Source organism: Nicotiana tomentosiformis, chromosome 7 (genome assembly GCF_000390325.3).
Source record: "Nicotiana tomentosiformis chromosome 7, ASM39032v3, whole genome shotgun sequence".
Taxonomy (NCBI): Eukaryota; Viridiplantae; Streptophyta; class Magnoliopsida; order Solanales; family Solanaceae; genus Nicotiana; species Nicotiana tomentosiformis.
Window position 1 is genome coordinate 130,057,721 of NC_090818.1, and position 134,968 is coordinate 130,192,688.

The 134,968-nt window shown below is 38.6% G+C and overlaps 8 protein-coding genes across 10 annotated transcripts; 4 read left to right on the forward strand and 4 right to left on the reverse strand.

The window, feature by feature from the left end:
- Positions 1-27,900: 27,900 nt before the first annotated feature.
- LOC138896375 (uncharacterized) lies at positions 27,901-29,748 on the reverse strand. Its single transcript, XM_070181181.1, has 3 exons — positions 29,344-29,748; positions 29,270-29,279; positions 27,901-29,153 (listed from the first exon to the last, which is right to left on the reverse strand). Exons 1-3 carry the CDS (start codon positions 29,746-29,748, stop codon positions 27,901-27,903), a joined length of 1,668 nt encoding a protein of 555 aa, XP_070037282.1.
- A 1,730-nt stretch (positions 29,749-31,478) lies between these two features.
- LOC104098409 (FBD-associated F-box protein At5g60610-like) lies at positions 31,479-33,573 on the forward strand. The gene has a single exon (XM_009605131.4). The coding sequence runs from the start codon at positions 31,787-31,789 to the stop codon at positions 33,227-33,229; it is 1,443 nt and encodes a 480-aa protein (XP_009603426.1). The 5' UTR covers positions 31,479-31,786; the 3' UTR covers positions 33,230-33,573.
- Positions 33,574-34,024: 451 nt separating this feature from the next.
- LOC104098408 (signal recognition particle subunit SRP54, chloroplastic) lies at positions 34,025-42,264 on the reverse strand. 3 transcript variants are annotated; one of them, XM_070179760.1, is made up of 15 exons: positions 42,027-42,264; positions 41,802-41,937; positions 38,927-38,994; positions 38,752-38,853; positions 38,196-38,348; positions 37,981-38,058; positions 37,683-37,808; positions 37,510-37,612; positions 36,012-36,112; positions 35,703-35,840; positions 35,474-35,617; positions 35,226-35,301; positions 35,019-35,104; positions 34,790-34,915; positions 34,025-34,470 (listed from the first exon to the last, which is right to left on the reverse strand). In XM_070179760.1, the coding sequence occupies exons 1-15, from the start codon at positions 42,171-42,173 to the stop codon at positions 34,363-34,365; spliced, it is 1,692 nt and encodes a 563-aa protein (XP_070035861.1). In that variant the 5' UTR covers positions 42,174-42,264; the 3' UTR covers positions 34,025-34,362. The 3 variants fall into 3 exon arrangements, with proteins under 3 accessions (XP_070035861.1, XP_070035862.1, XP_070035863.1); XM_070179761.1 differs by lacking the exons at positions 41,802-41,937; positions 42,027-42,264 and adding an exon at positions 40,569-40,926; XM_070179762.1 differs by lacking the exons at positions 41,802-41,937; positions 42,027-42,264 and adding an exon at positions 40,573-40,693.
- Positions 42,265-42,758: 494 nt separating this feature from the next.
- LOC104094664 (putative pentatricopeptide repeat-containing protein At3g11460, mitochondrial) lies at positions 42,759-45,856 on the forward strand. Its single transcript, XM_009600636.4, has one exon. The coding sequence runs from the start codon at positions 42,848-42,850 to the stop codon at positions 44,777-44,779; it is 1,932 nt and encodes a 643-aa protein (XP_009598931.1). The 5' UTR covers positions 42,759-42,847; the 3' UTR covers positions 44,780-45,856.
- A 1,207-nt stretch (positions 45,857-47,063) lies between these two features.
- On the reverse strand, positions 47,064-52,636 carry LOC104094666 (rho GTPase-activating protein 5-like). The gene is made up of 5 exons (XM_009600637.4): positions 52,000-52,636; positions 48,852-48,972; positions 48,348-48,467; positions 47,999-48,229; positions 47,064-47,903 (listed from the first exon to the last, which is right to left on the reverse strand). Exons 1-5 carry the CDS (start codon positions 52,461-52,463, stop codon positions 47,337-47,339), a joined length of 1,503 nt encoding a protein of 500 aa, XP_009598932.1. The 5' UTR covers positions 52,464-52,636; the 3' UTR covers positions 47,064-47,336.
- Positions 52,637-62,929: 10,293 nt separating this feature from the next.
- LOC138896376 (uncharacterized) lies at positions 62,930-63,857 on the forward strand. The gene is made up of 2 exons (XM_070181182.1): positions 62,930-63,303; positions 63,422-63,857. The coding sequence occupies exons 1-2, from the start codon at positions 62,930-62,932 to the stop codon at positions 63,855-63,857; spliced, it is 810 nt and encodes a 269-aa protein (XP_070037283.1).
- A 15,475-nt stretch (positions 63,858-79,332) lies between these two features.
- LOC104118048 (auxin-responsive protein SAUR19-like) lies at positions 79,333-79,719 on the forward strand. Its single transcript, XM_009629220.4, has one exon. The coding sequence runs from the start codon at positions 79,333-79,335 to the stop codon at positions 79,717-79,719; it is 387 nt and encodes a 128-aa protein (XP_009627515.1).
- A 1,672-nt stretch (positions 79,720-81,391) lies between these two features.
- Positions 81,392-86,332, reverse strand: LOC104118047 (uncharacterized). The gene is made up of 3 exons (XM_009629219.4): positions 85,364-86,332; positions 82,980-83,148; positions 81,392-81,935 (listed from the first exon to the last, which is right to left on the reverse strand). Exons 1-3 carry the CDS (start codon positions 86,192-86,194, stop codon positions 81,493-81,495), a joined length of 1,443 nt encoding a protein of 480 aa, XP_009627514.1. The 5' UTR covers positions 86,195-86,332; the 3' UTR covers positions 81,392-81,492.
- Positions 86,333-134,968: the final 48,636 nt, after the last annotated feature.

Here is a 134,968-nt window from a genome sequence, read left to right on the forward strand (position 1 = left end):
AAATCCTCTCAAACAACGCCCAATCCCGAGCTTGAAATGTTCAAAATGAAGCAAAATCGCGAACCCTTGAATTTAAATGTTCTGCACAGGGATCTCGCACATGCGCTCCTCTTGACCGCATCTGCGGTCCCGCTTTTGCAGATAATCCTCCGCTTCTGTGGAAATCACTAAAGTTGCGGAAGCGTTTCTACGCTCCATGATCCGTTTCTGCAGAAACAACCTACGCCTCTCTACTCCGCATCTGCGGAGCCTTGATCGCACCTGCAGGCTAGCAGATGTGGATTACCCATCGCACCTACATCCTTCCCTAGGCCAGACCCAACTCCGCACCTGCACAACCTCAGCCACACCTGCGGCATCGCACTTGCGGCCAAGCCCTCACAGGTGCGATCACACCAGAAGAGTCCTAGCTTCAGCAATGCACTAAGTCCCATCTTTGATCCATTAACCATCTGAAATCAACCCGAGGCCCCCAGGACCTCAACCAAACATACCAACAAGTCCTAAAACACGATACGAACTTAGTCGAACTTTCAAATCACATCAAACAACATCAAAAATATGAATCGCACCCCACTTCAAGCATATTGAAACTAAGGAAATTTCAACTTTTATAAACGATGTCGAAACCTACCAAATCACGCCCGATTGACCTCAAATTTTGCACATAAGTCACAAATGACACCACATACCTCCTCCAACTCTCGGAACCTCAATCCGAGCCCGGTAACTACAAAGTCCACTCTCGGTCAAACTTCTAAATTTTCAACTTTCGCCATTTCAAGCCTAATTCAACTATAGACCTCCAAATCACAATTCGGACATGCTCCTAAGTCCAAAATCACCCAACGGAGCTAATGGAGCCATCAAAACTCCATTCCGGAGTCGTTTACACATAAGTCAATATCTGCTCAACCTTTTCAACTTAAGCTTCTAACCTTGAGACTAAGTGTCTTAACTCATTCCGAAACCTTTTCGGACCCGAACCAACTACCCCGGTAAGTCACATAGCAGTTATAAAGTACAAAATGAGCAGTAAATGGGAGAATGGGGCTACAACTCTCAAAATGACTGGCCGAGTCGTTACACCCTCCCCCTCTCTTAAACAAACGTTCATCCTTGAACGGGTCTAGAAACGTACCTGGAGTCTCAAATAGGCATGGATATCTGCTCCGCATCTCCCGCTCGATCTCTTAAGTAGCCTCCTCAACTGGCTGACCTCTCCACTGCACCTTCACTGAAGGTGTGTCCTTTGACCTCAACTTTCGAACCTGCCGATCCAAAATGGCCATCGGCTCCACATCATAAGTCAAATCACCATCCAACTGAACCGTGCTGAAATCCAAAACAAGAGATGGATCGTCGACATACTTCCGAAGCATAGAAACATGAAACACTGGATGCACACTCGACAAACTAAGTGGCAAGGCAAGCTTGTAAGCCACCTCTCCAATCCTCTGAAGTACCTCAAACATCCCAATATACTGAGGGCTCAACTTGCCCTTCTTCCCGAACCTCATAACATGCCCTTCATGGGTGACACCTTGAGCAGTACCTTCTCCTCAACCATGAAAGCAACATCACGAACTTTCCTATCGGCGTAACTTTTCTGTCTGGACTGCGCCATGCGAAGCCGATCTTGGATCAATTTAACTTTGTCCAAAGAATCCTGAACCAACTCAGTACCCAATAGCTTAGCCTCCCCTGGCTCGAACCAACCCACCAGAGATCGACACCGTCTCCCATATAGAGCCTCATACAGAGCCATCTGAATGCTTGACTAGTAGTTGTTATTGTAGGCAAACTCCGTGAGTGGCAAAAATTGATCCCAAGAACCCCTGAAATCAATGACACAAGCGCGTAACATGTCCTCCAATATATGAATAGTGCGCTCTGACTGTCAGTCCGTCTGAGGGTGAAATGATATACTCAACTCAACCTGGGTGCCCAACTCTCGCTGCACAACTCTCCAAAACTATGATGTAAACTGCGTGCCCCGATCTGAAATGGACACTGGCATACCGTGAAGGCAAACAATCTGGCGGATGTAAATCTCAACCAACCGCTCTGAAGAATAAGTAGTCCCAACTGAAATGAAACACGCGGACTTGGTCAGTCGATCCATAATCACCCAAATAGCATCGAACTTTCTCGAAGTCCGTGGGAGCCCAACTACAAAATCCATGGTGATCCGCTCCCATTTACACTCTGGAATCTCTAGCCTCTGAAGCAATCCACCCGGTCTCTGATGCTCATACTTCTCCTGCTGATAGTTAAGGCACCGAGCTACAAATCCCATTATATCCTTCTTCATTCTCCTCCGCCAATAATGTTGTCTCAAGTCCTGATACATTTTTGCGACACCTGGATGAATGAAATACCGCGAACTGTGGGCCTCCTCAAGAATCAACTCACATAGCCCATCTACATTAGGCACACAAATCCGACCCTACATCCTCAATACCATATCATCCCCAATAGTTACGTCTCTGGAATCACCGTGTTGAACTGTGTCCTTAAGGACAAGCAAATGAGGATCATCATACTAGCGCTCTCTAATGCGATCATATAAGGAAAAGCGAGAAACTACACAAGCTAGAACCCGACTAGGCTCCGAAATATCTAATCTCACGAACTGGTTGGCCAAGGTCTGAACATCAACTTCAAGAGGTCTCTCACCGACAGGAATTAATGCAAGGCTACCCATACTCACCGCCTTTCTACTCAAGGCATCAGCCACCACGTTGGCCTTCTCGGGATGATACAGAATAGTAATATCATAGTCCTTTAGCAGCTCCAACCATCTCCGCTGACTCAAATTTAGATCCTTTTGTTTGAACAAGTGCTGGAGACTTCGGTGATCCGTAAATATCTCATAAGACACACCATAGAGATAATGCCTCCAAATCTTCAATGCATGAATGATGACAGCCAACTCCAAATCATGAACATGGTAGTTCTTCTCATGGGGATTCAACTGGCACGAAGCATAAGCAATTACTCTACCCTCCTACATCAAGACACATCCAATACCAATCCGAGAAGAATCATAATACACTGTATAAGAGCCTAAAACTGAAGACAAAACTAGAACTGGAGTTGTGGTCAAGGCAGTCTTGAGCTTCTGAAATCTCTCCTCACACTCATCCGACCACCTGAAAATAGCACCCTTTTGGGTCAGTTTGGTTAAGGGCGATGCAATAGACGAGAAACCCTCCATGAAGCGACGATAATAATCGGCCAAGCCGAGAAAGCTCCGAATCTCCATAGCTGAGGACTGTCTGGGTCAACTCTGAACCGCCTTAATCTTCTTCGGATCCACCTGAATCCCCTTACTGGACACCACGTGCCCCAAGAACGCCATCAAACTAATCCAAAACTCACACTTGGAGAACTTGGCATAAAGTTTCTCCTCCCTCAACCGCTGCAACACAACTCTCAAATTTGGGCATGTTTCTCCTGGCTATGAGAGTACACCAGGATATCATCGATAAACACTATGACAAACGAGTCGAGATAAGGCTGAAATACACTATTCATCAGATGTATGAATGCTGCTGGAGCGTTGGTTAGCCCAAAATACATCACAAAGAACTCATAATGACCATAACGGGTCCTGAATGTTGTCTTTAGAATATCCGAGTCCCGAATCTTCAACTGGTGATACCCAGACCTCAAGTCAATCTTAGAAAACACCCTCGCTCCCTGAATCTGGTCAAATAGATCATCAATGCATGGCAAAGGATATTTGTTCTTAACCGTAACTTTATTCAACTACCTATAATCGATGCACATCCGCATAGTACCATACTTCCTTTTCACAAACAGGACCGATGCACCCCAAGGCGATACACTTGGTCTAATAAATCCCTTATCAAGAAGTTCCAGAAGTTGCTCCTTCAATTCTTTCAACTCAGATGGTGCCATACGATACGGTGGAATAGAAATGGGCTGAGTGCCCGGCACCAAGTCAATACTAAAGCCAATATCCCTATCGAGCAGCATGCATGGCAGGTCTACAGGAAACACATCCGAAAAATTTTGCACCACCAGAACATAATCAATAGTAGGAGTATCAGCACCAACATCCCTCACAAAGGCCAAATAAGATAAACAACCCTTCCCAACCATCCGCCGGGCCTTCAAATACGAAATCACTCTGCTGGGGACATAGTCTAGAGAACCTCTCCACTCAATTCTTGGCAACCCCGACATCGCCAACATCATGGTCTTAGCGTGACAATCCAGAATAACATGACATGGAGACAACCAATCCATACCCAAGTTCACGTCAAAATCAACCATACTAAGCAATAAGAGATCAACTCTAGTCTAATCCCCCAATAGTCAAGACACATGACCGATACACGCGGTCCATACCAATAGTATCGCCCACTGCGTAGATACATAAACAGATGAAACTAAGGACTCACAGGACATATACAGAAGATGAGAAAAATACGATGATACATACGAATAAGTGGAACCAGGGCCAAAGAATACAGAGGCATCCCTGTGGCATACTGAGACAATACATGTGTCCACTGCATCTAAAGCAATAATATCTGGTTTGGCAGGAATAACATAGAATCGGACCTGACCGCCACCTAATCGGCCTCTCCCCTAGGGTGACCTCTAGATGCCTGGGCCCCACCCCGAGTTGGCTGGGCGGGTGGTAAAGTAACTGGTGCGAAAGTCGCAGCCTGACTTCTTTGCTGCACTGGACCTCCCGGGCGACGAGGACACTGTCTCCACATATGCCCAAAATCCCCGCACTCAAAGCAACTCCCCAAAAGTGGTGGTGGTGGGGACTAAATCGGGCCCTGAGTACCCGAGTAACTGCTAGAATGGCCTGGCATAGATGAACCCTGAACTGATGGAGCACGGGATAAACTATGAGCTGGAAGGGCACTGAGAGATGATTGACTCTGACGAGCACTGTATGAACCATGGTTGGATAATACACCATGGTGAGCTGGACGAGCCATCTGAGCGGGCCTATAAGGACGAACCCTAATATGGTAAGACTGTCCCCCAGAATGAACATCACTGGGACCACCCGAACCTCGAGGCCTCTTGGCCTCCCTCTCCTCACGCTCCTAACTATGAACCATCTCTATCTGGCGAGCAATATCAACTACCTCATCGAAGGTAGCACCCAATACCCTCTCCCGAGTCATAAGCAACCACAACTGATATGCGAGGCCATCAATGAACCTCCTAATCCTCACCCTGTCCATGGGAACCAACCAAACTGCGTTACGAGCCAACTCCAAAAACCTCATCTCATACTGGGTCACAAACATGCCATCCTAACGAAGTTGCTTAAACTGTCTGCGCAGCTCCTCCCTGCGAGACTGTGGCATAATCTTCTCCAAGAAGAGAACAGAGAACTCATGACATGTAAGTGGTGCTGCAACGACTGGCCTGTGCCTTTCATAGGCCTCCCACTATCTGAAGGCAGCCCTATTAAACTGAAAAGTAGTGAATGAGACCCCACTGGTCTATAGAATACCTATCGTGCGAAGAATCCGCTGGCACCTGTCCAAAAGGTCTGGGGCATCCTCAGACTCACCCCACTAAATGACGGAGACTAGAGCCTCCCAAACCTCTCAAGTCTCCTCTACTCATCATCAATCATAACGGGACCCACCTGGGCTTGAGCAACTACAACCGGTTAGGCTAGTAGTATCCCCGGTGTCTGAAGTCCATGCATCACTTGCTCTGGAGTACCGGCGGCAGGGTTATGAGTACCTCCCCCAGCCTGAGAAGTGGCTGGTACGGCCTAAGCCGAAACTACCTAAGCAAGGCCAGTGCAAATAGTCAATATCTGGGCCAAAGCCTCCTAAAGGCCTGGAATCACAATGGGAACAGCTGGTGCCTGAGTTGGCCCCGCTGGCTCAACCATATCCGAAACCTGCTCCTGAGCTGGAGCAACTGGTGGATCTGTAGGTGTTGCTCTAGCTGCTGTACGAGCTGCACCTTTGCCCCTACCGCGACTCTTACCGTGACCTCGGCCTCTCGTGGCCCTAGCTGGTGGTACTAGTGGTTGGCCATCTTGTCCGGTAGCACGTGTCCTCACAATTTGTGAGAGAATAGAATAGCAGAAATTTAGTAACTGGAATAAAAACATTAGCACAATAAGAATACAAGAATGTGAAGTTTCCTAAGGGTTTGGCAGCCTCTCGAAGCTAAGTACAAACGTCTTTGTACCGATATACAAGACTCTACTAAACCTGCTCAGGACTCGTGAGACCTATGTAACCTAGGCTTTGATACCAACTTGTCACGACTCAAAACTAGCCTGTTGTTATAGCACCTAACGTGGTACTAGGAAAGCCAACATTTCAAAATATTTCCAACACTTTCAAATGAAAAAATAAGAATAACGCAGGTTTAAATCATCAAACTCTCAAAAACTGGATAGAAGGCCAAAACCAAATACAGTAATTCCCAACATCGGGGTGTCACGGAGTACATGAGCGTCTATACAATACAAGTCAGGAAATACTGTCTATAAAAGACTAAAACTAAGTACATAAGGCGGAAAGATAGGGAAAGAGAGACAAGGTCTGCGAACGCCGGGCAGCTACCATGGAATCTCCAACGATTAAGCTGCGCATAGAAATCAACACCCACCATGACCAGAAGCACCTGGATCTGCACATGAAGTGCAGGGTGTAGCGTGAGTACAACCAACTCAGTAAGTAACAAGACTAAATAATGGACTAAAATTAGTGACGAGCTTCACGGATATAATTGAATTATAGAAATTACAACATGGTAAAATAGGCATGCTTTCAAGTTCGACAATTAAGGCCAAAATAGTTAATTCATGTCAAGTTCAATTGCAACATGATATAATATCTTTCAGAAATTTCATGACAGTGATATACGCCAGCTGAAGTACAACAGTAATGGAATCAAATGCATAATCTTAGAGCAACAGTCACTCAATCCTCCCATACACTCCAACCTCACAGTCACTCATTCCTCACAATCACTCATTCCTCACAATCGCCCGGCACTCGCACTCAGCACTCGACACTCGACACTGCACTCAGTAGGTACCTGCGCTCACTAGGGGTATATATAGACTTCGGAGGGGCTCCTTCAGCCCAAGCGCTATAACAAGCCAATCATGGCATAAATCATTGAAACATGTTGCGACCTATAGTCCGATCCCATAAGTATCCGCACAATCAGGCCCTCGGCCTCACTCAGTCATCAACCTCTCCAGTCTCTCGGGCTCTCAGTAATTATGAAAATTAGCCCAAATAGAAATGATATAATGTATCAACAAAGAACAATATAGACTGACTAATGATATGCAAGTAAAACTGTGACTAAGTACAAAACAACAATTTAGCAGATAATTCAACATGTAACACGACCTCCGAGGGTCCCCACAGTACCAACACATGGCCTAAACATGATTCCTAACATGATTTGCAACTCAATTTCTATATCATATGAAGAATATACGAATAATAACAGATTATTCAACTATATAGTTCCATGGAATGGACCAAGTCACAATTCCTACGGTGCACGCCCACACGCTCGTCACCTAGCATGTGTGTCACCTCCGAAACTAAACACATGACATATAATACGGGGTTTCATACCCTAAGAACCAAATTTAGAACTTTTACTTACCTCAATCCGAGCAAATATCTACTCCAACACACCTTTGCCTCGCAAAATGACCTCCGAATGCCTCGAATCTAGCCACAAACAATGCGATACAATCGACACGGGCTAAAGGAATCAATTCCATAAGAAAATACTAAACTCTTAATCAAAAGTCGACTCACAAGCCGCCCCCCAGGCCCATGTCTCGAAACGCGATAAAAGTCACAAAACCCAAAAGCCCATTCAACCACCTGTCCAACTGTACCAAATTTACCAAAATACGACACCAAATCATCACTCAAATCCCCAAATCAAACTCTCCAAATCCCTAGCCTCAAACCCCCTAATTACACTTTAAAACCATAAAATCTAGGTGGGAAAATCATTGGGGAAATAAGACTATCGAATAAAATTGAGCACAAGTGACTTACCTCAAGAAACCCCTCGAGAATCCTCTAAACAATCGCCAAATCTCGAGCTTGAAATGTTCAAAATGAAGCACAATCGCGAACCCTTTAATTTAAATGTTCTTCCCAGGGGTCTCGCACCTGCGCTCCTCTTGACCGCATCTAAGGTACCGCTTCTGTGGATAATCCTACGCTTCTATGAAAATTACTAAAGTCCCAAGGGCCTGCACTTGTGCTCCAGGTTCCGCACCTGCGGAAGCGCTTGTGCGGCCTATGATTCGCTTCTGCGAAAATAGCCTACGCCTCTCTACTCCGCATCTGCGGAGCCTTGCTCGCACCTGCGGGCTCGCAGATGCGGATTACCTATCGCACCTGCGTCCTTCCCCAGGCCATCCCCAACTCCCCACCTGTGCAACCCCAGCCGCACATGCGGCCAACCCCTCGCAGGTGCGATCACACTTGAAGAGTCCCAGCTTCAGCAATGCACTAAGTCCCATTTTCGATCCGTTAACCATCCGAAATTAACCTGAGGCCACCGGGACCTCAACCAAACATAACAACAAGTTCTAAAACACGATACAAACTTAGTTGAACCTTCAAATCACATCAAACATCATCAAAAACACGAATCATACCCTATTGAAACTAAGAAAATTCTAACTTCTACAAACGAAGTCGAAACCTAACAAATCACGTCTGATTGACCTCAAATTTTGCACACAAGTCATAAATAACACCACAGACCTCCTCCAACTCCCGGAATCCCAATCCGAGCCCCGTAACCACAAAGTCCACTCTCGATCAAACTTTTCTAAATTGCCAATTTTTGCCATTTCAAGCCTAATTCAACTATAGACCTCCAAATCACATTCCGGACACGCTCCTAAGTCGAAAATCACCCAACAGAGCTAACGGAGCCATAAAAACTCCATTCCGGAGTTGTTTACACATAAGTCAATATTCAATCATTTTTTCAACTTAAGCTTCCAACCTTGAGACTAAGTGCCTCAACTGATTCCGAAACCTTTTCGGACCCGAACCAACTACCCCGACAAGTCATATAGCAATTATAAAGTACAAATTAGCAGTAAATGGGGGAACGAAGCTACAACTCTCAAAATGATCAGTCGGGTCGTTACAAATCATGGCCATGAATTTAGCCGCCAAAACCTTTACTTATACGTATCAACCTTCTCCCTTATACTTCATAATTTTTCAAGCCTCCCTTATCTAACTTGCATCTTGCTCTTCATCATTTCTCTAATTGTCTTCAAATAAAAAACCTTCTCCTTCTTCCATACAATGGTTTCTTCCTTAAAGCGTACCCGTTTTTCAAAGAGCAAGAATATGGCCGTGGATTCTGCTCCTCCAATAGTGGGCTCCATTATCCTTAGAAGTCTTATTACCACAAAAGTCTTCAAAGAGAAATTCCTAACTGCTAACTCTCGTACATGGGCAGTCAGTAAGTATTCTTCTTCCATACGTCCTTCTAGCATTCCTGCTGTGAAGGAAGACTGTCGCCGCCATGACTTGGATATTATTTCTCCTGATCTATCAGAGCGAGTCACCTTACCCAAGGAGGGTTTTACATATTTTTACACGTATCCCTTTACTTTGGGTGCATTCTCTTTGAGCGGAGAGCTTGACTCCATGATTGAGGAGTTTTGCTTCTGCTACCAAGTGTGTTTGGCACAAGTAAGTCCTTCTATGTGGATGATGGTTGCTTGCCTTCGGCGTTTGTTCTAAGAGACTGGAGAGGATAACCTTAGCTCATATGATGAATCTCTATTCTCCCAAAATCTTCCGCAGGGGAATGATAAACCTGTACAAGTGTGGCCACCATGCTCTGTTGTATAGCATGGATAATGACAACGACCGTAAGTTGAAGGAACGGTTCGTTGCAGCTGCCACCAATGATATCATTCCGGCAACAGCTCCATCCTTTCTGGTCGCTTGGAACCGCACTCGTGATCTCTTTGTTTAATATTTCCTTTTACAAAATATTTTTCTATAGTCGTATTGATCCTCCATCCTTTGCTTGTTTCAGCAACTTGATGGATCCCATTGGTGGTTGAAGGTTTGGATCGGTGGGTGCAAAAGATCTTGGACGCTACGATGCCCGAGACTCGCTTGTGGAAAGAACTGGCCTCTAAATACGGGTGGAAGGCCAAGAATCATGGTAATTCAAACTCACCTTGTTTCAATTTTTCATGTGAAGAACTTGATTGATCCCTTCTAACTTGTCTATTAAATTAAGTCTAACCGCAGGCTCTATTGTTGTTCTCAAGGAGGATGTCTTGGCTGATCGTGTTGATGCAGTGAGGCTTCTTCAGGAGGCGCTTACTCAAACAGGTGTCTCTGGGGCCTGCTTCGGGAGCAAATATTTCTTTACGGAGTCCTCTATCGGAAGACAAACAACTTAAAAGAGAAGACGCTCCTTCGCAGCCGGGGAAAAGAATAAGAGGGCAAAGACCTATGCCCCCGAGTTATCTCCGGTATCGATGGTAACTGGACTTCCTTCCTAGCCAATCATAGACACCGTGACGATCGATGATGATGAAGAAGCTAGTGATGAGGGAGCTTCTCTACATAGAAGTCGACGATCCTCATTATCTCAACTGGATGCTTGACCTGTTGAGATAATTACACCAACCTAGGACGATGCCTCGACGCTTTGGGGAGAGTTTGATTTGGTAGATAATGTTAACTCCCATTTTTTGGCCCCAATTGTTGTGCCCGGTACTGCGGGGCTGAGTACAGAGTCCCTGCCATCTTTGGTTAGCGAGCATCCAATAACCAGCACTGCATTTGATGCAGCCGCTTCCCACTCTTCAATTCCATCAGCTTTATCTCCATCTTCACCAACACCAGCAGCTGCTACATCACTTCTATATCCATCCACTCTTCTACCAACAATTGCTACATCATCTCTACCGGCCGCACCTGACCATGAAGAAGGTGTTCCTCTTCCACAATCCCTAGTTCATGGGAATTTGGGGTAAAATTATGCTGCCCCTTCTGAAGACCCAAAAAAGATGAGGAATGTTACTCTTTTGGTCTCTACCGGATGCAACTTGTTGTCCTGGCCGGTAGAGCTTGCTAATTATCTAAAGCCTTTGGCTTCAGAGAAAGACTGGGAAAAGATCTAGGCACTCTCGGGAGAGTATTTGTTGAACAACGCGATGCACAATGCCACATTGGTACGTTCTTTTCTTCCTTTATTACTCATTTTATTTTCGGGTATGAACATAATCCTGAATTTTACCCTTCTTACTTTGTAGGCCAACTTTCTTGCTTCTGAAGGCCTTCAAAGTTTGATTCATGAAAATGAAGAGATTACCTCTGCACAAGATCAACTTTTGGCAGAGCAGGAGCAACATGTCGCTTGCCTTTCGAAACTGGAAGCCAAAGCTGCTGAGGATGTTATATTGGAGGCTCTTTTGCAGAAAAGCGAGCAAGAAGTGGTAACCCTTAGCCAAGAAATTGGCCCGCTGAGGGTTAGATTTGATGAACCCAAGGCCAAATGGGCTGAAGTCCATAACGCCGTTCTTGCTGCAACTGAACATGAGGTTTCCTCTGCTGAAAGAGTGATCAAATTAGAGGAAGCCTTGAACTCCAAAATTGAAGAGCTTGCTGCTACGGGGGCGCGCCCAACTGGCAGAGAAGTATAGGAAAACTATCAACCATAATAGGCTTTTTAGTTCAACTGTCCGTGACCTTGATGTTAGCCTCAAATCTGCTAGGTCTGCCCGGGAAAACATTTCTGCCGAGGTAACCCAACTCAAAGAATAACTTAAGCACCGAGCGGCTTCCCTCGTTGTTGAGGAAACTTACGCTATGTACAGCATGAGGAGAAAAACCTTGGAAGAGGCCAAAGCTGGTGTTATTGATTTTGATGCCGAAATTGCTAAGGCCCGTGAGCTTGAGTTAGCTGCTAAAAGTGGACTCCTAATGAGGTCTGATGCACTTGGTCTTTCTGGTTCCGATTCTGAGTTTTCGGGAACTGAAGAAGAATTGGAGGATGATGATGCTGAAGGCCAAACTGATGAAAATGTTGAGCCATCGGTGGGTCCACCTACTTCTCCCGGGGGCGCGGACACTTCTCTTCCTCCTGGTTCCGGAGATACTGCAATTTAGCTTTTCTTTTCCTTTTCCAATTCTTGTACCTGTGCCATTTTGACATGTTTTTGTAAATAAAAACATCTTTTGCTCAAGTATTGTTTGAGTCTTATTTTCTTTTGAGTATTCATGCAAGTCTTTAATCTTTGCATTTTCTTCCTTTTTCTTAAGAATTTTGCGCAAGCTTTTCTGTTTTGCATCTTATTATGTGAAGCCTTGGGTGTATTCTCCCCGAAAGAATTTTTTGCTATGGGCATCAACCTTTTTTTGTGAGGGCTTTGATAAGTATTTTCTTAAGTTTACTTTTTGTGTCATTTCGTATATGGCTTCGAGTGTATCTTTCCCTGAAGGCATTTTGATTCCGAGCATAAATTCTTCCGGAACCAACCCTTTAATATGAGGGTTTTTATTAGAGAGGGCCCTCTTATGTTTACGGTGCTCTTGAAGAGGACGGCTCATGTTTATTACGACACTAGCATTTGAAGTACTTGTTTAACTTTCAAATGATAAAGTTAATTCATCGTTCAGACAAGAAACAAGATAAACCCAAAAGGATTTCATTTTATTCCTTCTATTTTCAAAAAGCACATAAGCATTTGCTATGCTGAAAAGAAACTGTCATTATTTGTGGTTAACTTATACAACTTGTTTCTACGGGACAGGACGCGCAGTCCCCGATCCCAATGATGCAATTATGTTTCCAATTTTTTGTTTCCCGGTCGACGTGGCAGTCATTGTTGCCGTATCCTTATATCATTCCCCCCCCCCCCCAGTGTTCAATTCCACTAATGCATTGCTAGATAATACTTAACTTGGTAACACACTTTACCTCCCCTTAGGAATTTATTCTATCAAGCAAAGGACTATCTAAAAACCCTCTAGTGGTTTGTGCTCGTGAATGATCGGGTAACCTTTGCTCAATAGCAAACTTAAATTCCTGGTGGGAATTTGTTATAGAGAAAAAGAATATCTAACCATCCCCGAGTGGATCTTTGTAAGTGTGCCTTGCTATTAAAGGTCTTATTGTTGTTGTCTTCGTAGTATGCTTTCTGTTTTGCCTCGTTAAAACCTTGCCAGAAAAACCCAATTGGGACAAAAACCGAACGAAGGGAAAAAGAGTGTAGCACATACTTTCTGATTGGATAATGTTCATAAATAATAACATCTTTTGAGGTGTGCCATGTTCCAATTGTTGGGCAACTTTTCTCCATTTTGGTTTTCCAACTCATATGAACCTTTCCCGGTGATAGCTGAAACCCAGTAGGGGCCTTCCAACATTGGACCTAGCATCCCTTAGCTCCCAGGTGTTTTGACTTACTTTCCTTAGGACCAAGTCTCCTACTTTGAAATAACGGAGGTTGTCTCTTCAATTATAATACCGCTCCATTCTCTGCTTTTGAGCTACCATTCTTACATGCGCCAAGTCCCTACGTTCATCGAGCAGTTCCAAGTTGACTAACATTGCTTCATTGTTCGATTCGTCATCTGCCTGGAAATATCTCAAGGTGGGTTCCCCTACTTCCATCGGGATTAAAGTTTCTGCACCGTACACAAGGGAAAAAGGGGTTGTGCTCGACTTAGCCGTAGTTCGATATGCCCATAGAACTCCGGGTAATTCCTCGGGCCAGTTACCCTTAGTCACTTCCAACCTTTTCTTGAGGTTTTGAATAATCACTTTGTTCGTCGACTCTGCTTGACCGTTTGCACTCAGATGATAGGGTGAAGATGTGATCCTCTTTATTTTTAAATCTTGGAGGAACTTTGTAATTTTTGCGCTGATAAATTATGGCCCATTATCGCATGCTATCTCTTTTGGTATTCCGAACCTACAAATTATATTTTCCCACAAGAAATCCACCACTTCACGTTCTCCGATCTTCTGATAAGGACCTGCTTCCATCCACTTAGAAAAATAATCAGTCAAAATTAAAAGAAATCTTACCTTTTCGGGAGTCGATGGTAGTGGTCCGACAATGTCCATCCCCCATTTCATGAACGGCCACGGGGACAGAAACGAATGTAAGGGTTTCGCCGGTTGATGCACCAGTGGTGCGTAGCGTCGACACTTATCACATTTATGTACGAAGTCTTTGGCGTCTTTTTCCATGCGGGGCCAATAATATCCTGCCCTTACCAACTTCAGCACTAAGGAATCTGCGCCCGAGTGGTTACCGCATATCCCTTCGTGAACCTCTCTCATGACATAGTTAGCTTTGGATGCCCCTAAGCATGGGGCCAGCAGGCCTTGAAAAGATTTTCTATACAATTGGCCCCTCTTGAAGCTATATCGCGCTGCTTTGGTGCGCAGCGCCCGAGATGCTTTGGGGTCTTCAGGTAGCTTCCCGTGTTCGAGACAATCGATGATTTCATTCCTCCAGTCCCAGATCAAATTATTCGAATTTACTTCATAGTAACCATCTGTATCCAGGACTGAGTTCATTAGTTGTACTATCGTCCCGGACTCCAATCCCTTTATTTCTAACAACAATCTTAGGTTTGCCAATGCGTCTGCTTTTGCGTTATCTTCCCTTGGGATATGAGTAATTGACCACTCCCGGAATCGCTCCAACATAGCCTTAACCTTTACCACGTATTGTTGCATGCGCTTCTCTTTGGTCTCGAAGATTTCGTAGACCTGATTTAACACCAGCTGAGAGTCGCATTTGATTTGATGACCTTAGAGCCAAGTCCCCGGGCCAATTCGAGACCTGCAGTCAAAGCTTTATAATTTGCTTCATTGTTAGTTAAAGGGACTGTTCTGATGGCCTGCCTTAGGGTTTCCCCTGAAGGCGTGATTAAGGCTATACCTAGCCCGAAGCTTTTACATTCGAAGATCCATCTGTAAATAAGGTCCAAACCCCTGATGTTAATTCTGACAACATTAATGCCTCCTTGGTTTCGAGAGACAATAATCCCGGACTGAAACCAGGCACGAAGTCAGCCAAGACTTGCGACTTATTTGTAGTCTTTGGTTTATATTCTGTGTCGAATTCACTCATTTTGATGGCCCATTTGGCCAATCTACCCGAGATCTCAGATTTATGGAGGATGTTCCACAAAGAAAAAGTAGTCACCACGACTATCGGGTGGCATTGGAAGTAGGGCCTTAGCTTCCTAGCGGCGACTACGAGAGTTAAGGCCAGTTTCTCCAAATGTGGGCAGCGAGTTTCTACTCCCGTTACAATTTTACTAACATAAAAAATTAGAGATTGCGTACCTTCGTTCTCTCGGACTAAAACCGCACTTACCGCAACTTCCGAGACCGCGAGATAAACTAGCAACGTTTCACCTTCTTTTAGTTTTGAAATCAATGGAGGGCTTGACAAGTACTTCCTTAAATCCCTCAAAGTCTGTTCACTTCGGGGTCCATTCGAAATTAATTTTCTTTTTGAGTAATGCGAAGAAACGATGACACTTTTTTGATAACCGGGAAATAAACCTGCTCAAAGCTACCAATCTCCCCATAAGCCTTTGGACTTCCTTCACATTTTATAGTTGGTCCGGGATGTCTTTTATGGCCTTGATCTTATCGGGGTTTGCCTCAATTCCCCTTTGTGATACCAGAAATCCCAGAAACTTACCAGAGTTGACCCCGAACGCGCATTTCTCAAGATTAAGTTTCATATTATTCTTCCTTAGGATGTCGAAAGTTTCTTGCAGGTGATTAAGATGATCACCTGCATTTAAAGACTTAACGAGCATATAGTCTATATAAACCTCCATAGTTTTTCCTATTTGATTTTCAAACATCTTGTTCACGAGCCGTTGATAAGTGGCTCCAGCGTTTTTCAACCCGAAGCGCATCACATTGTAGCAATATATACCGAAATTCATTAAAAACCAAGTCTTTTCCTGATCCTCCGGGTTCATCTTAATTTAGTTTCACCCGGAATAAGCATCGAGGAAACTCATTAACTCGTGCTCGGCCTTGGCATCAATCATTTTATCAATGTTTGGCAATGGGAAAGAGTCTTTCGGACACGCCTTGTTAAGATCTTTATAATCTACACACATGCGAAATTTATTGTTCTTCTTAGGAACTACTACTACTTTGGCTAGCCAGTATGGATATCTTACCTCTTGGATCCAACCGATATTAAGTAAGCGGGTTACCTCTTCTTTGATAATTTTATTCCTGGCTTTGGTAATCGGGTATTTATTTTGTCTTACCGGAGGTATGTTGGGATCCAAGCTTAACTTGTGTACGGCTACCTCTGTCGGGATGCCTGTCATATTCTCATGCGACCATGCAAAACAATCGGTGTTAGATTTAAGGAATTTAATAAAGTCAGACCTGAGTTCTGGGTGCAGTCCTGTCCCCAAGTAGAATTTCCTTTCTAAGAATTCTTCAAACAATGCCACTTGTTCCAGCTCTTCCGCTGTGGACTTCGTTGCATCGGTCACTTCTGGAACTTGGAAATATCTTGGCACCTGATAATATTCTGACACCTCTGTCCCCGGGCTAACTTCATCTAGTTTGGGAGTAGGTGCTGGTCCCTAACTCCCTGTAATTGCTATGCCACGTATTCCTTTCCTTTGCTATTGGAGACCGAAATTGCATTCATCTCTCTTGCCTCCGGTTGATCACCCCTTAGCTGCTTAATTCCTTCAGGCGTTGGAAACTTCAGCAATTGATGATACGTTGATGGTACGACTTTCATCTCGTGCAACCATGGCCTTCCCAGAATGATGTTGTATCCTATATCACCATCTACCACTATGAAAAGAGTTGTTTTCATTACTCCTTCAGCATTCGTGAGTAATAAAATTTCTCCCCGGGTTGTCACACTTGCGAGGTTGAATCCGGCGAGGAGCTTTGTGGCTGGAATAAAGCTTTCGGTGAGTTTATCTTGCTCCAATACTCTCCATTGTACGATATTAGCCTAACTTTCTGGATCCACTAGAACACATTTAATCTTAAAATCTAGCACATTCAAAGAAATTACCAGTGCATCGTTGTGTGGTAGCAACAATCCGTCTGCGTCCTCCTCCGTAAAAGTGATATCGTTTTCCCGAAGCCTTTTGCTATGCGTTATTGATACTTTCATCTTCTTTTCTGCTGAAAAGGTGACCCGTTAATCTCGTTCCCTCCGAAGATCATGTTGATTGTTTGATGCGGGGGATCTTCTCCTCCTTTCGAGGGTTCCGCATTGTCCTGGTTATGACCATAATTGTTCTTAGATCGGTCACTCAAGAATTCTCTAAGGTGACCATTCTTCAATAATGTTTCCACTTCTTCCCGGAGGTGTCGACAGCCCCCTGCCCGCTGGCCATTCGTCCTGTGATATTCACACCACAAGTTGGGTTCCCTCTGGCTGGGATCAGATCTCAGTGGTTTTGGGAACCGTACTTCTTTGATGTTTCTCATGGCCGACACCAACTCTACTGTCACAACCCAAAATCCACTATAGGTCGTGATGGCGTCTAATACCGCCGTCAGGCAAGCCAACGATGTTTGATCGACTTGTTTACTTATTTTATTACTTTGAATTCATAATTTCCATTAATTTAATAATATAAAATAGAATTTACAGGGTAAATGATAATATTTACACGAACTACAATAATGAATAACCCGTAAGAACGCCCAAAATCCAGTGTCACAAGTGCATGAGCATTAACTAGGAAATATAATAAAATACAACATTTGTCTAGAATACAAGTTAGACATGAGAATATAAATAACTTTAATGGAGACTCTGTATGCTGCGGATCATAACATAGAATGCAACTCACTGTAAAGTACTCGCAAATTCTGCGCCTATGCGCCTAAAGAACCATCAGAAACATATATATATATATATATATATATATATATATATATATATATATATATATATATATATATATATATATATACCTACACAATAAGTACATCGAGTGTAGCATGGGTACGTAAATCAATGCGTACCTAGTAAGTATCTAGCCTAACCCCAGAGAAGTAGTGATGAGGGGTCGATATCGACACTTACTAGTAGCCCAATAAGACAGATACAGTAGAAGTAAACAGATGTGAGGAACATTAAATACATGGAATAACAAGTATAATACGTGGTACAATCCTCCTCTCAATAATAAACTCGAGCTCTCAATTAGCAGTTACCTCCTCAACCGGAGTATATATATAATGGGCCTCACCCGATAGGTCATCACAGTTCAAATCAGGAAAATCTCACAGATACACTGGCTTTTTGTCAAATATTACGCACGATTCCATAAGAGTATTTTACAGAAATGTCGAGGCATACGGCCCGATTCAATCATAATATGTGCACTGCCTAGGGTTGAACGGCACGAACTATAGATACATCTATTATATTGGCCTGCTCCCATGAGAGTGTGATACATAATCCTGCTGAGGCAAACGGCCCGATCCCATCATAATGTGCGCACTGCCGAGGGTTGAACGACACGAACCATAGATATATCTATTAAGATGCCGAGGCGAACGACCCGATCCAATTAGAATAAGAAGCTTTAACGGGTCCTTGACCCCACTTACCAATAAACGTGAGTTATAGATTTTAAGGAAAACCTTTCGAGGAAAACGCATAGCACGGGAGAAATTCGTAAGAGGAGTATAATTATTCCGCGGCTAATCATGAAGCATGTTAAATCTCTACAATAGCAAGTCTATCACTCTACCCAAGTCTAGTCTCAACTTGTAATGTAAAATAAAGGAATTTAATAGGCAAGGGGCAGCTCAAATAGCACAGTTATAGCATGGCGGGAACCAAAGTCTACCCGGACATAACATGAATCTAGCTACGTACAGACTCTCGTCACCTCATGCGTACGTAGTCCCCGCAATAAGTAGCACATATCAAATACATCACCTAGGGGTAATTTTTTCTCACAGAGTTAGACAGGAGACTTACCTCGCTCCGAAGTTCCATAACCGGCTCCAACGCCACTCTAACACCTCAAACCGATGCCCGTCGCTCCAAAACTAGTCAAACAATGTGCAAAACAATAAAAATATACTCTAATACTCATAATAAATCAATTCATAACAATTCTCAACTCCGCTCGAAAAGTCAATAAAGTCAACCCTCAGGCCCACGTGCCCGGATTCCAAAAATATTTGAAGATAAAATTTACCCATAATACTACGAACTCAAATACATGATTTATTCCCAATTCCATGTCCAATTTCGTTGTAAGTATCCAAAAATACCAAATTCTAGGTTTTTCTCTTAAAATCCCACAATTTCCATCAATATTCATGTTTTAATCCACATATAAACCATGTATTTAACTTACAAGTTGTAGCACTTACCTAAGGTTTGATGATGAAAATGGCTCCAAAATCACCCCAAAGTCGGTTCACATGGAAGGAATGAGATGAAAATGAGCCAAACCCCCGAAATATAGCTTCTGCCCAGGTATTAACCCTTCGCGATCGTGGAAAATGCTTTGCGATCGCGAAGCACAAGTTTTCTCAGCTCAAAATTGCCCTTCGCGATCGCGGAAAACCAATCATGATCGCGAAGAGCAAGCTTCCCACTCCTCCAAACAGCCTATAGTATAATGGTCATAACTTTTAGTACAGAACTCCAAATGACAAATGGTTTGACTTTCTAAAACTAGACACCAAAGTCTACAACTTTTATGTTTGGATCATCTCCAAATTTCTTATAGATTGCAAGATATAAGCTTCCAAAGTCAGCCATGTGCAGTAGAAATTTCTTCTTTGCGAACGCGAATCTGCCTCCGCGAACGCGATTCACAGACTCCTTTCTCTCATTTTCCTCTTCGCGAACGCGACCCTTTCCTTGCGAACGTGAAGAAGGGAGCATCCAACTATACCAACAAGTCCCAATACATGACACAAACCTGCTCGAGGCCTCAAATCACACCAAACAATATCAAAACTATGAATCGACGATCGAAATCTTTCAAACTTCGAAGAACGCATCTGATTCATACTTAAACATTCTGGAATGATGCCAAACTTTACGCACAAGTCATAAATCACGATACAAACATATTCCAAGGCTCAGAACCCCAAACGGATATCGATAACACTAAAGTCTACCTCAAACTAAAACTTAGGAAATTCTAAAACCTTCAAAATGCCAACATTCTATAATAAGCGTTGCAATGCTCCCGGGCAATCCGATACTCAACCTGAACATACGTCCAAGTCCGAAATCATCATACGAACCTATTGGAACCTTCAAATCTTGATTCTAAGGTCGTTTACTCAAAATTCAAACCTTAGTCAACTCTTTCAACTTAAAACTTTCGAAATTAGAATTTCCCATCCAAATCAATCCTGAACTTCCCAAAATTCAATTCCGACAATATGTACAAGTCATAATACCTGAAGTGAAACTACTCAAGGCCTCAAACCGCCGAACGATGCGATAGAGCTCAAAATGATCGATCGAGTCGTTACACTGACGTTGAAGTTGCATTTCAATAACTTAGAGTAAGAAAGATCTCGCGACCCTGATGCTTCTTTATCCTGCAGTGATCGATGGTTCTGACCGCGGTCAGTCCTCATGTCAATGACGAACCTGTCCGCTGTACGAAAACCTATGATGCGGCCTTCGGTCCGTTTGTAGGGGAAATCCGACCCCTCGAAGTCCGTTTGTCCGCGTCATAATCATACTTTGATTTTTCTCTGTTCTTTTCTCGTCCTTTGGTAGACGATGAAAAACCAACCTGATCATCTTCGATCCTTATTTTTTATTCGAACCGGTTGTGGACATCCGCCCAGGTCGTTGCTTGAAACTCGAGTAGGCTTTCCTTCAATTTTCGGGAAGCGTCTGAACTCCTCAGATTCAATCCCTTGGTGAATGCATCAGCCGCCCATTCATCCGGGACAGCCGGAAGCAACATTTTCTCCTTTTGTAATTAGGTAACGAACTCTCGTAGCAGCTCGGACTCTCTTTGTACAATCCTGAATATGTCGGCCTTTCGGCCATGTACTTTTCTAGCCCCGGCATGAGCCTTGATGAAAGAATTCGTGAGCATTTCAAAGGAGTCTATTGAATGCTCGGATAACAGCGAATACCACGTCAAGGCTCCCCTCGTGAGGGTTTCTACAAATTTCTTTAGCAACCCCGATTCAATTTCGTGAGGAGCTAAATCATTTCCCTTTACCACCGTTGTGTAGGTGGTAATATACTCCTGGGGGTCTGAAGTTCCGTCATACTTTGGCACTTCAGGCATTTTGAACTGCTTCGGGATTAACTCTGGTGTCGCACTTGGCTTGTATGGCAATTGAGTATACTTTTTTGAGTCTAGACCTTTCAGCACTGGTGGCGCGCCCTGGATATGGTCCATGCGGGCGTTCACTTCCCTCATAAACCGTAAAAGTTCAATCTTGAAAGGATCATTCTCGTTATTGAGGTCGGATTAGCTCCCCCTACCCCATCGAAGCCAATTTCACCCCTTGGAGTGTTGTTGTCGACCCTATGCGTTGTTTGATTCGTGGGATCCCCGGGAGGAATCATATCTCATCTGTTTGCATTATTTGAAGTTTGTACAGCGCCTGTTTCAACTCCGTCATAACCTTATCTTGTCGCGTTAGGTGGCCTAGAATGACCGCATGTTGCTCTTGCAAGACCCTTACCACGTCAACGACATATTCCTCATCAGCATCATCAAGAGTTGTCTTCCGAACATGTCGAGGATATTGCATGTCATGCACCGGTGTAGCACCATTTCCCTCATTATGGATGTCACTGATTGAGTCCTCGAAATGAGGTTGATCCCCTTGAATCTCGGGGTTGTGCATGTTGGTAACAGTCTTATCTGCCATTTCTTATAACTATTTCTAAAACAAAATAATCAAAACACGTTAGTAGAAAAAGGCAAGAATCAATTTAATTACACAACTGTCTAGGCCCCACGGTGGGCGCTAAAATTTTTACCCGTAAAACGGTACAGCTGAATTTATACGTAGTTTTTAAACAAATAAATTAATTTGATTCTGAAATAATAAAATAATCGAAGAATTATGCAATACATAGCCTTAGGATGTAGACGAAACAACAGAAGCAATAGTTCCGGGAACAGGGTTTCTGGGCACAACAACAACAAAATCAAAAAGTAAGAAGATAAGATTGAATTGAGCTTTGTATAGAATGTAGCGTAAGTTTGCCAGAAAATTCGTGTCCCTTACAATGGTAATTGAGCTCATTATTTATAGCTATGTCTAGGGAAGGAGGTCCTAGGATCATGCCTTTCTTTAATGTCAATTATGAGAGACATTGATGAAGATGTAACGGTGAACATAAATGCCAAATTCCCTGTAGCGGGTAATTACTCTTAATGCCATGAAATATTCTCTATTAAATGCTACCGGACGAAGATCATTTATCACATCTTTATGAGCGTTATTCTTTCCGATGACAAACAAAACAGTTGCCTTCGGTCTTTGCTCATCCCCGTCTTGGGTTCCACGTGTCTCTTTTTTGGACTGCCACGTGTCATATCATATTTTACCCTATACAATGACAATTTTACCATTTCTCTTTGTTTTCTTTTTTTTTTTTTTTACTTATCATCTACTTTTATATTTTGTCTTACAATTTATACCCCCATATTTTGTTCCACTCTTAAATATTCTTTCACGATAACACGCTGCATTAAAATCAGATTTTCTTATGTCTGTACCAGCATAAGATTTTTAACCATCAAAACTAAATTATAAGAAAAAATCTGGGTATACAATCTAGTGGACTAGGAAAAACAAATAAAAAATATCCAGCATCACAAGTAGGTATATGAAGAAATTAAGCATGTAGAGTATTGAAGCCAAGAGTCGCACAAGAAAGGGCAACAACACTACATAGTTGACAATATATACAAGCACAAGAATTTTCTTTTCTACATTAACTTATTTAACTTTCTAGTCATTAAATAGCATAATATACTATTTTACATTTTATCTACTTTAAGATTAATTTATTGATAATGATCATTATTTTATAAATATTGAGGGTTTTATCAATTTATTACAATATTAAAACTATCACTATTTTTACGCATTTTTTAATTGCAAAACAACTTAATTATCCATCTTTTTGTAAATATTAGGATTTTAATTAATTTGTTGCAATTGTCACATATATCACTAGTTATTATAATTTTATTCTCCATTATACAACACACTATTATTTATATTTTTATTTGTCATGTTTTCTTATTATTATATTATATTATTATTTTATTAATACAATTGTTTTTCATATTAGTATTATTTATTATTATTTATATTTTTCTTCATTAATTCACCACTTTACTTTAGTCATGACATTACATTAAGCATATTTTATAATAACATATGCATGTCTAGAACGACCATTTGAAACTTGTGTCTAGCATAGCCACTTGAAACCTAATCGTGCCTAGTACGACCACTTGGAACCTACCCGCACCTAACACGACTACTTGAAACTAAAGGTGTTTAACGGGGTGGAACGGGCCGGTCCAGGTTGAGAAAAAAGGTGACCGGGCGGTTTTCAATCCGGGCCGGTTACCGGTTTTTTCATATCGAGCTTAACAGGTCAGGGTTCGGGTCCATCCGGGTAAAAGATAAACCGGAACGGTTACAGGTCTAAGGGGCCGGGACGGATTAATGTTATTTTTTTTTTGTATTTTGTATATCTATCGTAATTTATATTAATATAAAGTAAAAATAAAAAAATAATCTTATAAAAAGAGTATTTGAATAAAAGGATGCAAAGGCTTTAAAATCTTTATATTTGAAATTTTGAATATTACATTAAAAATTTAAGATAATAGAATACAATGAAGATGGAAAAATAATTGCACTTATAATTTGCAAGTGCTTTTTTATTTCAAACTTACAAATTGAAATTTACATTTAACAACAAGTAAATTAACGAAAAAAGAGTAAATTCAAAGGTTTTGCATTGCCTTAGTAAGTTCTTCATAATCAATATGAACTTCTTGGCCATCTTCTGGAGTGTTAAATTCATATGGGTTACCATGTGTTAATATATCTCCAAGTTCCTCGTCTTCTGGTCTATCAACATCTTCACGTCCCTGATTTTTTCGTTCCGATCTAATCCAATCTCTGAAACATACTAAAACTTCCAAAGCATTGCTTCCCAATGAGTGACGGGTGTCTCCAAGTTGTTGTCTTGCTTGACTAAATGCACTCTCTGATGCAACAGTTGAAATTGACACATTCAACACGTCCCGAGCCATAGCGGAAAGAACAGGAAATTGCTTTTCATTCTCATGCCACCATCCCAACAGTGAAAATTCCTTTGTGCGGGGCTCTTTTTGCTTTTGCAAGTAGAATTGAAGTTCATCAATGTTCCTGCTACTAGTTTGAGTGGTAGAAAATATAGACCAAATATTAAAATCATCAAGGCCTTCATCATCACCCATAGTAGTAGAAGTGGTACAATACATAGTGGGATTAACATTGCCTACATTAAGAGCAACATCATCAACTATATTTGCATAATAATTATATAATTTTTGTAAATAATCATTTAGCTTGTTCATACAACAATATATATCTGGGATTTCACTTAGTCCAATCTCCATATAAGTATATAAAGCATTGATTAATTGGTGACAATCAGACATCTTAATAGAAGGATTTAAAACAGCACCAATCAAGTAAATCAGAGGAATTGGAAAGAAATATTTTTTGAATTTTGCTTGCATTTTTTCAACAGCATCCTTATATTTTTCTTTGTTCTTAAATTCAGAGAGTGGAAAAGAAATTTCAGCTATATGTACTAAAGCCATAGTAACAGTAGGGTAATATGCTCCAGAAAACTCAACAGTAGCTGTATAAAATTTATGTAAAAATTTAACAACATCATTAATGGCCTCCCAAGTAGTAGTTGTTAACATACAGTTTGGATCAGTATAATGCGTATTAGCAACTTCAGTTATTGGCAATCTATATTTGTAGCAACATTTTAAAAATAAGTATGTATAATTTCATCTAGTAACAATTTCGTCTAGCATGAATCTGGGGTTAAGGTTATGCTCGGTACACTTATTCTTAAATTCCCTAATTCTAGATTGTCTATTATTTTCTTGAATAATACCAACTGCTCTTCTAACATGAGTAATCTCAGTTGAAAATAAATCAAGGCTACTTTTAACAATTAAATTATAAACATGACATGCACACCTAACATGAAAAATTTCGTCAAGTGGTGGTTGCAAATGCAGTATTAATATTGAAATTGCAGCATTATTGTTAGAAGTATTATCAAAAGACATACACAATACTTTTTTCTTAAGATTAAAAAATTCAACAACTTCGCAAATAGTAGTACTTATAAACATAGCAGTATGACTTTGATCTTCATCATATTTAAAAGCGATAATACGTTTTTGCATACAATAATTATTATCTATCCAATGACATATAATTGTCAAATAATCATTTCCATTAATAGCATGGCCAATATCATAAGTTATAGAAACTCTACAAGGAAGGTGGTCAAACAAATAACGTATGTATATTTGATATTATCCATGAAATCTAAAGATATCAGATCTGCAAGTACTTCTAGGGGTACCTTTAATTAAAGGATTATAAATCCTTTGAATATACATAATAAGATATGATGAAGAAGCAAAAGAAAAAGGTAGACAACCCAAAGCAATCATTTTTGCTAACTCCTCACGATCCTTCATTTTATCATATTTTATAAGTCCTCCAGTATTAGGGTTTAGAGTTCCTTGATTTTCATCTAAATCAAAGCTCCATTCTATAGGATGAGTAATTCTCATATGTCTACTAAGTGTCCCAGTCCCCCCTAATTGTCCTCCATTCTTATGTTTAAAATCAGCTTTACAAAGTCTGCATCTAACTCTATCAGTATTCTCTATTTCGTCAAAAAATTTCCAAACCTAACTTCTTTTTCTACGATTAGTAGTCGGGGCCACAAGTGGTCTACTACTAGAACCACGACCACCATCCCTGCTACCAACTCCAACACTACTAGGTATAAGTGGTGTCTCATCTTTAATTTCTAACTCATTATCTTCTATACCGAAATCTTCCTGTAATTGATCATAATCTATATTATTATCAGATAATATTTCAGAAACATGTGTAGAATCATTTAAATTACCACCAGATATTGAAGTAGTACCTCTTTTTCTATTTTTTCGATTACCCCGATTAGCAACCTTATTACAAACTCTTTTTGCAGCATTAAACATATTGTGAAAATTTAACTACTAGCAAAAATTAAATATGCAAATAAAATAGTAAATAAGAGAAAGAGTTGGAGGGAGTGCACCGAATTCGGTAATAAATTGAATACTTGATGATTTCGCAACTCCAATGTTACCACGAAGAAACGTCAATTGTTCAAAGTTTGAAGTTCAATTGTTCAAACTTCAAATAATAAATAATACGATAAATTAAATTCCAAAAGAAATGAGAGCCAAATAGTTAATTGCACTTTAGGTGAAGAATGAAAGAATGATAATTGAGAATATGAGTTTGAGAAATGAGAGATGAGTGAAGAAATGAAGACGAGGGGGTGTATTTATAGTTTTTCAAATGGCTAAATTAGTAATTACTAAAAGTGTTGTTTTAAAAAAAAAATGCCCAAAAAAGGGCTATTTTTGCAATCAATCCGTTGGGAAACGACCAAATTGAAGCTAACAGTTGCCAACGGTCATATCACTTTAAAAAAAACAAAAAAAAATCAGATTTATAGCCGTTGAACCGGTCCGGGTCGGTCCGGGCCAGGTCCGGTTAACCGAATATTTTTTTTAAACAGACCAACCCCCTAACCCAGCCCACCCGGCCCCCTAACTACCGGTTCGGTCCGGGCCGAGTTACAACCCCCTAAACCCCAGAACCCATTTGTGGTTCTTTTTGACAAAAAGAACGAAAATGCGTGTAAAAAAAAAGAGTTACCTAACTATGTATAATGCTCTTTTGAAGAGCGCTATACCTTAACGGACGTTTTGGACGTTAAGGTATAGCGCTCTTTAAAAAAGTGCTATATATCTATAACGCTATTATTAAAGGCGTTATATATATATCGATTTTTTAAAGAGCGCTATATATGTTTTGTGGGCCCACAAATAAGTCTTCTACATTTAACTGACATAACAATAATTCAAATGGGTATAGCGCCATTTAAAAGAGCGTTATACCTAAAAATATTCACACACACACCCCGAGCTAGGCATTGCCTTATTTAAAGGCGTTAGGATTTTACAAAAATCCATTCAAAAATATTCATAACTCCTGTTAAAATTTTTCTTCTTGTTAAATTCTCAAGCATTTTTTCATAATGTTTGAAGAGCGAAAAGTAAGAGTTTCATTATATTTGGGGGGGGGGGGGGGGGGTGAGGTTGTGGTGGCGAATAACACTGTGAGCTATAGTTTATCTCCACAGTATCATGTTAAGTTGCCACATAATGTAGTATTTAACCGCACTATGCTAACACATAACTTAGTATTTAACCATGCTATATAAATTCACATATTTATCAAAAATCTTCCTCCTCTGACAGTGTAGTTTTCTAATAATAATTTTAGCGTGAAATTCGAAGGTCTACTAAAAAAAAAATTTATTTTTTAATCCAATACTATTTTTGATTACATGAACGGAAGGAAGAAATTCATTAATTTACTCAACTGAAAAATGGACCATTATCAATAAGATTTAACAACAATGGAAACATAATTTTATTTGATACATCCTGGAACATAAACAAATACATACACTTATTACAATTACATTACGAAACCCAGTTACTACATGTATCCTTGATAGTTGGGCACATTAGAAGAACTCCCACCAGGAGCTGGATTACCACCGCCACCCAAACTAGCCGAAGGACATTTTCGACGGTCATGTCCTGTTTGCGAGCATATACCACATTTGCGCGCATAAACGGTATCGCTAACATCCATTTGGTTCTGTATACGCGTTCTCTTCTGCACCTGTATTCGACGCAAAAACTCCTTGTTACACACCATTTTAAATGGTTCCGGTAGCCAATAATGCTCAGCACCCATTGGCTGCAACTGCCCACTATAGGTATTTAAGTGTGCAGCAATACTATATTGTTTATCAACGTAGTTGGTTGGCCCTAAACACACATGTTGAAAGCACCTGATGGCATGTGAGCTCGGCATGTGGTAGATGGACCATTTCCCATAAGAGCATAACCTTGTAGATTCATTTATAGTATGTACATTATTCCCCCGATTTTGATGGATAGCGGTGCGAATTTCAAAAATATTTCTGTCCTGATCATACTGTAAAAATGAATGCCAATGTGCTCGCCGCCTGTATTTCTCAAATCTCTTCATCGGCAGTGGCATAAATTCAACACCCTTTTCCATCAATGACGTTGCAATTGCAGCCCTTTCAACAAACCTTTCCGCCATCTGCTTGAACGACATGCGCACCATGGTAGTGACAGGCAATCCTCTTGCCGACTTCAATAACCCGTTGAAAGACTCTGACACATTTGTAGTCAGAATTTCCCACCTTCTTCCACCATCCGCATGCAAAGTCCACTTGTCAAGCTCATGTCGTATCAACCAACGATAGACTCTCTTGTCTTCCTTCCTGATAGATTCCATGTGCCTCCTGAATTTATGTTCTTGGTGGTCTGTTGCTGCCATCCACATCAAATCATGCAGATCCTTGTTGGGATGTGCCTTCTGGAAATTGGCCTTCAGGTGCCTCACACAGTAACGGTTGTAGGCATAAGGTTCTTGCCATGCAGGCAAATTCTCTACAGAACTTAAGATACCACCATGCCGATCAGACATTAGACAAATACTGAAACGCTGTTTGACAACGTGCTCTTTCAAATGGTTCAAAAACAGCGTCCACGTCTCTTGACTTTCATTGGCACAAATAGCAAAATCTAGAGGAAATATTTGTCCATTAGCATCTACTGCAACAGCGATCAACAACATGATATCATACTTTCCATAGACATGAGTGCCGTCTATGGATATTATCGGCCGGCAATGCGGAAAATCATCAATTGCTGGTTTAAATGCCCAGAACACGTAATTGAATATGTATTCTGGTCTTCCCGGACTCTGCTCAAGCTTCCATTCAACAACCGTCCCGGGGTTAAAGTATTATAGTGCGGCCATGTACCTGGGTAGAGCTGCAAATGATTTATCCCAGTTACCATGAATAATTTCAAACGTACGTTTGCGCCCGAGAAATACCTTTCTTTTGGTAATAGTATGGCCATATTCCTGGTGGGCTAATGTAATGTACTCTTTGATTTTATACCTTATGGACGCTTCAAGGTGTGGAATATAGACAAGAGAAATCAAGTCAATATCCAAGTTGTAGTGATTCCCATTGAATGTGTCCATTTCACATCTGTGGGTGGAAATATATTTACCCACTTTCCACAGACCTGTGTTCTTCTTGCTCGCACGCAGCATCCAATGACAACCCGCAAACCATCTGCGGCAAACAACCTTGTATACATCCGGACTTGACTCCCATACCGTCATCTCACGACACTTTTTTATGCTGTACATTTTCGCTGCCCTGCTTAGGCGCGCTTTATCAGGAAAAAGCATGCCCTTTGCCAGCACCGTTGGTCTAGAATCATCCCACATTGCTGTTCGAATTTCATCAAAATCCCTTATGAGAGCATCCACATCCGGCATACTTGGCAAATGATCAAGGTAGGGAATCTTTCTTGAATGAAACGGCACTTGGGACTCGTACACTCTTAGTCTAACGGGAGGGGGGTAGAGCATACTCCCTCGTCAAATCAGGTCCTTCATTCTCTTCCTCCTCATCACCATCCTTACGAGGGAAAGGTGTGGCGTCTCCAGAATCATCGGCATTGTTGTCATAATCACTGTTCTCTTCCTCACTCTATGCATCTGCCAGATCCCGATTTAATATGTCGTCTTCGGGCAATTGAGTCAGGACAGGTGGTTCAACTTGCTCGTTTTCACTGCACAAATAACAAAATAATAAGCTACTCAAATTAATAAATACTTTCCATATAGCTGTATCACTTCACTTACAAGTCGTAATATGTTGACATTCCTTGATGGACATTATCCTGTTGGTGATGACTCCAGGATGGACCACCATGATCCAACACACTAGAACTACGCATATTCCAACTGGGCGTGGGTTCATAACTTGTAAAAGTCATATCTGGCCGGTACCCCTTGTGGAATATAAGAGTGTTAATACAAATTCAATACAACAAAAATATACATCGTAACACTAAGGAAAATTGAAGTTTACCACTTGTCTTGAGGATTATGTAAAGCAGGAGAAAAATTATTTCCTCGCTCCTCATTCGCCCGTGGTGATAAGTTTAAATCAGGCCAAACTCTTTCAACCGGAACCTGTCCGGCAAAAACTGCTCCAGAATAACCACCTGACGACCGAAGGTTATCCCTACTATGCTCAACCTCATTATTGCAAACGTCTTCGACCTTGACGTACATTTCCAATATTTTTATCATAAAAAATTCCCGGTATTCATCCGGAGTCCTAAAAAAATCCATCAAAGTTTCATCATCGTCGATGTTAAACTCAGCGTAACAAGCAACCCCTTGCGGAGTGACGGAATACGGATATCTTCCGGTTACTTTAAGGTTCACCGAACGTTTCCCCACACTCATTTTTTTACATAACAACGATACTAATGTATCGTACTCCATTGTAAGTGACAACTTAACATGACACTGTGGAGATAAACTATAGCTCATAATGTTATTCGCCACCACAACCTCACCCCCCAATATAATGAAACCCTTACTTTTCGCTCTTGAGACATTATGAAAAGATGCTTGAGAATTTAACAAGAAGAAAATTTTTAACAGGAGTTACGAATATTTTTGAATGGATTTTTGTAAAATCCTAACGCCTTTAAATAAGGCAATGCCTAGCTCGGGGGGCTGAATGTTTTTAGGTATAACGCTCTTTTAAAGGGCGCTATACCCATTTGAATTATTGTTATGTTAGTTAAATGCATGAGACTTATTGGTGAGCCCACAAAACAGGTATAGCGCTCTTTAAAAAAGCGTTATACATATAACACCTTTAATAACAGCGTTATAGATGTATAGTGTTTTTTAAAGAGCGTTATACCTTAACGTCCAAAATGTCTGTTAAGGTATAGCGCTCTTTAAAAGAGCATTATACATAGTTAGGTAACTCTTTTTTTTTTTACACGCATTTCCGTTTATTTTGTCAAAAAAAATCACAAATGGGTTTCGGACTCCCGTTAAACAGGTATACTTGAAACCGATCCACACCTAATGAGAAGTGAGACGCACATCTTGTGTCATGTCAAACCATTGTATCTAATAGGTACAATTTAGCTTTGAGTTCAAATATTCAATTGGTTATAATGATTAATTTAAGTATCTAAATAAAAAATTCCGGCTAAGTTTAAAAAGCCGCATAGCTAAACTATTAATTGAACACCGAACATAATTTGGCAAAGAGTTACAGACGTACAAAAATGGCGCCTCTCTGTCGCTCTCATTCTCTGTGAGACCAGCGGCGCGTCTTGTTTGAGATATTCGACTGAGAAAAACTTCCGGCGAAAAGGTAATCTCACTATTCATTGAAAAATCAGTCCTGTTCTCTGCTTTTTAATTTGTTCAAAAACGATTTTTTTTAATGGAAACATCATCAACAAAACCCAAGTTGTTGGGTGCATCTATTACCAGTACAAGTGAAGGAATTGACAGAATAAGTTATTTGCCTGATGAAATACTCCACAATGTCCTTTCATCTCTCTACATTTTTGATGTGGTTCAGCTAAGCATATTGTCGAAAAGATGGAACTATATATGTAGGGCAATGCCTTACTTGCATTTTGATATTATTCGCTTTGGTAATGAACGGGTTAAACGGCTTTGGGATCGACAATTGGCTGAGCAAGTCAAAGATTTTATCAATTGGGTCTTAATTTCCCGATGCGCCACTAACACTAGACTTGTTCGCTTTAAAATCTGTTCTAGCAATTTTTTTGATAAGGTGGCCATTTTCCGGTGGATTCGTGTGATAACAAAGCGAAATGTTCAAGAACTTGTGTTAAGTTTTCGTCTTGCTGAGCCATTTGAGTTGCCGTATTGTGTTGCAACTTGTGAATCTTTACGAGTTTTGAAATTACAACTGTCTGGGGATATGCTTAAGTTGCCTAATCATTTGGGATTTTGTCAGCTCCAATTGCTTCATCTTTTGGAAGTTGAGTTATCGAACGAGCATTTGATGAGTTGCTTGTTCTCAACATGTCCTCTTCTTGAAAAACTAATACTAGGAGATTGTACTTTTGGAACTATGACTGTGCTTGATATTGCTTCGACATCTCTGGTTTATGTGTATATAGTAAACTATGCTAACAATGGACTAAGTTACAGCAATTGTAATGTCAAAATTTCTTGCCCAAATCTCAAGGTCTTGAAATATGGTGCTCCAATGGCAAAGGATATAATTATAGAGAATCTCTTCCCTATAGAAGTTGTTCACATCTTCTTTTTCGATGTGCGTAACCCCTTAAAGGAAATTGGCATGCTTACGTATAAGATGATCAAGAATGTTCCTTCTACGTCAGCTTTGAAATTATGCATGGTTTCTGTTCGGGGTGTATATCGGATGGCTCATGAAGTAAGAAACTCTCCGGTCGTGTTTTATAAGCTCAAGTCCTTAAAATTGACGGTGGTAATTGATGAAGCTTGCATGCAAGCTATGATATTATTGCTCAAGCATTCTCCTAATTTGGAGGTTCTTAATTTGTTTTCGGATGAGAATTTTGGCTGGGATGAGAACTGGAAGCTGCATGACCCTAGTGAAAGCATAGTGTGCTTGAAATCTCATCTAAAGTTGATTCAGTTGACTGGTTTTAAATATGAAGAAAATGAGATGGAGCTACTAAGGTTTTTCCTGAAGAATGCGCGAGTATTGGAAAAATTGATAATTATTTGGGCCGACTTTGCTGACATATCAAAAAAGGCATCAGAGGTGGTTTTGAAGTATCCCAAAACTTCTTCACATACTGTTGTGACATTTCTTGATGTCAACCCCAAACCAAAAAGATTTTACCGGCACAATATAATTTAAAAGAGGTTTTGATTGTTGGAAGTATCTATGAGCTGGGGAAGGAAGGTCAATTCAAAGTAAAGTATGGGAGGATGTCTAGAAGTAAAAATATTATTGAAGTTTGGCCTTGAACGCTGATTTGGAAGGTAAAAAGTCCTACAAAAATAGCTTGTTTTAAGTGAACTGCAGTTAGGAGTGCTTGTTAAATAGCCTTTCTTTATTCTGGAACTTTATCAGCTCCTTAAACTTTTGTTAGGAGATATGAGTCAATGTACAGGAGCTAATCCCATTTTTTATATCTTGAATGTATCTATTGGATGTTGTTTCAGTAAGTAGATTATATGAGCAAACATATGGCACCTGAAGTTTGTTTATGAATTTCTACTATTGTTTTGTCTTTTTAAAAGTATAGTATTTCACTCGTGTCAAATAAATAAGCGTGTCTCGTCATGCCCAACCCGCTCAAAGTTTACTTGGGTCAAAATAAACCCATCCAACATTGAGCTAACTTGCTCTCTTTTATTTGGTTTTGCTAATGTATTCTTTCAAATTATTCGCGTAAATTCTTCCAAATTTACATAATTACCAATCTTCATATTTGATTTCATATGTTCGAGTTTGAGTTGCATTCTAAACCCTTAGGTTACACTATTTAACCTGTTTTGACCCAATAATTTGTTCGGTCATTTTAGGTTCAACCTGTTGATCAAGTAAATGAATGAGTCATAGCTCAACCGTTTAAACTTGGGCGGGTTGGACGAGTTACTAAAAAATGAGTTGATTTCACCACCTCTAATCCAAGAACACAGGTTGATATGTGAAGAAATCAAATCTGTAGATACAGTAGAAAGGCAAGAGTTACACAAGAAGGGGGATAACACTACATTGTTGAGAATGCATACAATGTACTATAATCATGTCAAGAACTTCTCTTCCCTACATTACAATCAAGGAATTCTTTTCATCTCCTATCTCCAACCAAGGCCACCTAATCATTTCCTTTTTGCTCTGCTTTCATAAAATGAGAGAGTCTTCACAATTCTCTTGCTGGAAATTGTACTCAAACTCAAACTCTGTGTTCTAGTGAGTACTCATAAATAGCCAGTCAAAGATGCTAGCTCTTCAAAAATTTGATTGACATATAGTCCTATATTTTAGTTCTTGGCCCCAAAACCACGAGGGCCAGGTCTAGTTGATCCCGAGTCTGCAAATTGCTTTCTTGATTCTGACCTTCGCTTCCTCCTTGCAGTACCAGGAGGAGCCTGGAGTAAGTAACAGAACAAGATGACAATTCGAAACCATCAGCTTGAGTTAAAAATAATAAGATGAAATAAGTGCAAATCTATTTCTGCATTACAAAGGAATCAAACAAGAATTCAGAAAATTGTGATTTGAAAGGAATCAACTCATTTCGATCAAGCTAGTTCCTCACAGATGCTTAAAGATCATACATTCTTTTATTTATTTAATTTGTTATAAATATAGTTTCGAGGAGAAAGAAAACATAGCATTTATATCCACATGCTCTAATAAATAGTATGTAACAAGTAATTTCAGCCAAAAATGTAGAAAGATAAGCACCTTCTGTTCAGTTTTAAGTGCCTCCTCAAGATTACTCAGTGCAGGTATGGAACCACCTTGCATAACACCCATCAAATTCTTCATACGTACACGCATTTGAAAAAGTTGAGCAACAAGTTGACTCACCTACAAATGGAAATGAAGTTATAGGTGAGCATGCAAAGAAGTACCAAACAATCTCCAACATAGAATTTACTTTTTAATGCCATCCCTAACACATCAATTTTACCTGCTGCTCAGTTTTCCCGGACTCTTGAGCAATACGTTTCCTTCTACTAGGAGATTCTGCTAACAGTTCTGGTTTCTCCCTCTCCTCTGAGAAAACAATGAAAGACAATAAATTGAGCCGCGACAAATTGAACTAACAGCACTAGTATATGGTCATGTTAAACATAGCAACATGTTGTTATTAGAAACCCGAGGTAAGATGAATAACCTGGTGTCATGACTTCTATCATTGACTCCATTATTATTAAGCTCTTCTCTGCCTCTCGAATTTGTGCAGGAGTAACCTGTTTATGCATGAACAAGATGGAATTTGTTCCCGCTTCGTCACATAAATAAAAAGAAAGGATTATAGCTGATACAAGGTATGCACAGTAACAATTGAAACATGAATTTCACAATAGAATACTTATTACACAGAAATGGAGAGATAGATTTAATAAGAAGCAGGTATATTACCTTTCCCATGCCAGGAATCATTCCGAGAACGCGGGACATGGTACCCATTTGAGCAACTGCACGAGTTTGCTTCAGGAAGTCATTGAAATCAAATTTTGCACTCATGATCTTCTTCTGCAAATCTTCTGCATCTTCTTGTTTCATCTAAAATCATTTATAAGGAGTCAAATGAAACTAGTCGAATCAAAGTAAAGAAAACAGACGAAAAAAATACTTGTTGGTTACTTACAACTTCTTGGGCTTTTTCAACAAACGACAGAACATCTCCCATCCCTAAAATACGTCCAGCCATGCGGTCAGGATAGAAAGGTTCAAGGTCCTCCATACGTTCACCTCTTCCTACGAGCTTAATTGGCTTTCCTGATACCTGTGGTAGTGAACATATACGTGTGATGCAAAATCGCAATTTACTTCAAAATGAAAAAGTTTGACAGTTAAAGAGCAAATCAATGGTTTTGTTGTCTATAACGAACGATCATATTAACATTTGACACAATATAATCACCTATACAGATATCATGTAGTAATAAGAACCCACCTCCTTGACACTTAAAGCTGCTCCACCCCTAGAATCCCCATCTAGCTTTGTCATAATGGCACCAGTAATTCCAATTTCGAGATTGAATGTTGTGACCAAAGCTACAATATCATCAATGTGAATGGTAAGAGAGAGAACAAACAGGAAATTTCCGCTTTCAACATGAAATGAGTGGTAAAGGGCAGAAATTATGTCGATAAAACTCAATGAAAGTGAACTACCATGCTATTTGTTTTGAGATGTTACAGATTTTTATTGCACTATCTAGTACTCCCTCCATCCCTAACTTATATGATGGTGTTTGACTGGACACGGAGTTTAAGAAAGAGAGAAAGACTTGAAACTTGTGGTCTAAAACATGCCATAGACATTTCTTTGTCCATTAATCATTTCATTAGGGTAAAATGGAAAGTTTAAATTTAATTTTTTCTAAATATAGAAAGATGTCATTCTTTTTAAGACAGACTAAAAAGGGAAGTGCGTCACATAAAGTGGGACATAGGGAGTAACATATTTCAAGAGTTCAAATTCATTTAACAACTCAAACTTGGAATGTCTTGCTCCATTAAAATTTTGTTTCCTTACTAAAAAACTCTTAAGTAAATGAAACTAATTCCTTAATCTCCATATCAACCAAGCATGTCGTGTGAATAGGGGAGTAGAAAATTTCACTAATAAATAGATAAACAGTTAGGTCTGTCAAAGATAAACTGCCATTTAGGGGAAAATGGTTAAATAATGCAGTTCTGAAGCAAGAAAGGATGGTGAAGAACTGGAGAAGACGAGATGAATGCTGTAGTGGGTTGTTATGGTGGCATTACTAGGTGGATGTTGATGGTGGAAAAAGATGGCTGGTTGCCGCGAGGTGGCTGAAGAGGAAAAGTTGGGAGTGCTATTGCAGGTGGCGGAGGCCATGATTTCAGTAAGTTTGAAGTTGCTGCTATATGCATAAAAAATCATGCATGATAAGACACACTGCTTTGGCAATATATACTTGAATGTCCATTGTTAAGGAAAAAGAGACATCCCTCAATGATATCATCACGAAGCATAAAGATTAGCGAACCCTACTTGTAGATACGGAATTACAATTGACACAGTCAACAAAGTATAACAGAAGCCACACAGAAAGAAAATATGTGATAAGTCACATGACCACTACTCAAAAGCCATTTTTCGCAAAGCTAAACACTGTAAAAAAGCCATGAACTGATGACACGTGTTTGGCCCAGGATATATGAATTCATTATCTGACAATATACCAATATCTTCGAAGTAGTGACACTTTTAGTCAGATCTTACAGTCAAGAAGAGCTGGTGAATGAATATATATCTAAGGTAAAAGTTCTATATAACAACCAGCTGCATAGAAAAAATTTGATGGAGAGCATATTTTTCCAGTTTACCGAAAGCTATAAGGAGCTTAAGATTTTGAGATTATGTGATAAAAAAATTTTATGTACTTGATCGTTCGCATGTTTAACGAGCGTAGAAGTACCTGCAGCTTCTTGGCCAGTCATTGCATCCACAACAAGCAAAACCTCTGTGGGGTTCAGTACCCGTTTCACCTCTTTTAATTCATCCATCATAGCTTTATCTATCTACAAGTTTTAATAAAGACTTAAATACAGAGAAAGTTGTAGCTGAATCCAAAAACTAAGATGATATGACCTGAAGCCGTCCAGCTGTATCCATTATGACTACATCTACATTCTTTCTTTTGGCCTCTTCTAATCCTTGACGGGCTATTTCTGCAGGTTTTACGTCTGTTCCTGCTGCATAAACAGGCACATCAACCTGTTCCCCACTTATCAGTGAACATGAGAATGAATAATATTGCGTTTAGATATTCTGCGTCCTTGTAAAGAAAATGATTTATAGGTGAAGATTGTTAGTGTAGAAGAACAGAAAAAAGCATCTACAATGAAATGACATACAATCTTATTGTTGCTAAAGTGACATGGCCTACCTGTTCACCCAAAATAACAAGTTGGTCAATAGCAGCAGGTCTATACACGTCTCCAGCAATCAGCATGCAACTCTTACCCTGCAAACTTTAATATTAGAAGGTAGTTGGAGAAATGCAGGTGTTCTACGACCATATACGTAAGTGGTAATAGCATGAGAGAGTTGGGGAAGGAAGGCCAGGACGGGGTCAACAGAAGGTGAAGATTGGAAGTGCACCTGCTTCTTTAGATATAAAGCTAACTTTGCGCTAACAGTTGTCTTTCCAACACCTTGTAGACCGGCCAATAGTATTATGGTGGGTCCAGATTTAGCAAATACCAGTTCAGAGACCTCTCCACCCATCAGTTTCACAAGCTCGTCTCGTACAATCTATACCAACCAAATGATACAGAGAAAAAGTTCAGCTCGAGCTGATACCCAATTGTGCAAGCAAAATTAAATTAACAACAGAAGGGAGGCAGTCTGGTTACAAACTAAAAATGCTAGCAAGAAAGATAGGATTTTCCCTCCCATATGAAAGGAACAGGAAGTAAAGCAGAAGGAACCGATTAAGACAAAAATCAATATCTAGTTATCACTAAACATCTCTTCAGAAATCCAACACCTGTATGCATAAGTCATTACATGAGTTTCCATGTGCAGGCTAAAATTAAGATCTTTGCAAGACAATTCAGATGCATATTGAGGACCAGAAATAGTTAACTTTTTCCTGCTACAAAATGCTTCTACCCATAGGTGTATTGTTCAAAGTCATCAGTCCGATAATACATACTTTAACTAGTTGCTGATCTGGTCTTACTCCTCGAATCAAGCCAGTCCCCACGGCTTCGTCACTAACAGACTGAACAAACCTTCTGACAACAGGGAGACTAACCTGCCAATTAAAGTTAAATGAGAGGCAAAATTTGTTGTATAGAGATCAGCTGCTAAAATATAGAGTGACATACATCAGCTTCCAAAAGAGCCCTCCTGATGTCTCTCATAGGTTCCACAATGTTTTCCTTGGTCAAAACCTCTGAAGCACAAGGAATTCAAACAATAGTCACTTCATCGTTATATCTTCTTTTTTTTTTTGATAAGGTAAATTGTATTAATCAAAAGGGAGAGAACTCCCGTGTACACAAAGTATACCAAAGACGTAGAGAATTTACATCAGAACATGATTCTCTACAAAAGACGCCCAATTTTCTATACAAGTAGGGGCTAAGTGAGTGCACCAAAAAGCGATCAAAGATAAAAGGCTATTCTTAAAATGTGAAAAAGGAGACTCAATCTCCTCAAAAGCTCTCTTATTTCTCTCCCCCCATACTACCCACATGAGAGCTAACGGAGCGAATTTCCACGCCTTTTGCTTTCTTCTTCTACGGAAACCGCCCCAGTTATATAACATTTCCTTTACAGTGCTTGGCATCACCCATTGAACACCAAAGAGATTCAGGATTGCCCTCCACAAAGCTGAGGACACAGGGCAATGCAACATAATGTGATCAACTTCTTCTCCTGAGCTTTTACACATGTAGCACCAACTAACAAGTGTAATTCCCCTCTTTCGGAGATTTTCAGTAGTCAAAATCACTCCCCTTGCCGCTAGCCATGCAAAAAAGCACACCTTTGTGGGCGCCCTAGGAATCCAGATCGAGGAGTATGGAAAAGTGGTCTCCTCTCTCACCAACATACTCTGGTAAAATGACTTTACGGTGAACAAACCATCGCCACGCAAGCCCCATCTCCAAGAGTCGCAGGATGGCTGGAGCATGTCTTGCCCGTATAGCAGTGCCAACAAAACTTGAAGCTCCGCAATCTCCCAATCTTGCATGTTCCTCCTGAATGAGAGGTCCCATACTACCCCCTTCATGCTCCTTGCGAATCTGTTGGACCATCAGTTCCTTCTGGTTTGAAACTCTGAAGACGTGGGGGAAGGAGACCCTCAAAGGATCCTCTCCACACCACCTATGATAGCAAAAGCTGATTCTCCTTCCATCCCCCACCCTGTAAGTGATGTTGCCACTGAATGCTTCCTAATTCTTCATGATACTCCTCTACATGCCACACCCGAAAGGTGTTGTGATCGCCTTGGTCCTCCAACCCCTCCCGTTGAATCATACTTTTCTACTATGACCTCCCTCCATAGAGCATGCTCTTCTACCCCGAATCTCCACAGCCACTTTCCCATTAAAGCTCTGTTAAATACCCTAAGATCTTTCACTCCAAGTCCACCCCACTTCTTTGGGGAAGTGACTGTTTGCCAATTCACTAGATGAAACTTTCTAGTTCCATCCGCCGCATCCCATAGAAAGTTCCTTTGGAGTCGCTCCAGTTTTTCTGTGATGCTCACCGGTGCTTGCAACAGGGATAAGTAATAGGTTGGCATACTCGATAAAGTGCTTTTGATAAGCACTTCCTTACCTCCTTTTGACAAATACCGTTTCTGCCACCCTGCTAATCTTTTTTCAACCCGCTCGATCACTGGATTCCAAACCGTAGTATCCTTATATGAAGCGCCCAAAGGGAGGCCCAGGTAAGTAGTGGGAAGGGAGCCCACCTTGCATCCGAGAACACCAGACAAGGCATCAAAATTAGTAACCTCACCTACCGGGAAAATCTCACACTTGCCGATGTTGATTTTGAGTCCTGATACTAACTGAAACCACTGCAGGATCTGCTTCAGGTAGGTCAACTGATCCATATCGGCATCACAGAAAACCAGTGTGTCATCCGCAAAAAGCAAATGTGAGACTCTTCGGGCACTGAGCACCCCAATCGGAGCTGAGAATCCTCTCAAGAAGCCTCCGTCAGCCGCACGATTCATCATTTTGCTCAGAGCATCCATGTTATAACGATTAGGGATATACATGTTAAAAGATATAACGATTAGGGATATAGAGATTATGATTAAATGTTTGTAATATAAGTACTCACTCCATTTATCTTTGGATAAGAACTTACGTTTTTAACAATTAAACACTTTCCAATAAATTTATTCATAAAAATTTATGGTGTCAATCAATAACATGTAGAACAAAAAAGGAGAAGTGCATCCCTGTTAAATAGATACCGAATGATCCACATCTGTTCAACAAATCTCAAACACATAAGCAATCCATAGATTACTCTTTCACTAAGAGCTATGCCATTTCAGCAAACTCAAGATCAATCATTTCTTAAGCTAATGATTCTGCTTATTTCAAGTTATCTTGGAAGTACACGCGCGCGCAGGGAGAGAGGCCACAACAGAACGTGAAATTCTTGTACAGTGATATGTAAGGGTTGTTTGTACTTCAGCCATCACGATAAGCTCATAAATTGCAATGCATTTTAATTTTTGTAGAATTTAGTACAATCATTCACAAATTGACACACTTTTTCAGATATATCTTATACACTGCAGTACAAGAAGTTTATTTAATATGTCTCACTAAAGCATAGTATACATTACAGAATATATTGAGTAAATACATTACAGTATACTCCCTACGTTTCAATTTAGACGAGTTAGTTTGACTCGGCACGGAGTTAACTTGTGATCTTAAAAGCTTAAGGTGTAAAAGATTTGTAGGGTCATCACATTTGTGTGATTATAAAAAATTCTAATTTAAGGGTAAAATGGATAAAATGAAGGTTTAAAGTTGAATTATTTACAAATTTAGAAATATGTCCATTTATTTTAGAACAGATTAAAAAGTAAAGTATATCGTCTAATTTGAAACACGGAGCGAGTATTTCTTATCATAAAAATGGTTTCTTTGAAAATAAAAAAGGGAAAATCCAATCATTTCATAACGTAGATGCAATTAAATTTTTTTCTGTTTTTTGTTCCTTTACCTTCTCCTTTGAGCTTATTCCAAGCTGATTCAAGTCCACTAGTGAGCTGTCCAAACATCTCAGCTCTAATAACTCCACGCATTTCTCTTCTTGAAATAACCACATTCCTTGAATTGATCACCCTCCATGTATCCCTCTACACAAAAAAATTGAATCTTTTTTTTAAAAAAAGCAAAAAGGAAGAAAAAAAAAAACGAAAGTAACAAAAACTGAAAAGGGTGTTACAGTGAATGAGTTTCTTGAAGAAAATGAAAGAGAATGAGTTGAACCAGTCCCAGAAAATGGAAGTTTAGAAGTTGAGAGGGTGGCTTTGGAAAGTGGAAAGAAATGGTGGGAAGACATAGTTGAGGAGAAAGAAGCAGTGGCTTCCATTGAGAAATTGAGGATTGAAGATTGAAGATTTCTTCTCTTCTTTTTGTTATTCTTTACACGGTTGGTTTATCCATTAGAACAAGTGTTATCTATTGGTCTATCGATTAGTAGCTACTATTGTACTACTATTCAAGTTGCAGTGTTGTGTGCATCGCGGACTACCCTAGTATCCTACTCCACCAATTGCTTGTTGTGAGGTTAATAAGGGGAAAATACTTTAATTCTGTAGTAAACAATTTCGTTTTCAGCAGGGGAGAATCCAGGATTATGATATCCCATATCTTAATTCAATAATTTTGGCATAGAATATAAATTTATGTTTGAAAATTCATCAAAATTACATAAATATCAGATATGAACTCATAACTTTAAAAAAATATAATGAGTTCAATTAAAAAATATAATAAGTTTGAATCCGAGACTTTGGTTAATGGTGAAAAGTTACCATCCACTTATTTTGCTATCTTTTCTTTTTAGATAATAGCTCACCACATTTAACTTTCATTTAATTAATTAAAATGTGTCTCTTTAGTTCCTTTATATAGGAAATGTATTATATTTGGACTGTATGTAGAACTATATTACCTTTAAATATAGAGTAATAATGCGACATAGCAAAATGATCAAGCTACTATAAAATGCATAAAACCAAGTAATCACCCTTTGTCTGAATAATGACCAGACACCTCCACAAAAATACCAGATTCTTGTCACGTTTCAATACTAACATAACCACCATTATCACCAAATCCGCGAGCTTCACTACTATTACTACTACTACTACCCCATGGAATACGCAGTTGAGAGATCTCTCAAAACATGGTCAATACTACAACGCACTTATTCTTTACCGTCAAATGCTCCAATTTGGAGCTACCCCAAATGCTTTCACTTTCCCTTTTATTCTCAAATCTTCAGCTTCTCTTTCCCTTCCCACCACTGGAAAACAACTCCATTGCCATGTCATAAAGCTCGGATGCAAATCTGAGCCTTTTGTTTTAACTGCTTTGATGTGTATGTACTGTAAATGCAAGTTAACTGAACATGCACAGAAAGTGTTTGATGAAATTCCTCATAGAAATCTTACTGTTTGTTACAATGCTTTGATATCTGGGTATGTTCAGAATGATAAGTTCTTAAATGGGTTTTGTTTGTTTAGTGAAATGAGGCTGCGAGGAGTGGAATTCAACGCGGTTACAATTTTAGGATTGGTTCCAGGCTGTACTGTTCCGGAGCATCTGTGGTTGGGAATGTGCTTGCATTGTTTGAACGTTAAGTGTGGATTGGAGAATGATTTAGCTATTGCAAACTGCTTGATTACAATGTACGTGCGTTGTGGTTTAATGGAGCTAGCGAGGAGGTTGTTTGATCACATTCCAGAAAAGGGGTTGATCACTTGGAATGCAATGATTTCTGGTTATGCGCAAAATGGGTTGGCTGCTGAAGTTTTGGAGCTTTATCGTGAGATGGAATTGTTGCAAGTGGATCCTGATGCGGTTACATTTGTTGGGGTTCTCTCAGCTTGTGCTAATCTTGGTGCTCAAAAGATTGGTTTTGAGGTGGAACAGAAAATAAGGTCTAATTGTATGTGGTTTAATATATTCTTGAAGAATGCTCTAATAAATATGTATGCTAGATGTGGTAATTTGGCGAAAGCTCGGATTATATTTGACGAGATGCCAGAAAAAACCTTGGTGTCCTGGACAGCAATAATAGGCGGCTACGGAATGCATGGTCTTGGAAACACGGCTGTGGAGCTTTTTGATAAGATGATCAAGACTGGCATTCAACCTGATGGTACAGTTTTTGTTAGTGTTCTGTCTGCATGTAGTCATGCAGGGTTGACTAAAAAGGGCTTAAATTATTTAGATCTAATGAAGAGGGAGTATGGATTGAAGCCAGGTACAGAGCACTACTCTTGTGTTGTGGATCTATTAGGTCGTGCTGGTCGACTTGAGGAAGCTCGCAAACTTATTGAATCGATGGAAGTTGAACCCGATGGTGCCGTGTGGGGTGCCCTTTTGGGTGCTTGCAAGATCCACAAAAAAGTTGAACTTGCAGAATTAGCGTTTAACAAGGTTGTTGAGCTTGAGCCCACAAACATAGGGTATTACGTGCTACTTTCCAACATCTACACAGAGGCAAATGATTCAGAAGGTATATTAAGAGTCCGATTGATGATGAGAGAACGAAAGCTTAAAAAAGATCCAGGTTATAGCTATTTTGAGTGTAAAGGGAAAACCCACCTCTTTGTGGCTGGTGATATAGGTCATCCTCAAACAAAAGATATATACAAAATGTTAAATAGATTGGAGGATACTGTAAATGAGCATGGAAGAGCAGACAAAAATGGTCAAGAGGTAATAAATCAAGAACCTCCTAATATTATGAGTGTGCATAGTGAACGTTTGGCAATAGCATTTGCTCTCTTGAACACTGAAATAGGGACTGACATTCTTGTTATAAAGAACTTGAGAATATGCGGTGATTGTCACTCATTTGTGAAGCGGGTTAGCAAAACTGTGGATCGTTTATTTGTGGTCAGAGATGCCACCCGTTTCCACCATTTCAGAAATGGTACATGTTCTTGTAATGATTACTGGTGACTTTTGAGACTGGACAAATGATAACAAGGACTGAGCAGTGAAGACAGAGATGGAACAGGATGAAGTATGCTCTCCAAATCTAGAAGCCAGAGGCAGTTCGCTGCAACTTTGCAAGGGATCATAATATGTGTCAAAGGTTTAATCTTCCGACTTGACGTATTTTGTCCATATATAAGAAAGTGCATGCTTAGATCAAAGTAGTTGAAAAGTTGAGTGACCATGAGATACGAATTGTCATTACAGATGAAAGAGGATATAGGTTGGTTCCTTGCTGCTGGGCCTTAGAGCTACTGCCATCATTAATACAAGTCTCTCAGTTGCTTGACTATATCCTGTTTCAAAAATTTTCATCACAATAAAATAAGTGCAAACAAGGGACCAGCTTTTGAGAACAGATGCATTTGGATGTTTGATGGAGGCACAAGTTTGACTCTCTTGCTTCCTTGAGCACAAGTTTGACATCAGGGGCAAGCATGTTGACTTTTACTATGATTGTCTACCTTTCAAGGAGGGACAGGAATTTGGTTAAATTCAGAATTCTAAAAGGTGTAATATCATTACAGCTAAATCAACTTAGTCGCCTTTGGAACTTAATGCTTAGTCACATTCAAGATCTCTCCTTCCTAGTCCCTATTTCACCTCCTATTGAAAAGGAGTGTCTCGGATGAGCATTGACAACAGAACTGTATTAGTTACATCATTCTACAAAGTGTTCATTGATCATGAAATTCATGTGTTTTACTGGAAAGCTAAGTCTAGTGGAGACTGACGGATCGTGGTCGTTCGACCAGTGCACATTTCAAGTTGACCTTGAAATGAAACAAGACTTGCAAGTTGCAATTGGTGCCATGAGTTTGAAGAGTCTTCTAATTTCTCTCTAATGTAATATGACTAGAGAATCTTTGATTTATGTTCTTGTTCTGTTCTCTTTTGTGCAATTCTAGTGCCTCACTGAAAGAATAGTAGTGCAACTCCCAGCATATGATATTACAGAAGACTGCTATCCACAAAAGAAAACTGAACTGGCCATTTTACAAACAAGAATGGTGAATAATGAGAATTCTTGCACTTTTACAATCTGTTTTTCCAGCATAAATTATTGGATCCAATAAACTAACTCAGTCCAACACATGGTTTTGATTTGTCTGTTAAAATAGCCAATGCCCGCCAGAAACTATGCTAGCAGAAAGTTGCTGAACTGCCCTTTCCAAAGAAGACTTGCTGAATTGATACTCTGAAGCATGAGCTCACCACTACAATGATTCTAGTGTTACGTTGTCAAAGTCAACACCGTGACCAATTTAACAATCATTATCTCAAACCAAAAACTGTAGAGAAAATAAAGAATTGAACCTTACTTTGGAGATGGGGGTGCAATAGGAGTTAAAAGGGGGTAAAGAACTGAAAATTTTCCCACGAATACAACATTGGATCCTCATTCTTGAAAAGCCACTAAGCATTTAAATTTTCTGCAAAGAAAAAAGTGCAAAAATTGAGTCTCTTTTAGATGAACATCTACAGATATACTGATGTAGTAATTTCAAAAGAGCTAAAAATGAAAACCCATATGCATACCAAATTACCAATTCAATGAATCAAAAAGTTTCACGAGTTTGAAGGATTAGAAGAAAATCCGGTTTTTCTTCAATAAGGTGAACCGGAGGATAAATATTATATTTTTTAAATGAATTGTATTTCAGCCCCTAAAGTGTATAAGATGTGATACCTTACTCCCATGAAGAATTGTTATTGGCGTTTTGGTTGGAAAGTTGGTTGAATTTTTCTTTTTCTTCTTTTTTCCTTGCAAATTTTCTCTTTTAGTTTTTCAAACTTTGTTTTTTTAAATATTCTTTTTTAAACATATTGGAAAAAGTTACATTTTCCAAAAAGAAAAATTGCAAAAAACTTCACCACTTGAGCAACAAGGATGAATTTTATACTTTATAATTAACTTCAACTGAATTGCAAAATCAAACTAGAAATGAGTAGTGCATTCGGACCATCCATATCCACTTGCAATGGTGGATGTAGAGTTAATAGGTATCTAAAGTATGCGTGGTATGAGTTGAATTTTGACGCGGATATAATATGTGTTAAGAAAATTCACTAACAAAGTATAAATAATTAATTTTGAACCCAGTAAATCAAATAAATTATAGTAGAATTCCCAGCTCGAACCCATAAAGTTCAAATCGTAGATCCGCCTCTGCCATCACTATTGCAATCACATAAGCAATTTTCCCCTATAGAATGGTCACTTCTTTATGTCAAAAGGAAGATCACATTCAAAAGTTGAAAACCACAGCAGTATTCAGTTTAGTAGAAAACACATAAATTAACATTCATCCTGCTAGTTTCCCCAGCCAAACATGCCCATAGGGAAAGATGACAGAATTCCTGTTTGAACTGTACTAAGGAAGTAACCAATATGCAAGCACAGACTGTAAAATGACCCCATTACAACAGAAACTGGATAATACATAGTATTTTTTTTCAAATATAAATCACAACCATTTGACTTCTTGATGAGGAAGCAATGCCCGTTGTGGCGAGTCATTCATCGCCAGGCTTCCACCCTTTCTGTTTGTGAATTCAACCTATCGATGATTCTGACTCCCTTCCCTTTCTCTACATTCGCAGCTACATGAACTATAGGCCATTCGTTAACTTTCTTCGATCCTCTCACACTAGAACTACTTGAATGAACACTTTTAGTCCTCCGGATTTTTGGTTGAATTCTTCCACTTGCTAAATTGACATTACCAACTCCAACCTCATCTTTGCTGTCAGACAGGTTTGAGATTTCACTGAGACAATCACCAAGCGCATGGGATTCATTCTCAACTTTAATCTTTCCCAAGGTAGAGTTAGCAGTGCCAGTTGTGGGTCGCCCTTTGGATATAACGATATCCTCTTCCTCCTCCTCCTCCACAATTTCATTAGATTTCTGACCGATTGTTTGGAACGAACTATGATGCCCGTTTTCATCGAATGGCTCCAGTTCTGGTGCAGGACCAGCTTCTATAACAGATTCTTCTCGGTCTTTCAAGGTACGAAGTATTAGAGTCTTGAGAAAGTTCATAACTTGAACCGCATACATCAAAGCAGTCAAGGGATCCGCCATCTGCAGGCAGAAAAGATTAATCTAAGAAACACAATAGGAGCAACGATATGATTTTGATCGTGTTTCTTTTAAACTGGATGAAAGTTTTGAACTACCTGTGTCATATTTGGAGCGAACACCATAGCTATATTACGTGCGTTCATTTTGTTAAAACTTTCCAGTTGAGCAACATCAGCCATCAAGTTAATAGCCCAATCTAATAGAGCAGCTTCAGTTGGTGGAAGAAGTCTCACAAGCCGAACACACTCTACTTCTGATTGTGCACGCATAATCTCCTCCGGTGAGAGAGGGTCCAGAACTCCCCTCGGCAACTCTCTGAACCAAGCCTATTGAAGCATCATCACTTTATGTCAATTACCATAGAACACTTTAATAATTTCCTCTCTCAAGAATTGCCAGACAACGTCGACGAATATATTCTCAGAGCAAGATGCAGAATATTACCTTAATAAGACCTGCTAAGCAATGGACATCAATGTTATCTGGAATTATACCCCTATTTAGTTGCTCCCTGACAAATTCTTCTTGGCCATTTTCAGCATTGATCCTGAATATCCCTTCAGCCTGCAAGTTGACAGCCAAATTTCATCATTGAAAAGTTATACTCCCTCTGTCCCAATTTATATGACACGCTTTCCTTTTTAGTCAGTCCCAAAAAGAATTACACCTTTCTATATTTTGTAATAATTCAACTTCAATTTTTTCTTTTCACTCTTAATGAGATGATATATAGCCAAACAAATATCTATAGTTCGTTTTAGACTAAAAGTTTCAAAAGTCTTTCTTTATTTTTTAAACTCTGTGCCTAGTGAAACACTGTGATATAAATTGGGACTAAAGAAGTATAACTTATGAAACCTTTAGGACAACACACATACGGGATTTATGCCTAGTCAAATATTTAATTGATCAACATGACGGAGATTAAAGAGTTGGTTTTCCACAAACCTGCAAGCCACGTTGAGCATACAAGCGCCTTTGCATCATCAGAAGGATTGTAGGGACGCTATTTCCTCGGGAGTCAAATGAAAGCTGCATGCAGTCTGTCGAAACTCCAAAGACTCTTGTACTGCAGAAAACAACACAACCATCAATTAGAAGAGCCTGGCACTTCTTGACTAAGACAACAATATGAACATCTTGTTCTTCACCATATAAAAGCTCAAAACAAGGATATGATCAAAAGTTCTGGAATACAAAAGAAGTTACACGCAAGTAGTGTCTCATGAAGTCGAATAGAAATAGAGGATTCATATTGCCGACCTCAACTAGTTTGGGATTAAAACGTACTAATTATTATTGCTGCAATAATGAAACGACAGCTTGTTAGGCGAAAAAGGAGACTTCTATGTTGAAGGATGCAAGTCCAGAAGTCCTCGATATATCTCCAAAGGGAATTGGCTCGTGGGAAGCACCTAAGCCGTTTAGATTGAAGAAACAATCGAACGGACTTCTCCTAATTCATTTCCCCAATTGGTACCTTAAAAAAACCATAATCAAGCGAATTGAACCCATCATCCGCTTCCTTCTACTCTCCACAAAATGAAACACAACGAACGAATAACGTTTATGTCTCCTTCGACCTCTCAATATAACCATTTGCTATCGAAACCCTTACCAATCATGAGAAATAAATCGTGAAAAGTCTATTAAATGGCTCACATGCTTCTCACGAACCAATTCCGTCAATGATAACTACCTTCATGTGTTTAAAAAATAAAGGAGACTAAAAGTGCTCATTTTTATAAACATAAAAGGCTAAAACTGCTCAGGTGTAAATTTAAAATGCAAATTATATCGTTCTCTGCTAAGCTTCCACTCTGTTTCTCCGTACACTTTTCTGAACCATTTTTACAGAACAAAAACTTTCTTGCCAATACATAACAATATCTCCATTTACTTAATGAAAATTATACTTAAAGATAGCTAGTTTTTCATGCCAACCTAATATGTGCTCATTACATATTAACATGTAGTCAATTTTCAGCTAAGGATAGTCATCTTGAAGAAAGGAAATTCCAAGATGAAGCAAAAGAACATGTTGTTTGCTTCAAATCTAACTATAGGCTGTTAAAGATTACAAGGATGCACCAATCATCAATTCATGAATATACGTAATCAAATACTTGTCAATTCTACAACATAAATTATTAGCTTTCCCATAATAATTTAAGCCACAAGTACTTCTCCTTGAAACAAGAGCATGTGCTGGACAAGGCTGTCAATATCTTAAACAATTCTAATTGTTTTTCTTTTCTAATGGAACCTACACAACTAATAATATATCTAAAAGAAGCCTAAAACCCCTCTCAAAATCCCATTCTACTATTTGAAAAATGAATGTGACATATAAAAACTATAATATTAAATGTCATTAGAACCCAAAATATTTAAAACAGATACAAGGGAAAACCACAATAGTAATAATAATAACGGAAAAGGGCCAAAATTGTCCTTCAACTATTTGAAATAGCTCAAAAATACCTTCCGTTTGTTTTTGGTACTAAAAATATCTCTGACGTCTATATTTTGGACCACAAATGCCCTTAAACTGTTAGTCTTGTCATTGAAGGTGACATGGCAGTCCAACTGGGTTAGATTTGCTTATATGGCCATCCACCCAAGCAATCCAACATAGCAAAATTATTTTTTCGAAATTTTTTTTAAAATACAAAATCAACACTTATTCCGAAAAAGTAAAAAAATACCCAAAAAATTATTTTTTTCGAAAATTTATATTAAAATACAAAATCAACAATTATTCCGAAAAAAGTAAAAAAAAATTCGGAAAAATAAATATTTGGGAGTTTTTTTTCTTTAAACTAAGAATTTTGTCTTAAACTGATAGAGATTCTGATAACAAGGATTTGATCCTAACAAGTGGTATTATAGACTAAAAGAAGTATCTCTCCCCTGGATTCTGATAGCGATTTGATTTTGTATTTTAATAAAAAATTTACTTTTTTCAGAATAAGTGTTAATTTTGTATTTTAATAAAAATTTCCGAAAAAATAATTTTTTCGTAAATTTTTTACTTTTTTCGGAATAAGTGTTGATTTTGTATTTTTAAAAAATTTCTGAAAAATTAATTTTGCGATGTTGGATTGCTTAGATGGATGGCCACCTAAGCAACTCTAACCTAGTTGGACTGCCATTTCACCTTCAATGGTGAGACTAACAGTTTAAAGGCATTTGTGGTTCAAAATATAGACGGCATGGATATTTTGGTACAAAAAACAAACGGATGGTAATTTTGAGCTATTTCAAATAGTTCAAGGGTATTTTTGCCCTTTTCCGTAATAATAATAATAATAATAATAATAATAAAGTAACACAAAACACATATCTTAGGCAAGGAATGATTTTTAGAACAAAACCCCACTATAAATAAAACAAGGAATTGTTTTTTTTTTTTTTAAAACATATTAATCTGAAGGTTAAGAACCAATCAGGATTGTAGTGGAGTGCTAAGTACTTTTATCTTTAACCACAGGCCTCTGGTTCGAGTCCTAGGTTCATCTTTAACCACAGGTCTCTGGTTCGAGTCCTAGGTATAAAATTGCCTTTGTTACATAGCGTTTTACACCCAATATGCGACTTACTGGCACAAATTCATATTTAGTCGGGCTCCAATACTGGTATCACACACAAGCAATTTGCACAAACAGGTGCCACCGTTTAAATTTTTAACCCCTTTAAGAAAAGTTTTGGGAAAATAGCCTCTGCGCCATAATTTTAAAGCAAGCAGGCAGAATTTTAAAGCACGCTACCAGAATTGCTTCAAAATTCTGACGCTAGGCTAGTCTTTCAAAAATTTCTTATAGTTGTGAAAACATCCCCAGTATAAAAATTACACCGAACACCGAGTGGAGGAAAAAAATAGGAAGCTATCACTATGTGCGAGGTCTGAAGAAGGGTCGGACCACAAGGGTCTATTGTACGCTACATTTCTTTTAGAGTCTATTTCTACGGCTTGAACGAGTGACTTACTAGTCACATGGAAGCTACTTCCTGCCGGGAAACCAATAAATAAATAATAATCTGCAAGTTAAGAGAAAAAATTCTTTTTTTTGAGGAAAAAAAATAACAAACAAACCTGGCACTAGGAGGTCTTCTGGGGACATCGGGTTCAAACTCAACAGGAAGTCCAAGAAAGCCATTAAAACGATCAAAAGTAACATGAGCTACATGTCTTACATTACTAGGCCAACTAATCTCCATTGAAGAAGTAGAAGAAGAAGAAGAAGAAGAAGAAAGCTGATGTTCTTCAACACTAAGAATATCAAAATTGCTACTACAAGCAACCAAAGATTTCCTAAAACCAGTAACCAATAATGTTAAAAGAGACAGCTGATCTCCCTCTTCTCTTTCTCTCCTTTTCCTCTCTCTAATTTTCCTACCAAAAATACCTCCTTCTTGTACCTCTGTATTGTATACATCTACATTGGGTCCACTAATAACACTCTCTTGGTAAGACCCATCATTATCCAAACATGGTATACTAGTAATGGAGCTTGAACATGAAGTAAACTGAGATGGGGTTTGTATAATTTCAGTCATTTTCAAGAAACCCAAAAAAAATTGGATTTTTTTGGTGGGATTTAATGGGAGAAAAAGAAGCAAGAAAAGTTTGGTAGATTAGTAGATTATAGATAAAGAGAAGAAGAGGAGTTGGATTGAAGTAAAGGTTTGGTTTTGGAAGGTGAGATATTAATATCACATCATCACTTTTCAATACATTCTCATTTGTTACACCTTTTTCTTTACCTATTTTTATGGAGTATTTATTGTATCTATGTTGAGAGTAATGGTATGGTTTATGAAAGCTCTGTAGAAAGTAGGGAGAATTTAGTACAGTTTGAAGGGAAAAAAAAAGAGAGAAGAGGGGCTACTTCAGGAAGAAGACAAATGAGTTTATAGAGCCTCTCTTTATTATTTTTCTAATGTTTTGGAGCAGCAAAAAGGGAATAAGAAGGCCAGCTTTAGCTGGACTTGGCTCCTCTACCATGGCACTTTCTATTTCTATGTGTTTTCTCTTTATAAATTTCTATTGGTTAAATATCTTAATTTTTTAATATATAAGTTTTTTATACATTTGTAAACTACATAAAAAAAATTATATTTAAAAGATACTCCCTTCGGTCCTCATCTTTTGGCATTTAGTACATTGCTTAAGGAAAAACTGTAATTCCTAAAAAAAAATATTTTGACTAAATTATCCTTAATTAAAATTTATTTATTTTTAACTTGATACATTGAGATCTGATAGAAGGACACTTAAGTAAGGGTAAATTTAAAAAAATAAAATTAATTCCTTCTTGATTATGTAAAAGGACACTTATCTTGGACTAAAATAAAAAGGTCAAAAGATTACTTATTATGAATAGGAGGAAGTACATGAAAAAGTAAAAATCAAATAACAACTCGTTTAACGCTCGATATTCGAAATATATAATCTTTTGGGGACATTGAAAGTAATTATAGCAGAATATATTTTCCATAAAATAATACTATGTCTAAGGGATTAGAAAAACTAATTCTCGCATAACTTATAAATTATGAGTTGTCAAAAGTTTTAAGTTTATTTAATAAATTTTAATTTTTTCTTATTTATTGTTGGTTTCAAGAATCTGTTGATAAGAAAAGTTTCAAATATCTTTTAAAAGAATTCTGTCCTTTTTCATATTTGTATTTATAATTTAATAAAATGCCCTAATATATTTCGAACTTATTTTAATGAATATTTAACAATACCTAATGCAAATGTTTAGAATTACTATATCTCAATAGTTGAAGGTCACCTTTCTAGTTTTATCATATTTCCAATTTTGAAGGAAAAAGAAGAAGAAGAAAGGTCAATCTGATTTCATTATCACATGACTCGCTATGTTTAATTAATTAAAGGGACCCAGTGTATAATCATGAACAATTAATATGGCTAATCTAATATTTACATGACCTAATCACGAATAGATCTTATCTACTCTTTACACAGGTCATTTGATATCAGCGGTTGAATTATTAATGGTTTCTTTAGTATTTTGGAATAAATGAAGGCTTTATTTTAATAGTAGCATAATGACAACTTGTATTGTGTAATAAGAAGGTACCTGGTTCTGTTAAGGTAGTTGCAGATCCAAGGAAGGAAAATAATAGATATTTATAAATATTTTAATGGGAAAAGGCCCAAAAATGACCTTGTGGTATTCGAAATGGATCAATTATAACTCCCGTTTAAACTTGAGTCCAAAAATGACCTTATCGTTGTAGAATGGGTCTAATAATGCCCTTGTGTTATTCGAAATGGATCAATTATAACCCTCGTTTAAATTTGAGCTCACTAATGACCCTTCCGTTAAAAAATGGGTCTAATACTGCTATTTTCCTCCGTTAGTAATGATTAGGAGTGTAAATGAATATTTAAAAACCGACTAAATTGTACTGTGCCGAACCAATTTTTAGGTTTCTTTTAATAAAACCGTAGGTTTTTATATAAATCTATAATCGTACCGATAATTAGGGTAGGTTTTTTATTTTATAAAAATAAATCGAAAAAATATCGAACCGTACCGAATAAATTTACATGTGAAACATATATTTATATATTAAGTTTAAAAATAATAATGTATTAAAATTTGTACATTATTTATATTAATACATTATTATTTACAAATATAAATATTAGACCCATTATCATTTTAAAACTTAATATATAAATATCGAACCGTACCGAATAAATTTACATGTGAAACATATATTTATACTAGGTCTAATAATAGGTCCGATATATTTACATGTGAAACATATATTCACGTGTAAATTTATTCTGTACGGTTCGAATATATTTACATGTGAAACATATATTCATATGTAAATTTATTCGGTACGGTTCGATATTTTTTCGATTTATTTTTATAAAATAAAAAACATATCCTAATTATCGGTACGGTTATAGATTTATATAAAAACCTACGGTTTTATTAAAAGAAACCTAAAAATTGGTTCGACGCAGTACAATTCTGTCGGTTTAGTCGTTTTTAAATATCCATTTACATTCCTAATCATTACTAACTGAGGGAAATAGCAGTATTAGACTCATTCTTTAACGACAGGGTCATTAGTGAGCTCAAATTTAAACGAGAATTATAATTGATCCATTTCGAATAATACACGGGCGTTATTAGACTCATTTTATAACGATATGGTCATTTTTGGACTCAAGTTTAAACGAGGGTTATAATTGATCCATTTCGAATACCACAAAGGTCATTTTTAGGCCTTTTTCCTATTTTAATTAATGTCCTAGACATGAAGCATGGAGCCCGTAATAATTTATCTGCGCCGAATATTTATGTAAATTATACTAATTTAACATGGTTAAAAGAGATAAATTAAGGTAAGAATGTGTATATATTAACTATGATTTAATGGTAGTCATATTTCTAAGGTGAGATATCCAAGATTAAGTCTGAAATTAAATTTAAACTATGATTGGCGATAAATTTATAGTATCAACCAAATACAATATGAAGTTAATCTCACACTTTATCTCACCTTATTTCACCTTATCTCGCATATCAAACGAGTTAAAATGAAAAAGGGAAAGGACAATCCATTACATTTCATAACATTTTAATTTAACTAACACTCTATCTATTGTAGTCAGTGTTTTATTTTTAAAATTATAAAATATAAACTAAGTAACTCTACTATCTCATTTTACAAATTATGGAAAGTAACCCTTGTTATTCTTCTTTCGTTTATGTTTTTCCCACTATTTCTAGCTTTTCACACCAATCAAAGAAAATGTAAGGCATGAGGTAATTTTGAGGATGCTCATTCTACTTTTACTTTATTACATTAAAATCATTATATTATTTTTTATAACAACAAAAAAAAAAATCCAACTATACCAACACTCCTTTTGTGCATTTTGTAACAATTTAAGTTCGGCTATCTTGAAGATACAAGTCCCAAATAAATCTTCATGATAAGACTTGGATTTATGCTGAATTTTAATGGTCTTTTTGAATTAATGGTTCACTTGAAGCTATAATTTGATGAGGACCTAACTTGATCATAACATTACTGGCTCGTAAAATAAAAAAGAAAACAAGATCAGAACTCAGATTTTAATAGTACGGTACCCTATCACAAAGCACAAGAAAATGTTCTTTTGAGAAGAAACATAAGCTTTATTTCACTACTATAGATAACTAAAAAGTGATAATTGGCAAAAGTACATACTTTTTTTTAGTATGTTTGCGTTCTATGGATCATGTGATTTAATAAAGATTGTATGGTTATTGGATAATATTCATTACTTTGTGTTTTATGTGTGAGAACGTATTCCGGTTGAAAATTGATCCGATCGAAAGGAGATGATCGATGACACAAGTGTTTGACCAAAAAGTGTGATTTCCGGTTCAACTATTAAATTTATGTTGTAATGAGTTAAATCTAATTAAAGATAATAACTCTAGATATTAATTTCGAAAACATACAGGAGATGAGGACAGATCCCGTAAATGAGTAATAACAATAAGTGCAAAAAATACTTCTAAAGTATAAACATTAATGGAGATATAAATGATAATAAATGATATTTAAGTAAATAAGGAGCATGATTCACCCAATAATGGATGGATTAGACGAATATTTCTCATGGCAACGGTGAGTGACAGAAAGGTTCAAGGTTCGTGTGAACGACCCTTGGATCTGATGGAAAAAGTTGGGAATAATATGAGCAAAAATCTTTATCAAAAAATAATATTTGTATTTTTATCAGAGAAAGAATCTCCTTCTCTAGAGTGTTCTTATTAAACGGATATTACCTGTCTTTCTTTCTTTTTCTTTTCCCTTATATATTCAACACATATCTCTAGTACACCTTAATTGTACAAATATAAGGAATATTCATAAGAATATTAACTCTAATATCTTATTCTGAAAACTAGTCGTTATAGTCCTTTACGCAAGCTTGACCTCGACCATGGTCAACACCTCGGCAACGAGTTTTGCTGCCTTATGATCGACCTCGACCGGCTCTTTCGTTAATGTAGTATTAGACAAAAGGGCAAATTTTGGCCCAAACAACAAGAATAAAATAGCTGAAAGTAGTAAAGGGACCACTAGTTTTTACTTTTTAATACTACTTTTTTCAGGACACAAAAAATTAGGTGAGTTTGTCTAATTATGTCTATAAAGCTTAGTGCACTCGTGGTAAACATACTGGCCTTAATCCGCGGAGAGTTAACCTTATGATCATCCCACCATTATTATTCTCCCCATTTTTTTTCTTTAACTATGATTGTCACGAAGTCTGGATTTCTAACAAGAATTCGATAAAATCCAAAAATGTCATATATAAATTTTCTATATATTGTATAAAAAAATTATTCTTATCCCGTTAAAGGGTTTGTTTAATATAGAAGATTGGTTACTATCAAATGAACATTTATTATGTTAGCATTTAATCGTAAACATTTAATGTGGATAAATTTTTAGTCATTTCATCGCGTCAAACATCACACTTGTGAATCACTCCTCAGAATTAACTTTGAAAAAGGAAAGTGAAAGCTTGCACATAAAATGTTTATCTTTTCCAAGAAAGCTTGCACATAATTAACACAAAGTTTATATGGATTATTTAATAATTTGTGCAACGAAGAGAGTTACTTTTGCGTAGCATCCAAAGATGATTTGTCCTAAACTCATTTTGGCTGGTTCCATCAAGCCATAACTTCTTAATTATAGACTTCTTTTTATGTGTCTTATTTTTTTTTTATACGATAAGGAGTTTTGATTGCAATACCCTTATTTATATCTTTAATCAGTTAACATATTATTTTCTCTTCAATAAATGTTTTCTCTATTAGTCAATATTTTCTACTTTCAAGGAAAATTGATACTAAAAGCAAAATAGAGAAAAAAATAATAAATTACAACTATTTTAGATCAGATATATTTATTAACTACCTTGGTTATCTTATTATCTTGCTGATATTATTACTTCTTCTTGTTACTGTTTTTTTTTTTTTATGGTTTCTCCATTATTGTATTTCTTTTTAACAATATTGTGATAATGCTTTATCTAAGCTGAGGGTGTATCGAAAATAACTTCTTTACTTTCATAAGATAGGGGTAAAATTTGCGTATATATTATTCTCTCCGAACCCATGTACGAAATTATACTGGATTTATTATTTTTGCTGTGTTTATATATAATAACTACTACAACTAATATGGATTGGAGTGAGTATTAGTTAGTCCTTATGTTCAAAATTAAGCAACAGTTTACACCCTTCTTGTATTTTTTGGATATCATCAAATTTGTAGTACAACAGTCATAGAATCTAGGGCTGTGCATAATTTGGTAAATATTGAATTATCGTACTGAAAATTTTGGTATTCGATATTCGATATTTTGGTATTCGGTATTCGATATTTTGGTATTCGGTATGATATTTGGTTTAAGTTTAAAAAAAATGGTATTAGGTATGATATTTGGTATTTTAAAATGAAATATCGAAATACTGACACTGTACCGAAATATATATTATATTACACAATACACATTTTATTAATTATAACATAAATATAAGAAATCTAAAATTTTATTTCCCTTTATTCTCTAAGTTTATCAATTAACTCTAAATAAGCAACACGATATTTCTCTAAATTTTCTCTCTAGGTTGGTATTTGCTGGTTTTGGACAAAACTTTTGTCAACAAACGTTTTTAGTTATGTACTTTTGAATACTTTAATTAAGAATATTACCGTCTATGACTCTATGCACCAGTTAGTATTCAAACCGAATAAACCGAAGTTACCGAATCGAAAGGAGAAAAATCGAACCATACGAATTTAATTAGGTACAATATTGGTATAACATTTTATGAAACCGAATACCGAAAATATCGAACCAAAATATCTAAATAATGTACCGTATCGACCGACGAACACCCTAATAGAATCTACTGACTTAAGACAACTTAAAGTAAAGTAATTTTTTTTACGCTCTATCTATACCTAGTTACTATATTGGCTAATACAGAGGGACAAAGAGAGAGGAAGACGAGGAAAGATACATCAAAAGATGGCACAACGGAAGAATACTTTTTGGCCTTAGAAATTGAAGAAGAAATTGCACTTTTTAGGGTTCGAAATTCAAATTCATCATTGGGGTGGGTGATTGGTGGGGGGGGGGGGGGGTTGGGGACCCCCATAAGTCTATATGACTGTATTTTTTAGTACTACATTAAATAAATTATAGAAAATCTCTATAAGAATTTTAGCTTAGTGTTTAAGTTAAAAATAATTAGTGTAAATAATTGTACCAGCTTATTATTTCACTTCTTATGTATTTATATAGTAAATGTGTCACTAGCTTAATTACTCCTTTTTTTACTACGTACCTTTTTTCTTCTTCTTCTTCTTCTTTCTCACTTTATAATTTCATTTCAGTGATAAATGTTGAATTTAGTGTTCAAGAATGGAAATCTTTACTAGTGATAATGGAAAAATAGAAACAGAAAAACATACCAAAAAGACGATTAACGGTCTCTTGTCCAATGACTAATTGAACTAACAATTCCATACAAAACAATTTTTGGTCCAAAAAACCTCTTTAGAATAGAATAAATGCCTTAAATTCTTTAGTCTACTTTTGTTTTGCAACGAACTGTAAATTGTAAAGCCACACAGCATTCAATAAGTTCCATAAAAGAGTACTCCCTTTTTTTAAGTTTTCCGCCCAACATCCGGTATTCGCATTGGGGTCCAGCTAAATTCGGATTTCCGCTGGAAAATTTCATATGGGTAAAACGCTCACTAACAAAGGCGACTCCATACTCAGGGTTCGAACTCGAGACCTAAATGAAGGAGTACTTATTACCACTCCATCCAGGGGCAGAGCTAGCCTATCACTACGGGTTCGACTGAACCCAGTAATTTTGGTCCAAACCATGTATTTGTCTTATGAAATTCATTAAATATGTACTAATTTTTAATTTAAAACCCAGTAACTTCAAAGGATTAGAACTCCGAAACCATAACCTTCAAATCTTAGCTCCGCCTCCGACTCCATCACAACCTTTGTTGATCATAAAAGAGTCCCTTTACCAAAAATACATCAAGAATTGATCAAAATCGATACGAAGAGAAGAAATAAAGAACAAGAAGGACCGGAATGTTATTTTTGACCAAACCTTGTAAACACAAGAAATTGCTTTTTATCATTTGTTTATCCTTTTCAAGGATCAATCTTTTATGTATTTACAGTTCTGGTTTGTTGTATATCATGTTACATAGTTTAGTCATTGTTTTTTGTTCTCATGATAGTTTTAAAAACCACTATAAGTATTTATTGTGAATAAAATCAAACAGACTTTAGATTGGTTATTAGCAGACAAGCAATAGATATAGATCCAGTCCACCGAAACTGTGTAGAAATGACATTAAGTAGCCACTCTAATGGGCTGGTATTTAGGAATTAGTCAGTATATTCTGAATTTTAATTTTTTAATTTAATTTACGGGACAAATATGTCCTAAAATTAAAAAATTTATTTTAAATTTCAACATAATAAGAACTGACTAATCTCTAAATAACATTCTTACCTAAGAATGACTATTGTGCACCTATCCTCGAAACTGCACAGACTATGATGAAATCTCATGGTCTAAGACCGAACAGCCCAATTTTGATTTTGGGCCCAAATCTTGAAACAAAGGGCTGTAATCCCAAATTAGGTCTAAGTCTTCAACTGGACCGAAACCCAGGGTTCCCCTAATCCTCAGAATAATATCCCCAAAGGTAATTATTCTTAGGAAAAATAATAATGTATATCCGCTCTTAAAATAATAAACAAAATAATATTTTTTTTATGTGTGTATATATATTTATGTATGTTATATATCTATTTATGTTATATACAAGATATACTAATTTTATACACTTGTTCGGCTGCCCGATGGAAATAGTTTCGGCCGCAGGCTAAATGTGATCTTTTAGTCCTAACACATGTACCAACTTGAAACTTATTTCCATGAGTCATTTTATTTTTTTACTTTTTTTTGGGCAGTGGTGGGGAGGGGTGAGTTAGGGGTGGGAGCATCCAAGGCATATCAACCGATGAGCCTTCGTTGAAAAATTACTCTATATAAATAGATTTTAATTTATATATATATATATATATATATTGACATCTCTTGGCTTCTTCGTAAATATGATTATCAATGTTACTGAAATCTCGAAACATTGCCAAGAAAGTCAAATCACTCAACCACAAATAAAAAGAAGAAATAAGAGTCTGTTATTTGGTCAAGGAAATTAGAAGTTTCTTCGTAATTTTAGCGGTTGACTAATCTCTTGATCAAGAAAAATTGTGCTCCTCTATATAAAAGGTTGACTCGAGAACACTCTCAACACTTTCACCAAAAAGTAAGAGAAAACAGTACCAATGAGTCAGTCTAGTAGACTTTACATACCTCAATCGCTTTACATTTTGAATTCAAACAAAGTTTTGCATTACTTATTAATTAAAGAGCAATTAATATATTCTGGCATTGTAATATTGGACGATTGATGTCGTGCTATAATTTCATATATTTTGACGCTATTTACCCTACTTGCTTGTTGTTTGGCTGCTAATTTGTGCGGCAATTGAGCTTAATAAAATTTATTTTACGTGTAGGAATAGTAGGACATAAAGTGGAGAAAAGTTTCACAAAATGGTACCTCAAAGCTACAAAATGGACAAATAAAAGAAGACGTTCAAGGCAATGAAAAGTCACAGCCGTAGACACTGCAAGGCATTGTCCAGGGCATTGTCATTGGCGCCTTTGATAGCGCTTCGCGGGAAAATGTTGGCGTCTTTGATGGTGCCTCGCGGAGTAATGTTGGTGCCTTTGACTATGCCCCGCGCCGACGATGCTTAACCGAGCCATTTTTATTTTCTCATTATGTTTAGACGTGTAGACCTCGGCCCTACATATAAATACCTTAGTTTTTGAAGGGTTAAACATTATTATAGAGGCAAGATGTTGGCCCAAGTGAAGGCTAGTTTTGAAGATTGACAAAGGAAGCTCAGACATGAACCAAGTCCATCCCTTATGTGCATAGACACGGGCATAATTGAGTATGTGGATGTACGTAAAAGAGATAAGCTTAACTTGGTATAATTGATATCTCCTGATCGAAAAGATTGCATAATTTAGAAGGAGAAGGACTCCTTACTCAAAGATAACACTATCCAAGATAAGGGAGGAGTTAGAAGTTGAGATCAACTAAAACTCTTTCACCAAGGAAGAGTAGCATTAGAACTCTAGTAGTTTTCTACTCTACTAACTCTATAAATCGCAGGATGTTCTCATTCTACAGGTAACACACAAAAGCAGAAGTTAAACGTGAATTGAGAGCAAAATAGCAAGGCATTTTGCAAGCAATTCGTGTGTGATTCAAGCATACAAACCTGAAGTTACATGAACCAGATAGAAGAACCAGCTCCAAGTGTCTATCTTTTATTATAGTTTAATTGTAGTAGGTGTTTTCATATTTTACCTTTCAGCTTTATCTAGAGGCAATTATAATAGGTACTCAGAGTATTCAAGTTAGAATTAACTTAAAGTTGTCACAACAGTTAGAGGCTGGTTGCCACAACGGGATTAGAGTTAATCCTAGGTTTACAAAAGTATTTTGTAAATGCAGTTTTTTGGCTCAGTAATTTAGTGAAGAGTTTGGGAAAATCCTACTGAGAAGTAGGTCGTGGTTTTTTCACCTTTTGAGCCAGGTATTTTTCACGTAAAATATTTTTGTTCTTTACTTTCCGCATTTACTGTTTCAGCAATAGTAGGTTAAGGAACACATGGAAGAACCCGGTCCTTCTATAATCAATTTAGGCAAAAAAATTGGGTACCACACAAATCACCCCCCCCCCCCCCCTGTGTGGTATTGAAGTTAAAAACATCAATTGGTATCAGAGCAGGTTATCTTTGAAGAGGCTAACACCTTAGGAGAAGATCAAGATGAGTGCACCACTTGAAAACTGGGAAGGGCAATCCACTACTAGGCCACCACTTTTCAACGACCAGTATTACTCTTGGTGGAAAACCAGGATGAGAGATCACATCATAGGAGAAGACTATGAGCTATGGGATATTGTCACAGATGGCCCACTGGCTACCATGAAGATAAATGCCGAAGGAGTAGAGGTGCCAAAGACAAGAGCTGACTGTACTGCTGACGACTTGAGGAAATGGGAGAAGAATGCTAAAGCCAAGAAATGGCTTGTTTGTGGACTCGGTCCAGATAAGAACAGTAGAATTCAAAGTTGTACCACTGCTAAGAAAATCTGGGACACTTTGCAAGTGGCCCATGAAGGAACCCCTCAAGTGAAGAGGTCCAGAGAAACACTACTATATTCTCAATATGAGAATTTCACCATGAAGGAAGGGGAAACCATCCAAGAGATGTATACAAGGTTCACCACACTCACTAATGAACTTAATTCTTGGAAGGATTATTTCTGAAGAAGACAGAGTTGAGAAGATTTTGACAAAGGTTCTGCGAGTTACTTGGGAGAGAAAAATCACCGCCATTCAGGAATCAAAGAACATTGCCACTCTTAAGTTGTATGAGCTAATTGGAAATCTCACTGCTTATGAACTTAGAAAGCAAACCATGAAGATAGATGTACCCAAGAAGGAAAGGAACCTGGCACTCAGAATCACTGAAGGTTCTGATCTAGAAGATGATGAAATGGCTATGATCACAAAGGACTTCAAGAAGTACCTAAAAAGAGGAAATGATTCTTCAAGAAGTGGAAGCTACAGCAAACCAAAGGCTCCTAAAAGGCAAACCAATGAGGTATGCTACAAGTGTGGTAAGCCTGATCACCACATCAAGAACTGCCCTCAATGGGAAATTGAATGGAAGAAGGAAAGAGCTGAATGAAGAAACAGGAAGAAGGAACAGGTTCAACCCAAGAAGAACAAAATATTAACAAAGGCTATGATTGCTGCTTGGGGAGAAAGCTCAGATGATGAAGATGGAGATGAACAAGCACTTATGACCATTGTAGAATCTGATGAGGAATCTGAGGTAAGTGTAATTCATCTCAAGGACAAGATTAAATTTTTGTCTAAAGAAAGGCTATCTTAATTACTTCTAGATTTCATTGATGAATCTGAGGATGTAAACAATGAAAACGAACAACTGTCTAAGGAATGTGTGATTTTGAAAGCAAAGTGTAAGAACCCGGAACTTAGGGTTAGTGAGACTATAAGTGAAAATACTGCATTAAAGAACCAGGTTCATACATTTGAATCAAATGTCCTAGAACTTAGATCTAAAAACCTAAAACTGAAATTAGGAATAAGTAAGAAGACAACTGATTGTACACAACTCACTCTAGAAGAAAATGTAGGTAAATTAAAAGATGAGTTGTATAAGAAGGATGAGCAGGTTAGAATTTTGAGAGAGGATCTAGGCAAAGTCAAGCATGAACTAGACAGAACATGTAAATGGAACAGGTCCTCTGATGCACTTTCATGGCTATAGGAACATCATAGTAGCAATAGAAGAGGACTTGGCTTTGGGAATATGCCACCTAAATGGGATCCCAAAAGCAAGTACCTTACACTTCCTGAGAATAAGATTTGTACTTACTGTGGTAAAACAGGTCACTATAAAAGTGAATGCAATACAAAAGAAAAGGCAAGCCAAAAGAACAAAGAATTTGTTCAAGGGAAGAATAGGCTACCAAGTTGGGCTAAAAAGAATCTGATTCATCCTTTTGCCTATAGAAATGGACCCAAACTAGTTTGGATTCCTAAGACTAACCCCTAATTTCCTTTTGCAGGTCCAAGTAAAGAGGAGCAACCAAATATGGTACATGGATAGTGGCTACTCAAAGCACATGACATGAAGCAACAACCAGTTCCTTTCACTTGAGGACCTCAAATGAGGTAATGTCTCCTTTGGAAATGGGAAGAAAGGTGAGATCATTGGGGTTGGAAAGGTAGGTAATACTGATTCTCACTCTATTGAGAATGTCTACTTGATAGATGGCTTAAAATATAGTCTAATCAGTGTATCACAACTGTGTGATAGAGGTAACTTAATAGCATTCACCTCTACCAAATGTTTTGTGATTAATCTTACCACTGACAAGATTATTTTGCAGGGAAAAATAATGAACAATATATATACTGTAGATTTGTCCACACTTTCAGAAAATAAACTCACTTGCTTAAGTGTGTTGGACAATGATCCCCTCATTTGGCACAAGAGACTTAGACATGCAAGTCTGAGTCAACTCAACAAATTAGTTTCCAAGGACCTGATGATAGGGATGCCTAACATCAAGTTCAAGAAAGACAAAGTTTGTGAGGCTTGTGCAAGGGGAATCAGGTAAAAGATCCTCTTTTAAATGCAAGAAAGTGGTAAGCACCACCAGGACGATGGAACTGGTCCATATGGATCTCTGTGGTCCAATGAGAACATTAAGCAGAGGTGGTAAAAGATATGTGATAGTACTTGTTGATGATTACTCTAGGTTTACTTAGACATTATTTTTAACATCTAAAGATGAAGTATTTGACATGTTCACTTCTTTTGTTAGAAAAATTCAGAAACAACTAGGTAATCAACTTGCATCAATTAGGTCCGATCATGGCACTGAATTTGAAAATACTAAATTTGCTGAATTTTAAGATGAGCATGGCATAGATCATAACTTTTCTGCTCCTAGGACTCCACAACAAAATGGAGTAATTGAAAGAAATAATAGGACACTTGAAGATATGGCTAGGACTATGCTTCTTTCTAGTAAACTGCCCCATAGCTTCTGGGCAGAAGCTGTAAATACTGCATGCTACATCATAAATAGGTACATGACTAGACCTCTTGTAGAGAAGACTCCCTATGAGTTACTTAAAGGGAGAAAATCAAACATATCTCATCTTAGGGCATTTGGATGCAAGTGCTTTGTGCACAATAATGGTAAAGACTCCCTAGGTAAGTTTGATCCCAGAAGTAATGAGGGAGTATTCTTAGGATATTCTTCACATAGTAAAGCTTATAAGGTCTATAGCAAAAGAACTATATGTGTTGAAGAAAGTGTTCATGTGGTTTTTGATGAAACTAACATTCTTTCTGATAGACATGAACATGATGATGAAGCAATTGGGCTGGTGAGAAACTTAAATGAAACCACAGCCCAGACTGAAGCTGCATTGGAAGAAGGAACAACTGATGGAACAGGTCCTTCTACCCAGGGCAACCTGACAGGGGGAATAGAACAAAGAGGAAATGATCCTCAAACCTCAATGGAACCTATCCATGAACCTGTTCCACAACAACAAAACACTGAAGGAACATCAAAGGGAAACCAACTGGTTGTGAAATCCTACAAGTATCAAAATTCTCATCCCATTGAGAACATAATTACTGATCCAACCTCTGGAATCAAAACCAGATCTTCATTAAAGAATCTTTGTGCTTTTGATGCTTTCTTATCTCTTATTGAACCTAAAAATGTTGCTGAAACTTTGCAGGATGCAGACTGGGTAAATGCAATGCAGGATGAACTCAACCAATTTGAAAGGAGTCAAGTTTGACATCTGGTACCAAGACCCTTGGACAGATAAGTAATTGGCATAAAATGGGTCTTCAAAAACAAATTTGATAAAGATGGAACTGTTACAAGGAACAAGGCAAGATTGGTGGTTCAAGGATATAGCTAGGAGGAGGGCATAGACTACGATGAAACCTTTGCTCCAGTTGCAAGGTTGGAAGCAATAAGACTCCTTATAGCCTTTGCTGCTTACATGGAATTCACCATCCACCAGATGGATGTCAAGTGTGCCTTCCTCAATGGCTATCTAAAGGAAGAAGTGTTTGTCAAGTAACCTACGGGGTTTGAAAGCAAGAAGAGTCCTGATCATGTGTACAAACTTGACAAAGCACTTTATGGGCTCAAGCAGGCTCCAAGAGCATGGTATGAAAGATTATCAAAGTTTTTGCTTGAGCATGACTACAAGAGAGGTAAAATTGACAATACTTTGTTCTTGAAAGAAAAAGGTAAAGATCTCTTGGTAGTTTAGATATATGTTGATGATATAATCTTTGGAGCAACTACTGATAAGTAAATTAAAGAATTTGCTAAACTATTGGGGAGTGAATTTGAAATGAGCATGATTGGTGAGCTTAATTTCTTTTTAGGCTTACAAATTAAACAAAATTCAAATGGAACTATGATCCATCAGCAGAAGTATGTAAAAGAGTTACTTAAAAGGTTTAAAATGGAAGATTCCAAAGAAATTGACACTCCTATTGCAACAATTATAAAGTTGGATATAGACGAACCAGGTTCGTCTGTTGATCAGAAGTTGTATAGGGGAATGATTGGATCATTGTTATATCTCACTTCTAATAGACCTGACATTGTTTTTAGTATAGGCATTTGTGCAAGATTTCAGGCAAATCCAAAGGAGTCTCACTTGACTGCTGTCAAGAGAATTTTGAGATATCTAAAAGGCACCACTGATCTCTGTCTATGGTATCCAAAAGGTAGTAATTTCAATCTAGTTGGATATGCCGATGCTGATTATGCAGGCTTTCTAGTGGATAAAAAGATCACCTCAGGTATGGCACACTTTCTTGGCTCATGTCTTGTGTCTTGGGCTACCAAAAAGCAAAATTCAGTGGCCTTATCTACTGCTGAAGCTGAGTATGTTGCTGCTGCTTCATGTTGTGCTCAATGGTTATGGATCAAACAACAATTAATGGACTTTGGAATTGATGTTGGTTGTATCCTCATTTTTTGTGATAACACTAGTGCTATTAGTATGACCAAGAACTCGGTTCACCACAAGAGAACTAAGCACATAGATGTTAGGCATCACTTTTTTAGGGATAACTATGAAAAAGGGTTGATCACTGTGGAATTTTATACTACTGACAAGCAAATAGCTGACATCTTCACAAAATTCCTAAGTAGATACCACTTTGAAAGGAACAAGTTAGAATTAGGGATGATTAAGATCACCTAAAAGGACCAGTTCAGAATTCACAACGAAAAAAAAATTGAAAAAAAAAATTATTTTTGGTTAGAAAATATGAAAATGTGTATATAATTAGATTAATTTTTGCTCAGACTCATACTTTCAATAGTATACTCTTGTGCCATATGTTAAAATGACTCATTAATCTCTAATGATATTTTCTCTATTTTGGCAAATTTAGACTTACACAAGAGAATTATCAGTGAAGAACCTGGTTCATCAAGATAACATGGTATGTTTTCTACACTCTGCATAATTTAAAATAATAATATTTGGATCATGAGCAGAGTCCTACTTAATTCCAAACTCCTTTTGGACTTATCCGTTACAAGTGAACCAGTTCGGTTCAAAAGAGTCCCAACCGAATTGAAGTACCTAGATTCTAGGGATACACTCCAAAGTCTTTTCAAAACTGAAATTCAGTTTAATTAGACTTTCACACCCACTATCATCCCTTCCACCACCCCAACCTCTAAGAAAAGAGTAAAGATGCTTGCTCGCAAGGGTATTGCGGGGAGAGAACAAATCAAGAAAATAAATGAAAAAATTGAATCTGGGTAAGGAAGAAGAACCCCAGAAATCTAATGAATCATTCAAATCTGCTACTGAGGGGGAAGAAATTGTTTCTTCTAAAATTGAACAGGTACAAATTTGGAGAATAAGTTTGTACTAGTAGGGTCTATGGCAGGCGTTGAAAGTACTGAATCTGGAGAAGTTGGTGGTAAAAATGAAAAGGGAAAAAAAAAAGAGCAAGGGAGTTATGAGTGCTGTGAGGGGAAAGTGTAAAAGAGTGGCTGATTCTTCACCCACTCCTGTTAGTTTAACCAAAGACACAGGTGCAATGGTTGTTTGGAGAGAAAAATGTGCTGAAGTAGAGGAGAGTGTAAGGAAAACAGGGGAAAATGGGTCTGGCGAAGCTGCTGAAGGGTTGGTTCAACTTGGAAAAATAGAGATGAACATGTTTCATCTGAACAGGAATCCCTCGCAGACCTCAGGAATCCTTCCTTTCTTCCAAGAAGGTACCACTGAATAGCAAGGTGCGAGCCTTGGTGCAAGAAAGTGGGGCTAATGATGCTGAGATTGAGAGGCTGAAGAAGAGGTTGGCATAGGTGGAGACTGTGAGAGATGCTCTCAGAACTGAGCTGGCAAGAGAAAAGGAGAAGAATGATGGCATTCTTCAGAATATGCTGAAACTCCTCCAAGCCAAAAACTAAGCACTTATTCCTTCCCAGCCTTAAGCCTTCTAGCCTAGTGTACATCAACCAGTGACCTAGTTCGGGATTTGTTTTGCTCATGTTTCCAGTGTTTTTATTTTTTCTTATGCTTTGTGGTAGGATCTTATCAATCATTAAAGAAATTCACTTTCTTTTGCTCTAACTGCTTGTTTATATTTCTTTAATGGTTAAAATTCTTAGCTTGATCTATGATGATTAACCCATGATTGCATTTGAAGTAGCCCCAGTGGCCATGAGTAAGTTTTAAAATCTAGTTATCTTACTTATTTATGCAACTTTTCAATGATGCCACAAGGGGAAAAATATTGTGCTTTACACTTTGAACAATGATGTTTATAACCTAATGAACCTAGTCCTTGATGATAAGTAAAAATTATTCTAACATTGTGTTGATGTTGGGCTAAGTTGAAACATGGCCTAAGCTTATGTAAAGTACATAGTTTGTCATCATCAAAAATGGGGAATTTATTGGCCCAAGTGAAGGTTAGTTTTGAAGATTGAGGAAGCTCAGGCATGAACCAAGTCCATCCCTTGTGTGCATAGACACGGGCAGAATCGAGTATGTGGGATGCACGTGAATGAGATAAGCTTAACTTGGTATAATTGATATCTCCTGATTGAAAAGGTTGCATAATTGAGAAGGAGAAGGACTCTTACTCAAAGAGAATACTATCCAAGATAAGGGAGGAGTTAGAAGTTGAGATCAACTAGAACTCTTCCACCAAGGAAGAGTAGCATTAGAACTCTAGTTATTTTCTACTCTACTAACTCTATAAATCGCAGGATGTTCTCATTCTACAAGTAACGCACAAAAGCAGAAGTTAAACGTGAATTGAGAGCAAAATAGCAAGGCATTTTGCAAGAAATTCGTGTGTGATTCAAGTGTGAAAACCTGAAGCTACATGAACCAGATAGAAGAACCAGCTCCAAGTGTCTGTCTTTTATTCTAGTTCAATTGTAGTAGGTGTTTTCATATTGTACCTTTCAACTTTATCTAGAGACAATTGTAATAGGTACTCAGAGTATTCAAGTTAGAGTTAACTTGAAGTTGTCGCAATAGTTAGAGACTGGTTTCCACAACGGATTAGAGTTAATCCTAGGTTTACAAAAGTGTTTTGTAAATGCAGTTTTTTAGCTTAGTGATTTAGTGGAGAGTTTGGGAAAATCATACTGAGAAGTAAATCGTGGTTTTTTCACCTTTTGAGCCAGGTATTTTTCACGTAAAATACTTGTGTTCTTTACTTTCCGCATTTACTGTTTCAGCAATAGTAGGTTAAGGAACACATAGAAGAACCCGGTCCTTCTATAATCAGTTTAGGCGAAAAATTGGGTACCACACAAATCACCCATCCTCTTGTGTGGTGTGGTATTGAAGTTTAAAACATCATAAGAGGCTACTGAACACTTTGGAAGCACGAATCACCAGAGTTTTTCTTTTCACTTTCCTTTAATTTGTAGTTTAATACTTTTGGATATTACTATGATTATTTACACAATTATGAGTAGGAAAATCCATCATCTAGGGTTGATGGAACCAATTGTTGGATGAGGGCTTGATTGCGTATTGATAAAATTGAGCCGTTTTTACTCTCTAATTGTTCAACTATGTGTTTCTTGTGGTTAATTGAAGGGCCCTTGATTAATCGTGTCTAGTTATCTTGTGTTGCTTGAGAGAGAACACTTGATTAGATTATTATTGAACAATGCCACTTTCGAGTAAGTTAAGAGATTAATTACTTGAATTTAAAAGTTGGATTAGAGATAATAAAGTTTTGGCGTGATCTTTATGCGTTGTACGAATTGTCTGCTAGAGTAGTTCGAGAGAATACTTCTAGTAAATTATCGTAATTGATCGAGAGATAATTGCGATAAATAAGAACTCATCATCTTTAGAGAGTGTTGCGGCGAGATTATAGCTAACATGTTAGGAATCAATCTGGCAATTGGGGAAATCATAAACCCTAGATCTTTTTATCCTTGATTCAACCTCATTCTTGCTAGTTGATAGTTTTTATTGTCATTTATTCTTAGTTGAGTAATTTTTGTTAATTCACGAATCAAATCTTGAACTCTGAAAGTTGTCTGAGCTTATCGTTAGTGATACTGAAAAGTTGAAGCAAATAGGTTAGTCTCCTGTGGGATTCGACTCCTGACTCTTGAACCAGATTATTTTTGCAGCGACCACTTAGTCCTTTTTATAAGGCATAGTTGGAGTTAGTCCTTTATGCTCAAGCTCCACCGAAAGATGACATGCTTATGGGCACTGTGGCAGTTAAATTTGGATATGGAAACTGCATGCTCAAGTAGAGTTACAGAGTTACATGAACTCGAGGAGTTCCGGTTCCAGGCATTCAAGAGTACAAGATTGTACAAGGAAAGGATGAAGATGATGCATGATAAGCACATTCTAGATAGGAACTTCAAACCCGGATATCTAGTGTTGTTATACAACTCGAGATTGAGATTATTTCCAGGTAAGCCGAAATCTAGATGGTCGGGACCATTTAGAGCTGGTGCAAGTGTTCCCAAGTGGACCTGTAGAAATTGAGTCCGAAAATGGGACAAACAGGTTTAAAGTAAATGGGCAAAGGTTGAAACACTACCTTGGAATGATTGAAGAAAAATGGGAGAAAGATGTGATGTACTTGGAAGAGCCCCAATATGTGACCGAAGTGTAATCCTGAAAGCCCGTGTCGTGCTGCGACGCTAAATTAGGCGCTTCCTAGGACAAAACCCAGGGTCGTGTTGTATTCATCATGCCATGACGTTAAATAAGGCGCTTATTGGGAGGCAACACAATTCATAGCATAGATTTAGTTTAGTTTTAGTTTTTGTTTGATATTGAGGCGGACTAACAAGTGAGTTTAGTGTTGATTTGTTTTGTTTTTATACGTAGTGGAGCTACTTGGAAGAACGATGTGCTCGGGGGTCCAAAATAAGCTCAAGATTGCAAAATCGGACAAGGAAACATCAAGCCATCGCGGGGCAAAGTTCGAGGCGCTACCTTAGCTCGCCTCATATAGCTTAGCATTGAAATACCACTGCCTCCGAGAGCTGCCTCGTATGGTCTAGCGCGCAACTATTAGCGCTCCTGATAGAGCGGTGCACTGTTTAGACGCTTCCCCTCACACGGCCTTACTGTGTCTAGCGCATCAAAGTCAACGCTCCTCACACCGCCTCGTAGCATCCAAGTCCTGCCACTCACGTTGCCTCGCGATGTCCATCACCTGCTCCACACTTTGCCTCGTGCAACCTAGTGCATAGCCGCCTAGGTAAGTCCCTCTTTTGCTTTTTCTTGTATTTTTTCCCTTTCACCTAACACCCTCCACCCCTCTTAATTAATTACCCAGCCCCACACAGTCTAGAAAAGGCACGCTTACTAGGATATTCTTTGTGAATCTGCTTACACAATATTTGCGTAGGGAGCAAGTGGATGAGGAGCCCAGGTTTGACATGTTGATTCCATCCACACCTCGAGCTACTAACACTGCTGTTATCTGTGGGCCCGATGAGGAAGATGGTACGACATTGACTACTACGCAGCGTCAGGCTCGCGATGAGAGCGTCATGTCATGATGGACTTGCTGTTGCGGATTGAGGGTAGGCCTTCTACTTCAGATGAGATGACTCAGTTGACTGAGTGGTTCCCGCTCACCATACATGCATAATGATTGGTTGGTTTAGCTGTGGGCCAGGGGAGCCACCAGATGAAGATATCAACACTCCATAGCATTTGATACAAGGCGACGAGGAGCACGTTGCTATAGCGGTTGATGCCACTGGTGAGGATCTGGGTGATGACGTTAATGATTGGGATAAGGCTGACAATGCCTTCTTCGATGAGGGCCATCATCTCGAGGATTGATCAGGGAGTTTCTTATTCGCCCTTACTACTTTAATTATGCATTGGGGAAACTGCATGTTTTAAGTGTGGGGTGGATAACTCCCGTGGTGCATAGTTGAAATAGATTAGTAACAATATTAGCTTCTTATATTTTTAACTTCTAGCTTCTTATTTTCTTTATTATTAGCTTCTTATTTTCTTTATTGTTAGCTTCTTATTTTATTAATTTAGGATGCTTATATAGAGTAGTATAACCATTAGAAAAGTATTGAGTAGTGTAGTAGTTTTTATTTTTATTTTTTTATGAAAGAAAAATAGAAAAATAGAAGGAAAAAAAGAGACTTTTTCCGACGATGGATCTCCTAGATAATTTCTTGATGGATTTAAGTATAAACAAAAATTAAAAAAAAAATTAGAAAATAGAAAATACAAAAACATGTCTTTTATTTTCCTTAGGTAGTAATAATTCCCCGTGGTTTTTATTCGTGCCTCGATTCTTTTCCACGGGATGTAACTTGAACCGGGTAGTAGTTTTAATTTTTTTATTTTTAGATTAGTATGTAGGAAATAAAGAAGAAGAAATAATGTGATTCGCACCTTTTGACTTGTTTGATAGTTGCATGCTTAAGTTCTGGCATGTGTTTCACCTTCCCTTAGCTTTAAATATATGATGATGCCTTGATAAAAATGAATAGCATGTGTAATGACTCCTATGTCTTGGTTGTTTTACTTGTGTTCACTTTGTGCTTTATGCTTAATATATCTCTTGATTTTGTGAATACTTGTCTAATTGAGAGTCCGAATGGGACCGTCCTTAGGGAGTCATGTGCCATTTGTGAAGTGAGTTCTTTGTGTAGTCCATGTTATTGCATTTGAGTCTAGAACTTGCCTGGAATATGAATTGAATCGAAATCCTAGGTGTTGCTTGGTTTGAAAAGTGATGTTAGGCTTTTTTTGATGTTTTTGAGTTTTGTTGTCTATCACAAATAAAATCATCCCTAGTTATCCTTTTGAACCTATAAACCTTTCTTTTGGCACCCGTATTACAAGTCTATCCCCGTTTATTCTTAACTGAATCATTTTGATCCTTATACCTCTTAAAATACTTGAATTATAAATAGAGCGCTAGAAAGAAGTAATGAGAAAACTTGGGGTAGATTTTGAGTGGAACCAATATAAGGAAGAAATGTGCACTTGTGCTTTAAATAAAAATCTACTAGTGGCAAGGCAAAAATACAAAAGAAAAAAAAGGAGGAAAAAAAAGAATAAATAGATAAAGGTTTCTTATTTTTGCTAGTAGATGTGATATGAAGCAGTGCGTAAAGAAGAAGAAAAAATATTCTGGGGTGAGCTATCTTGTGATGATTGAAGTAGATTGAAGGAATTTTGCGCTTAAAGTTGAATACGTGATGTGTTAAAGTGCTTAGGAGAGTTAGCCATTATATCCTAAATATATCCTACCTGTTCGTTTGCTCACATTATAACTATAATAAAGTCCTAGTTGATTTCGGATTGAGTGGGCCTACATTAGTAGAGATTTATATAATGGGCAAGCCTATGGTACCTTTTGCGTGCATGTGAATTCTTTGAGAGAGATAGTGATTTTTATTCATATGTGTGACGCCTTAATTGGGAAGTGTAATTTGACCGCATATGCTAGAGCTTAATTGTTGCTATCAACCATGATAATAGGTATAGTATGTTGTGAATGTGTGGCTTGTTGGATCCTTGAAGAGGAAGTGTTTGGTTGTTTGACTCGAGGGCGAGCAACATTTAAGTATGGGGTGTTAATGTCGTGCTATAATTCCATATATTTTGACATTATTTACCCTACTTGCTTGTTGTTTAGATGCTAATTTGTATGATAATTGAGCTTAATAGAGTTTTATTTTACGTGTAGGAATGCTTGGACATGAAGTGGAGAAAGGTTGCACGAAATGATACCTCAAAGCTATAACATGGAGTAATAAAAGAAGACGTGCAAGGCAATAAAAAGTCACGTCCATAGATAGTGCAAGGCTTTGTCCAGTGCATTGTCATTGGCGCCTCTGTTAGCACCTCGCGGGAAAATATTGGCGCCTTTGATGGTGCCTCGCGGAGTAATGTTGGTGCCTCTGACAATACCCCACGCCGACGATACTTATTCGAGCCACTTTTATTTCCTCATTATGTTTGGATATGTAGACCTCGGTCCCACCATATAAATACCTCTTAAAGTTAGTTTTTGAAGGGTTTGACATCATTAGAGAGGCAAGAGGCTACAGAACACTTTGAAAGTACGGATCACAAGACTTTTTCTCTCCGCTTTCCTTTAATTTATAGTTTAATACTTTTGGATATTACTATGATTATTTATACAATTATGAGTAGCTAAACCCGTCATCTAGGTTTGATGAAACCAATTGTTAGATGAAGTCTTGATTGCGTATTGATATAATTGAGCTATATTTACTCTTTAATTGTTCAACTATGTATTTCTTGTGGTTAATTGAAGGGCCATTGATTAATCGTATCTAGTTATCTTGTGTTGTTTGAGAGAGAACACTTGATTAGTTTATTGTTGAACAACACTACTTTTGAGTAAGTTAAGAGATTAATTACTTGAATTTAAAAACAAAATTAGAGATAACAAAGCTTTGGCGCGATCTTTATGCGTTGTACGAATTGCCTGCTAGAGTAGTTCGAGAGAATAGTTCTAGTAAATTATCGTAATTGATCGAGAGATAATTGCGATAAACAATAACTCATCATCTTTAGAGAGTGTTGTGGTGAGATTATAGCTAACGTGTTAGGAATTAATCCGGCAATTAGGAAAATCATAAACCCTAGATCTTTTTATCCTTGGTTCAACTTCATTCTTGTTAGTTGATAGTTTTATTGTCATTTTTTCTTAGTTAAGTAATTTTTGTTAATTCGCAAATCAAATCTTGAACTCTGAAAGTTATCTGAGCTTATCATTAGTGATACTGAAAAGTTGTAGCAAATAGGTTAGTTCCCTATGTGATTCGAATCCAGACTCTTGAACCAGATTATTTTTGCAGCGACCGCTTAGTCCTATTTATAAGACATAATTGGGCGTGATCAACGATTATCTTTAAATTGATAGTGTATAACTAGTGCTGGCAAAATGAGGTCATATTTTGTCAACCCGCCCTATCCGACCATATTTTAGTGGGTTGGATGAGTGATATTTAAGTTGGATAAAATTTGGGTTTCTACCCATATTCAACCCATAGAAAGTACTCTTTCTACAATATGAAAAGAAAGTACTCAAATTTATTGAAGAAGAGTATATATTATTCCAGTTAAGCTTATGTCACTAAATAATCTAAGCAAAAGCAAAATTATAAATTGCACTTGAAACATTACACTTATATAATATGGGTTAACCCATATTCAACCTACCCATTTGATACTCAAATTTGACCCGCATGAAATATGGACGGATTGAGACACAATTCATTTTTGCTCAACCCATTTTTAACCCGCCCATTTGCCACCACTATGTATAACATTATGAAACGACGAAAACCGATATAATCTATCCAAATATTATATATATTAAAATAATACAGTACAATAAAATACGGTATGATACATTAAGAAATGATATGTAACAACCCTCCAAACAAGCTGCAAATCAAATTAAAACTTTTTTTTTCTTAAAATAAGATCTAATGTACTTAAATTATAGGAGTAATTAATCTAGTAAGTACAAACTTTTTTCAATAGTGTACGTTGAGCCTTGTTTACTTTAATGTATAATACTACAAGGAATTAAAAATTGCAATAGCTAATTTGTTAATACAAAAATGAATGTTTGTAAATGTTTCTTTGCATAATGAGTTTTTAATTAGATGTTACTCGAAGCAAAAGTACTTCCAATTGTACTATTTTCTTTAGATATTCTAAAAGCCATTGCTCTTATTTGTTTATAATTATTTTCCAATATATCAGAAAAAGTTTAAAAAAATAGGAATGATGTCCCTTTCTTCAATATCCTTAAAAGAAAAAAGGAAGACCAAAATAAATGCTACTCATATTATATTACAAGGTAATCTTCTACAGTTTGAACTTTATGAAGAAGACATGCCTTATGGATGCTTCTAATAAAGCTTTAATTTTCTGACCCTCTTTTCTCCCTTGAATAAGGTACACATTTTAGTACTGTCAGTACATAAATACTAAAGGAGAATAACAACAATAATTCAGTATAATTTCACTAGTGGAGTTTGGGGAAGATAGTGTGTTTCCGATAAACTCTCTGCTCCCTCCCTCCAAGAACTTCTACCACTCACAACCTCTTGTTTGGAAATGGAGGGTACTTACCACTAGAGCAACCCACTCTTATCTATAAATACTAAAGGAGAATAGTCCTAATTTCGATTGTCTCTATTTCCAATCGCATAGCTCTATTGAAACAAATTGGAATTAACTACGAGCTTCATCGCGTATTTGTCGTTAAATCGCTTGTAGCTAAAATAAGTTTTTGATAATCTATCGTTAATCCATTACTAAGTAGGAACTGATTTTTCTATTTAGTTAAAGAATGTTAGTCGTTAATTTCTATTCTTTTAGTAGTTTGGTATCCTAAGGGATGTGGTAGGATTTTAGATGAGATCCTTCAATTCTTAACTTGAGGTTTCAGTTTGAGTCTGAGACCAGAATTTTTTTAAGTAGACCCCCCTCCCACCTCTCTTTTTGTTTTGTTCTTATTATGTACCGTCGCTTGAACGGAAATCCTCGATAGGTCTGACTTTTCCAAATGCTCCCGCCGGCCCTTCACTTCACGGGTATAAATTTTTCGCGTCGTTTCAATCGTTGTGGTCGATGGGAACATGCTATATACGGTGCAAAATTGAATTAGTTGGGTCGATAAATTTCGATAGTTGGGCAAAAGATTAGTTCATGTAGAAGGTTATGTCGTGTTGTGGATGGAAATATTCTCATAATTTCAACCATTTATTTTACATTTGGCAAGTAGTGCCGTCCTTGTTTACTTATTTGCCCAATTCTCTGTGTTTCTTCTTCTTCTCCAAAATGTTATGGGTATCCACTCTTCAACTTTTCATTCTTTTTTTCTTTTCTTTTTTTGCAAAGAAAAATTTGGTAGTTTGACTAATTTTTAATCACCTAAAGTGATAAATATTGGAAGTTTTTTATTATAATATATACTTTAAAATCCCTTACTTTTTGCTTTCATGGGTACCCACCATTTTCAGCCGTCCAATATATTAAAGGGTTGGTGATAAGTCAATTTTTCTAGTTGAAGCACCTATAATTCCTTAATTTTTTTTATTCTTTGGATTGATAAGGAGGAGTTTATTAAGTTATGTTTTTAACTAAAACTTGATTCTTGATTCAATTATGTAATGGTTAAAATTCTTTTTGTTGGTTAGAAAGGAATCTATTGGTTGTAACTAATCCACTATTCCATTTTAAGTAATTGATTAATGGCTAAAATATAGCATGCTGTTACAATTCTATTTAAAGAAAGTGATCTTTTTTTCTCTTTAAATGTTTGTAAATAATTTGATAGAACCAACTCTAGATTCTACCATCCATTTACCTAATTAACGAGACTAATTGTTTTTATTTTGAAATAATTTTCCTAGTGGAATCTCAAATAGCTCAAGCAGTAGCATCCGAAAAATACTTATTCTCAGCCGGTGTTTACTTAATCAATGCTATACATGTGTAACTTTTATCACTTAATCATGATTACGAGATATATAATTTCACTTTCATTAATTCGTAACTCCTTAAGTTAATTAGTAGATATAGTGTAAACACATGAATCCCTTTCGCCGAAAATTACATATTTTTTTCATATATATATATATATATGATATTGAATCCTCTTAACATTTTCATGTGTTTACTTTTTTTATTTTTTGAACTCTCTCGATAAAAATCATGCTTCTACCGCTGGCTAGCGCTACCTCTATAATAACTCTAGGTTTCCGTGGTTTATATAGGCCAAATTTGATATGCACTAAATGATGCTATTAATTATAACTGCTGTTAAGTCAAAAGTGCATAAGACAACATTTGATTAAGGACAAATAAACCACTACAATCATACCCTCTTTCCAATTTTTAAAGTCAAAGGCTGGCCCTCTTTGAGAAATTCGTCCCCTCATATTCCACACTACAAAAACCATTGCCACCCACTCTTTCTCAAATGCAATAAACAAGAAACTTGTCTCTCTCTCTTTCTTTGCATCTTCCTCTTAATTCCTTCTATTCTTCTACTTACATACAATCCAAAATCTTTCTACAAAATGCTAGGCAAAAAGTTTGGTTCAATGAAGAAACTAGCCAAGAAAGCTAAGCAATCACAACATGAGCAACTTGAAAACTTGCTTGTAAAAGATCAAGATGATCAAGATCAAGTGTCTACTCCTACAAGTGCTAAGTCCTTAAAAAAACAAGGAACTTTTGTTGTGTATGTAGGGGAAGAAAGAGAACGATTCGCGGTACCAACGGGCTATCTTTCTCATCCATTGTTCAAGATTTTGTTGGAGAAGACATATAATGAATTTGGTTTTCAACAAACAAATGGACTTGTGGTGCCATGCAGTGTTACTGCATTTCAAGAAGTGGTCAATGCTGTGGAATGTTGCAATGGGAAGTTTGATTTTGGTGACTTAGTAGAGGAATTTCTATAAATTAAAGTCGCACGATATTTATCATGTCTGACCTTGATCTAGAAGGATTATGTTAGTAATTACGACTACGATGTATATTGTTATGTTTGTATCACTTTTCTAGTAGTGTGAGGATACAAAAACAATTACAACATTTCAGTTCTAAACAAGTCGGGATCGGCTACTTTTCTAGTGTGAGAATAGCATATGGAGAAATAGATTCAAGGATTTCATACCTTGAGGAGGTAATTACATTTTAAGTCTTAATTTTTGTTTACCAATTAAGAGCTAGTGTAAATTAAGACAATCTCAATATCCTAGGTAAGCTTCCTTTTGCTTTCCCCATGAGGTAGACTTGGAGAGGAGAAAGGAGTTGAGAAGTAATCTTATCATTTTGTTTTCTCTTTAAATTAGTGTCAACTAGTTAAATTGTAAATTGTAAATTTGTAGTGACAAGAATTGAATTAAGAAATATCCTTTGCCATTTACTTTTTACCCTTTCAATTTAGATTAAGGCCAGTTTAAGGATATTCATCTGTATCATTTTAATTTTTATCTTCACCTTTTTTTCTTGTCAATTCACAAGTTTTTACCAAAGTATGTAGTAGGCATAATTATATAGCTAGTCAAAAGGGTTTAAAAATATTCAAAAGGGATAATTGTTAGTTTGATTATCATCAAGAGGTGCATGTATGTTATATATTTTTATATTTGATTTGGTCAAATATTAAAGACTAAACACTGTGTTAGACAAAATTAGCCGAAAACAAAGTAGTTGGCTACATGTTAGTTGGAAGAAGAGTAAGTTTAGTGATTGAATATTCCATATGCCGATGGTTCTTTGACTCAGCAGTATTTCACTTGTTAGGTAGTGTATTGAAAGGAACTATGACATGAATGACTCATGGAATGTTTTTTTTAACTTTATCCTATATATTTTTTAAAAGATAATAGTGAATATACTAATATCTCACCCAAAAAAAAGAATGTTCTACAGAATGTAACTTCTATATCGATCTACCCATCCACTAGAATCTAGGGAATGTTTTTATTGTTTCTTACTCGGTGTCTAATACTCCGCTTTAAGTCCGTGATTAATCTGTATTTGTGCTGCGTAAGGCTCATTATTGGGGGAAAACGCTTTCTACCTGGATTTCTTCCTTTAAGTCCGCGATTAATCTATATTTGTGCTGTGTAAGGCTCATTATTGGGGAGAAACGCTTTCTACCTGGATTTCTTCCATTTACAAAACTTGAACCCGAGCCTTTGATTAAAGGTAGACGGATTCTATCCGTACCACCACAAATCAGGGAACTAAGCACACAAGGCAGGTTAGTGTTACGGAACGAAACTTGAAGAGAAGTTTCAAAATGTGCTTGGCGGTTAGCTTCTTCCTTCCATCCACCCCCCCCCCCCCAAACACTGTTAAAGGTTGATAATTTCATTTTTTTTATTGGAGGAAAGGGTGTTAATTATAGTAGGAATGCTAGAAACATACTGCTTGAATTCTTTAATCATTTGAACTCTTATGAATTTTAATGGATCAAATTAGTGATCCAAGACTAAGAAAATGACCAAGCTAGCCAATTTTCTGTTAACGAGTCATCCTTTGGCCTATGGATTTCCTACTTGGAAATGAAAAACTCAGCATTTTGCAATAAGCAAAAAAAGAACAAGAACTTGAAACTTGATGTCAAAATCAAACTGTTATTCAGGGAATTTATTGCATTTCATTAAACATGAGTGGGAAACATAATACTTTAGTTCAGTCATCAATAATATCCATGTAATTTGCTACCAGTCAACAAGGATTCTTTTCATTTCACCAATGAGTTCCTGTATTTGTTCCCTAGTATGCAAAGGGAAGGGATAAACACATGCACAATCCAACTGTCCATTCCTAATCGTGTCGAATATGGCAATAGAAGGGCCTACCCCATGCACGGAAGCACAGCCGATGAAGTCTTCTAATCCGATTTCTTGATGCACTGTGCTGGAGGTATCGATCACGGGGTCTTCAAACACAGAGATCAGAGAAGTCCTTAGTGAAGAGGCGGGCGTTAAGCCAGGATTATCAATGGCCTTGCACATGAGGAAATTCAGGTCTCCCATGTCTGAAAAATGCTTGTTGTTGTTCTTGGCATTGATAAAAGATGTGTAACTTCTCATTGCCAGCTCCCATATATCTTCACCTCCCTTAACGTCATGTGTGTTGAGGATAGCAGAATGATAAAAGCCTGCATGGCTTGGGTCATCATTTTATACTCTATGCAGTAAACATCTTTAGGATACAAGAATAGAAATGAAAAAGAAATTCAAGAGTGGTGAAGTTTTACCAAATATAAGAGCAAGCACAAGGTATTGGTAAAACTTGCCCAAGCACCAAATTAAAGGGCAAATAGGACGTTTCAAACAGACTAGGGATAGCTTGAGCCAGAGGCGGATCAAGGATTTCAACTTTATGGATTCTGGATTTCAGAATGACGATCAAGTTCTAATAACTGGGTTCTAAATTTAATTTTTTATACATATTTAAAGAATTTCTTAATACAAATATATTATTTGAGCAAAAGCTACTGGGTTTGGTCGAACCCGTACTTAGGCTTCTAGCTCCGCCCCTGGCTTGAGCTTTTCCTAAGTACATAGATGATGTGCAATTAATTAACTAGTTAAGTCACGTTAGCAACTTTGGCATGTAATTGAAAGAAATTAGTCCTGGACCAATTCAGCCCCGGATTGATTGCAAAGAATGTAGGTCAGAGTTATAGATTGATGGGCTCCCAATAGGCTAGTCGTTGAGGTCGAGCTCTTCTATTTAGTCTATATAGCAGAACAGATTACCAACGCTTGAGGAGGGTGCCAGGAGTGATGGCCTGGACCTCGGGAGGGGTGCGAGCCGTGATCAATTGGTAGGATGCCAGGAGTAATGACCTGGACCACGGAGGGGTGCTAGCTGTGACTAACTTGTAGGACGTCACAAGTGGTACCAGACGTGACTTATAACTAGGGCCAGATGGGTGCCAAGAACAATAGTCTGCAGCCAAGAAGCGGTTACAATCATGACGGATGAGGTCGTTGGTCCGCAAGCGGGATCAGAGCATAATAGTGAACTACTTGAGTCCGTCATTGGCCAATATTCATTTTTGACCTTCAAGAGTGAAATAAGGCAAATTCTTGGGGCAAAGAAAGTAACTAAATACTTGCAAAAATAATCACTTTATAATTGAAAATATGGACAAGAAAAGGTAAACAGTTTATGGAAGTTGAATGCATTAACAAACCTGGAAAATCAGGTCTAAGTACTGGATCGAGAATTGGGCGGCAGTTAATTAGTGTTACAACTGCATACTTCTCCCATTGATCCTCAGGTAGGCCTTTTGAGGAATGAGCTGCCATTAATCCAGCAGCAGCCAACAGCCCACAGAGTTTTATGTCTCTTGTTTTGCACCCCTGCCAAAATTTAAACTCTGTTAGTATCTCCTAATATTCCTTTGGATTTAAGTTATATACACTAACAATGTTAAGATCTTTTTACATCATCAATGAATTTTAACCTATGATACTAGGTTGATTACCATTTTTAACAGATTACCAATTAATGTTTTTTAAGACTAGATTTACATGTAATTACCAATAAATAACCAAATAGTGTAAACATCTTTTACAATGTTAGTGCATAGAACTTAAACTCTATTCCTTTTAAGACTAAATTCAATTGATTTTTCACACATATTTGACTGTTTTCACACATATTAAAGAATCCACCTTTTAACATTAATTAACAATGAAATTGACCTAATTAACCTTTACCATCTCTTTAATTTATTCATTGGAAATATAATAGATACTCCGAGACCCTTTACTCCAAGGACTACTTTGGAAAAAAGAAGTTAATTCCTTCTTAATATGCAAAAATATCAAATATTGTGGATCACAAAAAAATGCCAAAAAATCAATTAAAGTAGACCGGAGGTAGTAATTTCTTCTAGGTTATGAAGTCACACTTGCCATAGACAATTACATATATCTAACTTATAATCCAGCATAAGCATCTGGATAATCTGGAATGCGACGTGGCATACCCGAAAGCCCTAAGAAATGCATAGGAAAGAAGGTCATATTAACCCCGAAAAAAGTGATCCAAAAATGGATTTGACCTAAAGTTTCAGGGTATGTCCGACCAATGATTTTACCTGCCCAATAGTGAAATCTTGCAAATAAAGCAAAAACGGCTCCCGTAGAAAGTACAGAATGGAAATGTGCAACCATATAATAAGTATCATGTAGACTAATGTTTAGCCCAAAATTAGCCAGAACTATTCCAGTGAGTCCTCCTACATGCAACTAACTTTTAAATAATCTGATCAGTGTAAATAGCTTTTACATCGTTAGTATATAAAAGCTAAAGCATTCATCAATCTATGATCTCAATTGAGCAATGGTTTAAACCCCATGGGCCTAACTGAATTATTTGAATTAACACATTGAATCTATGGCCAGAATTCAAGGCTTTGTCAAACTAAAGCCAACTAAACCCTTATATTCTACATATGTTTTATTGACATATTCACTGTTTCACATGTGATCTGCATATTTATTTTTCGACATATAGTACATGCATGTGTAAAGTTGTACATCACGTGAAGAGAATAGTACTCTGAACTCAACAACGGCCACAAATTTCCAACCAACGTAACAAGATAATGGGACCATAAGAGGTTTATATTGAGTTTACCTTTGCCTAACTATTTAGAAAATGAAACCAAGAGGTTACCTACCTAAGGTATTTAAAAGTGACATTAGAAGATCTTAATTGTTACATTTTCAAGACAATAAAAACAATTGGTACAATATTTTCTTGTAAGAAAGAAATATAGTAAAAGGTAGGGGCAAGGTCTGCGTACACACTACCCTCCCCAGACCCCACGATGTGGGAAAATACTGGGTATGTTGTTGTTGTTGTAAAGAAATATAATAGAAGTCGCGACATATGCAAGTTAAGCTAGGTAAATGCTTACCGCTTCGATTATTTACACCAAATCAAATAATTTAACGTTAACAGTTAGTAAAAATTAGGATGAATATCTATCACTTAACCATGATGTCCGTATGAAATACATATATCTTGTATGGTGACCGACCAACGAGTGCTAATATTTATGAAAAAAAAACTAAAGTTAGGATCACATAATTTTATGTAAATTGAAAAAAAAAAGTTTACATGGATTTAATATTTACATTAAATTACATTTCATCAATTGATAGATTAAGGTAAGAATATAAAGTAATTAACTATGATTAAGCTATAAAAATGCATGAAAAAACAAATGTCACGAATCAATTAGTTTAGTATAAATACCGAATATGAATAGATTTAAAGGGGAGTCTTGGAGCAATGACAAAATTATTTTTGTGTGAACTATAGTTAACGGGTTCGAGCCGTAGAATCAGCATAAGGGAAGACTGCTTATATCACACTTCTCTTGGTGCACCCTTTACCTAACCCTACATGAACGCTAGATTACCAGGCTGCCTAATATGAATAATTTTCCCAATTATTGTATTATCTTCTTGATGAAATATTATTATCAGTCTATTAAATTAACGAAACTAAAAAGAAAAGGAAAAAAAAGAAGAAAATTATGAGAATGTGATAGAAACTTACATCAAGAATACGATCAGTATCTTCTTTATTTAACTGCAATTTCACAACTTGTGATCCTCTTGTTGATTCACTATCTATGAACTTCAAATTAGCAAATCTCAGTGCATTCAAACCATACCCAACCATATCTATCCCACGTGCCCAAAATGGTTTATTAGCTTTTCCAGTAGGAATATACTCCTCTATTCCCAAAACAACCTCCATCTTTTCCCCTAATTCCAATTCTACCCCTCCTCCTTCATTTTCATTCATTCCTTGTATCTTCTCACTACTCATCAGCTCCAGCAATTTCCTCAGCAACGCCAATGCCGCCGCCCTGTCACACATTGACGTGTGAATCCGTAAAGTAACTGCCCATTTCTCATCGCTTAATCTATAGATGCTCGCGAAAAAGACATTAGTGTCGGAGATTTCAGACGACGTGGCGGTATTTACCCAGGAGTTTTTGTTGATTTCGTGCTCGAGGATTAGGTGAAAATCGGAGATTGAGGTGTGATTAGGGTTTTGGAGCTGTTGAAGAATCTGAGCCGTCGATGAGAGATCAAACGGCTGGATTTGAAGGTGAGAAGTGGAGGGAATGATGTAAGAGTAGGAGTTAGTTGTGGGTTCGTAGTGGAGCTTAGATTTGAGGATAGGATTGGAATTTTGGAGTTTGTGGAGGGCATTTTGGAGAAGTGAAGTGTCAGGTGATTTTGATAAGAGGAGAGCTAAAACTGTTATCCCTGTGCCACTGGGAACCGCCTTGCACCAGCTGTGCTCGGTGTTACCCGCCGGCCGGGTTTGAAACTCACACGGCGGAGCTGCGGTGGTGCTGCTTTCTTGCTCAGCCATGAAAAGATGGGAGTATGGTGAATTGAGTGATTGCTAAAAGGTACACTTGGAAATGGACAAATGGAGTGACAACTGAAAAGTACTATAAAGTGGACAAATAAGGCCCCCAAAACCAAATTTTGGTTATTTTGGATTTAAACCACAAAAATAGGTGACAAAAAAAATTGGCTACCATTTTATATATGAATAATCACGCTATATTTGAACTCAAAATTGACGGGAGGTATAGCGCATATACAGAAGACGCTATAATAGCACATATATAGCGTCTCCTGTATATGTGCTATACCAACTTTAAAAAAGCGGATCATCTCCATTCCCGACCAAAAACGAGCAGCTTCCCCAAAACCCCCAAACTAGCGGTCCCCCCTCCCCCTCCCCCTATTTTTAAGCAAAAAAACTTCATTGGAGCCCACTTGTCCTAAGAAGAGTGTATCTTCTCCTTCTAGTAAGTTTACACTCTGATCCAAAGCATTGTCGTGTAGTGGATCTCGTATATTGCTCGTTTTAGCCCCCAAATCATCAAATTTTTACATTCTAAAAAGCTATAAATCGAGGTATTCCGACTTACTTTTTGGTAAAACTCATGTATATAAATGCTTAGTAGTTACTTTTTGTTGTGGTCTATGCTTTTTTGTGATCATTTTGTGATTTAATTAATTTGTTATTTTTTATCCAGATTAGATTATTTATGTGCTAATAAATTAGTAATATGTGACTTTATTGTTGTTTAGTACCCTTTAGTGTTATGTTGTGCCCTAAATTATAATGTAGTGCCCTTTAGCGTAGTAAAACAGATAATAAATTTTATCTTATGGTAGTTGACTTTGTTCATGGCCATTTAGAGTAATGTTACTTTAGTAGAAAAATGTTAGAAACTAACATATGAAATATTAATATCAATGAAATTATGAAATACTAACATATGAAGTCAACTACTATTTTCAAAACTGAAATAAATTTTATAAAACTAACTTTGTTCATGTCCATTTAGAGTAGTGTTACTTTAGTAGAAAATTGTTGGAAACTAACATATGAAATATTAATATAGAAATTAATATCATTGAAATTATGAAATACTAACATATGAAGTATTAACATATGAAATTATCTTTGTAGTTATTGAAATTAATCATTTAATTATCTGTTAACCCCAAAAAAATCTGAAAAATAAATATTAGTTCAAACACAAACTCTCTCGAATTTTTGTCATCAAATGTAAGAAAATAACATAAAAATAATAAATTAATTAAATAAATACTTATTAATTATATCACATATAGTTATAAAATTAATTATTTAATTCTATTATACCCAAAAATAGCTGAGTAAGAAACAAACATATAAAATAATAAACTAACATATAAAATAATAATATAGAAAATGTATTAACCTACGTAATAATATAGAAAAAATATCGATTAAATATTAATATAAAAGATATTGCAATATATTTAAAGATGTTAAACAATTAAACAGAAAAATATTTTAATTAATATTGTTCAATTTACAGACATCGTCATGAAGGTTCCTCTTGTGCATCCCTGACCTGCATCTCGAGAGGTATTGTTGCTACAGGGCAACCATAGGTCTTCACACATCTAGGATGGGCAATGTCTGTCCCAAACATTCCGCCCCAGACGTATAGACGATATGTGAGAGTTCATTAGGGACCACCCATTGCATCCCCGTATAGTTAGACGCCTTCAAGATACGGGTTTCTATAGGATCATAGAGATCGGCCGGCTGCAGTTCGACTGAGCGTTGATCATGGCTATGATAGAGCGGTGGCGACCGAAGACGCACACGTTTCATCTACCCATCGCGAGGCTACCATCACGCTCGAGGACGCGGAGGTTCTTTTCAGCTTGCCTGTTGATGGTATACATGTAGCTTACCCGCATGCTCTTAGAGACTATAGGGGAGTGGATTACCTTCATATGTTATAGCGGCTCACCGGTTTCCAGCCAGCGGAGCCGACTGCATTGAGTGGGGCTAATCGATTGCAGCTGACGCTCGTTCGGCAGCATCTGGTGGCAATAGATGCGGAGATTACAGATGATTCACCGCTATAGGATATCGACTGACACACGAGACTGTTGATGTTGCTGATTTTTGGTGGTATATTGTTCCCGAACACTTCGGAAAACCTAGTCAGCTTGAGATTTCTACATCATCTAGAGTGGCTAGATGATTTAACTACTTACAACTGGGGTGCAGCTGTTCTAGGTTACCTATATAGGCAGATGTGTCGGGTGTGCATGGGAACCCAGAGAGACGTTGCCAGATTTTTACCGCTGTTGCAGGTGAAAACATAGTCAATTCTTTTCATGATTATAACATACATAGTAAAATAATACCTTAAATTTTACGTCCACAATCTATGTTAGGTTTGGGCCTGAGAGCGGTTCCTGCAGTTCCAGCCACCTCAACCACTGATCGCTCCGGATGCACCACCTCCACAGTTTCTCCCTTTAGCTTGGAGGTAGTTTGATAGGAGAGGCTACGCACACGAGGTCGAGGCTCAACATCATCTCCATTATTATAGGGATTTGTTGGATTTACTTGAAGTCGTGCAGGTACATATATACTTAAGTTTACTTGGCCTGGCTTGATATGTGTTGCGTTTACTCACGATTCTCGTGTTTAGTAAATAGTTCGTATGGAGGCCATACATCGACGTGCTCATAGCTGGTTGCCAGATTATTGCTTTCGCGGCCGAGCTATGTGGAGCTCGTCTGTCTCACTGATATGGCTCGACATAGTCGAGCATCATGCCACATAGCGAGTCCTTCGTCAGTTTGGTCGCCCACAGCTTGTACCTATTCCGCCCACTTGGCACGGGACACATTAACAGCAGGATGATCGTAGACATACATGGCATGGTTAGAGTCCCAGATTGAGGTTTGGGACCAGAGGTGTGACCTGATTCCGCCATACCCTCTACTTGACTGTATGTAGATGTGGCAAAATGGGTAAAAGAAAACAGTTATCCATCCATATTATCCACTAAAAAATGGGTTGGATAATGAACTTTTTAAAAAATGGTTGAATATGGATAAGAACCATATTATCCACTTAGAAAATAGTTAACCAAATGGATAACTAATGTGTTTAACTTTTACATTGTAAATCCTCAAATTGGGGGTTCCTCAAGTTTGGGAGACTAGGAATTCTCCCATAAGTGATCATATTCAAGAAGCCATGGATAATATGAATATCCATATTATTCGCCGGATAACCCATTTTTTATCCATCTTAAATATGGGTCGGGTCAAATAATTTATCCGTTTTCGACCCGAGAATATCCGACCTGACCCGCCCGTTTGCCACCCTTGACTGTATGGATGGCGAGCATGAGTACATGGGTTGGTATCGCTGCGTTACCTGACTTCTCGTCGGGAAGCCCGTGTTTGGCCGTCAGGTTACTGATCTTGCTGCCGACACATTGAGACGTGCCCGAGAGGATGGGCGCTTAGGATATAAGGTTGCTTATGTACCGCCCGAGGTGTACCATCATGGGCCACTAGTGGAGCCTGAATGTCGTAGACGTGGAAAGCGTGTCCAAAGAGGAAGGGATGGCCTACGCGGTCGTGGTGGTCGGAGAGGACGGGGTCCCCAGCAAGGGGGCGTTGATGCACCCATGGAGGATATTAGAGATGATCAGTCGGGTGAACACCCTGAGCCACACGATGCTCCGCATGATATGTCATCATTCATCTTTCAGCTGTCGCGGGATTTCGCAGATAACCCTGTCTGCTCCATTGTTGATTGCAGGCACGGTCATTACGCGACAAGAATGGGATTAGTATTTTCCTGATCCCCCAGAGCCATTGACGGTTGCTGCTGATCGACCGATACGAGAGGTGCATAGTGGGAGATGACTGAGTTATGGCTCATCATCGAGGGATACTGAGGATCTTTCACATACTTCATCTACTTCAGTGCACCTCGATGTTCCGACAGAGCATTGTGGCGCTACTAAGGCACATGTTTGTTTGTATTACTATTATTTTAATTTATTTTTATGTCATTGATTAGTTAGTAATATCTAAAGTGTTTTTATTTTTAAAATATTTTGTCATCGCCCGTCACGGTTGTGATGCAGACCAGTGCGAACTTCAAAAATATTTCACTCGTTGCAATACTCCAAAAATGAATGCCACTATGCCTGCTTCCTATATTTCTCAAATCGTTTCATTGGTTGGGGCATAAATTCAACACCTCTTTCCATCAATGACAATGCACCTCTAGATCTTTTAACAAACCTCTCTACCATCTGCTTGAAAGATACCCGCACCATGGCAGTGACATGCAATCCACGTGCAGACTTCAATAACCCATTGAAAGACTCTGACACATTTGTAGTCAGAATTCCCCATCTTCTAGCCATCCTTATGCAAAGTCCACTTGTCAAGCTCATGTCGCATCAACCAACGATAGGCTTCTGGATCTGCATGCCTAATCAATTCCATTCGCCTCCTAAATTTACATTCTTGGTGATATGTTTCAGCCATCCACATTAAATCATGTAAGTCCTTGTTCGGATAAGCCCTATGGAAGTTGGCCTTCAAGTGCCTAACACCGTTTCAAGCTTCCAAAACAAGCAGAAAAACACGTTGTCGGTTCAGCAGCTCGAATTTCACTGACGGTGGTAGGCATACGGTTCCTTCCATGCACGCAAATTCTGTACAGAACTTAAAATACCGCCATGACGATCAGATATTAGACAAATACCTGAACGCTGTTTGACGACGTGCTCCTTCAAGTGGTTCAAAAATAATGTCCACGTCTCTTGGCTTTCATTGGCACAAATAGCAAATTCTAGGGGAAATATACTTCTATTAGCATCTACTGCAACGACAATCAACAACTTAATATCATACTTTCCATAGACATGAGTGTCGTCTATGAATATTACCGTCCGACAACGCACAAAACCATTAATGGTTAGTTTAAATGCCCAGAACACATATCTGAATATATATTTTGGTATTCCTGGACTCCGTTCAGGCTTCCATTCAACAACAATCCTGGGGTTAAAGTATTGAAATGCAACCATGTACCTGGGTAGAGCGCAAAAGACTTATCCCAGTTACCATAAAAAATTTCAAACGCACATTTACGCCTAAGAAATGCATTTCTTTTGGTAATGGTACATCCATATACCTGGTGGACAGATGTTATGCACTTTTTGATCTTGTACCTTATGGGCGCTTCAATATGTGGAATCAAGACAAGAGAAATCAAGTCAACATTCAAGTTAAAATGATTCTCATTGAATGTGTCCATTTCATAATTATGGGTGTCAATGTATTTCCCCACAATCCAAATATTTATTTTTAACTTTCTTGCACGCAGCATCCAATTACAACCTTGAAACCATCTACGACAAATAACTTTGTATACTTTAGAAGATGACTCATGAACCACGATCTCACGACACTCTTTTATGTTGTACATTCGCACCGCCCTGCTTAGGTGCGCTTTATCAGTAAAAAGCATGCCCTTTGACATCACCGTTGCTCTAGATTCATCCCACATTACTGTCCGAATTTCATCAAGATTCCTTGTGAGGGCATCCACATCCGGCATACTTGGCAACTGATCAAGATAGAGAATCACCCTTGAATGAAATGACACATTGGACTCGTACACTCTTGGTCTAACGGGAGGTGGAGCATGCTCCCTTGTCAAATCAGATTCATCATTCTCGTCCTCACCATCATCACCTTCATCAGGGAAGGGTGTGTCATCTTCAGACTCATCAACATTATTGTCATAATCACTATTATCATCCTGACTCTGCGCATCTGCCAAATCCCGATTAAATATGTCGTCTTCGGGCAATTGAGTAAGGACAGGACCTCCAAGTTGCTCGTTTTCACTGCACAACCAATAAAATAATGAGTTTCTCAAATTTATCCAAACTTTACATAAAAACTTTATCACTTAACTTACAAATCAAAATGTGCTGATATCCCATGATGCACATTATCCTGTTGCTGATGACTCCCGGATGGACCACTATGATCCAACACACCAAAAGTAGGCATATTCCAACTGTCCGTTTGTTCATAAGTTGTAAAATTCATATATGACCGGTACCCCTTGTAGAATATAGGAGTTTTAATACAAATTCAATACATAAAAATAAACTATGTAACATGAAGGATAATTGAAGTTTACCACTCGGCTTGTGGATTATGTAAACTTGGGGATATATTATGTTCTCGCTCCTCATTCGCCCGTGGAGATAAGTTTAGATCTGGCCAAACTCTTTCACCCGGAACCTGTTCGGATAAAACTGCTCCAAAAAAACCACCCGATGATTGAGGGATATCCCTATTTTGCGGAACCTCATTATTGCGAACGTCTTCAACCTTAATGTACATTTCTAACATTTTTATCACAAGAAGTTCTCGATGTTCATCTGGAGTCCTCTAAATATCTGTCGCAGTTTCATCATCCTCGATGTTAAACTCAACATAACAAGTAATCCCTTGCGGAGTAACAGAATAGGGATATTATCACGCCCCGAATCTAGGACTGGATGTAACAAGGCACCCGGTGCTTGACTACATGCGACCGAGCAAACCAACTGGCTGGCTGAATCAACATGTGATATCATAACATACCGAATATGAAAAATAAACTAACACATGATGATATACTGAAATTCTGGATGATATAAATCAAAGTGTGAAAATACCAATGCAATTCTGAAATATATTTGTAGACAACATAACTTAACATGAAAAGCCCGCGACTCTATCTAACTGTTACTCTAGTCTATGAAGCCTTTAATGAAGTACTGAAAACACTGACTGTTTGAAAATACTAAAGACTGTAAGGTAATGATAATGCCCCGAAAGAACTGGGGATCACCAAATAGCTGGTACGAGAATCCTAGCGCTTTGAATCGTCAACCTGTAAATCATTACCTGCATCGTGAGATGCAGGCCCCGGGCAAAGAGGGACGTCAGTACATTTTGAATTACACTGGTATGTAAAGCAACTAAAAGAAAGAACTATAAATGTTGAAACTGAAACTGAGCTGATAATAGAGAACGGATAACTGATAACTGAAATGATAACTTCTAAAACTGATACTGCATTGATAACTGATAACTTAAATGATAACTGAACAAATGAAGTAATGATATGAATACTCCCTCTTCTGAATGATGAACAACATGTTTATCTGAATAAACTACGGTCTCGGGCCCAATATATATGTGCACAAGCTAATTTATTTACAACTATTAAATACAGTCTTAATGATTTAACTCTGCTCACAATATCAATCTTGGGGAAACCTTTTTTCGATATCTCTTAAAGGCTATTCTTCTGTAGTTGGCTCTCTTACTGCCTAGCTGATTTTTTCCCACTATCACTGTACTTCGGGTTTAACTTAAACTCTTTGAGTTCTAACACACGTTCGGTATTTCAAACTGTCATCCACTCACTAGAGTTAACCTGGCTAAGTAAATCAAATTGTACCTCTACTAGCTGTGCTGAAATTGCTAATTCATTGTATCAACTCAAAACTTAATTACTATTCTTTTACTAGCCACCTGCTAGAATCATGTTTTCTTGTTCTACTTTGGATAATTAAAATAAAGCATAAGTTATTTCTAACTTCCCTTACCATCCAACCCTATTCTACGATCGCATACTATATTTTGTTTGAACTATGTACATGGATCACATTTAGGGAAATTTCATCTGTCTTAAACGAAATCGGAATATCTAACCCCAAACTTCCTATACACTTCAAAATCATACCAGACTATAAACATCTGTGGTAAATACTTAGTCACATAACCTAAGGGGGAACTGTTATATCTTTTATCTCACAATAATAGTTGTTTTTTATGGTAATTCACTAATGTGGTACTTTCTAATTCTGATTTGAATAAATCTAAATAACTTAAAATTATTTCCTGAAATTCAATATCGGCTGCTCTTGGTTCTCATTTCGTACATCATGTCTTCTTAGTCATATACATGAGTCGTACGAAAAATACATCTCTAACAATAACAATCGTTTCTGACTCCTAGATATTTTGCTCGTAGGCTCTTTTCTGTCCAAAACTATAGTGACCAATGTTAGGGTCTGACATCTGAACTATCATCATCCAACATGTGGCTCCATTTCTAAGAATTAAAAATGAAATTGTTTCATGCGGTAAAACACATATGGATACACTACCATACACAAACATGTCCTTCAGAGTATACCATAATATCATAAATCACTTAATGCAGCATCCGGTGAGTCTTGGGTCTTAATCTAGACCTAAAATATGCGAAGATTTCGTTATTATCACTGTCACTTACATTTTCTTTTAGCACCCGTAGGCATCACTGTATACTCACAAGTCACCATAATTTGGATACACTGAAAATTTGTGATATGGTAACTGAATACTAGCATACTAAATAACTATAAAACTGCTAACTGAAAGATGACATAACTGGTAAATGAGGTAAACTGATAACCATAAAACATGATAACTATTTTTGTACTTTCTGATAAAGGTTGTGCTCTAATTTGTACTACTATTCATTGGATCCCACTTTCAATATCCTCTCAAGTCTCATTTGTTACTAACATGTACTCCATAGTTATACCCCAATGGGCAAATCATTCTTTCTAGAACCTTGGACTTTTCTTTCCCGCCGCTTGGGCATTCGATACATCTGGAATTCGATAGGAAGAAAAGGTTACCTATTACTCTAAGCTTCATGGCACGATCTAGAGTAGAAAGAAATGAGACAATCCTTGATGTCTTGGTAGTTAACCATTTATATGAGTGGCCGACACATACATATAAAGGAAACTCCACTAGACATGACTTCATAGACTCCCTAGGACTCTTAAACCTAGTAATATGATACCAAGCTTTGTCACGCCCCGAACCTAGGCCTGGATCTAACACGGCACCTGGTGCCTGACTATATGTGACTGAGAGAACTAACTAGCAGGATGAATCAACATGTGATATCATAACATACTGAATGCGGAAGATAAACTAACACATACTGATATATTGAAAGTTTGGATGATATAAATCAAAGTACGGAAATACCAATACAATTCTAAAACATATTTGTAGCCAACATAGCTTAACATGAAAAGCCTACGACTCTGTCTAACTGTTACTCTAGTCTATGAAGCCTCTAATGAAGTACTAAAAATACTGACTGTCTGAAAATATTGAAGACTCTAAGGTAATAATAATGCCCCGAAAGAACTAGGGATCACCAAATAGCTGGTACGAGAATTCTAGCGCTCTAAATCGTCAACCTGTAAATCATTACCTGCATCGTGAGATGCAGGCCTCGGGTAAAAAAGAACGTCAATACATTTGAATTACATTGGTATGTAAAGCGACTGAAATAAAGAACTGCAAATGTTGAAACTGAAACTGAGCTGATAATATAGAATTGATAACTGATAACTGAAATGATAATCGCTGAAACTGAAACTGCATTGATAACTGATAACGGATAACTGAACAAAGGAAGTAAGGATATGAATACTCCATCTTCTGAATGATGAACAACCTGTTTATCTGAATAAACTACGGCCTCGGCCCCAATATATATGTGCACAAGCTACGACCTTAGGCCTAAAAATGCATAAAGCATAAACTACGTCCTCAGGCCCAAACATGCATAAAGCATAAACTACGGCCTCGGGCCCAGACATGCATAAAGCATATAAACTACACCTCAGGCCCAAGACAGGTGTTCAACATTCAGGAATTTAAATTCAGGAACTGAGAATCATACTGCAATATGTGATGCTGAAATACTGAATCATATTGAGTTACATGATACTGGAATACTGAATAGGACTAGGCTGAGACATGTATTATTGAATTAATTATGAAAACTGAAACTTCAATTGTTTATGACATGCTGGGTAATCTGGATTGAGATTCATGGGCATCAAACCCAAGTCTATATTGATTACGCACCAAGCTCACAACGTTCGGAATGAAAGTCATGAACGGATTACGGAGCTAAAGAATAGAAATTCTGTAACTATTCAAGGAACTAAGCTTAACTATATTTCTGAGGCAATTAGTAACGTCGTAAAAGATAGTAGTGTAGGGAGAATCATTAACATTCCTAAACATAGAGAGTTAGCCTCACATACCTTGGCTTTGGCCTTTTTGAGTGTATCACAATGTTCGTCACCTCTTTCAATAGTAATCTATGGCAACATATATCAAGAGGAACCAATATTAGCACTAATGCTCATGTTTTAGGTGCTTAGACATTTTATCAAATACTTGGTGGGCATAACGCTTCATAGCCCTTATTAATGGTGTTTCTACACCCAATAACCCATTCTCTTGTTCATATCTAATTTTAAAATCTCAAATTGTTATAATCAATATCATTTTTCATCACCCATAAGATTAACAACACTCTTAACCAATAATTAATAATCAATAACCCAAACTTATAATCGTTCCTGCTTTTCTGTCAAACCTATCAACTCATATCTCATGAACTAGAGTATATAATCATTAATCCAATGCTATAATCAATTAGAGGGTGAAGACATTACCTTTTTGAAGTTCAATCCTCTTGAATTCGAGTTCTAGATTTTTTTTTCTCAACCATGATGTCCCAATTGAATATCTAATGATTTGGAGGGTTTACCCATGTTAATAAGATATTGAGTAATTGAAATTAACTTAGAATCACCATTAGAACTCACCTTGGATGGTGGAGGGACCTTTGAGGAGTTAGATTCTTGAGAGCTTTCCTTTCTAAAGTATATTTTTGTGTTTCGGGGTGTGGGGGACGAAGTAGGGCTTTAAAATGACCCCCGGGTGCTCTCCCGCATACCTGAAGGCCCAACCACGCACCTTGGCGCGCAGCAGGGCAGTAGCACTTCCACAAGTGTGCAGCCGCACACGGGGCCATCTGGGAATGCATTGTCCAGTAAAACTCACATAACATTTTACTCAGAAATTCGTTCGGGCTCCACAATATATCGTTGGAAATATATTTCAAGGGGCTACAACTTTTATGTTTTGTTGTCTCTCAAATTCCTTATGGATTGTCATGAAATATTGATGGAAGATAGACCTTTCATAAACTTAGTCGATCTTATCGGATTTTATGCTCCTCACTCTCCGTCTTGATTCCAAAACAACTATTTCCACCCATACTCATCCCGATAGGACTTTACATGTCTAAAATATCAAATTAATACCCATTTAATATATCCACACCTAGTCCGAATGTACGTGGTGTTATAGATATCTTTCGGTTACTTTAATATTAAATGAACGTTTGCTCACACTCATTTTTTACATAACAACGATACCAATCTATCGTACTCCATTGTAAGTGGCAACATAACATAACACTGTGGAGAACAACTATAGCGTACTGAGTTGTTCTCCACCACAACCTCACCCCCTCAATAAAATAAAACCCTAATTTTTTGCTCTTCGGATATTATGACAAAATGCAAAATAACTTAACGAACAAATATTTTGGAAGATCTGAAGGATCCTGAATGGATTTTTACCAAATTCTGAAACTCCTTAAATAAGAACAAAACCAGTTCGGGTGTACAATTATTTCATGTATAGCGCATGCATAATACGCGCTATATATGTAGCGCATATCCTGCATGCGCTATACCCACATGAATTATTAGTGGGTCAGTAAAGTGCAGCTGAATTATTGATGAGGCAGAAAAGTTCAAATATAGCGCGGTTATTCACCTCGCTATGCCTTAACAGACAAACGTGCCTTTAAGGTATAGCACGGTAAATAACCGCACTATATAATGGTAGTCACTTTTTTTGCCATCTATTTTTGTCATTTGAGTCCAAAAGAACCACACTTTGGTTCCGGTCCCGTACAAATAAAGCATGACTGCTATTATTATCTTTATAATTTTTATTAATAAATCTAACTTATTGTTTATTCCACCTTGAGAAGGTATTGAAGTTATTTATGATAGACTCTCAGTTCAAGAAATACCTAATCATAGTAAATATGATAAGGAAATATAACAAAGGAAAATCCATTTAAAGAAAAATAGTAAATCACATTGAGAAAAAAAAAAATTAGCGAAAGAAACATCAATAGTATCAGATGTTTACGAAATAGAAATACAAGAATACACTAGTGCTACAGGTATAGAAAAGCAATATAGATACAAAAAAGAATTACGCCTAACAACTGTCCAATCTACTATCGTAATTCTCGATCTCCACACCCTCCTATCAAAAGGTCATGTCTTCGTCAAGCTAAAAATATATCATATATGTTGGGTGTGTGTGAACAAAGTCCCACATGAAAAATAAAAAGGAAAAAAATTCTACTTATAAGGAGTTGGATATTCTTAATGTTGTGAGGCCTTTTGGAAAAAACCGTGTGGGTTTGGCTCAAAACGGACAATGTCACACCATGTTAAGAGTATCTTTGGGCCGTTTTAGCCTAACAACTGATATTAAAGTCCAGGTTTGGCGGGACGGGTATGGAGATAGCAAAGTGATGATGCTGCGAGGCAACGCGCACACAAGAAGAAGCTAGTTGCCGGCTTTGGTTGCCATAATACTCTCTAACAATGTGGATGCCACATTGTGAATCTCGAAAATTGACCCTTGGATCGTGGCAATGGGCCACATGGAACTTAGTTCGAGGATGACACCTGTGAATCGTGGTAGTGAGCTATGTGAAACTTATTTTAAGGGGGATATTGTTGGGTGTGCAAACAAAGTCTCACATTGGTAGCTGAAAAGATTGAGAGTCTACATATAAGATGTAGGGATCTCTTAATGATGTGATGCATTTTGGGTTAAACTGTGCGGGCTTGGCCCAAAGCAGACAATTCACAGTTTCACACCATGTTAAGAGTATCTTTGGGTCGTTTTAATCCAATAACTGGTATCAAAACCAACGGTTTGACGGGACTATGAAGATGGCGGAGTGTGGCGTTCTGCTCAATACTTAAACAACAAAATGAATTGACTCGAACTAAAATATAAACAACAGATGATCACTTGCAGGAATTTGGGAGTCACATATTATGTCGTTCACAATTATGTCAAATTAATTTATGACATATCCTTTTGTTGTAAAAACCCCAATACAACTTTATAAATGCAATCTCAAAAATAGTAATTCTCCAGTTTTTTCGCTTCATAATCAAGGAAGAAATGTGGATTTTCAAGAAGTAACCATTGTATTCTTTTGCCTTTCAATAGATTATCTTTTGCCTTTCAATACATTTTCTTGTACACCAGGAATGTGGATTTTTAAGAAGTAATCCCTCCAATTTATTTTTCCCATATCAATCTCAAAGCTATTTGTCTCTTCTTCTGACATATCTTCCTTTAGTTTTTGCATGTTGCCATTGTGAAACCTTGCAAAATTGAAAAACAAAATGAGAAAAAAAAAAGGAAAAAGTATCACTTTATAAATACTCAAACTCGATGGATAAGTGTGAAGTCATGGTAACAGTAGATGTTATAAGGGAATATGATGATAGACGTAAAATTTTATGGAAGGAAGTTACCACGAAGGACCTACAATCTCTTAGAATCTAAATAAGGCACAATTAAAGATTATATTGGTAATTTAGTTGGGATTAAATTTTAGTTATGTTAGTTTATATATACTCTTACGTCTTATGTTTTCTAGGAGTAGAGTCGAGAATTGCTAGTTAAATTTACGTTGTATAACATTTGATTAAGATTAGTTTAGATGAAGCGACATGATTAATAAAGATTTATATAACGGATTTAAAGTTGCTTGAGATTGGGCCAGATAATTATTATTGTATAAATATTCAATCTCAATTCTCAAGCATATTTAATATGATATGGTAAGCAAAATAAGTATTTTTTATTTTTTGAGTCAAAAAATAAAAGTGGAATGACTTTATTGTCTAAAAACAATTGGTAGGTTTATTCTCAAAAGTTGGGGGACTTTCCAAGGAATTAACTCTTCATTATGCATAATATATATCGCTAGCTAGTTTTAGTTATGGCTTCAGAGATCCTTAAATTTTTATCAAATTCCCCATTTTTGCTACTAATACTATTACCGGTTAAACTTATGTCTTACTTTTCTTTTGAGTTTGTTTAAGAAAAATATCGTATTTTTATATTTAGCAACTACTATTTAATTCCAACAATCACATTTTACCTTAATAACACTTCCTAATAGAAATAATATAATATATTTAAAATCATAAAATTCAAAAACTTTTCACGTATTTAAGAGGAGAAAAATGTCATACCACCCTTTGTAGAATAAGTATGGTTCATATAACTTGCTGAACTGCTTGAGGTATTCCACCTTCCTTTTAAAATGCCTTTGAAACTGTGAAATCTCTTCTTCTGTTAAATCTTGGATACCATTTTGTTGTATGAATAAATCCTCCCAAATATAATTTGAGAAGTCTGAGATTTTGTCAAAGTATCTCATCCTCCTAATCTCCACTTCATTTCCTTTTGAGTTAATAATAGGAAATGAACTGAAAAATTCATAACTATAGTCAAAAAGTTGAGAGAATGATAAAGGATTCATAGGCATTGATGTTAAATGATAGACATTTAATTCTGGACTTTGCATATATCCATGCTTGGCAATGGCAGCCATTGTAGCATTTACAACCATATCAACTGGTACCTAATTAATAAAGTGAAAAAGTAGTCAGATATTGTAATTCTGACACGACGAAAATTTATGTGATGCAATTCTTATTTCGAGAATCAAATGTATTTTTTTTTACTGCGATTCTTTTAAATATTTTGAATTGCTAATTATTGTGACTTATAGAATATTTTTATGTCGTTTCCAAATATGTAAATTTTTTATTTTAAAAAAAACTTAAAAATTTTATCTGAATTCACAGTCAAAATTAAGAAACTTGACTCTCGAAATCCGAACTGCATCACTTAGATTGGGACAAACAGAGTAGCTTTTATTGGATATATATATATATATATATATATATATATATATATATATATATATACACACACACTTACAACATCAACAAGACAATCTGGATTAGCAAGAACGCCTGGAAGTTGTCCTTTCCCGTAGAAAAAAAATTAAAGGATCGATCACCCTAATTTGTAGAGAGAGAAAGAGAGAGGGGAGATTAGATATAGGGATGTTCAAATCGAACCAGAAAACCGCACTAAATCGAAAAGTCAAACCAAACCGATTAAAAAATCCTACTAGGTTGGGTTTGATTTGGTTTGGTATTGAGTAAAAAAAAAAAACCTAACCAAACCGACATATAAATATATAATATTTATATATACTTTTAAGACTTTATGTAGAATTTTCTCTAAACAATATATAGAAATATTTTAGATCCTCTCTCATGTGATGTAATATTTAATAGAAGTATGAAATGCATTCATTTTTATTTACTTTAAATAATGGGTTGTATCACTTTCTTATTAAGTGTTATTGAATGCATCAATCACCTCTATGTTCTTCTATATTCATATATCAAGATTTCTTATATCTTTTTCGAATTTGAAATGGTAGTTCAATAATTTAAAATTAAAGAGCATATCACTATTTAAGTATCATATTGATTTATATGTTTAATTATTAAATTTGGTTAACCTTGAAAGTGTACATCAATGAATATTATTAGGCGACTAAGAAATTATTATCACGTGTTACTAAAAAAACATATCTCCAATAAAAATATTTTAATAAATCATATGTTTGTTAATTATTTTAATTTTTACTTGACATATATTCACTCATCAAAATTTTATCTATAACTTTAATAAAGTAAAATTAAAATAATATTCATGTAATAAAAAAAATCCGACAAAACCGAACCAATCCAAACCGATATAGTTGGTTCGGTCCATGTACACACCTAATTAGATATTGTTTTTTGTTTTCCACCTTGTGTTCGGTATCCATATTAGGGCTCGACTAAATTCGAATTCATGTAAAAAAAATCTCATATTGGGGGCAAAGCGCTTTTAACAAATACCCAAAGCTCAAACCCGCCAACCTTTAATTAATGATAATAGAAAAATAAGTTGAAAAAAGAATATTGCACCTGAATCCTTGTATCCATCCGGGGAAAGGCTCTTTATAGCAACTCGATATTACAGAAGGACGAAGAATGAGTATTGGTATTTCTTCTCTCATGCTATCGATCATCATTTCACCAATTGCCTTTGTGAATGAATATGTATCTTGTCATCCATGTAACTTTGCCCTATTTAATTTACAAAACATTAATAGTTATTTTAATCGAAACTAAATCACTACTAAAAAATAGGAGTTAGCGAGAGGTAAATTTTGTAGCGCTATACAACAAAATTCACCCTTATCCTAGTTAGCGACGGAGTATTGACAGATTATTAAAAAATTATGTTAGCTACGAGCGATTTAGCAATGAAGTTCTTAGCTAATTCGAGTTTAGTAGTGAATATTCATAATTCTTGCTACTCATTTCAAATAGACTCCAATACAAATTGTTAAAGTATTAAGGCTAATATCTTTCATCTATACAATGTATAAAGCAAAGTACGCGTTTAATACTTTCTTCATGCCACTTTAATTAAGATGACTTAATTTATACCTTTAATACAATCACATCTCTCTATAATAGTCATAATCTATAACAATATTTCACTATATTGATCGAGTTCTTTTTAAACCGATTTTTCATGTTATGTTATATTTTATGTTTGTATAGGTCATAATCTGCCTTAGTGGAATTTAGTATGGAGCGATATTATGGAAAGCGATGTGGTCGAGGTCGACTAGTAGATAACAAGACTCGTAGCCGAGCAGTCAATAACGGCCGAGGTCAAGTATCAAGGACAGTACAAACTGCTAGTTTTTTTAATAGGATATTTAAGAGAATATTCCATTAAATATTCTTGGTGTTTGTACTTTTAGAGTTGAGTGGAGTATGTCTCATATAAATATAAAAAGATATAGGGGGAAGGAGCATGTAAGATTCTCTTATAAGAATACTTTTTGAGAAGAAGACTTTCTCTCTAGAAAAGATACAAACAATACATTTCTAAGAAGATTCGATTATCTATTATTTCACATTTTTCCATCAAATCCGAGAATAGTTTCAATAATATTATATTTGTCTATCACTCATCACTGTCAGGAGGAGGAATCATGCACCGCATTCAATATTTGGTGAATCATTCTGCTTATTTACGTTAATGCCATTTATTCTTATTTATTGTTTGTTATTCTTCCATCATTAATCATCTTGAAACATTGAATGTACACAACATTTAATCCTCCACCAACACTATCCGGTTTTATTTGAGTTGACTAGTTATAAATCTGGGGATATTATTATTAACTAGGTCTAATCCCTTTTTATATAAAATTAATTAGTTTAATCAAAGATTTATACTTTTTGGTCAAACAATTTGGCGCCGTCTGTGGGGATTTCCTAGTTAAGTCTTTAGTTTCTTCTAGATCTATAACTGGCACAGTTCACAAAAGAAAAAGAAGCAAAACTCCTACTTCCTTGTACACACGGATCTGACATGGCAGATAACGGAGAAGAAAGAATGAAGGCAGTGGCCGATCTCACTACCAACCTCTTAAAAACCATCAATAAGGTATTTGAAACAAAAGGCGAAGACATAACGCCTAACGCCTCTCCCAGGCGAAGTGGGTCGCTCCTCCCTCACGGCAGTATCACAACATCCCATGGTAAAGTAGCTTCCACGTCCACAATGGAAGAGGCGCCACCAGCAGTGAAGAAACTACTTGAGGCTTGGCTGACAAATACGCTGACCAGCATCCTCGACAAGCCCGCTCAGGAGGCAGTTAGAGAAAATGTAAGGACTTGCATTACACCGACAACGACCGAGTAGCACAACCCTCTCCCTCTAGTAACAGGTATCAATCACAACGTTAATAATGCAGGTAACGACACCCCCACGGCCATTCTGAGGAAGATGGAAGAAATGGAAAATGAAAACAAAACACTTCAGGACCAAATGAGAGAGCACCAAGAAAGAGTCGATAAAATACCGGGTGCCCCAAAACTCTTGCCAAAAAGAGATGCTGGTCGGTTCGTTGAGCAACCATACAGTGATGAAGCCGCCCCACATGCCATACCCAAGACCTTCAAGATGCCACCTTATCTAAAAATATATGACGGTACAACCAACCTCGAAGATCATGTGACTCACTATGTCACTGCGGTAAAGGGCAATGACCTCGCCAAAGAACAAGTATCCTCCATCTTGTTGAAAAAGTTTGGCGAAACCCTCACCGGAGGAGCATTAACTTGGTATTCACAGTTGCCCGCGCGTTCCATTGAAACATTTGAAGAGATGGTCGACAAGTTCATAATGGCCCATGCTTTGGCTAAAAAAGCGGAGGCTAGAGTGAACGATATATTCGCCATCAACCAATCACCCGGAGAGGGATTGAGGGTCTTCCTCGCTCGATTCAACCGAGTGAGGATGGCCTTACCAAATGTATTGGAAGGAGTGGTTGTATCAACTTTCCAAAATGGGCTGAATAGGAATGGCTCAAGGGCGACCAAAAAATTATTAAGTCGGCTTATGAAATATCCTCCAACCACTTGGTATGAAATACACAACGCCTACTATGCCGAGGTCCGCGCAGACGAAGACGACCTGAATGGGCCAACCCATTGGTTGACCTCGATAGAGGCCGAAACCAAGAAGGATCGAAGAAATGATGCTAGGAGAGATCTTGCAGCTCCATGACCCAACCGAGAAAGGAATCATCTATATGTCAGAAGCACCATCATGCCCCCCCCCCCACGAAGAGGGCCTATCTAGACCAAGGACAGGGACTCACCGGAACGAGAGAGGTATGCCCCATTTACTACCATCTCACAATATTAGTGTGTTGCCCTCAGAAATAGTCTACGCATTGGAGAAACTCGGACCAAAAGTGAAGTGGCCACAAAAGATGAGGTCAGATCCAAGCACTAGAAAGTCAAACGCCCTCTGCGAGTTCCACCAAGAGCGAGGTCACAAAACTGAGGACTACATCGCCCTAAGGTAGGAGGTCATGAACATGCTTCATCAAGGACACCTCAAAGAATTATTGAGCAACCGAGAGAGGACCAACTTTGCCCGAGGACATAAACAACACCAGGGACCGCCGAAACCACCCTCACCGACTCGCACCATTCAAATGATGATCAGGGGCAGCGGCGACGCTTCGTTCAACAACGTAAAGTTCACCACTACCCACAAGCTCAAACGGTCGATCACTCATGAACGGTGTGACGAACTCGAAGAAAGTATCATCTTTGATAAGTCAAATACCCACAGTTTGGTTTTCCCTCACTATGATGCCCTTGTTATCACTTTACAAATATTAGATATAGATGTATGATGCATTATGGTTGACGATAGGAGTGGCGCGTGCATTATCCATCCTCGAGTACTTGCACAAGTGAAACTCGAGGATATGATAGTGCTGTACTGCATCACGCTAACAGGTTTTAACAATGCAGCTGAATGAACGTCTGGAAAAATCATGCTCTCTGTCCTGTCCGGCGGCGTCACTTTGGAAACCATGTTGCACATCATGCACCAGGATACGACGTACAACGCTATAATAGGTCGGCCATGGATACACGCCATGGGGGCCATCCCCTCCAGCTTATACCAAGTTATCAAACTTCCAACCCCATGGGGAATATTCAGCATACAAGGAGAACAACGCACGTCTCGAAAATGCTATCGCATTGCCCTGGATTGCACGACCACCCAACAAATGAAAGGTAAAGCAAAAGAGGCATAACAATTAACATGGTCGAGGTCGAACTGTGACGAAAGAGAAGACGTCATCAGAGATCCCGAAATAGTAGAGGTTGCGGGATCAACCATAGAAGACCTCGACTCCGTCCAACTTGATGATAACGACCACATCAAGAAAGCCTACATCGGATGCAAGCTTCAAAAACCAGGTAAATTTCGTCAATTCTTAACTGCTAACGTAAACTTATTTGCTTTTTCCGATGCAGATATGGCAGGTATCCCGAAGGAGGTCGCGACACATAAGTTGAACGTCGACCCGTTCTACCCCCCGGTAAGGCAGGTTAGGCGGAAGTTCAATTCCGCAATAAACAATGAAGTTTGCGAGGAGGTCAAAAAATTGTTGGAAAATTGCTCCATCAGGGAATCAAAATACCCCCAATGGGTCTCCAATATGGTCATTGTGAAAAAGAAGAACGGAAAGTGGAGGATGTGCGTAGACTTTACAGATTTAAACAAAGCATGCCCGAAAGATTCATTCCCACTACCTCATATCGACTAGCTCATTGACGCAATGATCGGGCATGAACTACTGAGCTTCTTAGATGCCTACTCGAGCTACAATTAGATCCTCATGGAAGAGGAGGACCAAGAGAAGACCACCTTCATCACCCACCAAGGAACGTACTGCTACAGAGTGATGCCTTTCGGACTGAAAAGCGCGGGGGCGACATACCAAAAGTTGGTGATCAAAATGTTCAAAGACCGACTCAGCAAGACCATGGAAGTATACATAGACGATATGCTGGTCAAGTCCAAAAGGAAAGAAGATCACATCGAATACCTGAAAGGAGCCTTCGATATACTCAGGCGGTACAGAATGAAGCTAAATCCTGAAAAGTGTGCATTCGACGTGACCTCAGGAAAATTCTTGGGCTTCCTAGTATCACAAAGAGGTATTGAGGTCAACTCCGACCAAATCAAAGCCATATAGGGGATACCAGAGCACTTGACCAGCAAAAAACAAGTTTAGAGACTGACCGGCCATATCGCCGCCCTATCAAGATTCATCTCACGATCATCTGACAAATGCCATAAGTTTTTTGGCGTACTCAAGAAAGACAACAACCTCCAGTGGACTTCCGAGTGCGTTCAAGCCCTGAAGGAGTTGAAGGCTTATTTGTCGTCACCGTCGTTGCTTTCCAAAGCAGAACCAGGGGAACGCCTTCTCGTCTACCTCGCCGTATCTAAAGTAGCGGTGAGTGCAGTCTTGGTCCGAGAAGATAAAGGCACGCAATCTCCCATCTATTACATTAGCAAAACCTTAATCGATGTCGAGACGAGGTACCCCCACCTCGAAAAATTGGCCCTGGCCTTGGTCGTAGCTTCATGAAAGCTTAGACCCTACTTTCAGTGCCACTCCATCTCGGTAGTCACAACTTCCCCCTTGAGAAGTATTTTACATAAGCCCGAGCTATCGGGCAGGTTAGCCAAGTAGGCCATAGAATTAAGTGAGCATGATATCACATATCAACCGCGAAAGACGATAAAATCACAAGTCCTTGCTGACTTAGTTGCCGACTTCAGCGCAAAAATAATGCCCGAAGTCGTAAAAGAAGCCACCCAAGCTTCTCCACAAACACAAGATCTATGGATTTTGTACACTGACGGTGCTTCTAATGCGTCAGGGTCCGTACTGGGACTTGTGCTCGAAGCCCTGATAGGCGAAGTGATTCGCTAGTCCACAAGGTGCTTGGACATGACTAACAACGAGGCCGAGTATAGGCCGTGATTTCAAGACTAAGGCTAGCACTCAAGTACGGGGCGAGACAGGTCATCCAACGCTATGACTCTCAACTCATCGTCAACCAAGTCAGAGGGACTTTCCAGATCAAAGAGCAAAGGTTACAAAAATACCATGTCGAGATCTGCAAACTACTGCCCGAGTTCGATGAATGCCAGCTCGACCAGATCCCTCGAGCACAAAACATCGAAGCAGAAGGCCTCGCCAAATTAGCGGCAGCCACTAAAAGCATAACCGGAGAAGGAAATGTGGTCACCCTCCTCCACTTATTGATAGATCAAATCAAGGTAAGGACTATAAATCTAACTTGGGATTGGTATAACCGTATTGTTACATACTTGCAGGATGGCGTACTCCCATATGATAAAAAGGAAGACAAAAAGCTCCAGATGCAAGCGGCCAGGTACAACATCATTTATAACGACCTATAAAAGAGGACGTATGGCACCCCCCCCTAGAGAAATGCTTAGGCCCGAATCAAATGCGGCGCGTCCTAGAAGAAGTCCACGAAGGCCACTGCGGAGCTCATTCCGGCAATCAAGCTCTGGTCAGATGTCTTATACGGACAGGTTACTACTGGCCTACTATGAAAAATGAGGCCGCAGACTTTGTGAAACAATGCGAGCAATGCTAAAAATACGCCCCAATGTTCCATCAAGCAGGCGAGCACCTCCACTCGGTCACTTCCCCTTGGTCTTTCATCAAGTGGGGGATGGACATTGTCGGCCCTCTTCTTGCGATGCGAGGTAACATACGATTTCTTTTGGTTTTAACTGACAATTTTTCTAAATAGGTAGAAGCAGGAGCATTCGCCTAGATATGCGAACAAGAAGTGATCGCCTTCATATGAAAAAACATTGTGTGCCGCTTCGGCCTCCCCAAAGAGATCAGTTGCGACAACGGACCCCAATTTATTGGAAAAAAATTCGCTGAACTTTTTGAGAAGTGGCATATCAAAAGAATACTCTCCACACCATACCACCCCGCGGGCAACGGGCAAGCGGAATACTCCAATAAATCAATACTGAACATGATGAAGAAAACGCTTGAGGACGCCAAGGGATTATGGCCGGAGCTATTACCAAAAGTGCTTTAGGCCTACCGCACAATGCCAAAGACGAGCACAAGAGAGACGCCCTACTCATTATTCTATGGGACTGATGCGGTAATACCAGTGAGAGAGCCCAGTTTGCGACACTGCCATGAGAGCGGGCCGATGAACGATGAAAGTAGAATGCAAGAGCTCGACAAAGCCGAAGAACATAGAGATATGGCCTACATAAGGATGATCGCCCAAAAATAAGCTATTATAACAGAAATGCCAAGATCAAACCACTCAAAACCGGGGAATACGTGCTCAAGGCCAAAACACAAGCAAGTAAAGACCCGCGGGAAGGAAAACTAGAAACAAATTGGGACGGACCATACAAAATCATGGTAGCAGCAAATAAAGTGTCATTTCAACTAGAAACAGTGGAAGAAAAACTACTACCAAACAATTGGAAAGTCTCCCACCTCAAGTACTTCAACCTTTAAGAAAAAGCGTTCTCCAAGTCGCACTGTTTTTCCCTCACTTGAGTTTTGTCCCAATTGGGTTTTCTCAAGGAGGTTTTTAACGAGGCGACAAGGGGGACACTTCAAGTCGAAATACGAATGGAAAAAGGCACTGGACTGTCAGTTCATTGCCCAACCTCTCAACACGTCTCCAGGTCGCCCAATAAAGGGACTAGATAGACTGGGACTGGAATGCCAGCCCAAAAACATGTAAATTTCTCCAAGTATATGAGCAAAACACAAATGTATGAAGTTTGCCCATGTTTTTGCCAGAACAACATTGCCTCAATATCTACTCGGCCCCCGACCACAATTAAGTAAATAACATTCAACCTCGTTTGAATTAACTCACATTCGACCTCGCTCGAATTAACTAACATTAGACCTTGTTCGAATTAACTCACATTCGACCTCGATCGAATTAACTCATATTCGACCTCGCTCGAATTAACTCACATTCGACCTCGCTCGAATTAACTCACATTCGACCTCGCTCGAATTAACTAACATTCGACCTCATTCGAATTAACTCACATTCGACCTCGTTTGAATTAACTCACATTCGACCTCGTTCGAATTAACTCACATTCGACCTTGTTCGAATTAACTCACATTCGACCTCGTTCGAATTAACACACATTCGACCTCGCTTGAATTAACTCACATTCATCCTCTCTCGAACTAACTGAAACTCGACCTCGCTTGAACCAACTCAATACAGGTTACATTCGACCTCGTTCGAATTAACACCTACTAGTCCCCGACCATGACCAAAACCATTTTTTTACGATTGAAGCGACCAAACGGCAAAACAAAAGAAAGAAGCGTGCAAGCCCGAACAGAAAGAAAAGAATCAGATACGAAATAACGAAAATGACATTTCATACTTCAAATATATTTCTTACAAAGGCTAAAGCAGATGCCAGCAAAAGTATGTACAAAAGTTACAAGCAAAAGAAATAAAAACAACTACGTGCTACCTAACCCAGCAACACCATCTCTACCCGTCTCTCCACCATCGCCGTTGCTGTCGAGATACTCATCCTCGTACTAGGTATCATGCTCAATACCTTCCACGTCTTCCTTATCATCACCAGCTTGTGGTGTAGCGGGGTCATGGCCACAAGCAAACTGAGCTTCACGTGCCTTAGCACGTGCATTATCTAAGTCGTCTTCTGAAATAGCCCCCATCCCCATCAGATCCCTGAATATATCCAGCTGGGCCTTGGCATGTATCCATTCCTCATACAGATCCCGAGGAATATCAGGAAAAGCAGAAGTGCAGGATGAGGACAGCTGAGCCAGTAACTGTGCCTTTTCGGCCTCGAGGGCAATAACTCGATCACTAAGGCCCGCAACCTCTTTTTCTAACTCCCCTATCTGTTCATCAAGCTCCTCTCTGAGCCTCGCCGTCTCCAAGGTGCAATCCCGTTTAGAACAGAGAACGCGGATCGTGTCCTCTAAAGCTTTCGCTTTACGCGCAACTGATAAGTGGCCGACTCCTCCTTCTCCAAACCCGCCACCTTCTCAGCTACCTCGCCACTCAAAGCGGCCACTCGAAGGTGACACTTCTCCAGCTCGGCACGCAATGAGACTGCTTGGGCTTGAAGGTCGGCGCATTGGTCCTCGACCCCCCTGCTCACCTCGAGCTCCTCTTCTTTGTCCTTCAATGCCCCCTCGAGCTCATTACATTTTCCGATGACCTTCACTAATTCACCATCCTTCCCCTTTAGCTCATTTCGGAGAGCCCTTGAGCCAAATGTATTCAATATGAAACTCATTGAGCCAAATGAATTCACTAATTTTAGGACATTGAGCCAAATGTATTTAATATGAAAGTCAAGATCCAATTATGTTATGGTAAATCATGCATGAGTAATGATGAGAGGTTAATATAAATTAGGCTTGCTCGACTAGGTTTACTCGGTTGAGCGTCAGTCGCGCTCCTCGAGTTCGGGGCATAACAAACTTGGTATCAAAGCATGGCTTAGGAGTCCTAAGGTATCATGGAGCTGTGTCAGTAAAGTCCTTCTTATCGGTGTGTTGCCGGCCACACTTATAATAGGGAGGCTACAATGACATTTAGGAAATGTTTCTCTTATTCTATCCTCGATCGTGCGCTAAGGTTCCAAGTTAGTCTCAAAGTTCCCTTGTTAATACCAAGGAATGTTGCACACCATGCTACGAAATAATAAAGGCCTAAGGATTAAAGGAATGACTCACATGACAAGCATAATGTGTAAGGTGCCTAATTGTCCTCGTAATGGAGGAAGGAAAAGTCAAGGATACGACCAAGGTAAACAAGGTCATACAGTAGGCCTCGGGAGTTATAGTTGTTGATTTCATGTATATAGTGCAATATGGTGCAATAATAAAGGCCTAAGGATTAAAGGAATGACGCACATGACAAGCATAATGTGTGAGGTGCCTAATTGTCCTCGTAATGGAGGAAGGAAAAGTCAAGGATACGACCAAGGTAAACAAGGTCATACAGTAGGCCTCGGGAGTTATAGTTGTTGATTTCATGTATATGGTGCAATGTGGTGTTATCTATATGTTGTTTAGGATTGATTTCTAGGATTCTATGACAGGTGATAGGCCCAGTTATAGGGGAAACTCTACCAAAATTTTTAAGAATTTGTAAAGATAGCCAAATTTTAAGGGCCATAAGTAAGTTGAGATTTTGGAAAGGAAGTATAAGACCCATGTAGTCATAAGTGCCTATGCATAATGGTTGGAGGTAAAAGTATGGTAATTCTATTATTAGAAGTGACTTTTAAAACCTTCGAGGATGGATGTTCTTAAGTGGGGGAGAATGTAACACCCCGGAAAATTTCGAAATACTTAAACGCTATTAAGAAAGTTGATGTGCGCTAATTATATTATTTTATATGCAGACAAGGATTATTAATATGATGGATGTCAATTAGATATGATAATAAGTGTACGAGGCATATTATAAGTGGTGTGGGGTCTAAGGAGAGCCCTAAGTCTATGTGAAGTTGGAAATTACGTGATAGACTAAAGTTCCAAATACGTACGCACAAGACCAAACATTGGATGAGCATATCTACATATATATATATAATAAGTAATGTGATGAACAACCTATCAAATGAAAGGTCTTCGAGTCTAGTTTGTAACGCTTCAAAGCGTTCGTCATGTGGACACTACTACAAGAAGTTATGACCAAATTACCAAAGGCTAGAAGAATGTGATTTTGCGGTCAGATGTGCGACCGCATAATCATTATGCGAACAACAAAAGTGGTATGCGGACCGCTAAATGGTCGTAGACCTAACCAGTGCAGCCCAGTTCTGGGCATCAGTTTTGCAGTCCATTATGCGACCCGCATACCCATTGTGCGACCGCAGACCTGAGTTCGGAGGGTCCATTTTCCTATTTTTATAACCCGACCCCATTTTGATAAATAGCATTTGGGGATTAATTTAGGGATATTATCTGATGATTTTAGAGAGAAGTGAGAGTGTTCTACAGAGAGGAAGAAACTCAAGTGCTTTGTTTATCAATATCTTGTCCAAGCTTTGAAATCCAACAAGGAAATCTCGCAAGTTCTTCATCTAAGAGGTAAGGTTCCGTACCCTAGTTTTCAATTTTGAATTTGGATAGAAGATGGTTGATTAAGAGTATGATTCTTGGGTATGAGAGTATTATTTATACATTCATGTACCAATAAGGTTTGTGGGAAGATTGTTGAGCTCAAATGGATAAAGATTGGGTTAAGGAGTGAAGGAAATCTTGTAGAAGAACCTTGTTGTTAAATTTGCACACCTAGTGTTTGATAAAATGCTCAAAGGAGATGAGACCATGAATATCTTCCTAATTAGGGTTAAATTTTGTAATGTCTCAAAATAGATTGGGATTGCTAGAATTTCCGGAATGTTGTAGTAATTTAATGAAAGCTTAAAGCGAGGTATGTTGGTTAAACTTCTTTCCTAAAATTGAATCCCATGATGTTCTTGTAAGACCCGAGTTATTCTTTATAAATCAACTACTCCGAATAAGCTTTGTGTTGAAAGGTATATATTCAAAATATGTTTCAGATACTCTTATCATATGATGTTATCCTTCATGATTGTGTTCAAAGTATGAATTGGGTATAAAAATGTTATGACTCCAAGTAGTGTTTCAAGTGAAGGCTATTATGCCAAATTATGTAAGAAGTCTCAATATTCTTAAGACTCTTAATTGCTCATAGGTGTACTAAAAGTTGTGATTGGAGATTCTTTGTTGTCGATAATCTATAAAGTTGCTTGAAAGTGTAAGTAGTGAGTTGGGGATATAAAGTGTGGACACCGTGCCAAAAATGAAAGTTATACTTGTGGCCAATAGCTCCAATGAAATGAAATGATGTGTGAAATATTATGAAATGAGCCTTGATTCAACTACTCCAAATTGACTCCGAAAATAGAATTATCCAAAAGTTTATGTACTCAAGTCATGTCCAAATAAGGTTGTTCTAACTAATACTATGTTTGGTAGGTATTTCCAATAGGTTTTGAGTTCTCACATATTCATAAGTCGAAATTTTGTATTGCTCTTTTTGGGGAATGGCATTTAAAGAGTATTCTATATGATGAAGTTTATGATGATAATCCTTGAATATAAAGAAATGAAAGTGCGGAATATAATATACTGCCACAGTGCCATAAATGAAGAATAAAATGTATGGCCAAGGGAGTCAATGAAATAATGATGTTGTAAGTAATTGAAAGTAATTGTGAAGTGATATATGGTATGAAAGATTATGAGATTAACATATTTGTACTTATGTTTCCAATGTGTTATAAGCTCCTACACCCTCATGAAGAGAGGCTATGGTATTCCTAAATATTTTAAATTTTCTTGATATCCTATGATCACCCATGGCAAGTACAAATAAGTGATGGTATGAATATAAAATGTGGTCATTTTTCAAAATAAGAATTATGAGGTGCTGTATGTCCCTATGGTTTCAATCATAGTATGTATGCTACAAAAATAATTAATGTAAAGTCCTCAAGAGCAATAAACTTAGCTAATGGCCTCAAGATGTCAAGTGGGTGAATAACGAGATGAAAGGGAGATGTCCTATGCTAAATGGCGATGATCCTTAAGAAAAGAAATTGGGCCCATGTGCCATTGAAATCGACTTATTGATTTACCATGCATGTGCTAATGTAATGAGTTTTGTTTCTCCATGATGAGCATGAACATGAAGTATTCCAATGATATAAGAAATTATGACCCTAAATGTAATGACAAACTATGTCGCTTTGAGTTTATATATGGTATTGTGATTGGGATTACATCTCCACCCGCATACATTGGGGTGAAACGGCAGGTCCGCTCTGTGTAGGGATTGTGGTATTGTGATATACCTCCACCCGCATATATTGTGGTAAGGCTGAAGGGCCGCTTTGTGTATAGATTACGGTATTGTGATACACCTCTACCCACATATATTGGGGTGAGGCGGCAGGACCGCTTTGTGTAGAGATTATGGTATTGCGATACACCTCCACCCGCATATATTGGGGTGAGGTGATGGGACCGCTTTGTGTAGAGATTATGATATTTTGGTACACCTCCACCCGCATATATTGGGGTGAGGTAGCAGGACCGCTTTGTGTAGAGATTGTGGTATTGCGATACACCTTCACTCGCATATATTGGGGTGAGGCGGCATGACTGCTTTGTATAGGGATTGTGGTATTGTGATACACCTCCACCCATATATATTGGGGTGAGGCGGCAGGGCCGCTTTGTGTAGAGATTATGGTATTGTGATACACCTCCACCCGTATATATTGGGGTGAGGCGGCAAGACCTCTTTGTGTAGGGATTGTGGTATTGTGATATACCTCTTCCCGCATATATTGGGGTGAGGCGGCAGGGCCGCTTTGTGTAAGGATTGTGGTATTGTGATACACCTCCACCCGTATATATTGGGGTGAGGCGGCAGGGCGACTTTGTGTAGAGATTGTGGTATCGTGATACACCTCCACCCGCATATGTTGGGGCTAGGCGGCATGGCCGCTTTGTGTGAAGGTGGTTATATAGGATCCCCGACTTAATATCTATAAATGATTAATGGAAGCTCTTAGTAAATTGTGTAATGACCCGACCGGTCGTTTTGAGCATTTGCATTTTGCTCGGTAGTTTACGGGCATGAGTACCTTCGTATGTTGTATTATGACTTATGTGAGTCATCGGTTTTTGGTTTTTCGGGTTATTCGTAATCGAATTGGAAGAATGGATTTCAGGGTTGAAGCTTTAAATTGGGAGAGTTGACCAAGTTTGACTTTTTGTGAATTTGAACCCGAAACAGAGTTTTGATGGTTCTGTTAGCTCCGTTGGGAGATTTTGGACTAAGAGCGTATCCAGATTGTGATTCGGAGGTCCGTAATAGAATTTGGATTGAAATGGCGAAAGTTGGATTTTTAGAAAGTTTTGACCGGGAGTGGACTTTTTGATATCGGATTCGGATTGTGATTCTGGGGATTGAAATAGCTTCGTTATGTCATTTAGGACTTGTGTGCAAAATTTGAGGTCAATCAGACGAGATTTGATAGGTTTCAGCATCGATTGTGGAAGTTGAAGTTCAAAGTTCATAGATTTCGATTAGAGGTGCGATTTTTCATTTTGATATTGTTATGAATGATTTGAGGCCTCGAGTAGGTCGGTGTTATGTTATTGGACTTGTTGGTATATTCGGACGGGGTCCCGAGTGGCTCGGATGAGTTTCGGACGAGATTCAGATCATTTTCGTTGTATAGTGCATTGCTGAAGGCTGCTGGTTCTGGTGTGATTGCACATGCGGCTGGTTTTGTGCATGTGCGATGGCCGCAGAAACGACAAAAGCATCACAGATGCGAGATGAGAGCTGGATGAGGAGGCCCGCAAAAGCGTAGAAAAGGGCGCAGGTGCGGATGCGCAAGAGCGTCGAGTGGAAGCGCAGGTGCGAGAGTCTTCGCAGAATCGAAATTTGATATCCGCAGGTGCAGGGGTTGCTGGGCAAGGCTATTTTTGCAGAAGCATAGTTTTTACCGCAGAATCGGTGGTCGCAGATGCGACGAATTGTCCGCAAATGCGGAATCGCTGGGCAGAATGTTATAAGTTCGAGGGTTTTAGTCCTTTATTCATTTTGGGAGCTATGTACATTCGGATTGAGGCAATTCTTGAGGCAATTTTCACCATACGAATTGGGGTAAGTGTTTTATACTCGGTTTTGGTTACATTCCATGAATCTATCTTTGATTTTAGCTTTTGGTTGGTGAATTTTAAAGAGGAAATTGGGGGTTTTGGTCTAAAGTTTCATAATATGAATTTTTTAGTTTTGAACATCGAATTGGGGTCGGATTTGAGTGAAACTAGTATGCTTGGACTCGATATTGAATGAGTTGTTGAATTTTGTAAATTTTGTCAAGTTCCGAGGTGCGGGCCCGGGTTGGGATTTTGGCTGATTTTGGGCTTTTGAGTCAAGATTTGATCTTTTTCGATCAGGATTGGCTCCTTTAGCATTGTTTGATGTATTTGAGTTATTTTTGGTTAGTTTCGAGCCGTTCGGAGGTCGCTACGCATGTGATGGCATCTTTGGAGCATTGCTTGGCTTGCTCCACTTTAGATACGTCTTGTTCGAGGTAAGTAACTCTTCTAATCTTAGTGCTTAGGGTATGAAACCCCGAAATACATGTTATGTGATTTGTGTTGAGGTGGCGCACATGCTAGGTGACAGGCGTGTGGGCGTGCACCATGTGAATTGGGACTCTTTTGTTTCCATGGCACTGATAGTGGCCCTATTTTGTTGATATCCATGTTTTCACCATGTGATAAAGTAGGTAAACTCTCAATCATGCTAGATATCATGTTTAGGCATTATGCCGATATTGTTTGGACCCATAGTGGTCGTTTCTTACTACCATCTCACTGATTTCATTGATATTTTATACTCAGTCATATCCATGCATTTATGCCATATCTCAGTCTCAGATATTATTTATTGATACATCATATCATTGTTGCCGGGCTAGTTTTATGACATTGTGAGCCCGTGAGTGAGACTTTAGAGATCGATGACTGAGTGAGGCCGAGGTCTTGAGTGAGAGTGATATTTTGGGATCGGGCTTCACGCCGCAATATGATATATTGATTATATTTATGTGATCGGGTTGCACGCCGCCACGAGCCTTAGGGCTGTATATGTATATGGATCGGGTTGCACGCCGCAACAAGCCTTATGGCTATTTATATATTATGGGATCAGGATGCATGCCGCGGTGGTAAAGCGCTTGGGCTGAAAGGAGCCCCTCCAGGAGTCTGCACACCTCTAGTGAGCGCAGTCGACTCAATTAAGGGATCAGGCTGCACGCCGTATCGGGTATTGTACAGTGCTGAATGATTGAGTGTATTGAGCATAGTGAGAGAGAATGCAAGACAGTGAGATTGAGTACTCTAAGAGTGTGAGTACACGAGCTCATCATCGAGATGCATTGCATTTGACATGCGTACTTGAGATACATGCATAGAGGTGCATTTCCTTCTGCTACCCAGTTTTGGGGACATTTATGATTTTACCTGTATCTTGACACGTAGGCATAGAGAAGTACTTTCCTCATGCTATCTGAAAATGAAACATCTTACTATTTGTTGAAAGGAGTTTTGGGAAAAATCACAGTTTTTAAAAACTTACTCGTATATTGGCTTTTCGGTAAAAGATTTGGATTTTCACTGAGATACATGAAAAGAAATGCCTATTTTTCTGGAACTGTGAATGAACTGAGCCTTTTATTTCTGAGATTCTTCTTTTGTTATGGTACTATACTGTTATTAATTGTTGTGGAATATTGGTGTTGGACCCGACCTTTCTGTTAGCTCGTCATTACTTTCAACCTAAGGTTAGATTTGTTACTTATTGAGTATATGAGGTCGGTTGTACTCATACTACACTTCTGCACCTTGCATGCAGATGTTGGCTGCTGATGTTGATGTGTTCGATGGGAGCTGGATTGAAGATGTACCTGCGTCCCTGCTATAGCTGCCTCTTATTCGTGGTAGCTTTAGATATGTAAAACTCTGTTTATGTACTATTCAAACCGACTATGTATTTATTTCATTTTCCCTTTGTAAACTTTATTCTTAGAAGCTCATGATTTGTACTACCAATTCTTAGGGAATGTATGAGATTTAGAAAATTTCTTTACTTAAACTGCTTTTTTAATTGTTATTGGAATTGGTTAGTGGTTAATTGTCTTACCTAGCGGGTTGGGTTAGGTGCTATCGCGACTAGTCGGATTTTGGATCGTGACAAGGTGGTATCAGAGCTCTAGGTTCATAGGTTCTACAAGTCATGAGCAAGTGTCTAGTAGAGTCTTGCGAATCGGTATGATGACGTCCATACCTATCTTCGAGAGGGTATAGGACAATTAGGATATACTTCCCATCTTTCTTTCCTTATCATGCGGCATTGAATCAGCTTGTAGCGTAACTCTTTGAATCCCTTCCACGCATTCGTATGCGCATACGAGTGCTCGGTATCAGTTTTGCATTCGCCGGCTTGTGATTCTATGAACGGGGGTGCGAGATATTGGGTTTTGACTGTGGCTTGAGCGCAGATATATTGATTGTGTGAGCACGTGCTTTTGGATATATATGTCCGGTAGTGTCCCTATTAGTAGAACTTGTGGTTTGATGAGCGGTAGAATGGCTTTGTGATGATAATGATGTGACTGTGAGATGTGTTCATATGGTTTGAATGTGACGAGAAGAGTTTACTTGAGTTGAAGCAAGAATTATTGTGTGTTTGATTTCTGTCTTGATTTGGCGTATGGTCTCGAGTTATAGGTGTGTTGAGAGATCTCTCAAGTTGTTTAGTTGTGGAGTGAAGTAGATTCTCATGTCTTGTTGATGAGTTCAGACTCAGGAAGATTAAGTGATTGTGCAATAGTTATGATTATGGAAGAGTATAGAGAGATGTCAGCTTAAGGCAGAGCAGGTAGGTTATCTTCTGCGAGGTGTCCTGAGATTGTGTGGTCCTTATGATGTTTTGTAGAGAGTTCCCTTTTACCAGTGAATGATATATGTTGCAATTTGAGTTTGGATTGCTTGCGGAAGTTGGATTGACTATTACAAGGGTGAATGCAAGATTTGCAGACGATTTGAGGTATTATATGATTTGTGTTACATGGGCTTGCGAAGGATTTAGTTGAATTTCAGTGCGGGATTCTGGCAGTAATAGAGTGTGGGTATCATGATGTTATCGACTGTTTTGTTCTATGACTTTGAGCCAAGTGGGGGAGTCTGCTATCGGCGAGTTGATTGCACGGTTATATGTTGTATTGGTTTCGGTTCGAGGTATACTGGTGAATCAACTATGACTGCAGGGGTTGAGATTGAGGATGACTCGAGTAAGGGAATTTCTGGATACGGATTGTATTACACTTTATGGGTATATGGGAATCATAAAATAATTGAGTGGTTATTCGCAAAGGATGTAGTATACACGGAGTAGGAATTTGCTTGGTTGCTTAGTAGTGTGGGTTACTCTTTACTTCCTTGGGTGTTGGTGTGCTAATGGGGCACAGGTCGTTCAGACCGTTTGGTCGGTTCAATTGAGATTTGGGTAGAGTGGATGACTCTTGAGAATGGTTCTAATGGATTCAAGAATAATATGTAGCAATTGAGAATTTCAGATTGGTACATGGCTAGGATCTGATATTTGCATTGGATGGTGTTGAAACTTGTGGCATTTTTATATCATTGTGGATTGTGCATTTCAGTATCAAGAAGGTGAAGGAAATAATTTTAGGTTCACATAAAGTCTCTTTAGAGTAGGTGTCTCGGTTGTGGTACCTTGGGGTGCTTAAGAAGGGAGTCAGCGGCTTATGGGCCTTAGGGCGTTGTGGTTTTATACTAGGGTCTCTTGTGCGGTGAATTTTGGTTAGGGATCGTGGTGTTCTAGCAAGGAGAAGTATCAATTTGAAGGAAATTTGGAAATGACTTAGAGAAATAAGACAACTTGGTAGTAGGTTGGGTTAGCACAGTAATAGGTATGATCGATTCTTTGGGTACTTACGATGTGGCTAGTCTCCACAGGTGTTTCGTGGCAATGCTCTTGGGTTTTGGCAACCTACGTGGTTGGGTTGAGTTAGAGAGATTCGGTTCTAATAGCTTGGTTGTGTGCAAATAGGTTTTGAAGAGTTCTCAATGGTTTTTTCCACGGTTTGAGGAGTATATTTCTTACCGGCATGAGGAATATGTTGCGTATTTGAGTTTTCTCCGGGATGAGATCAAATGGAAGGTTTCCGACTGATCGGATATGTATTTTGTTTGTGGCTCAAAGTTGATTATGAGATTCTTGTACTCTTCACATGATGGAATAGTAGGCGCGGTTGTATTATGTGGGATTGAGATTTGCATGTGCAAGGTCATTGTTCAGTTTTGAAGGAAAGGACATAAATTCGTAGGCAGCATGGACGGTTTCAGATGACTAGGTAAATGATATTACTAATCGGCATGGCCTGATGAGGGTATACACTTCAGAAGGGGCAATGTGCTTTGATTTATGGATACTTCATTGGTACTGTGGCACTCTCCTGGTTGATCGACTACTGATATTCAAATTTTGTTATGTGGCACGGAAGAATTTTAGAAGTATTCCTCGTGGGATGATCGTGTATGAGAGATGAGTTAGACATTCTGGCAGTGGAGTCGGGATCAGTTATGGTGATTCGTGTATTCTATGGATTTGGAGATTGGGAGTTCTCAAGAGCAGATTGTTTCATGGTTGTGGATTGTGAAGTCATGGCCGAAGCTACCTAGATGATAAAATGTGTTACGACTCAGTCGTTGTGGACTTTCGAATGGTTATTTATCTATTTGTGGGTGACCAGGGTGATTTGGGGGTCTATTGGTAGGCCTAATTAGGATGTGTATTCTACACCGAGCTGGATTGGTTGGCTCCATACTGCTATTATTGAGGGATGTGCCATTCGGTTGTTGTTGAGCTTATTCATGTTCGGGAATGATCTGTGAGTTACTCTTCTATGCTACGAGGAGTGGTCATTCGTTGGTTATAAACACACCTAGTGCGGTTCTATTTGGGCTTTATAGCGGAGTATGAGCGAGATGCGTAATTGGGTATTACATGGTTGATGGCCGTATGGGTTATGTTCTTTCGGGTTTTGTGGGGCATTGTGTCATTTGCTTCTTCATGGTTACGGTAATGCACCTTGAGTACTTGATGTCGAATTGCGCGTGGTTATTGATTTTGGAGCATGGTGGCTGAGGTATTTCCTATGGATCAATGTTTAGATGGGGTCGCGCATTGCGGCAGAGTTATGTTGAGATATGATCCTTTGTGTTAGATTCGTGTGTTATGGTTCTACGGTATGTTATGGGGTTCTTAGCATATCGTTGTGGTGGTACCCGTCGAGCTTGCGGGATAGTTCTCTTGTTTGAGTCATTTTTCGTTATTGAGTACATTTGGAATGTTGCTTATTGGTGCATGGATTGCACGGGTTGTGACTTTAGATAGTATTGGTGTGGCATGTCGGTAGAGTAGCCGGTATTTGATAAGATGAAGTCGTCGGATCTAGGATGGGTGCTATGAGATTTGATTGTGGTATAATTGGAAGGATAATATCGAAAGTCGGCTAATGAATGGCTATGGTTTTTGTCGTAGGAGAGGGAGCTCCACGACTGGTTGATCTGATAAATGGTTACGAGTTTCTGCGTGTTTCTTTCATCATCGGTAGTGTATGAAGGTTTTAGAACGAGGCTTTGTTTGATATGAGGTCTATTACCGGTATTGGGTTGTTTTGAGCAGCTACTGTGATTTAAAATTATCACTATGAGTATTTGAGTTATATGGTACATCATGAGATTATATCTTGGGTTATGGATATGACTTGATACATCTTGTTCAGACTTATTCAGTGTGTAGATGCGAGATTCTGATCTTATAGAAATTGTGGATGTTGGAAATTGGATTCTAAGGCTTTTGGGCTAGTTTGAATTAAGAAATTTCAGTTATGCGGTGTTATCAGACCTATATGGGATAGGGTGACGTGGGGTCACCCCCGAGTACGTGCGTGGTTAGATGGAATAGTGATGTGGTGGCTTGGAAACAACTCCTTGAACGTTCGAGGACGAACGTATGTTTAAGTGGGAGAAGATGTAATGACCCGATCGGTCGTTTTGAGCATTTGCACTTCGCTCGATAGTTTATAGGTGTGAGTACCTTCATATGATGTATTATGACTTATTTGAGTCGTCGATTTTTGGTTTTTCGGGTTATTCAAAATCGAATTGGAAGAATGAATTTCAGGATTGAAGCTTTAAATTGGGAGAGTTGACCAAGTTTGACTTTTTGAGAATTTGAACTCGAAACAGAGTTTTGATGGTTCCGTTAGCTCCGTTGGGTATTTTGGACTTAGGAGCGCGTCCGGATTGTGATTCGAAGGTCCGTAGTGGAATTTGGCTTGAAATGGCGAAAGTTGGATTTTTGGAAAGTTTGACCGGGAGTGAACTTTTTGATATCAGATTCGGATTGTGATTCCGGGGATTGGAATGACTTCGTTATGTCATTTGGGACTTGTGTGCAAAATTTGAGGTCAATCGGATGAGATTTATTAGGTTTCGACATCGGTTGTGGAAGTTGAAGTTCAAAGTTCATAGATTTTGATTTGAGGTGCAATTTGTCGTTTTGATGTTGTTATGAGTGATTTGAGGCCTCGAGTAGGTCCGTGTTATGTTATTGGACTTGTTGGTATATTCGAACGGGCTCCCGAGTGGCTCGGATGAGTTTCGGACGAGGTTTAGATCATTTTCGTTGCATAGTGCATTGCTGAAGGCTGCTGGTTCTGGTGTGATCGCACATGCGGCTAGTTTTGCGCAGGTACGATGGCCGCAGAAGCGATAAAGGCATCGCATATGCGAGATGAGAGCTGGATGAAGAGGCCCGCAGAAGCGGAGAAAAGGGCGCATGTGCGGATGCGCAGGTGCGTTGAGTAGAAGCGCAGGTGCGAGAGTCTTTGCAGAAGCGGAATTTGATATCCGCAGGTGTGGGGGTTGCTGGGGAAGGCTAATTTTGCAGAAGCATAGTTTTTACCGCAGAAGCGGTGGTCGCAGATATGACGAATTGTCCGCAAATGCGGAGTCGATGGGCAGAATGTTTTAAGTTCGAGGGTTTTGGTCCTTTCTTCATTTTGGGAGCTATGGAGCTCAGATTGAGGCGGTTCTTGAGGTAATTTTCACCATACAAATTGGGGTAAGTGTTCTCTACTCGGTTTTGGTTATATTCCATGAATCTATCTTCGATTTTAGCATTTGGTTGGTGAATTTTAAAGAGGAAATTGGTGGTTTTGGCCTAAAGTTCCATAATATGAAGTTTTGAACATCGAATTGGGGTCGGATTTGAGTGAAACTAGTATTGTTGGACTCTTAATTAAATGGGTTGTTGAATTTTGTAAATTTTGTCGAGTTCCGAGGTGCGGTCTCGGGTTGGGCTTTTGGCCGATTTTGGGCTTTTGATTCAAGATTTGACCTTTTTCGATCGGGATTAGCTCCTTTAGCATTGTTTGATGTATTTGAGTTGTTTTTGGTTAGTTTCAAGACGTTCGGAGGTCGCTACATGAGTGATGGAATCTTTAGAGCATCACTTGGCTTGCTCGACTTTGGATACATCTTGTTCAAGGTAAGTAACTCTTCTAATCTTAGTGCTGAGGGTATGAAACCCCGAAATACGTGTTATGTGATTTGTGTTGAGGTGACGCACATCCTAGGTGACGGACGTGTTGGCGTGCACCATGTGAATTGGGGCTCTGTTATTTCCATGGCACTGAATAGTGGCCCTATTTTGTTGATATCCGTGTTTTCACCATGTGATAAAGTAGTTAAGTTGTCAATCATGCTAGATATCATGTTTAGGCATTATGCCGATAATGTTTGGACCAATAGTGGTCGTTTCTTACTATCATCTCACTGATTTCATTGATATTTCATACTTAGTCATATCAATGCATTTAGGCCATATCTCAGTCTCAGTTATTATTTATTAATACATCATATCATTGTTGTCGGGCTAGTTTCATGACATTGTGAGCCCGTGAGTGAGACTGTAGAGATCGATGACTGAGTGAGGCCGAGGGCCTGAGTGAGAGTGATATTTTATGATCGGGCTGCACGCTGCAGCTTGATATATTGATTACATTTATGGGATCGGGTTGCATGCCGCAATGGGCCTTAGGGTTGCATATGTATATGAAGCGGGTTGCACGCCGCAACGAGCCTTATGGCTATTTATATATTATGGGATCGGGCTGAACGCCACAGCGATATAGTGCTTGGGCTGAAAGGATCCCCTCCAGGAGTCTGCATACCCTAGTGAGCGTAGTCGACTATAAATAGGGATCGGGCTGCACGTCACATCGGGTATTGTATAGTGCTGAGTGATTGAGTGTATTGAGCATAGTGAAAGAGAATGCGAGACAGTGAGATTGAGTACTCTGAGAGTGTGAGTACACGAGCTCATCATCGAGATGCATTGCATTTGACATGCGTACTTGAGATACATGCATAGAGGTGCATTTCCTTCTGCTACCCAGTTTTGGGGACATTTATGATTTTACCTGTATCTTGACACGTAGGCATATAGAAGTACTTTCCTCATGCTATCTGAAAATGAAACTGTGATGACCCAAAAGGGTCATCTTACGTTTTAGACCTTGAATCTGCGCTCTTAAGCCTTAAAAAACTTATTTTTACCCTCCTCGATTTATGTGCGTAGTTCGGGCATATTTTCGGAAAGCTTTTATGTTGAAAACTAATGAAAATAAAAAGGTTTGCCTTAAAAGTTGATCTTAGTTGACTTTGGTCAACATATTTGGTAAACGAGCTCGGATCCGTGTTTGGACGGCCCCGGTGGGTCCGTATCGAATTATGGGACCTGGGCGTATGCCCGGAATTGAATTCGGAGGTCCCTAACTTGAGTTATGAATTTTTGATGAAAACTAAAAGTCTAAAAATTAATTGTTTTTAAGAATTGATTGATGTTTGGCATTTTGAGTACCGGGTCCGTATTTTGGTTCCGGAATTGATTGTCTGTGAAATTTAGTGAGAAACGGAATTGATTTGACGTGATTCGGACGTCCAGTTGACAAAATAGATATTTTAAAGTGTTCTTGAGAATTTCATTTGATTTGGTGCTAAATTCATAGTTCTAGGTGTTATTTTGGCAATTTGATCGCGCAAGCAAGTTCGTATGATGTTTTTAGACTTGTGTGCATGTTTGGTTTGGAGCCCCGAGGGCTCGGGTGAGTTTCGGGTAGGCCACAGGATGTTTTGGACTTTGAAAATCTGGTATTTTGCTGCAGCAGTTGTTCTGGCATGTCCTTCTTCGCGAACGCGAAGAGTAAACTGGGCAGCGGAAGTTTTCTTCTTTGCGAACGCGAAGCGATGGGAGCGTTACCATTCGCGAATGCGACCAGCTCCTCGCGAACACGTAGTGTTAGGCACACCTGGGGGAGAGTCAATCGTTCCTTCATCGCGAACGCGAGCAATGTCTCGCGAACGCGAAGGCCATGGGGGGGGGGGGTGGTAGCCTACGCTTCCACTGTCTCGCGAGCGCGAAGGCTTGGCAGCCTATACTCTTCGCAAACGCGACAGTGCTCTCGCGAACGCGATGAACACTGTCGCCCGGCACTTAACAGAATCCAAACACGGGATTTAGCCAAAAATTTCATTTTTCTCTCAAACTAAACGGTGTGAGGAGATGTTTCAAGAGTTATTTCTTCCCCAAAGTGTTGGTAAGTGATTCTAAACCATTTTCTTTCAATTACCCATTACATTTCTTGAATTATCAACCTAAAATCTAGAGTTTTCATGGTAGAATTAGGGGTTAGGGTAGAAAACTAGGGATTTCGGGAATTTGGGAATTTAGACCTCAATTTGAGGTCAGATTCAAAAACTAATTACATATTCAGGCTCGGGGGCGAATGGGTAAAAGGATTTTGGTCTGAACCTCGAGTTTTGACCAAGCGGGCCCGGGGTCGATTTTTTGACTTTTTGGAGGAAAATTTGGGAAATTTACTTTATGCAATATAATTGATTCCTTTAGCACTATTTGATATTATTGAGTCATTTTTGAATAGATACGAGTGGTTTGGAGGTGAATTCCAAAGGAAAAACTGTGATTGAGAATTAAGTGGCCTTCGGAGCGAGGTAAGTGTTGTGTCTAACCCTGACTTGAGGGAATTAGGAACCTTAGATTATTTGCTAAGTGAAATTCATGTGAGCGGCGTATATATGATGTGACGAGTACTTATGCGCCGCCAATTTACCTATTTTCCATGTTTCTTCCGTTTTCCTTATATTGTCTCTTTCCTATGCCTAATTGCTACATGTTTACACTAGTGTTGTTAAATTGATCATCATTATCATGTTTACAGATTTTCGGTTGGTAATCGAGTATTTATTTAAAAGTTGATATTTATATTGTAGAAGAAAATATTGGAGTAAGGTTTGTACTTGTTATTCTATCTCCCTGTTGTTATTTATGCATTGCATTATGGTAAGGGAGAATGTTAATGCACGAAGGGTAATGTCGTGCCATATTGTGAGTGTTAATGCACGAAGAGTGATGCTGTACCATATTGTGAGTGTTAATGCACGAAGGGTGATGCCGTGCCATATTGTGAGTGTAAAAGCACGAAGGGTGATGCCGTGCCATGATATGAGAGTTAATGCACAAAGGGTGATGCCGTGCCGTTTCTGTTGATTTTATGGTGAGTTTGAGAGTAAAAAACACGAAGGGTGATGCCGTGCATTTTTCCTTACTATATTCACTATTCCTGTTAATTCATTGTATATTAACTATTCCGATGATCATTCTGTTGTAGTTCTTTATCTTGTATTCCCCTCAGTATGTTCCCCTCCCGACATTTTCTGTTTAGTTCTTCATTTCTGTTATTTGTCTATACACTGTTAAATTGTACAGGTTGATTGTAGGTGCCTTGCCTTAGCCTCGTCACTGCTTCGTTGAGGTTAAGCTCGACACTTACCAGTACATGGGGTCGGTTGTACTGATACTACACTCTGCACTTTCTGTGCAGATTTTGGTACCGTCTCGGGTTGATTGAGATTTTGCTAGTGATCCGCTTTCCGGAGACTCAAGGTAGATCTGTCGGCGTTCACAGACCTTGAAGTCCCCGTCTATCTTTTTTGTTCTACTGTTTCTTTCATTCAGATAGTTGTATTTCTTTTAGACTATTACTTGTAGTAAATTCTAGAATACTCGTGAATTGTGACTCTAGATCCGGGTAGTAGTAATTAATACAGTTTTATAATATTACGCACTTATTATATTTCATCCTAGTTAATTATTGTTATTTACTGAATGGAAATAAGGAATTGGTTTAATGATTCTCTAACGTTGGCTTGCCTAGCAAGTGAAATATTAGGCGCCATCACGGTCCCGTCGATGGGAAATTCTGGGTCATTACGGTTGGTATCAGAGCACTAGGTTGCCTAGGTCTCATGATTCACAAGCAAGCTTAGTAGAGTCTGGAGGATCGCTACGGAGACGTCTGTGCTTATCTTCCAGAGGCTATGAAGTTTAGGAACAAGTTTCACTTAAATTCTTCTCTATCGTGCGATTTTGCTTTCTCAATACTGATTGAACTCTTCTACTCTTATTCTCTCACATATGGCAAGAACACGTACCTCTTCCTCAGCTGAGCAGCAGCCTGAGCTTCCAGTGAAAGGTCCTACGCGGGGCAGAGGCCGAGGAAGGGGCAGGGCTCAACCTAGGGCCCGAGCAGCAGCCCCAGTAGTTGAGCCTCTGATAGAGCTTGACGAGGGGGTTCCAGCCCAAAATGTTCATGTCGGACCAGCTCAGGTTCCGGAGGGGTTTATTGCCACCTCAGTACTTTAGGACGCTTTGGTCCGTTTTGTGGACCTTATGGAGAGAGTGGCCTAGACTGGGGCATTTCCCATGGAACCATCAATGTCTCAGGCTGGAGAAGGAGCCCAGACTCCCACTACGCCCTCTCCGGAGTAGATAGCTCCCCAGTATCAGGCTCCAGTAGCTCATCCAGTTGAATTAGTTCAGTTGGTTATTACGGCACAGGTCGGAAATGTGCTGGCTATGTCTTCTGAGGCTTTATAGAGGTTGGACAGGTTTACCAAGCTCTTTCCTATTCACTTCAGTGGTGCTTCTTCAGATGATCCCCAGGAGTATCTTGACAGCTGTCTCTACGAAACATGGGTATAGTGGAAACCAATGGGATCAATTTTGCTGCATTTCAGATGACTGGTTCCGTCAAGAAATGGTGGAGAGATTACTTGTTGACCAGACCAGCTGGGTCGCCTGCTCTTACTTGGGACCAGTTCTCTCAGCTCTTCATAGAGAAGTTTTTGCCTATCACATTGATAGAGGAACGTCGCCGTCAGTTTGAACGTCTCCATCAGGGCAGTATGACTGTTACTCAATATGAGACCTGTTTTGTGGATTTGGCCCGTCATGCTATTCTTATGCTTCCCACTGAGAGAGAGAGAGAGAGAGAGAGAGAGAGAGAGAGAGAGAGAGAGAGAGAGAGAGAGAGAGAGGGTGAGGAGGTTTATTGATGGACTTGCTCAGCCTATCAGATTGCATATGGCTAAGAAGACTGGGAGTGAGATTTCTTTTCATGCGGCTGCTAATGTCGCCAGACGAGTCGAAATGGTTCTTACTTAGGGAGGTTAGGGGTCTGACAAGAGACCTCGTCATTACGGTGAGTTCAGCAGTGCCTTATCTAGAGGCATAAGTACTTTTGGTAGAGGCCATCCTCCAAGGCCGTTTCATTCAGTGCTCCAGGCATCCCATGGTGCCTGAGGTGGTCGTGGCCCTCAGATGCATTATTCTGACCAGCTAGCCTACAGTGCACCACCAGCTCCTATTAGTGCACCTCCACTCCAGAGTTATTAGGGTGGTTATTCAGGTCAACAGGGTCAGTTTTAGGGTCAGCAGTCACATCAGCCGAGGTTATATTATACTTGTGGTGATCCGAGGCACATTGCTAGATTTTGCCCTCGGGCAACAGGCAGCTCACAACATCAGAGTTCTCGTGCTATGGTTCCGGCACCAGTTGCTGCACCACCTGCTCAGCTAGCCAGAGGCAGGGGTCAGGCAGCCATAGGTAGAGGCCAGACTATTAGAGGTAGAGGTCAGGCCATTAGAGGTAGAGACCAGCCAGTTAGAGGCCGTCCCAGGGACGTAGTTCAGGGTGGTGGAGCCCAGCCCCGGTGTTATGCTTTCCAAGCCAGGCCTGAGGCTGAGTCATCTGACACTGTTATCATAAGTACTGTTTCAGTTTGCAGTAGAGATGCTTCAGTTCTATTTGTTCCGGGATCTACTTACTACTATGTGTCATCCTATTTTGCTTCATATTTGGTTGTGCCCCGTGATTCTTTGAGTGCTCCTGTGTATGTGTCCACACCAGTGGGAGATGCTATTATTGTAGATCGTGTTTATCGTTCGTGTGTGGTTACCATTGGGAGTCTTGAGACTCGTATAGATCTTTTACTTCTCGACATGGTTGATTTTGATGTCATACTGGGTATGGATTGGCTGTCACCTTATCATGCAATATTAGATTGTCACACCAAAATGGTGACCTTAGCCTTGCAGGGGTTTCCTCAATTAGAGTGGAGAGGGAATCTTGGACATTCTGCCAGTAGGGTTATCTCTTATATGAAGGCTCGACATATGGTCGAGAAGGGGTGTCTAGCTTATTTGGCTTATGTCCGTGATTCTAGTGCGGAGGTTCCTTCCATGGATTCAATGCCGATTGTTCGTGAGTTTCCAGAGGTGTTTCTTGCAGACCTGCCGGGGATGCTACTCGACAGGGATATTGATTTCTGCATTGATTTGGCTCTGGGCACTCAGCCCATTTCTATTCCGCCATACCGCATGGCCTCGCTAGAGTTGATAGAATTGAAGGAGCAGTTGCAAGATTTGCTTGATGAGGGCTTTATTAGACCTAGTGTCTCGCCCTGGGGTACACTTGTGTTGTTTGTGAAGAAGAAAGATGGATCGATAAGGATGTGTATAGATTATCGGCAGTTGAACAAAGTCACTATCAAAAACAAGTATCAATTGCCGAGGATTGATGATTTATTTGATCAACTTCAGGGTGCCCAGGTGTTTTCGAAGATTGATCTGAGATCCGGCTACCATAAATTGAGGATTAGGGCATCCGATGTCCCTAAGACAGCTTTTCGGACTCGGTACGGGCATTTCGAGTTTCTAGTGATGTTATTTGGGCTGACAAATGCCCCAACAACATTCATGGATTTTATGAACTGGGTGTTCAATCCCTACTTAGATTCCTTTGTGGTTGTGTTTATTGATGATATCTTGATCTACTCCCACAGTCGAGAGGAGCATGAGCAGCACCTCCGGATCGTTCTTCAGACTCTGAGAGACAGCCAGTTATATGCGAGTTTTGGTTGAGTTCAGTTGCTTTCTTGGGTCACGTTATATCAGCAGAGGGTATTCAGGTGGATCCTAAGAAGATTGAGGCAGTTCAGAACTGGCCTAGACCCACATAAACTACAGAGATCCGTAGTTTCCTGGGCTTGGCGGGCTTTTATCGTCAATTTATGGAGGGGTTTTCATCCATAACAGCACTGTTGACCAAATTGACCCAGAAGGGTGCCCCGTTCAGGTGATCAGACGAGTGTGAAGCGAGCTTTCAGAAGCTCAAGACAACTTTGACTACTACACCGGTATTGGTGTTACCTACAGGTTCAGGATCTTATATAGTATATTGTGATGCATCTCGTATATAGTATATTGGTCTGGCTGAAGGTTCATGAGAAGCATTACCCTGTTCATGATCTAGAGCTGGCAGCCATTATTCACACGCTAAAGATTTGGAGGCACTATTTTTACGGCGTACCATGTGAGGTATTCACTGATCATCGGAGCTTGCAATATTTGTTCAAGCAGAAAGAACTCAATTTGAGGACGAGAAGGTAGCTGGAGCTATTAAAAGACTATGATATCACCATATTGTATCATCCCGGGAAGGCCAATGTGGTGGCTGATGCTTTGAGTAGAAAGTCAGCCAGTATGGGTACCCATGCTTATATTCCAGTTGGTGAGAGACCACTAGCATTGGATGTTCAGGCCCTGGCCAACCAGTTCGTGAGGTTAGATGTTTCTGAGCTCAGCCATGTTCTAGCTTGTACAGTTGCTCGGTCTTCTTTGTTTGAGCGCATCAGAGATCGACAGGATGGCGATCCTCATTTACTTGTCCTTAGAGACACAGTGTGGCACGGAGGTGCCAAGCAGGTTACTGTTGGAGATGACGGTGTGTTGAGGATGCATGGTCATATTTGTGTGCCTAATGTGGATGGACTTCGTGAGTTGATTCTTGAGGAGTCCCACAGTTCCCGATATTCTATTCATCCGGGTGTCGCCAAGATGAATCAGGACTTGAGGCAACATTATTAATGGAGGCAAATGAAGAAAGACATAGTTGCATATGTAGCTCGATGCCTAAATTGCCAGCAGGTAAAGTGTGAGCATCAGAGACTTGGTGGTTTACTTCAGAGGTTAGAGATTCCTAAGTGGAAGTGGGAGAGTATCACTATGGATTTTGTTGTTGGACTCCCACGGATTCAGAGGAAGTTTGATGCAGTTTGGGTCATTGTGGACATGCTGACTAAGTTAGGGCATTTCATTCCTGTGGCAGTTACCTATTCCTCAGAGCGGTTGGTAGAGATTTACATCCGGGAGATCGTCCGTCTTCGTGTTGTGCCCGTTTATATTATATCTGACCGAGATACGCAATTCACCACGCACTTCTGGAGGGCAGTACATCGTGAGTTGGGTACGCGGGTTGAGTTGAGCACAACATTCCATCCTCAGACGGACGGGCAGTCCGAGCGCACTATTCAGATCTTGGAGGATATGCTCCGTGCTTGTGTTATAGACTTTGGAGGTTCTTGGGATCAGTTCTTACACCTTGCAGAGTTCGCCTACAACTATAGTTACCAGTCAAGCATTCAGATGGATCCCTATGAGGAATTATATAGTAGGCGATGTCGGTCGCCAGTTGGGTGGTTCGAGCCGGGAGAGGCTTAGTTGTTGGGCATAGACTTAGTATAGGATTCCTTGGATAAGGTCAAGATTATTCAGGATCAACGTCGTACAGCTCAGTCCAGGTAGAAGAGTTATGCCGACCGTAGAGTTTGTAATGTTACATTCATGGTCGGAGAGAGAGTGTTACTTTGGGTATCACCCATGAAGGGTGTAATGAGGTTCGGAAAGAAGGGCAAATTGAGCCCTAGGTATATCTAACCTTTTGAGATTCTGGAGAGAGTGGGAGAGGTGCCTTACAGGCTTGCGTTGCCACCTAGTTTAGCAGTTGTTCATCTGGTATTCCATGTGTCCATGCTTCGAAAGTATCAAGGTGATCCGTCCCATGTGTTAGAATTCAGCTCTGTCCAATTGGACAAGGATTTGACTTACGAGGAGGAGCCGGTGGCAATTCTAGCCCGGCAAGTTCGCCAGTTGATATCAAAGAGTTACCCTTCAGTTCGAGTGCAGTGGAGAGGTCATTCTATTGAGGTAGCTACTTGGGAGTCCGAGTCCGATATGCGGAGTAAATATCCCCACCTTTTCACCAGCCCATGTACTTTTCTATGTTCGTTCGATGACGAATGGTTATTTTAGAGGTGGAGAATGTGATGACCTAAAAGGGTCATCTTATGTTTTAGACCTTGAATCTGCACTCTTAAGCCTTACAAATCTCATTTTTACCCTCCTCGATTTAGGTGCGCAATCCAGGCATGTTCCCGGTAAGCTTTTATATTGAAAACTAATAAAAATAAGAATTTTAGCCTTAAAAGTTGATCTTAGTTGACTTTGGTCAATATTTTTGGTAAACAGGCCCGGATCCGTATTTTGACGGTCCCAATGGGTCCGTATCAAATTATGGGACCTGGGCGTATGCCCGGAATCGAATTCGGAGGTCCCTAACTTGAATTATGAATTTTTGATAAAAATTAAAAGTCTGAAAATTAATTATTTTTAAGAATTGATTGATGTTTGGCATTTTGAGTACCGGGTCCGTATTTTGGTTCCGGAGCCCGGTACAAGTTCACTATGTTATTTAACAGTTGTCTGTGAAATTTGGTGAGAAACAAAATTGATTTGACGTGATTCGGACTTTCAGTTGAGAAAATAAAAATTTTAAAGTGTTCTTGAGAATTTCATTTGATTTGGTGCTAAATTCGTAGTTCTAGGTATTATTTTGGCGATTTGATCACGCGAACAAGTTCGTATGATATTTTTAGACTTGTGTGCATGTTTGGTTTGGAGCCCCGAGGGCTCGAGTGAGTTTCGGGTAGGCCACGGGATGTTTTGGACTTTGAAAATCTGGTATTTTGTTGCAGCAGGTGTTCTGGCATGTCCTTCTTCGCGTTCGCGAAGGTACTATCGCGAACGCGAAGAGTAAACTGGGCAACTGAAGTTTTCTTCTTCGTGAACGCTAAGGCTTGGTCACGAACGCGAAGCGATGGGGGCGTTACCCTTCGCGAACGCGACCAGCTCCTCGCGAACGCGTAGTGTTAGGCACACTTGGGGGAGAGTCGATCATTCCTTCATCGCGAACGCGAGCAATGTCTCGCAAACGTGAAGGCCGGGGGGGGGGGGGGGCCTACGCAAACGCGAACACTGTCTCCCGAAGGCTTGGCATCCTATACTCTTCGCGAACGCGTTGAACACTGTCGCCCAGCACTTAACAGAATCCAAACACGGGATTAAGCCAAAAAATTCATTTTTTTCAAAAACCAAATAGTGTGAGGCGATTTTTCAAGAATCGTTTCTTCCCCAAAGTGTTGGTAAGTGATTCTAAACCATTTTCTTTCAATTACCCATTAAATTTCTTGAATTATCAACCTAAAATCTAGAGTTTTCATGGTAGAATTAGGGGTTAGGGTAAAAAACTAGGGATTTCGAAAATTTGGGAATTTAGACCTTAATTTGAGGTCGGATTCCAAAACTAATTACATATCCGGACTCGGGGGCGAATGGGTAAAAGGATTTTGGTCCGAACCTCGGGTTTTGACCAAGTGGGCCCCGGGTTGAGTTTTCAACTTTTTGGAGGAAAATTTGGGGAATTTAATTTATGCAATATAATTGATTCCTTTAGCAATATTTGATATTATTGAGTCATTTTCGAATAGATACGAGTGGTTTGGAGGTGAATTCCAAAGGAAAAGCTGTGATTGAGAATTAAGTGGCCTTCAGAGCGAGATACGTGTTGTGTCCAACCCTGACTTGAGGAAATTAGGAACCTTAGATTATTTGCTAGATGAAAGTCATGTGAGCAGCGTATAGGTGAGATGATGAGTACTTATGCGCCGCCATTTTACCTGTTTTCCATGTTTCTTCTATTTTACTTATATTGTCTCTTTCCTATGCCTAATTGCTACATGTTTACACTAATGTTGTTAAATTGATCGTCATTATCATGTTTACGAATTTTCGGTTGGTAATCGAGTATTTATTTAAAAGTTGAGATTTATATTGTGGAAGCAAATATTGGAGTAAGGTTTGTACTTGTTATTCTATCTCCCTGTTGTTATTTATGCATTGTATTA

Coding starts and splice junctions, on each gene's coding strand:
- LOC138896376 (XM_070181182.1), top strand. CDS start 62,930: ATGAGTGCACCACTTGAAAACTGGGAAGGGCAATCCACTACTAGGCCA. Junction 63,304..63,421: donor GGAACCCCTCAAGTGAAGAG/GTCCAGAGAAAC, acceptor AATTCTTGGAAG/GATTATTTCTGAAGAAGACA.
- LOC104118047 (XM_009629219.4), bottom strand. CDS start 86,194: ATGGCTGAGCAAGAAAGCAGCACCACCGCAGCTCCGCCGTGTGAGTTT. Junction 83,149..85,363: donor ATACTGATCGTATTCTTGAT/GTAAGTTTCTAT, acceptor AAATTTTGGCAG/GGGTGCAAAACAAGAGACAT. Junction 81,936..82,979: donor ACTTAGACCTGATTTTCCAG/GTTTGTTAATGC, acceptor CAAGCCATGCAG/GCTTTTATCATTCTGCTATC.
- LOC104098408 (XM_070179760.1), bottom strand. CDS start 42,173: ATGGAAGCCACTGCTTCTTTCTCCTCAACTATGTCTTCCCACCATTTC. Junction 38,349..38,751: donor CAGATCAGCAACTAGTTAAA/GTATGTATTATC, acceptor TGGTTGGTATAG/ATTGTACGAGACGAGCTTGT. Junction 35,302..35,473: donor TGATTCCTGGCATGGGAAAG/GTAATATACCTG, acceptor ATGCATAAACAG/GTTACTCCTGCACAAATTCG.
- LOC104094666 (XM_009600637.4), bottom strand. CDS start 52,463: ATGACTGAAATTATACAAACCCCATCTCAGTTTACTTCATGTTCAAGC. Junction 48,973..51,999: donor AGAAGACCTCCTAGTGCCAG/GTTTGTTTGTTA, acceptor TGTTTTCTGCAG/TACAAGAGTCTTTGGAGTTT. Junction 48,230..48,347: donor GCTTAGCAGGTCTTATTAAG/GTAATATTCTGC, acceptor ATGCTTCAATAG/GCTTGGTTCAGAGAGTTGCC.
- LOC104094664 (XM_009600636.4), top strand. CDS start 42,848: ATGACCAGACACCTCCACAAAAATACCAGATTCTTGTCACGTTTCAAT.
- LOC138896375 (XM_070181181.1), bottom strand. CDS start 29,748: ATGTGGGATGATTCTAGACCAACGGTGCTGGCAAAGGGCATGCTTTTT.
- LOC104118048 (XM_009629220.4), top strand. CDS start 79,333: ATGCTAGGCAAAAAGTTTGGTTCAATGAAGAAACTAGCCAAGAAAGCT.
- LOC104098409 (XM_009605131.4), top strand. CDS start 31,787: ATGGAAACATCATCAACAAAACCCAAGTTGTTGGGTGCATCTATTACC.